Source organism: Vitis vinifera, chromosome 16 (genome assembly GCF_030704535.1).
Source record: "Vitis vinifera cultivar Pinot Noir 40024 chromosome 16, ASM3070453v1".
NCBI classification, from domain to species: domain Eukaryota; kingdom Viridiplantae; phylum Streptophyta; class Magnoliopsida; order Vitales; family Vitaceae; genus Vitis; species Vitis vinifera.
In genome coordinates, this window is record NC_081820.1 from 21,487,636 (window position 1) to 21,614,515 (window position 126,880).

The following is a 126,880-nucleotide window of genomic DNA, read 5'->3' on the forward strand; positions in this document are numbered from 1 at the left end:
ATGAGTCATGTCTCATTGTAACATTATAAGATACTAACGTATAGTTGACTCTCTTTAATGAAGTGTTGAGTCAACTTTAGAATTGGATCTTAAGAGAGATAATATTTTCATATGGATCTCAGTGGTCTCTATTTAAGCTCTTGATTCATGGTGGCACATTTATTTGAAAGAATTATGAGTTTGTAGTTCATAAATGTGCATAAGGGCATTTTGGTAAAAACACAAAATTACACTAGATCTTATAAATGATCTTTCATGAATTAAAGCCCAATAAGGTGAATTAATTAAACAGAAACTAAGTGGGTTGGTTAAGTGACCTAGCCCAAGTTAGGCTTATGTCCCTTAAGCCAATAGGGAAGCGTATACAAACTCCCTAAGAGGTTTAAGACTTCACTTTTGCATCTTGTCTTCCAAAGTCTAGAAAACAAAACTCTAAAGCCTTCCTCTATAGAAGTTTACCCTTCTTTTCACCAAAGTTCTGTGAATGGTGTGATCGAGCAGAAGATCTTTAGGTATACGAGATCTACAACACTATCATAATTACTTCATTGAATTGGATTCAATCTAGGAACACTCATATCACAAGTATGTCACTTAAAATCCCTAAATCTATATTTTAATATGATTTTGATTGTCATATTTTTTTCCTTACGGTAGAGCTAGAGAGCCTAGGAATAGATTGCATACACCTTACAAGATCCAAAGCTAAAAAACGAAGTAATCTAAGTTTCCATACAAGACCTTCATATTTCAATGCCAAGAAAATAAGATAAATCTCCAAGATTTGTCAAAACAAAGTCATTGTTGAGTGCCGACACAAACTCCTAAATTTTTGCATTGTTGTTGCATGTTAATAGAATATCATCCACATAAACCAATGCATAAATTTGATAGACACTATCATTAGAATAAATAAAAAATGAGTTATCATCCTTTGATCTCTTAGATCCCCAAGCCAATCGAGAAATGCTTGATTCCATTAACCAAGCCCATAAAGCTTGTTTAAGGCCATAGAGTTCTATTTGCAAACAACAAACAAAGTACTTTCTATCTGCACAATGAAATCCTAGTGGTTCCCCTATGAATAGCTATGTGTGCAAGTCTCCATTAAAAAATACGTTCATTTAATTGCTTGATACACCAATAGTTTGTGATGGATATGGATAGAACAATTAGAATCATTACAGGTTTAACCTTAGGACTAAAAGTTTCTAAGTAGTCAAATCCTAATTGTTGAATATAGCCATTTGCAACTAAGCAAGCCTTATACTTGTTAATAGTCATTGGGATTTCATTTAGTTTTAAATAACCACTTGTGTGCAGCAACGTTAATTTTTACTAGGAGGATGCAAAACAATTTCCAAGGTTTTGTTATTTATCAAGGAATCATACACTACCTCCATGGCACATTTCCAATTGGGATCTAAAATAGCCTTTTTATAGTTTCCAAGACACCGGACATTAGACATCTAGTGCCAAATAGCAATAAGAGCCTTAAGTCTAGTTATCATAATATGAATAGAAGAAGCTAGGAAGGTTTGGGATTGTTGGGGAGATTGGGTGAATGAGAGTAGCAAGAATTAATTGAAGAAAAATAAAAATATAATTAAGGTAAGGGAAAGATAACAATGAGTCTCTTTTGGCATGAAAATAAAAATAAAAATATAATAATTAGTCTCATTTCTACTTTAAAGATAAGAAAATGATAATGCTATGAAAAAAGAAAGGATCATACAAGGGATTTGAGGGTTCTAATCCATACAACTCACTCTCGCGTGATGAACAAGAAAATGTTGGAGAAATTGTTACTAATTGTAATATGATTAAGGTCCAGAAAATGAAAAAAAAAAATTTTAAAACACTTAAATCTTTCATGTTGTGTATTTCCATGAGAATGGTGTTGTAATGCATCTCATCTTGCAAATAGTTCCAATAGGAAACTACCATCTATCATATGGTGGCATTGACATTTGGTTGGTTGAGGCAGCTATTGGTTGGTAAGGACTGTGGACTGTTGACCGCCTCTAACTTGACTTTGAAGAGCTTCCTTAATTAAATAATTAATTTAATATTTAATTTTTTTTAAATGTTTCTATAATCAATGTAAACATATTTTATTTAGGTAATGTGTGGTTAGTGAAAAGTTTGAGGTAAAACGTTAAGGAAATAAAATAAAGAAAAAAATTAAAGAAAATAAAAAATAAGTTTAAAATTAATTAAAAAGAAATATATTCTAATTAGGAATTTGAGACACTTTCCAATATTTCCAAGCTTTTAGATATCACCACAAGAGAAACCAATTCAATACCCACTAGAACTATCAAATAATTCATTATTACCTTTATTTACCTTTCAATCAGATTAATATGAACACAACATTAAAAATTTTGCGGAATCTTCAAGATAATGAAACAATGAGAACTTGAAACTCATCTTCTTAATTTGAGCTCACGATGAAATTCTAACAATGACTCAATTACAATCCAAATTTACCAATGTGATGAAATACTATAAGAGTATTATCAATTTTGGAGAGAAATACCTTTATTAACTCCTATTTGATACAAAACAACGTTAAAGGGACCATTCTCTTTTACTTCACTTAATTTGTAACCATAGGAACGCTATGCAGCACAACAGTTTCGATGGTCAAGCCAGGCCCAAAACCAAATAGTACTCCCCAATCTAATCCTTCACCTGTGGTGGCTTTTTCCCCTTTTAGGGATTTCTTTCTCATCTCATCCAAAATAAACAACACACATGCACTAGACATGTTACCATACTCACTTAACACGTGCCTTGTTGCTTCAAGTTTCTTTTTCTCTAAATTGAGTTTTGCTTCAACTGCATCGAGAATTGCAGGGCCACCTGGGTGAGCAATCCAAAATAACGAGTTCCAATCGCTAATACCAAGTGGGTCAAAAGCCTGGGTCAAACATTTCTCTATGTTCTCAGAAATCAAAGTAGGCACATTGGGCCACAAATGAAAAGTGAGCCCCACCTCACGTAAGTTTCCAGCAATGGCTCCTGCTGAATTAGGAATAAATGTTTGGGCCGCTGAAACAAGTTGGAAGAGTGGTCGTTCAATCGAGACATCTGGATCTGATCCAACAATCACAGCTGAAGACCCATCACCAAAAAGGGCTTGGCCAACTAAAGAGTCCAAAGCATCTTCGGAAGGCCCACGGAATGTAACAACAGTGATCTCAGAGCATACCACAAGAACTCGTGCTCCTGCATTATTTTCTGCAAGATCCTTAGCAGTTCGAAGGACAGTTCCACCTGCATAGCACCCTTGATGGTACAACATCACCCTTCTAACGGATGTTTCAAGACCTAAGAGATTAGCGAGTTTGTAATCCGCACCGGGCATTTCTACACCGGAGGTTGTACAAAATACAAGATGGGTGATCTTGGACTTTGGTTGGCCCCACTCTTTAAGAGCCTTCAATGCTGCATCCCTACCAAGTCTAGGTACCTCAGCAGTGATAATCTCTTGGCGTATGTTAAGAGATGGAGCCATATAAGCACCAATGTTTGGGTGCTCCTCAAGCATTTCTTCGGTCAAGTGAATGTACCGCTTCTTGATCATTGATTTGTCACCTGTAAATGAAGTAACATGAACACATTAGTTTTACCAATCGACAAGTCATATAGTATATTGTTCAAGATGATCCACATGCATTTAACATTGAAGAAAGTATAAAAGGGTATTCTTAATTATAGCCAGCAATGCTATATGATTCAAAAAACAGCTCTTCAAGCCATTATAGTCAAATGAAAGGAATATGGGTTACTGAAGTAAAATGATTTTCAAGTTTCCTGAAGTAATTTATCTAAAAGCTTTACTCTAGAAAGGTTGGAACATTCATTCACTTGGAGGTGAGCCTCACCTAATAGCACACACTCGCATATGTCTAGAAGTGTTATGCATGTAAGAAATTGATGCATGAATGTACTTACATATGCGATTGAACTTCTTCTTCAACTCAGTCATGTGCTCGCTCTTAGTGACCCTGAAATAGTAATCAGCATAATCAGACTGGTAGACACAGTGGTCGGGGGTAGCTGTGCCAATGGCTAGGATGGTGGCCGGACCCTTGGCACGTTGAGCGTTTCTAAATTCCTCGACTGAAGCCATGGATGTCAGATACGTACTGAAATTGAAGCTTAAGATTAAGTTGAGGAAGGAAAGAGAACTCAAGTGCTTGGAGTTGGCTTGAGAAAGCTGGGTGTGAGTATCAGGCTTTTATAACCTATGCCTCACCAACTCGCATCCATTGGCAGTCAATAAACAATGTTAGATATTTGAATTTGGGTTTTGAATGATGAGACGGCTTCAAAGTTTGTGTGCTCGAGTTTATTTTGGATTTTCAGACATGTATGTGTATATGTTTATGTATTCGCGCGTGTTGTTTCTTCGTTCTTCACTGTTTTTCACCTACCCATATACGATGAATGGGTCCATAGGAAGGAGAGAGCACTCAATCTGGTTACGGCCGAAGAGAAACATTTTTTTATGTAGAGAGATAAAGACTTTTCCAGCCTCTTACTGTATATTAAATTATTAATACATTGTTCATTTGACTTTTCCACTGGTGGGAAGCTGCCACCAACTTTCTTCGTGAAAAGGTCATTCAAAGTTGGATTTCTAAATTTGAAGTAATAAATAATAGTCTCAACAACCTAATACCTAATACACTCTTTCTTCTCCAGGATAACATCACATGTCATTTAAGAAATATCTCATTTTTAAGAAATATCTCATTTTTATTTAACCTATTTCGTGATATAAGTTGCTGGGCATTCGTTTGATTCTCAAAAATAAAAAATAAAAAAGAAAAGTAGATTAAAAATACAAGTCTCCATCAAATATTAAGTACCCACCAAAACAACTTGGAAAAAAGTACAATTTTAATTTTTGTTTCCATAAATTTTATTAAAAATATATTCATATCATTAGAAGTACACGAGCATTATATGCGCCTGTGAACAAGTTTCAAGGACTCATGAAAGTGGATATTGACTATAAGAGCATTTTAGCAAGCATTATATGCGCGTGTGAACAAGTTTCAAGGACTCATGAAAGTGGATATTGACTATAAGAGCATTTTCGCAATACTTTATAGCATTCTTAATTATATTAAAGCAGCTTAAAATAAATTCTTTCAAGGAAAAAAATAAATGCCACATTTGGTTCAATAAACAACATAATTGTTGAAAGAGAAGTCTGTAAAAAAATATTTAATTGTCGCATGCATCACTTCCTAATATATTTAAATGCTAATTAGACGCTCTTTTTCTTTTCAAAGTTTTTTTCCCACATTCACTCATCACTTTAGCATATCAGATTATGCCTTATATTTACTAATGGGATGGTTTATATGTTGGTGAGCCATCATGTTCAACGATGGAGCCTCCACTCCAGAAACTTGAGCAGAAATTGATGCTTGTATCAGATACCATAAATAAGAGATTCTATTATTGACACAATGAGAACTTACTTTGATGGGTTCTTGTTGGTTTTGCTCCCAAATATTAATAGTGGATGATTTCAAATCTATTAAAGATCTATTATGGCCCGATGGTGATGGTTTGGCAGCAGATTATGGGAGAAGAATCTGAGAGAATTCCACTGTAGTTTACATTTACATCCACCTACCTAATTAGATGAAGGTTGACCACTATTCTGCCTAACACCCCCGTTGGATCGTAGACGATGAAATCACAATAGGGATATACCTTTTGTAAGTATATCAGCTACTTGATCCTATGTAGGCTCATAACGAATCTGATGGGCATGTTGTTGCATCACTTTCTCTCTTAGTCAATCTCGATATGCTTTGTACAAGCATGGAAGATGGGATTGGTGGCTGGTATGGAATCACTAATATTGTCACACCAAATAAGATGGGCCTTTGGAAAAAAAAAAAAGACCAAGTTTTTGCAATAGTTACTGGATCCAAGTTAGCTATGGTATGAACAAGACTTCAATATTCAGACTCCGTGCTAAAGAGAGAGACCACCCATTGTTTAGAACCCATGGAATAATAGTCATCAAAAAAAAATAAGAACAATACCTTGATGTGGAGCATCTATAATTTAGATCACTTGCCCAATTAGCATATGAGAAAGTAATCAAATCAATTCCAAGCATAAATGAGAGATTTAGGCGTGTGATTGTTATGTAATAAAGCACCAACCATTGATTAATATAAGATGGGATGAAGGTTTGGCCCTTATGTAGAGTGAGCTTGATACTTGCATTACTTAGGTTGGATAACGGTTTGGCCCTATCTATCTTTGTACATCTTAATAGGTCTTGAATATATTTAGTTCAATAAAGATGTAATCCATGTTTAAACCTATTAGGATAGAACTCTAGAAAGCATAACATAATGTAATAAATTTTAGTTTCATTAATAAACTTATTTATTTATGATTTTGGTTCCCTTTATTATCATATTTGCATTAATTGTTTATATTAGCATTCATGCCCCTATCACTTGCATTGCGCATAACTTAGGTATATTAGAAGTTGCACAAAATATCTAAGTCTTGTGTTCCTTGCAAGATAATTATAACTTGTTCAGAGTCAATTCATGGATTTAGGAAATTCATCAAAAGCTATCACATTGCATTACCCCTTAATTAAAGGGATGACTTGTCTTGGTTAGTGGGATGGTTTTTCCATAATAAGTATACTAGTGTGTATGGTTATACATTGGATAGGATCTATAGTGAATTATAACATTAGGTATTGGGTAATCATGATTCACCAAGCTACTATACTACAAGGATGCTCAACCTTAAGAGGATATTGATCCTATGCTGAAATCAACAAGAGATTTTGACCTACAGATAAAACTTTAAAGTGACCATATATTTGCTATAAATTGTGTCACTATTGATGGACACTGGTAGAAACAAGTTTTCTAATAAAGGCACCATAATATCTCATAGGTTTTAAACAAAATGTCGCCTTCAATGATCCTAAGGACATGTGATTAGGAAAACTATGGTCATAGTAATTTCTTAAGTGAAATTTGACATATACTCTTTGTGAATTAAAGTATGCCAATTGATCACATAATATAAAGATATGTAACTCAAGGTTTAGAGAATGATAGGACATGCCTCGTTAGATTAGGGACAATAATTCATGGGGTGTTTACATGTACTAGGAAGAGAGTCACAAACTTGAGCTTTGTCTCATTGTATCATAAGATACTAGAGTGTAGTTGACTATCTTTAATGAAGTGTTGGGTCAACTTTAGAATTGGATTCCAAAAGAAACAATATTTTAATATAGATCCCAATGGTCCCTATTCAAGCTCTTGATTCATGATGAGAGAATTATGAGTTTGTAATTCATAAATATGTATAAAGGCGTTTTGATAAAAACACAAAGTTACACTAAATCTTATAAATGGACTTTTCATAATGGGCTAATTAATTAATTAAAACTCAATAAGGTGAATTAATTAAATAGAAGCCAAGTGGGCTAGGTTAAGTGACCCAAGCCTAAGTTGGGCTCAGGTCCCTTAAGCCAATAGGGAAGCCTATACAAACCCCCTTAGGGGTTTAAGGCTTCACTTTTACATCGTTGTCTTCTAGAGTCTAGAAAACAAAACCCTAGAGCCCGGCCCCCTCTATAGAAGTCCACCATTCTCTTCACCAATATTTTGTGAAATGAGTGATCGGGTAGAAGATCTTTGGGTTTATGAAATTCACAACACCATCGCAATTACCTCATTGGATTGGATTTGATTTCGGAACATTTAGATTACTATTATGTCACTCAAAATCTCTAGATCTATATTTTATTGTGGTTTTGATTGTCATTTTTTTTTTCCCTATGGCAAATCTAGAGAGCCTATGAATAGATTGCATACACTCTACAAGATCTAAGACCAAAGAACAAAGTAATTCAAATTTCCATACAGAACCTCCATACTTCAATGCCAAGAAAACATATAAGATAAATCTCCAACATCTTTCAAAACAAAGTCGTTGTTGAGTGCCTACACAAACTCCTATATTTTTGCATTTTTGCTACAAGTTAATAAAATATCATCCACATAGACCAATGCATAAATTTGATAAACACTATCATTAGAATAAATAAAAAGGGAGTTATCATCCTTTGATCCCTTAGATATCCCTAGGCCAATAGAGAAACACTTGATTCCATTAACCAAGCCCGCAAAGCCTGTTTAAGGCCATAGAGTTCTATTTGCAAACGAAAAACAAAGTGCTTTCTATCTACACAAAGAAATCCTAATGGTTGCTCTATGAATACTTTGTGCAAGTCTCCATTAACAAATGCATTCACCTAATTACTTAATACACCAAGAATTTGTGCTGGATGTGGATAGAACAATTGGAATCATCACAGGTTTAACCTCATGGCTAAAAGTTTCTAAGAAGTTAAATCTTAATTGTTGGATATTTCATTTTGCAACTAAGCAAGCCTTATACTTGTTAATAGCTTTTTGGGATTTCTTTTAGTTTTAAATAACCACTTGCGCGAAACAGCATTTTTAATAGGAGGATGCAGAACAATTTCCAAGGTTTGTTGTTTATCGAGGATCTAAAAGAGCCTTTTTATGGTCAGTAGGTTTTGTTGTTTACACTACCTCCATGGCACGTTTCCAATTGGGATCTAAAAGAACCTTTTTATAGTCAGTAGGTTCCAAGACACCTGACAGTAATGGATGTCTACTGGCAATAAGTAGACTACATTTAAAAATAATTTTAGAAAATATTTTTAATATTTTTAAAATTTGAAATATATAAATTTTTAAATGTTAGAAAAATTAAAATCACTTTTTAAAATAATTATCAAACACATTTTTAAAGTTCATTTGATAGTAATTTTAAAAAACGTTTTTAATTTTTTTAACACTTTAAATTTTTTGTTGTTTAAGTATTATAAATATTATAAATATTTTCTAAAATCATTTTTAAATACACTCTTAGTCTTAATTAATTAATAAGATCTGAATGAAGAAAAATAAAATATAATAATTAGTCTCATTTATGAGAGATGATGCTACGAAGAAAGGAAAGATCATACAAGGAATTGGAGGGTTCTAATCCTTACGACCCACTCTTGTGCGATGAACAACAAAATTTTGGAGAAATTGTTACTATTATAATATGATTATGGTCCAGAAAATGAAAAATGAAAAATGAAAAAAATAAAATAAAATAAAAGAATGTAAATCTTCCATGTTTCGTTGGAATGCATCTCATCTGTCGATATCATTCACATTTCGTTGGTTGGGGCAGCCATTGGTTGGTGAGGACCGTGGACTGTTGACCGCCTCTTACTTGACTTTGAAGAGCTTCCTTAATTAAATAATTGATTTATTATTTAATTTCTTTAAAATGTTCCTATAATCTATGTAAACGTATTTTATTTAGGTTGTGTACTCGGCAAAAAATTTGTGGTAAAATATTAAGGAAATAAAATAAAAAGGAAATGTATAAGAAAAAAAATAAGTTTAAAATTAATAAATTATTTTTATATATTATTTTATATTATTTTTCTTATTTTACCCCTTTATAAAGACAAAAGAATTTTAAAATATAAAAAAAATTAATTAATTTAATTATATTTGAGTGGCTTTCATATTTTACATAGTAAAACTAAATATGAAAAAATTATTTTTTTTAATAATTTTTCTTTTTTTAATACTTTTCAAAAAACCAAACATAACCTTAATTTTTTTTATAAAAAAACCTCTAAATTTTAAATCACTTCTAATAAACAAAAGTAGAAATTAGTGCATTAGAAATACATGTGTCACTTTCATATTGCATCTTGGTAAAAATATCCCAATTTTGCTATTTTAGCATTACATTTTACTCTACTTCCTATGGACGAAGTATGAACAACTTATTGTGACTCTCAATGGGTTAGTTAACTTCTACAAAAAAACAACAAAAAAAATGAAAAAAAATTATTGGGTAAGTGAACTTTGAATAAATTAAGATTTAATATATTACATTCAATATTGAGTTGGATTAATTTTTAAAAATAATTTGAAATTTAAAAATTAATTCAATTAATATCATATTTTCCTCTTTTTAACTTCAAAAACATAAAACAAATAAAAATGGAATATAAAACATACGTTGTAGCTGATCTTTTCAAAACTATTTCCAAAGATATATTATGATAAAAGATAATTTGGGGTTTTAGAAAAATGTTTTGGTGATATATTTTGCTATTCCAAAAAAAAAAGTGGAGTGAAATCATCCACGCAAAGAGAATGAACTTTGTAACTGAGCCATCGCTCTTCAACAGGAGTGTGTTTCTACTATGCAAATAATAAGTAAAATAAGGTTAAATCCATTCTATGTAAACTCAAATTGGATTGAGCTTTATATGATTTTACTGTGGGACAAGCCAAAGTTTTAATGTAATGTAAGTATATTACTAGAAGAAAATAAAATGAAGTCATTCACATACAAAGTTAATTATACGATGTTTTAACATGTGGTTTGGTTAACCGTGCACACCTCCATGGATGAGAAATAATATTTCATTAAACGATAGAAAATCTTATGGAGGATAAAAACAAATACAATTATTAGGTTTTGAAATATCCTATATTTTCTCATTCTTTATATCTTCATCTTAAACCTCAAACGCTTTCGCTCCACCAAGTGTCTCCCACTCTTCCTCACATCTATATCCTGAACTACAAAAAGTTTTGCTCTATTGGGTATCACTCACTCTTTCTCATATTTCTATCCATTACATATAATCTTCACAAGCTCATATCCTCTTCATAACATTTTCCCCTCATAATCTAAAATATTATTGAGATGTTCCTACTAGCGTTCCTTATTCTATAAGGCATCTAAATACCATCACATATGAACTTAGGAAATATTTTATATATTATTTTTTATAAAAAGAAATATATTCCAATTAGGATCGAATTTGAGACACTTCCCAACCTTTACAAGTTTTCAAATACCAACAAATGAGAAACGAACTCAATACTTGCTAAAGCTATCAAATAAACCATTATTTCTTTTATTTACTTTTAAATAAGATTCATATGAACATAACATTAATACTATGTTTGAGGAATCTTTAAGATAATGAAACAGTGAGAACTTTAAACTCATCCTTTTAGTTTGAGCTCATCACAAAGAAAGTCTAACAATGACTCAGGTACAAATCCAAATGTAGCAAAGTAATAAAATACTATAAGAGTATTATCAATTTTAGAGATAAATACCTTTGCTAACTCCTATTTGATTACATTAAGACATTGAAGGGTCGAGCATTCTCGTTTATTGCTCTTAATTTGTAACCGTAGGAATGCTATGCAACACAACAGTTTCGATGGTCAAGCCCGGCCCAAAACCAAATAATACTCCCCAATCCAATCCTTCACCTGTGGTAGCCTTTTCCCCTTTTGAGGATTTCTTTCTCATCTCATCCAAAATAAACAATACACATGCACTTGACATGTTACCGTACTCACTTAAAACATGCCTAGTTGCTTCGAGTTTCTTTTTCTCTAAATTGAGTTTTGCTTCAACTGCATCGAGAATTGCAGGGCCACCTGGGTGAGCAATCCAAAATAACGAGTTCCAATCGCTAATGCCAAGTGGGTCAAAAGCCTTAGTCAAGCATTTCTCTATGTTCTCAGAAATTAAAGTAGGCACATTGGGCCACAAATGAAAGGTGAGTCCCACCTCACGCAAGTTTCCGGCAATGGCACCTGCTGAATTAGGAATAAACGTTTGGGCTGCTGAGACGAGCTGGAAAAGTGGTCGTTCAATTGAGATATCTGGATCCGATCCAACGATCACAGCTGCAGACCCATCACCAAAAAGGGCTTGGCCAACTAAAGAGTCCAAAGCATCTTCGGAAGGCCCACGAAATGTAACAACAGTGATCTCAGAGCACACCACAAGAACTCGTGCTCCTGCATTATTCTCTGCAAGATCCTTAGCGGTTCGGAGGACAGTTCCACCTGCATAGCACCCTTGATGGTACAACATCACTCTTCTAACTGATGTTTCGAGACCTAAGAGATTAGCGAGTTTGTAATCCGCACCGGGCATTTCAACACCGGAGGTTGTACAAAATACAAGATGGGTGATCTTGGACTTTGGTTGGCCCCACTCTTTAAGAGCCTTCAATGCTGCTTCTTTACCAAGTTTGGGTACCTCAGCAGTGATAATCTCTTGTCGTATGTTAAGAGATGGAGCCATATAAGCACCAATGTTTGGGTGCTCCTCAAGCATTTCTTCGGTCAAGTGAATGTAACGCTTCTTGATCATTGATTTGTCACCTGTAAATAAAGTAACATGAACACATTAATTTTACCAATCGACAAGTCATATGGTATATTGTTCAAGATGATCCACATGCATTTAACATTGAAGCAAGTATAAAAGATTATTCTTAATTATAGCTAGCAAAAATTATTGTGTTTCTTAGCAATGCTATATGATTCAAAGAATAGCTCTTCAAGCCATTACAGTCAGGTGAAAGGAATATTGGTGACTGAAGTAAAATGATTTTTAAGTTTCCTGAAGTATTTTATCTAAAAGCTATACTCTAGAAAGCTTGAAAAATTCATTCACTTGGAGGTGAGCCTCACCAAATATCAGTCACATATATACAGAAGTGTCATGCATATAAAAATTCTTTCATGAATATACTTACATATGCGATTGAATTTCTTCTTCAACTCAGTCATGTGCTCGCTCTTAGTGACCCTGAAATAGTAATCAGCATAGTCAGACTGGTAGACACAGTGGTCGGGAGTAGCTGTGCCAATGGCTAGGATGGTGGCCGGACCCTTGGCACGTTGAGCGTTTCTAATGTCCTCTACTGAAGCCATCGATGCCAGCTAGGTACTCAAATTGAAGTTTAAGATTAAGTTGAGGAAGGAAAGAGAACTCAAGTGCTTAGAGGTTGCTTGAGAAAGCTAGTTGTGAGTGTCGGGCTTTTATAACCTGTGTCTCACCAACTCTCATCCATTGGTAGTCAATAAATAATGTTAGGTATTTGAATTTGCGTTTTGAATAGTCAGTTGGCTTCAAAGTTTGTGTGCTTGAGTTTCTTTTGGATTTTCAGACGTGTGTGTATTTGTTTATGTATTCGCGCGTGTTGTTTCTTCATTCTTCTTTGTCCTTCACCTACCCATATACGATGGATACATCCATAGGAAGGAGAGAGCATTCAATCCGGTTACGGCCGAAGAGAAACATTTTTATATATAGAGACAGACTTTTCCAGCCTCTTACTGGAAATTAAAAAATTGTTCATTTGACTTTTCCACGGGTGGGAAGCTGCTACCAACTTTCCTCATTGCTTATGAAAAGGTCATTCAAAGTTGGGTTTCTAAATTTGAAGTAATAATCTCAACAACCCAATAACTAATACACTATTTTTCTTTCTTCCGGATAACATCACATGTTATTTAACTCCTTCAAAAAATAATTTAACAAATATCTCATTTTTAGTTAACCTATTTGGTGATATAACTTGCTGGGCATTATTTTGATTCTCAAAAATAAAAAAATAAAAAAAGAAAAGTAGATTAAAAATACAAGTCTCCATCAAATATCCACGAAATAACTTGGAAAATAAGTACAACTTTAATTTTTGTTCACACAAATTTGATTCGAAAATATCTTCATAGCATTAGAATATTGCAAACTGTTGGTTGTCATGTCAAAAATTGGAATAAATTTTAATTTGTACCCATAAGAAAGCCCCAAATTAAATATCTTGTAATTACCCATGCATTATATAATAGCATTATAGGTGTAAATTTATTACATGTGCGTTGAACAAGTTTCAAGGACCCACGAAAGTGAATATTGACTATAAGAGCATTTTAGCAATACTTTATAGCATTCTTAATTATATTAAAGCAGTTTAAAATAAATTCTTTCAAGGGAAAAAATAAATGCCCACATTGGGTTCAATAAACAACATAATTTTTGAAAGAGAAGTCTGTAAAAAATATTTAAATCTCTCATGCATCACTTCCTAATATTTTAAATGCTAATTAGCTGTTTTTCTTTTCTTCTTTTTTTTAATTTTTCTCTCACTTTTACTCATCATTTTAGCATATCAAATTATGCCTTATATCAACTAATGGGATGGTTTATATGTTGGTGAGCCATCGTCTTCAACGATGGTGCCTCTACTTCAAAAACTTGAGCAGAAATTGATGCTTGTATCAGATACCATAAATGAAAGGTTCATACTGATAGAAACTAAACTGAAAACTATGTTTTTCATTTCATCTCTTGAATATAATAGCGGCCTCATGGTTTTTATACCAGTTTATTTAACTGTTACACTAACTATTCTACTGTACAATTATTCTAACTTCCATGGGTTGTTGTAACTAACTGAGAGCTGAGTTCTTGATCAATTTGGTTTGGGAGAGCTGAAGCTTGAGTGTATTCTATTTGACTATCATCCCCCCTCAAGCTCACAGGGCAAGGAACAATGGAAAGCTTTGTCCTAAATCCGAGATACTTAGAGCTTGGTAAGTGCTTGGTAAAAATGTCAGCAATTTGATCACAAGTTGGAATGTAGTGGATGCTGAGATTTTTGCGAAGAACATGATCTCGGATGAAGTGAAGATCTAGTTCAATGTACTTGGATCGAGAATGAAAAACTGGGTTAGCAGCCAGATGAGCTGCGCTTTGATTATCACACCAGACAAGAGAAGCAACAGAGGGAGAGAGACATAACTCTTAGAGCATAGACTGGACCCATGATTTCTATGGTTAGAAAAGCTAGATTGCGATATTCAGATTCTGCACTGCTATAGGATACCAGCCTTTGTTTGGTCGATGACCAAGATATCAGGTTGGGGCCAAGAAAGAAACAATACTCCCTATTACTCCGATGGTCATCTGGGCAAGAGGCCCAATCTGCATCTGTATACCCTTGAAGATTAAGGGAGTTAGCTTGGTGCAGCTACAGACCATAACTGAAGGTGCCTTTTAAATAACGAAGAATCCATTTAACTGTAAATCAGTGAGTTTATGTAGGATTGGCCATGAATTGGCAAGCTTTGTTAAAAGCAAATGCAATGTCGGGCCGAGTTAAGGTGACATACTGAAGGGCATCGACGATGCTATGATAGAGCTTGATATCCAAAAATTGAGGACCATCATGTTGTGAAAGAGTTCTGCCCAGCATTCCAAGTGTGTGTGCTAGTTTGGAATCCAACATATTTGTATGTGCAAGAAGATCCTGGACATATTTGTGTTGATTGAGGTGCATCCTACTTCCATAGTGTATTACCTCAATACCAAGAAAATAATTCAAGCGTCCAAGATCACGGATGGCAAATGTAGAGTTAAGGTAGGAAATAAAATAGGAAACTTGAGAAGAATTACTTCCAGTCACCAGAAGATCATCAACATAAACAAGTAAGATTAAAACATCAGTTGCTGAATGCTGCAAAAACATGGAACTATCAGCTCTTGAGGCTTGGAATCCCCATTGAATAAGAGCATGACTAAGCTTATGAAACCAAGCTCGTGGGGCTTGTTTAAGTCCATACAATGCTTTGTTGAATTTACAAACATAGGAAGGAAACTGAGGATCAACAAAACCATGGGGTTGAGCCATGAATACTTGTTCATCAAGGTCACCATTCAGAAATGCATTCTAAAGGTCTAGTTGTCTGAGTGGCCATTGGAAAGAAATAGCAATGGCAAGCACAATTCTTATTGTTGAAGTTTTCACCACAGGACTAAAAGTTTCAATAATCCAAACCTGGAATTTGCGTGAAACCTTTAGCGACTAAGCGAGCTTTGTATCAATCAATGGTGCCATTTTGTTTATATTTTAATTTGCATATCCAATGATATTGCTATCAACAGGATGAGGAACTAGCTACTAGGTATGGTTCTGTATGAGACTTTGTATTCTGTTTCCATGGCTGAAACCCAATTTGGATCCTTGGAGGCTTGTTGGAAAGAATAAGGTTCAATAGGTTTATAAGCCAAACGAAGCTGCTTCTTAAAGATTCCAGTTTTTGCTCGGGTGATCATAGGATGTGAGTTGTGTGGTGCTGAGGGATTAGTAAGAGAAGAACTGGAAGATGCAGTGAAAGGAACTGGAATAGGGTTGGGTATGGGAATTAAAGAAGCTGAATTATGGGAAGAATGACATGAATGGGCATAATTAGACAAGTGAGGAGACTGAGATGTAGGAACTAGAGATTGTGATGTCTGAGTTGGTGGAATAGACAATGGTACAGGTAATAAGGCTGGAGGAGAGATGAACTGATAAGAAGAAGATGCAAATGAGGTGTTAACAGTCTGCTGGAATGGAAATTGTCTCATGGAATTTTACATGTCGAGTGATATATGTGCAGTTGGAGTTAGAGTCAAAACACATGTAACCTTTGTGAGTAGGACTATAGCCTAGAAACACACACGGACTAGAGCAATAACAAAGTTTATGTTTATTATACGGGCGAAGGTATGGATAGCCTAGGCAGCCAAACACTTTGAGATGGTGATAGTTTGGAATTTTATTAAACAACACTTGAAAAGGAGATTGAAATTGAAGAACTTTAGTTGGTAACCGATTAATGAGGTAAGTAGTTGTATGAAAGGCATAAAGCCAGAATTGTAATGGTAAAGAATTAGTTGTGGCTAATAAGGCAAGGCCAGTCTCAACTAAATGTCTCATCTTTCGTTTAGCTCGGCTGTTTTGTTCAAGAGTGTAAAGACAAGAACATCTATGTGTAATCCCATGAGTGGTAAGATAAAGAGTGAAAGTTTTCAATTCTCCACCATTATCAGATTGCAAACATTGGATATGGAAAGAAAATTGATTTTCAACCATTGTTTTAAATTTGATGAAGGTCGGTAAGGCTTGATATTTTGTATGTAGAGAATATATCCAAGAAAACAGGGAAAAGTCATCAATAAATAGAAGAAAATATCAAGCACCAGTTGTAGATGGAGTTGGGGCAGGTCCCCATAAATCAGTGTGAATTAAAGCAAGAGGATGAAAAGATCTAGAATTTGACAAAGAAAATGGTAATTTGTGACTCTTTGCAACTGGACAAGCAGAACAAACAGCACGTTTATTTCTTTGATAAGCAATATTAAATGAATTAAGAGCTTTTGTCAGAATATCATCAGTTGGATGACCAAGCCTGGAATGCCAGAGGCTAGAGGTGATGTTTAACATTGTAGGAGTGTAGAAGACTGTAGGGGCATCATCAGTCAAATGAGGGAATTCATATAAACCATTTTTAAGTTGTCCTTGAAGAAGAACTTGTCTTAAGACCTGATCTTTGACAAGAAATAACTTTGGATGAAACTCAAAAAAGACATTATCATTGGTACAGAATTTGGAAACACTAATTAGATTAGTAGTGAGGTGAGAAACATGGTAGACTTTCTTTAAATGAAAATTTCTGAAGGTGGATAGAAAGAATTTTGAACCAATGTGGAGGATTGGAAGTTTCTTACCATTTCCAACAATAACTTGCTTATTTCCTTTGTATGCTTGAACATCAGAGAGAGTCTCAATATCTTGAGCCAGATGATGAGTGGCCCTAATGTCAAAGAACCGTGTCTCACTATTTTTCGGAGTTTGAGATGCAACCATAGCTGGCATTTGGTTGTTGTCGTTGGATATATTATGCATAGAAGGACTATTTGCAGATGTATAGCCTTGAAAATTAATATCAAATCTGTGATAGCACTTGTGAACCGTGTGACCATATTTTCCACACAATTGGCACTGTGGACAATCAGTAGAGATAACGTGGTTTCTTTGTCCTATGCCACCAGATGGATATCTTCTTGGTCTAGGGCCATTTTTAAAGAGAACATGAATCTGGTGTTGTGTCTTTTGTTGTTGTTATTTTTGTGTTGAGAGGTTTCAATATTTGCATTAACAATATCACTTTCAGTTACTGTATTTTGGAGACACAATCATTGTTTGTGTGAGTAAGAAGAATACTATGAACTGGGTGAAGAGAGAGATCATCTTCTCGTGTTGTTAAAGAAGCTACTATGAAGTTGTAATCAGCTCTAAGACCCGCAAAAAGTTGAAGAATTTGGTCCCTTTCAGACACTGATTCTCTAATTGCTGCTAGGTTATCAGAAATGTTCTTGATTCTGAGGATATATTCCATCATTGACAAAGACCCTTTTCTTATTGTTTGGAAGTCTAATCGGCGTTGCATTACTCGAGCCTTTGATGATGCTGAGAATATCTCCTCTAATGCATTCCATGCTGCATGAGAAGTCTGAAACCCAACAATTTGTCCCATAATTTCGGGAGTAAGAGTGGAGCAGATCCAACTCAAGACCATACGATCAAAATGTCTCTACAAAATGAATTCTGGGTTTAAGACACCAATGCTTGTTTCTTTTAGAGAACACACCTTCAAACCATCAATGTAGTCTTTAAAACCATTAGCAAATATTATGTTTTCCATTTGGGTTTTCCACAAAATGTAGTTATTTCTATCAAGTTTGATCGGGCGTGTATGATTAAGTACCTGTGTTTGTGGAAGAATTTCATTTGAGGAAGAAGACACAGGCGCCACTCTAGTTTGCAGATCAGAAGACTAAGTTGAATTTACCATTAGTGAGACAGATGATATTTTGAGATATGAGCGTATTGTGCAGCCTAAAGCTTATCTTTTCAAGAAAACTTCTTTCAAGAACTCGTTCTTCTCTGATACCATGATAGAAACTGAACTGAAAATTGTGTTTTTCATTTCATTACTTCGATGGGTTCTTGTTGGTTTTGCTTTCTCGAGGCCCGTCTTGTGTTTTTTCTCGGCAGAACTCCAAGATATTAAAAGTGGATGATTTGAAATTCCTTAAAGGTCTATTGTGGCCCAATGGTGATGTTTTGGTATTAGACTATGGGAGAAGAATCTGAGAGAATTCCATTGTAGTTTGCATTTACATCCACCTACCTAAGTAGATGAAGGTTGACCACTATTGTGCCTAACACCGCCTCGCAAGTGAAATGTGAGCTTGGACGGTCACAATGAATCACAATGAGGATATCAGCTACTTGATCCTATGTAAGCTCATAATGAATGTGAAGGGCATGTTGCATCACTTTCTCTCTTAGTCAATCTCAATATGTACAAGCATGGAAGATAGGATTGGTGGTCAACATGGGAGCATTAATATTGTCACAACCTTTGAAAGAAAAAGACCAAGTTTTTGCAATAGTGACTAGATCCAAGTTAGCTATGGCATTAACAAGACTGCAATATTCAGACTCCGTGCTAAAGCGAGAGACCACCCATTGTCTAGAACTCCATGAAATAAAATTGTCATTGAGAAAAAAAAAACCGATACCTTGATGTGGAACATCTATCATCTAGATCACTTGCCCAATTAGCATTTGAGAAATTAATCAAATTTATTCCAAGCATAAATGAGAGATGAGTGAACAAACTATGATGTATTATACCCTTAAGTTATAAAGAATGGACTTCACTACCTGCCAATGATATATTGTTGAAGCATGCATGAATTGACAAACCGTGTTACAACATATGAGATTTTAGGCGTGTGATTATTATGTAATAAAGCACCAACCATTTATCAATATAACACATTATAAAGGTTTGGCCCTTATGTAGTTTGAGCTTGATACTTGCATAACTTAGGCCAAATAAAGGTTTGGCCCTATCTATCTTTGTTCATCCTAACAGGTCTCAAATATTTTTCTTTTAATAACGATGTAATATGTGTTTAGACCTGTCAAGATAGAATTGTAAAAAGCATGACATAATGTAACAAATTTTAGTTTCATTAATAAACTTGTTTATTTATGATTCTTATTTCCCTTATTATCATATTTGCATTAATTATTTATACAAGTATTCACATCACTCACTTGGATTGCACATGACTTGGGTATATTAGAAGTTGCGTAAAATATCCAAGTCATGTGTTTCTTACAAGATGATAACTTGTTCACAATCAATTCTTGGATTTAAGTAATCCATCAGAAACTATAGTATTGTACTACCTCCTAATTAAAGGGACAACTACTTTTGGTTATTTTGACAATCATGATTCATGAAGTCACTATACCGAATGGACTCTCAACCATGAGAGGATATTGATCTTGTACTGAAATCAACAAAAGATTTTGAATTATGGGCAAGACCCTAAAGTGGTCGTATATTCCCTATGGATTGTGTCACTATTGATGGACATTGGTGACAACAAGTATTCTGATAAAGGCATCACAATATCTCATAAGATTGAGACAATATGTCCCCTTAGGTGATCGCAAGGATATGTGATCAAGAAAACTATGGTCATAGTAATTTCTTAAGTGAAATTTGACATATACTCTTTGTGAGTTAGAATATTTAGTTCATCATATAATAGGAAGACATGTAACTCAAGGATTGGAGAGATAATCTTGAGAGAATGATAGCACATGTCTCATTAAATTAGGAAAATCAATTCATGAGGAGTCTATTGTGGTGAATAAAAAGTCATAGACCTAAGCTTTGTCTTGTTGTAATATCATAAGATACTGGAGTATAGTTGACTCTCTTTAATGGAGTGTTGAGTAAACTTCAGAATTAGATTTTGAGGGAACCAATATTTTTGTGTGAATCCCAATGGTTCCTGATCAAGCTCTTGATTCATGGTGGCACATTTATTTGAGAGAATTATTAGTTTGTGGTTCATAAATATGCATAAGGGCATTTTGGTAAAACCATAAAGTTACACTAAATCTTATAAATGGTAATTTCATAATGGACTAATTAATTAATTAAAACTCAATAAGGTAAATTAATTAAATAGAACCCAAATGGGCTCGATTAAGTAACCCAAGCCCAAGTTGGACTCAAGTCCTAGGGAAGCCTATACAAATCCCCTTAGGGGTTTTAGGCTTCACTTTTGTATCCTTGTCTTCTAAAGTCTAGAAAACAAAACCCTAAAGAGTCCCTTTACAAAAGTCTACCTTTCCCTTTACTAGAGCTGCATGAAATGAGTGATCGGGCAAATGATCTTTGATTCTACAAGATCTACAACACCATCACAATTACTTCATCGAATTGAATTCAATCTAGGAACATTCAAATCACTAGTATATCACTCAAAATCTCTAGATCTATATTTTATTATGGTTTTGATTTCCATTTTTTTTCCTTCTAGTAGATCTAGAGAGTTCAAGAATAGATTGCATACACCTTACAAGATCCAAGGCGAAATAACAAAGTAATCCGAGTTTCCATACATGACTTCCATACTTTAATGCCAAGAAAATAAGATAAATCTCCAAGATCTTTCAAAACAAAGTCATTGTTGAGTGTCTGTACAAACTCTTAAATTTTTGCATTGTTGTTACATGTTAATAGAATATCCTCCACATAGACCTATGCATAAATTTGACAAACACTTTCATTAGAATAAATAAAAAGGGAGTTATCATCCTTCGATCCCTTAGGTCCCCAATCCAATAGAGAAATGCTTGATTCCATTACCTAAGCCTACAGAGCCTATTTAAGGCTATATATTTCTATTTGCAAACAATAAATAAAGTGTTTTTTATCAACACAAAGAAATCCTGAAATCTTAGTGGTTGTTCTATGAATACTTGCTTATGCAAGTCTCCATTAAGAAATGCATTCATCTAATTGCTTAATACACCAAGAATTTGTGATGCATATGGATAGAACTATTGGAATCATTACAAGTTTAACCCCAGGGCTAAAAGTTTCTAAGATGTCAAATCCCAATTTTTTAATATAGCATTTTCCAACTAAGCCTTATACTAGTTAATAGCTTATTGGGGTTTCTTTTAGTTTTAAATAACAACTTTTGCTCAACAACATTTTTACTAGGAGGAAGCAAAACAATTTCCAAGGTTTTGTTGATTGTCAAGGATCTAAAAGAACCTTTTTATAGTTAGTAAGTCTTGTTGTTTACACTACCTCCATGGCCCGTTTCCAATTGGGATCTAAAATAGCCTTTTTTTATAGTTAGTAGGTTCCAAGACACCTTATAGTACTGGATGTTTTTTCCCTATTCGGTTTAGCCTTTAGTGATCATCTTATGACTAGAAAAAGGTAGTGAGGTTTGGGTGAGTGAGGATAGCAATAACTGACTGAATATATATATATATATATATATAATTAAAGGAAGAGAAGGATAATAACTAGTCTCATTTGGCCAGCAAAAACAAAATGAAGAAAAATACAAATATAATAATTTCTTTCATTTCTGCTAGAAAAATGATGCTATGAAAAAAAAATATATCATTCATTCAGGGATTTGAGGGTTCTAATCCATATGTTAGAAATATAGAATAATTGTATTCTATTCTGTGATTTAAAGAGTATACATCAGTGCCTTTATATAGGAGGCATATGTGTGCAGTACAAAGGTGCAGTACAAAGGTGCGGTACAAGTGTGCGGTACAAGTACTGTGCGGTACAAGTGTGCGGTACAAGTACTATACAAGTAACCTAACTGGGCCTAAAGCCCATAACATAATATACTTTAACATTAACAGCCCCCCTCAACTTCAAGGTGGATGTGAGACCAACTTGAGGTTGTCAACTAAATCACGAGTGCGTCTCTTAGGAAGAGACTTGGTGAAGATATCTGCAAGTTGATCTTTGGAGGAGACGGAGAAAAGCTTAAGAGCACCATGGACAAGATGATAACGGATAAAATGACAATCAATCTCGATGTGTTTAGTCCGTTCATGAAAGACATCATTGTGAGCAATATGAATAGCACTCTGGTTGTCACAATAAAGAGGAGTAGCAGAGGAAGTGGATACAGCCAAATCCTTAAGAAGCCATCTTAGCCAAAGGAGCTCAGATGTGGTATCAGCAAGGGCACGATATTCTGCTTCAGTACTGGAGCGGGCCACAAAAGTTTGTTTCTTACTTCGCCAAGAAATCAAAGAAGAACCAAGGAGGAAGCAATAACCTGTAGTGGACCTACGATCAGTAGGATCTCCTGCCCAATCAGCATCTGAGAATGCACGGAGTACAAGAGGAGACTGAGCTGAGTAGAAAAGGCCATGAAAAAGGGTACCCTTCAGGTATCGAAGAATGCGCAGAACAGCAGCATAGTGAGTTGATCGTGGAGCAGACAAATACTAGCTCACCTGATGAACAGCATAGGAGATGTCTGGACGAGTAACTGTGAGGTAAACTAAGCTGCCAACCAATCGTCTGTAAAGAGAAGGATTAGACAATGGTTTCCCCCCCGAGGGTGTCAGATGCGCATTAAGTTCAACGGGAGTGTCAACAGTTTTGCTGTCAGTGAGTCCAGCTTGAGACAACAGGTCAGAAGCATACTTGGCTTGAGTAATATAAAGACCATCTGTGGAATGAGTAATTTCAAGACCCAAGAAATAGCTGAGATGTCCAAGATCTTTCATCTCAAACTACTGATTGAGAAAATCCTTGAGTTCTTGAATGCCACTAAGGTCATCACCAGTTATGATCATATCATCCACATAGAGAAGAAGCAAAATAGTGCCTTTATCAGTACGACGAAGAAATAAGGCAGAATCATATGGACTGGCGGTGTAACCCAAGCGAAAAATAGTGGAGCTGAACTTGGCAAACCAAGCACGTGGGGCTTGTTTGAGACCATAAAGTGCACGTCGAAGATGACAAACCTTGTTTGATTCAACAGAGAGACCAGGAGGAGGTTGCATATAGACTTCTTCACTCAGATCCCCATTAAGGAAGGCATTTTTAACATCCATCTGAAAAAGATTCCATTTACGAGCAGCAGCAACAGCTAAGAGAGCACGAACAGATGAGATACGAGCAACTGGAGCAAACGTCTCTTCATAATCAATCCCATACTCTTGTGTAAAACCTTTGGCAACAAGACGAGCCTTATAGCGCTCAACGGATCCATCAGTAACATTAACACCATACAACTCACTTTTATGTGACGAATTTCAAAATTTTGAAGAAATTTTTATTAATTATAAAATGATTAGGGTCCACAAAATGAAAATAAAAAAAAATTGAAAAAAAAAACTTAAATCTTCCATCATGTGTATTTCATCTTGCAAATAATTCCAACAGGAAGTAGCATTGACATTTGGTTGGTTGGGGTAGCCATTGGTTGGTGAGGACTATGGACTGTTGACTAAGGATGGCAATGGGGCAGGTTTTTTCGGGTACCCGCCCCACCCCTAATGGGACGGGTTTGGGAATTGTTTAAAAAACCCGGGATGGGTTCGGGTATTGCCCACCCCGCCCCAATTATTGGGTATTCCTTGATTCCTCATCCAAATTTTGCATATGTCACACTTTTTCCCTTTAATGTTTCTTTTATTCACTCTTCCACCGTTCTAGGTATGGTAGCTTCTTGTAGCCGGAAACCAAAGAGCACTAGCTCTTCTCCACTTATCGGCTTCCCTCGCCTCAGATTCTTCCGTTACGACCGATTAAGATAATCTGTTCATTGAAATTTCCTTCCCGCCCTTTTAGAATTCTACTATTATCATCATGTCTACTTCCAAGACTCACCGGAGAGGACACGAAGAGAAGAATCGGAAAGGAAAACTGACCCAGAGATCGTCGTCGTTCCACTCCAGTATTCCGATGACTATGGCCCCGCAAGCGGAGCTTTGTCTTCCGAAGACCTTGTCAGACCTACTCTCAGGTAGGAGTGTCTCTGAACTGTCGTCGGGTGGAGGGCCACGGTTGACCAAGTTGCTGCTCAATGTCACCGTTCAGAGGAGTTTAAGGCCAGTCTAGGTTGTGATGTACGCGAAGGAGGAGCGGCGGTTGGCATTACCGACCACGGATCCCGCCGGTTTCGATCTTCATTATTCACAATTCAGTTTAGAAAGTAAGCCCTCTCTCGCCGGTTTCTATTATGAACTCAAAAAAAATAAAAAGTTAAACAGGGCGAGTATGGGAATTTATCATACCCGCCCCGTCCCGTTTAATTTTTTAAATGGGACGGGGATGAGATTTGTTTTGAATAAAAGGGCGGAGTTGGGATGGGGGCGACCCATCCCAAACCCGCCCTGTTGTCATTCCTACTGTTGACAGCCTCTAACTTGACTTTGAAAGAGCTTCCTTAATTAAATAATTAATTAATTTCTTAAAACTCTTTCTATAATCTATGTAAACATATTTTATGTAGGTTATGTGTGGTTTGTGAAAAAATTGAGGTAAAATGTTAAACAAAATAAAATAAAGAGGAAAAGTATAAGAAAAAAATGAAAGAAAATAAAAAATAAGGTTAAAATCAATAAATTATTTTTATATGCTACTTTAAATTTATTTTAATTCTTCTATATAAAGATAAAATAATTTTAAAACATGTAACTTTTCATTCATTTAATTATATTTGATTTACTTCATATTTTACACAGTAAAACCAAATATGAAAAAAAAATATTTTTATTAATAGTTTTTTCTTTTCCTAATACTTTCTAAAAATCCAAACAACAAAAAAAAAAAAAAAAAAAAAAAAAAAAAAAAAAACCTCTAAATTTTAAATCATTAATTTCTAATAAAAAAAAACATAAATTAGTGTATTAGAAATTATATCCCTCTCCTATCCTATTGCATCTTGGTAAAAATATTCCAATTTTGCTATTTTAGCATGCATATTTTGCTTCACTTCCTATGGATAAAGTATGAACAACTTATTGTAACTTCTCCAAAAAAAAATTAATATATTACTTCCTATGAACAAAGTATGAAATTGATATCATATTTCATCTTTTTAACTTCAAAAACATAAAACAAATAAAAATGGAATATAAAACATACATTGTAGCTGATCTTTTCAAAACTGTTTCCAACGATATATTATGATAATATATGTTGGGGTTCTAGAAAAATGTTTTGGTGATATATTTTGCTATTCTAGAAACATGCGGAGTGAAATCATCCATGCAAAGAGAATGAACTTTGTAATTGAGCCACCGCTCTTCAGCACGAGTGTGTTTCTGTTGTACAATTAAGAGAGTAAAATAAGGTTAAATCCATTCTATGTAAACTCAAATTGGATTGACCTCTAGCAGAAGTTTTAATGTAAATATATCAACAGAAGAAAATAAAATGAAGTGATCCACATACAAAGTTATATAATGTTTTATAATGGTGATTGGATTAACATGCACACCTTCATGGATGGGAAATAATATTTCATTATATGATAGAAAATATTATAGAGGATAAAAATATATACAATTATTGTGTTATAAAATATTTTATATTTTTTTTTCCTTGTATCCTCACCTTGAACCATGAACCGTTTTGTTCCATCAAGTGTCTTTCACTCTTCCTCACATTTATACCTTGAACTACAAGAAGTTTTGCTCTACTAGGTATCTCTCACTCTTTCTTATATTTTTATCCATCACACATAGTCTTCACAAGCTCATATTTTTTTCATAATATTTTCCCCTCATGATCTAGAATATTTATTAAGATATAGGAACTAGCATTCTTTATTCTATGAGGCATTTAAATACCATCACACATGAATTTAGAAAATATTTTTTATAAAAAGAAATATATTCCAATTAGGAATTTGAGATACTTCCCAACATTTACAAGCTTTCAAATACCAACAAATGAGAAACCAACTCAATACCCGCTAAAGCTATCAAATAATCCATTATTTCTTTTATTTACTTTTAAATAAGATTCATATGAACACAACATTAATACAATGTTTGAGGAATCCTTAAGATAATGAAACATTGAGAACTTCAAACTCATCCTTTTAGTTTGAGCTCATCACAAAGAAAGTCTAACAATGACTTGAAGTAATAAAATACTATAAGAGTATTATCAATTTCGGAGATAAATACCTTTATTAACTCCTATTTGATACAATACAACATTAAAGGGAGAATGACCATTCTTCTTTACCTCACTTAATTTGTAACCGTAGGAATGCTATGTAGCACAACAGTTTCGATGGTCAAGCCTGGCCCAAAACCAAATAGTACTCCCCAATCCAATCCTTCACCAGTGGTGGCTTTTTCCCCCTTTAGGGATTTCTTTCTCATCTCATCCAAAATAAACAACACACATGCACTTGACATGTTACCGTACTCACTTAACACATGCCTAGTTGCTTCGAGTTTCTTTTTCTCTAAATTGAGTTTTGCTTCAACTGCATCGAGAATTGCAGGGCCACCTGGGTGAGCAATCCAAAATAACGAGTTCCAATCGCTAATACCAAGTGGGTCAAAAGCCTGGGTCAAGCATTTCTCTATGTTCTCAGAAATCAAAGTAGGCACATTGGGCCACAAATGAAAGGTGAGCCCCACCTCACGTAAGTTTCCGGCAATGGCTCCTGCTGAATTAGGAATAAATGTTTGGGCTGCTGAAACAAGTTGGAAGAGTGGTCGTTCAATCGAGACATCTGGATCTGATCCAACAATCACAGCTGAAGACCCATCACCAAAAAGGGCTTGGCCAACTAAAGAGTCCAAAGCATCTTCGGAAGGGCCACGGAATGTAACAACAGTGATCTCAGAGCACACCACAAGAACTCGTGCTCCTGCATTATTTTCTGCAAGATCCTTAGCAGTTCGAAGGACAGTTCCACCTGCATAGCACCCTTGATGGTACAACATCACCCTTCTAACCGATGTTTCAAGACCTAAGAGATTAGCGAGTTTGTAATCCGCACCGGGCATTTCTACACCGGAGGTTGTACAAAATACAAGATGGGTGATCTTAGACTTTGGTTGGCCCCACTCTTTAAGAGCCTTCAATGCTGCTTCCCTACCAAGTCTAGGTACCTCAGCAGTGATAATCTCTTGGCGTATGTTAAGAGATGGAGCCATATAAGCACCAATGTTTGGGTGCTCCTCAAGCATTTCTTCGGTCAAGTGAATGTAACGCTTCTTGATCATTGATTTGTCACCTGTAAATGAAGTAACATGAACACATTAGTTTTACCAATCGAAAAGTCATATAGTATATTGTTCAAGATGATCAACATGCATTTAACATTGAAGAAAGTATAAAAGGGTATTCTTAATTATAGCTAGCAATGCTATATGATTCAAAAAAACAGCTCTTCAAGCCATTACAGTCGGATGAAAGGAATATTGGTGACTAAAGTAAAATGATTTTCAAGTTTCCTCAAGTAATTTATCTAAAAGCTTTACTCCAGAAAGGTTGGAACATTCATTCGCTTGGAGGTGAGCCTCACCTAATAGCACACACTCGCATATGTATAGAAGTGTTATGCATGTAAGAAATTGATGCATGAATGTACTTACATATGCGATTGAACTTCTTCTTCAACTCAGTCATGTGCTCGCTCTTAGTGACCCTGAAATAGTAATCAGCATAATCAGACTGGTAGACACAGTGGTCGGGGGTAGCTGTGCCAATGGCTAGGATGGTGGCCGGACCCTTGGCACGTTGAGCGTTTCTAAATTCCTCGATTGAAGCCATGGATGCCAGATACGTACTGAAATTGAAGCTTAAGATTAAGTTGAGGAAGGAAAGAGAACTCAAGTGCTTGGAGTTGGCTTGAGAAAGCTGGGTGTGAGTGTCAGGCTTTTATAACCTCTGCCTCACCAACTCGCATCCATTGGCAGTTAATAAACAATGTTAGATATTTGAATTTGGGTTTTGAATGATCAGACGGCGTCAAAGTTTGTGTGCTTGAGTTTATTTTGGATTTTCAGACATGTATGTGTATGTGTTTATGTATTCGCGCGTGTTGTTTCTTCGTTCTTCACTGTTCTTCACCTACCCATATACGATGAATGGGTCCATAGGAAGGAGAGAGCACTCAATCTGGTTACGGCCGAAGAGAAGCATTTTTTTATGTAGAGAGATAAAGACTTTTCCAACCTCTTACTGGAAATTAATACTTTGTTCATTTGACTTTTCCACTGGTGGGAAGCTGCCACCAACTTTCTTGATGAAAAGGTCATTCAAAGTTGGATTTCTAAATTTGAAGTAATAAATAATAGTCTCAACAACCCAATACATAATACACTCTTTCTTCTCCAGAATAACATCACATGTTGTTATTTAAGAAATATCTCATTTTTATTTAACCTATTTCGTGATTTATAAGTTGCTGGGCATTCGTTTGATTTTTTAAATTCATTTCGGTTTTTATTTAACCTATTTTGAATTTTTAAACTCATTTTTAAATTCATTTTTATTTAACCTATTTCGATTTTTATTTATTTTTTAAATAAAAAATAAGAAAGACAAGTAGATTAAAAATACAAGTCTCCATCAAATATCCACGAAATAACTTGGAAAATAAATACATAAATTTGATTCGAAAATATATCCATGGCAAACTTTTGGTTGTCAAGTCAAAATTTGATATAGATTTAAATTTGTACTCATAAGAAAGTCGCAAATCAAATATGTGCCTCTCAAGGGAGAATTGTGTTTTGGCCCAATTGGGCCCAAAAATTAATATCCGGTCCATATATCTTACATAATTAAGCCCAACACTCAAAACAAGTCTGAAAATTGAGAAGAAGGATATTATTCTTCATTAATCCCTAAAATACCCTTAACCCTTATCTAGGCACATAGTAAGTGTGAATTTCAATTTTTTTTTTTTCCCTTTTTCTATTCCCTATTAAGTATTACTCATTTCTAACTTTTTCTTTTTCTTTTTCTTCCAATCTCTATTTTTATTTTATGTCAAATAAAAAGCAATAATGTTTTTCTTTTTCTTTTTTTTTCTTTTTTAAAGATATTGAATTTTTTTACTCTTATTATAAGTAAGGATAAAAATTTTGGGATTTTTCATCCAAATATTTTTTATCTTTTTGTATTTATCTTTTAGTTTAATTTTCATTTTTATTTTAAATTTATATTGCCCTTTCATTTGTACTTTTCTCTTATTTTTAATTATTTTTTATATTTTCTACATTAACCATATTTTAAAAAAAATTTAAATTGAGACTATCACTTCACTCTTATTATATATATATATATTAACTTTTTAATTTTTAATCTTTTTATTTTAAAAAATTTTTAAAGATAAATTTATTGAAAAAAAAATAAGAAGTTCTAATATTATATTAATAATTTTTCTTATCTAGATAGACTAATGTAAAGTATTTTGACTCATAATAAGAAAATTGTCAATACAATTTTTTAGTGAAACTTTAGAAATTAAATTTCAAATAAAATATATTATATAAAATTTTATCTAAAAATTATTGAAAGTGGTATTTAATTTTTTTATTGACTTTCAAACTTATCTAATTTTTTACTTGAAAGGTAATAAAACATGTTTACAAAAAAAAATTAGTTTTTCACTTTTTAAATAAATAAGTATAAATATATTAAAAGAATTAAAGATAATTTTAGTAAAAAATTTGATAAATATGATTATAATTTTAAATATACATTCATTTGGATAAAATTTCACCCAAATATATATATATATATATATATATATATATATATAGTGGAAAGAAAGAACATTGCTAAAACTACCAAAACAAAATATGCAATTACAAAATTTTGATGATGAAATTTAAAAATAAAATTCAAAACAATTCTTTAGTGAGAGAATTTGAGTGCGGAAAAATCCTTGAGTGGAAAAAAATGGAAAAGTTTTTCAAAATCACTTGAAATCCTTAACAAAAAGTAGTCTTGTACACCCTTATACAATTAGTAAATTTGTCTTGTACAGTTAGTGTAATACCCTTGTACAATAACTCAAATTTTATACATCATCTCATGAATATCTGACAATAAGTCGGTTAACCATGTTTGCATTGGTTTTGTTTTAAAAAAGAAGAAAAATTGTTGTATAATTTTGTTTTACAATCATCATAAGTAAGGTACTTATTCAAATGACCATATACAAGTTAGATAAAGTGCATGAGATGAATGTATGCTTAACCAATGTGTGTAAAGAATGTCATCTATCCTCAATTAGGGGAAATAAACAAACAAGTTTTTCAAAATCGCTTAAAATCCTTCACAAATAATAGTCTTGTACACTCTTGTACAGTAGTATATTTATTATGTACATTTAGTGTAAATACCTTGTACAGTGACTCAAAATTCATATACCCCCTACTCAATGTGTAACCATAGATAGATTAACCATGTTTTCATTGGTTTTGTTCAAAAAATAGTGGAAGATGGAAAAACAAAATTTTCTCTCAAACATCATTAATGGGATAAGTATTCGAATTGTCGTATGCGAGTTAAATAAAGTGCATAAGATGAGTGTGTGATAGAGGAATGTGTACCTTGAGAGTGTGCAATCCTTATATGACAAGACAAAAAAAAAGTTGTCCAAAATTGATTGAAATCTTTCACAAAGGATAGCCTTGTATACCCCTTGTATAATTAGAATATTTGTCTTGTACAGTTAGAATATTTATCTTGTCCAATTGAACATTGACCTTGTATAGTTAGTATAACACCCTTGTACAATGGTGCAAATTTTATCAATATGCATACATTATGTGCCACATATGATGTGTGAACCATGTTTCCAATGGTTTAATTTAAAAAAATGATATAAAACGTAAAAACAAAATTTTTCCCTAAACATAATTATTAAGGTAAGTATTTGACTTATTATGTGCGAGTTAAATAAAGTACATGAAATAAAAGAATTTGTGGTAGGAGAGCGTATAATCCTTAGATGACAAGAAAAAAAAAAAAAGTTGTTCAAAATGTACAGTCTTGTACACCCCTTATATAATTAGTGTAATAACCTTGTATAATGGTATAAATTTCATATATATGCATAAATTATATTCACATGAGTATGTAAACTATGTTCCCAATAGTTTGACATTTAAAATAGTTAAAACAAATAAAATGTCATTTTATTTTATTTTCAATGCAAAATATAATTAAAAATAAAACAAAGAAATTACTTAAAAACTATTATTTAAGCCAAATTTATTTATTTATTTCCTTTTATTTTTGGAAATAAAGAAAAAAGAATAAAAAAATTATTTAACCATAAGAAATATGAATATAAGATCAGTTAGAAAATACCAAATTTATTTATTTATTTCATTTTATTTTTGGAATTAAAAAAATAATAAAAAATTTATTTAACCATAAAAAATTTTAATATAAGATATGTTAAAAAATAGAAATAACCCCAAATTTATTTATTTATTTATTTCATTTTATTTATTTAAATTAGAAAGTAATTTATTTTAATATATCAAAATGTGCACAATTAATCTATTACTTTGTTAATTATGGATATATTAAAATTTTCTATTAGATAAAAAATAAATAAAGAAAATAAAATTAAAAAGAGTAATAAATATATATAATTTAGTTATTTAATTATTTTTCATGTAAAAGATAGTCACACAAAAAACACATAATTGATCAATTCCTTTGTTTAATTGTAAACATACTATATTTTTTTATTTTTTTATTAAAATGACTAATGGAAAAAAAATGGATAATCAATTAATAAAATTTAATTCTTTTTATTATTTTCATATAAAAAATAGTACTAAACAAGGTTTTCAATTTTTATTTTTAAAAATATTTTTCATTTGTTAATTAAATATTTTTTCAAAAAGAAAATATAAAAAATATAAATCATATTACCATTTTTTTAGAAAGTATTTTTTAAAATAGTTTTTGAACATAATTTTTTTTATTTATAATTTAAAATAGAAAATAATGTTGATTTTCAATTATTTATAAAAAAATTAAAAACAATGAAAATTTTAAATTGTTAAAATAGAATTATTATGGTTGCGTGAATAGTGGTATGAAAATTGTTAAAATCTAAATTTTAAAAAAGCTTATGTGAAAGGTCATTAGGTATTTTAGTCCATCACTATTTTATATCCTTAAAAGGTAATATATAGATATTTGAAGGGTATATTGGTTTCTTAATATCTTATATCATTTCCATTAATTATGTAAGTTATATGGACCAAATGTTAATTTTTGAGCCCAGTTGGGCTCAAAACACAATTGTCCCAAAAAAATAATAATAAAGGTCACATGTGGTTCAATAAACAACAGAATTGTTAAGGAGAAGTCTCTACAAAATATTTAAATGTCGCGTGCATCACTTCCTAATATTTTAAATGCTAATTAGACGGGTTTTTTTTTTTAAAGTTTTTCTCCCACTTTTACTCATCACTTTAGCATATCAAGTTATGCCTTATATCAACTAATGGGATGGTAAATATGTTGGTGAGCCATCGTCTTCAACCATGAAGCCTGTACTTCATAAACTTGAGCAGAAATTGATGCTTGTATCAGATACCATAATGAAAGGTTCATACACAGGTTATTATTGATAGAATGAGGGCTACTTTGATGGGTTCTTGTTAGTTTTGCTTTCTCGAGGCCCATCTTGTCTTTTTTGTCGGCAGAACTCCCAAATATTAAAAGTGGATGATTTCAAATCACTTAAAGATCTATTATGACCCAATGATGATGGTTTGGCAGCAGATTGTGGGAGAAGAATTTGAGAGAATTCTACTATACTTTGCATTTACATCATATTCTGTCTAACACCCCTCGCAAGTGAAATAAGACTCCAATGTGAAGTTGGACAGTCAACAATGAAATCACAATGAGGATATACCTTTTGCAAGTATATCAACTACTTGATCCTATGTAAGCTCATAATGAATATGAAGGGCATGTTGCATCATTTCCTCTCTTAGTCAATCTCAATATGCTTTGTACAAGTATGGAAGATAGGATTGGTGGCCAGCATGGCAGCACTAATATTGTCACACCAAATAAGATGAGCCTTTGGAAGAAAAAGACCAAGTTTTTGCAAATGATAAACAAGGTGGTTTCTATCCTGCACAAAGAAATCCTGAAATCCTAGTGGTTGCTTTATGAATACCTGCTTATGTAAGTCTCCATTAAGAAATGCATAGATCTAATTGTTTAATACACCAAGAATTTGTGATGGATATGGATAGAATTATTGGAATCATTATAGGTTTAACCTCAGGGCTAAAAGTTTCTAAGAAGTCAAATCCTAATTGTTGAATATAGCCTTTTCCAATTAAGCAAGCCTTATACTTGTTAATCGCTTATTGGGATTTCTTTTTAAAGTTAGTAGGTCTTGTTGTTTACACTACCTCCATGGCTCGTTTCCAATTGGGATCTAAAAGAGCCTTTTTTATAGTTAGTATGTCACGCCCCAAAACCCACTTCAAGGGCATGACGGTCATTTCACACCTCAAGCCCAAAGGCTTAAAGTGGAAATAACACAAACATTCGTATTGCAACTGGAAAGAAATTTACCAATTACCAAATTCCTATTCAGAGTAGTAGGACAAAATTCTAAAGTCTCAGAGCATCAACTTTTTTAAAAAAAAACTAATACATCAACTAGAGTGTTATTGTCCAAATAACTCCAAATTCAAATAATTTAAACGAAAAATAAATTTTAACATCTAAACAATGTCCAAAATAAAGTTTGAACCAAAATCCTAACAAAGAAAAATTTCCCCAGCCTAGCCATCACTCCTCGCCCGAACTGAGAGTACTTGAAAAATTATCAACGAAAGGGGCATGAGCTTAAAGCTCAATAAGGAACATCAATGCAGCTTCATGGATCAAACATTTGTAATCATGTTTGCAAATAGGAAATATAACATATACTTATTTTCATAAAAAAAAAACTTTTGAGTTCAAAATACTAATATATTCAAACTTTTCAACAAACTTTCTCATATCCATTTCAAAACAATTTCTCATCAAAACCAAATCAAATGCATTCAAAATATCTTACTCTGGTTATCAAATAACAAATGGTGCCTAATTAGGTGGGACTTCACAAATGAGTGACTAGTTTCAAATTTGTTCCATTTAAGGTGAACAAAACCAAAAGTCAACAATTATAACCCGTTGACTAGGGGTCATAAGGTCAACTATTAGAACTCGTTGACTAGGGCCATATAATATCAACTATTATAACCCGTTGATTAGAGTCATAGAAATGTCAACAATTATAACCCGTTGACCCTACCATAGGAACTAGAGTCAAACACTTCATTTCATTAATTCAAACTTGCAAAACAAAATATCATATCTCCAAAAAATTTCACTTTTCATAAATAAACAAAAAAGATTCTCAAATATACTTTCCATACAAAACATATATTTGATCCATGCAAAAAGATAAAAATAATATTTTTACACTTTTCAAAATACAATATAAAAAGGAAATTATTTTCTTCTGTAAAAATTTGCATTAATTTCCCTTACCTTGAAGAAGCACTCAAAATCTTGAAGTATTTAACTCTGAAAATTTTCTTCTCACCTAACATAATATCATACACAATATTAATTATTGATTATTTATCTAAATATATATATATATATATATATATATATATATATATATATTTGACAATCTTAAAAATATTTTATTTAGTATTAGGGATCCTAATTAATTTCTCATTTTAAAATTATTACCATCCAATATTATTTTCAACTTCCTAAACAATAATAAATTAATTTAGTGAGTTTCCAAATTATTGTAAAATTCATTTTCTTTCCTAATCTTACCCTCACTATTTATTTATTTATATACTTAAATTAAATTAAAACCTATATAGGAAACTATTATTATTATTAATATTTCCTTTGTTAGCTTAAAACTAAATATTATAATTTTTATTAATTTTCAAATTACATAACCAATCCATTACCCTCATATCTTCATTACACGCACAAAGTCCTAAGAATAAAACAGTAAGTCTCATGTTTCTTCTCATTATTTATTATTATAATAATATATTTACATATAAAATCTTTTTCAATGCCTAAGTCAACACCTTGGCAACACATGTGTACTCCAATTATTATTATTATTATTATTATTTTTCAAATCTAAAGTCTACACAAATGATTTGTTTATTTATTTTCTAAATCTAAAATTTCTTTTCTTCCATTGATTTTGTTTTCTATTTAATTGAAGTTTTCTAAATTTTCCTATTTTCATTACAAATTAATCCACATTCATAAATTTTCAATTTTTTGATCTAAAAATTAATTTAACAAACCCTAATCTAGATTGAAATCTTTCAAAGAATATCTAAAGTTTTTAAAACTAATTAGCGAAAATAAAATATTAATTTAAGGATTAAAATCTTACCTGAAAAATTGATCTTCAAACTCTAAACCTCCAAATCTTCAACCCTATACTCTCTGATCTCGGTGTAAAATGATTTTTTGAATAGAGAAGATAGGAAAAACCTAATATATACAGGGATTTTAAATATAAAAAGATATTTTTACTTTTATTAAATTACTTTAACTAATTATTAATTTTTAAATTACAATTTTACCCCTAAATTGGGTTTGGGGCATTCACAATAGGTTCCAAGACACCTTATAGTATTGGATGCTTTTTCCCTATTCGGTTTAGTCTTTAGTGATCATCTTATGATTAGAAGATGGTAGTGAGGTTTGGGTGAGTGAGGGTAGCAAGAACTGATTGAAAATATATATATATATATATATATATATATATATATATATATATATATATAATATTAAGGGAAGGGAAGGATAATAATTAGTCTCATTTAACCAGCAAGAATTGAATGAAAGAAAAATAAAAATATAATAATTTGTTCCATTTATGCTAGAAAGATGAGGGAGAGATAATGCTATGAAAAAAGAAAAGATCATACCAGGGATTGGAGGGTTCAAATCCATACAACTCACTCTTGTGTGATGAACAACAAAATTTTGGAGAAATTTTTACTAATTGTGTGATGAACAACATGGTAATTGTCTTGTCATGCGTCTCATCTTGCAAATAATTCCAATAGGAAACTACCATCCGTCGTCGGTAGCATTGACATTTGGTTGGTTGGAGCAGCATTGGTTGGTGAGGACTATGGACTGTTGACCGCCTCTAACTTGACTTGAAAGAGCTTTCTTAATTTAATATTTAATTTCTTAAAACTGTTTCTATAATCGATGTAAACGAATTTATTTAGGTTATGTGTAGTTTGTCAAAAGTTTGAGGTAAAACGTTAAGGAAATAAACTAAAGAGAAACTGTATGAAGAAACAATAAAAATAAATAAATAAATAAGTTTAAAATTAATAAATATTTTTATCTATTACTTTAAATTTATTTTTCTTATTTTAACTGAATAAAAAAATATTAAAATATATAAGTGTTTTTAATTAATTTAATTATATTTTATTTGCTTTTATATTTTATATGGTAAAACCAAATTTGAGAAAATTATTTTTCTTAATAGTTTTTTCTTTCCTTAATACTTTCTCAAATCCAAATACAACCTTAATTTAAAAAAAAAAAAAAACTAAATTTTAAATCATTTCTGATAAACAACATAGAAATTAATGTATTAGAAACATGTATATCCCTCTCCTATTGCATCTTGGTAAAAATATTCCAATTTTTCTATTTTAGCATGCATATTTTGCTTCACTTCCTATGGACGAAGTATGAACAACTTATTGTAACTTCTCCAAAAAAAATTTATTAAGTAAATGGACTTTGAATAAAGTAAGATTTAATATATTAATTAGATTCAATATTGAGTCAATTAATATCATATTTTCCTCTTTTTAACTTCAAAAACATAAAAAAAAAAAAAAAAAAAAAAAAATTAAAAAATGGAATATAAAACATACATTGTAGCTGATCTTTTCAAAACTGTTTCCAAAAGATATATTATGATAATATATTTTGGGGTTTTAGAAAAATGTTTTGGTGATATATTTTGCTATTCTAGAAAAACGTGGAGTGAAATCATCCATGCAAAGAGAATGAACTTTGTAACTGAGCCACTGCTCTTTAGCAGGAGTGTGTTTCAGTTGTACAATTAATAGAGTAAAATGAGGTTAATTCCATTCTATGTGTACTCAAATTGAATTGAGCTTTATATGATTTTACTGTGGGGCGAGCCAGAGTTTTAATTTAATGTAAACATATTACTAGAAGAAAATAAAATGAAGTCATCCACATATTAAATTATATGATGTTTTAACGTGGTGGTTCAATTAACCATGCACACTTCATGGTTGAGAAATAATTTTTCATTTTACGATATAAATTATTATAGAGGATAAAAACGGACACAATTCTTGGGTTATGAAATATTCAATGTTTTCTCATTCCTTATATTCTCACCTTGAACCACAAATCGTTTTATTCCATCGAGTGTCTGCCACTCTTCCTCACATCCCTGAATTGCGAGAAGTATTGCTCTAATGGGTATCTCTCACACTCTTTCTCACATTTTTATCTATCACATATAATCTTCACAAACTCATCTTTTTTATAACATTTTCCCCTCATGACTTAAAATATTTATTAAGATATTCCCACTAACATTCCTTATTTTACAAGGCATCTAAATACATCACATATGAATTTAGAAAGTATTTTATATAATAATTTTTATAAAAATAAATATTTTTCAATTAAGATCAAATTTGAGACACTTCCCAACATTTACAAGCTTTCAAAGACCAACAAATGAGAAATCAACTCAATTCCAACTAAAGCTATCAAATAAACCATTATTTCTTTTATTTATTTTTAAATAAGATTCACATGAACACAACATTAATACAATGTTTGAGGAATATTTAAGATAATGAAGCACTGGGAACTTCAAACTCATCATTTGAGTTTGAGCTCATCACAAAGAAAGTCTAACAATGACTCAAGTACAAATCCAAATTTAGCAAAGTAATAAAATACTATAAGAGTATTATCAATTTCGGAGATAAATACCTTTGCTAACTCCTATTTGATACATTACTGCATTGAAGGGTAAACCATTCTCTTTTATTTCTCTTAATTTGTAACTGTAGGAATGCTATGCAGCACAACAGTTTCGATGGTCAAGCCCGGCCCAAAACCGAATAATACTCCCCAATCCAATCCTTCACCTGTGGTAGCATTTTCCCCCTTCAAGGATTTCTTTCTCATCTCATCCAAAATAAACAACACACATGCACTTGACATGTTACCGTACTCACTTAACACATGCCTAGTTGCTTCGAGTTTCTTTTTCTCTAAATTGAGTTTTGCTTCAACTGCATCGAGAATTGCAGGGCCACCTGGGTGAGCAATCCAAAATAACGAGTTCCAATCGCTAATACCAAGTGGGTCAAAAGCCTGGGTCAAGCATTTCTCTATGTTCTCAGAAATCAAAGTAGGCACATTGGGCCACAAATGAAAGGTGAGCCCCACCTCACGTAAGTTTCCGGCAATGGCTCCTGCTGAATTAGGAATAAATGTTTGGGCTGCTGAAACAAGTTGGAAGAGTGGTCGTTCAATCGAGACATCTGGATCTGATCCAACAATCACAGCTGAAGACCCATCACCAAAAAGGGCTTGGCCAACTAAAGAGTCCAAAGCATCTTCGGAAGGGCCACGGAATGTAACAACAGTGATCTCAGAGCACACCACAAGAACTCGTGCTCCTGCATTATTTTCTGCAAGATCCTTAGCAGTTCGAAGGACAGTTCCACCTGCATAGCACCCTTGATGGTACAACATCACCCTTCTAACCGATGTTTCAAGACCTAAGAGATTAGCGAGTTTGTAATCCGCACCGGGCATTTCTACACCGGAGGTTGTACAAAATACAAGATGGGTGATCTTGGACTTTGGTTGGCCCCACTCTTTAAGAGCCTTCAATGCTGCATCCCTACCAAGTCTAGGTACCTCAGCAGTGATAATCTCTTGGCGTATGTTAAGAGATGGAGCCATATAAGCACCAATGTTTGGGTGCTCCTCAAGCATTTCTTCGGTCAAGTGAATGTAACGCTTCTTGATCATTGATTTGTCACCTGTAAATGAAGTAACATGAACACATTAGTTTTACCAATCAACAAGTCATATAGTATATTGTTCAAGATGATCAACATGCATTTAACATTGAAGAAAGTATAAAAGGGTATTCTTAATTATAGCTAGCAATGCTATATGATTCAAAAAACAGCTTTTCAATCAATTACAGTCAAATGAAAGGAATATTGGTTACCGAAGTAAAATGATTTTCAAGTTTCCTGAAGTAATTTATCTAAAAGCTTTACTCTAGAAAGGTTGGAACATTCATTCACTTGGAGGTGAGCCTCACCTAATAGCACACACTCTTAGATGCATACAAATGTTATGTATATAAGAATTAATGCATGAATATACTTACATATGCGATTGAACTTCTTCTTCAACTCAGTCATGTGCTCGCTCTTAGTGACCCTGAAATAGTAATCAGCATAATCAGACTGGTAGACACAGTGGTCAGGAGTAGCTGTGCCAATGGCTAGGATAGTGGCCGGACCCTTGGCACGTTGAGCGTTTCTAAATTCCTCAACTGAAGCCATGGATGCTAGATACGTAATTGAATTGAAGCTTAAGATTAAGTTGAGGAAGGAAAGAGAACTCAAGTGCTTAGAGTTGGCTTGAGAAAGCTGGTTGTGGGTGCCGGGCTTTTATAGCCTGTCTCACCAACTCTCATCTATTGGCGGTCAATAACTAATGTTAGATATTTGAATTTGGGTTTTGAATGATTAGTTGGCTTCAAAGCTTGTGTGCTTGAGTTTATTTTGGATTTTCAGACATGTATGTGTAGGTGTTTATGTATTCGCGCGTGTTGTCTCTTCATTCTTATCTGTTCTTCACCTACCCATATACGATGCGTGCATCCACAGAAAGGAGCGAGCATTCAATCCGGTCACGGCTAAAGAGAAACATTTTTTATATAGAGAGACAAAGACTTCTCCAACCTCTTACTGGAAATTAATACTTTGTTCATTTGACTTTTCAACGGCTGGGAAGCTGCTACCATCATTCCTCATGACAAGGTCATTCAAAGATGGATTTCTCAATTAGAAGTAATAATCTCAACAACCCACTATCTCTCTTCTCCAGGATAACATCACATGTCATTTAACCTATTCACTAAGTAATTGAACAAATATCTCATTGTATCTGACCTATTCCGCCATCGTTTGATTCTCAAAAATTAAAAAAAATAAAAATAAAAAAAGTAGATCAAAAATACAAGTCTCCATCAAATATCCACGAAATAACTTGGAAAATAACTACTACTTTAATTTTTGTTCACATAAATTTGATTCGAAAATATCTTGGCAGCATTAGAATTTTGCAAACTGTTGGTTGCCAAGTCAAAAATTGGTATAAATTTTAATTTGTACCCATAAGAAAGTCCCAAATTAAATATCGTGTGTATCATATAATAGCATTATACGTGTATATTTATCATATGTGCATATGAACAAGTCTCAAGGACCCACGACAGTGGATATTGACTATAAGAGCATTTTAACAATACTTTATAACATTCTTAAATATATTAAAGCAGTTTAAAATAAATGTCACATTTGTTTTAATAAACAACAGAATTATTGAAAGAGAAGTCTGTAAAAAATAATATTTACCAATATTTAAATGCTTTTTTTAAGTTTTTTTTTTTTTCAGTCATTCATCACTTAAGCGTGTCAACTTAAGTTTTTTTCTAAGTTTTTTACCCAGTCAAGTGATGCATGTCCCTCCACCTAATGCCAATTTAAGAAATGTACATATTCACTAGTAAAAGTGTAGGGAAATTTGAATAGAATTTTGGATTTTATTTTTTGTCCCATTTTTATTTCCAAACAAATTTTGAATTTGTTAAAAAATTGTTTTATGTTGTATTTTAAATTTTATTTCTTGAATTTGAGATTTTAACGAAATGAGAAAATAAATAAATAAATAAAGTCATCAAATATATTTCTTTAAAAATTTTATTTTTCATAAAAATGAAAAAATTAAAAGGAAAAAAACAAACAAAAATATATCCAACTACAACATGGGCTTGTGGATCCAATATTAGCCATTGATTAAAAGTTTTCAAAATTTATTATCTACATGTGTTCAATCTTGGTAGGCTTATAGCTCATTTATGGTGGTTGAATTTGTCTTTTCCTAGCACGATTTAGGAGTATTATTTCAACAATGGGTGCTGATGTGAAAGTTTCATCCACCGACTTGGTATTTACACACTGCAACGTATTTTGTTTAGTTGAAAATTTTAATTTAATTTATTATAATTTAGATGGGAGTTATTTTCTTAGGTATTATCTATCCCACTTTGAACTTTATTAGATTTCAATCCGGGTCGGTTCGGATAAAAAATTTAAGTTAACTATGCATCATTGTTGATAAGTCTTTGCAATGTTTTTAATGCCGAAAATTGTTTTCAATAAGTTTTCAATTTGTGTTTCTCTTTAGAATTAGTGTTTGATTCTAAAAAAGATTTTTGGAATATTTTAAACTTTAAAATTTTTTCATAATTAAATACTTCTATAAGTATAAATTATGTCATTATATATATATTATTTTTTGAAATAGGCTATGTAATTTTCCTTATGAGCTTTTTATACAACCAAAGGTATCTATCTCATAGTGGAGAGATTATTCTTTTGTAAACTTGAGGTCTATGGTTCAAGCTCTTTTGTTGCAACAAAGCTAATTTTTTCTTTAAAGCCCTTCACATTTGATCCCATATTGGAAATGAGAGGAAAAATGAAGATCTTTATAAACCTCTTTCCATCCAACACAAACTAGTAAGTTGTTGGGCTATGGGGCTCAATGTGGGTGTGTGGGCCGGTTAAGGCATTTATGGCCCGTTTTGCAATAATATGAGTGGGCATGGGGGCATGGGCTATTGGGCTGCCAGAGGGAAATTTGGCCATTTTGCCAAAAAAGGAAATAGGTAAAAGGAAGTGAAGAACATTCATCCTTCTTATAAGGCTTAGATTAGGTCACTTAATCTAGTCCATTAAGTCCTAACTAATTAATTAATTAGTTCAATCTAAAAACAACATTCATAAACTTTTTGTAACCTTACATTTTTTACCAAAACACCCTTATGTATGATGGATCAAAAGGGTGAATCGGACCGAAAAGGTCGATGATTCAACAGTCCGATTTTTAAGACACAACTTATAAGCTTAAGTGACTTGAGTCCATTTTGTGCTTAGGTCACTTAATCTAGCCTATTAAGTCCTAACACAAACTAGTAAGTTGTTGGGCCATGGGGCTCAATGTGGGTGTGTGGGCCAGTTTAGGCATTTATGGCCCGTTTTGCAATAATATGAGTGGGCATGGGGGCATGGGCTATTGGGCTGCCAGAGGGAAATTTGACCCTTTTGCCAAAAAAAGAAATAGGTAAAAGGAAGTGAAGAACATTCATCCTTCTTATAAGGCTTAGGTTAGGTCACTTAATCTAGCCCATTAAGTCCAAACTAATTAATTAATTAGTTCAATTTAAAAACAACATTCATAAACTCTTTTGTAACCTTACATTTTTTACCAAAACACCCTTATGTATGATGGATCAAAAGGGTGAATCGGACCGGAATGATCAACGATTCGACATTCCGATTTTTAAGACACAACTTATAAACTTAAGTGACTTGAGTCCATTTTGTGTTTAGGTCACTTAATCTAGCCTATTAAGTCCTAACTAATTAATTAATTAATTCAATCTAAAAACAACATTCATAAACTCTTTTGTAACCTTATATTTGTTTACCAAAACACCCTTATGCATACACATGAATAAAGAACTCAATTATCCTTCAAATAATGTGTTATGAAGGAACATGAGTTCAAGCAAAGACCACTAGGTTTGTTCCAAAGTTTGTTCAAAAGGAATAATTACTTCTAGCTAAATTAGCTTCTCTACAATTAGTATTATATCCATAGTACTTTTTTTATCCATATGATTAGGTCTAGTTAAGTTGTGACAATAGAGCTAATAATATTAAAAGACATTATTTTCATAACAAAAACTAGCAAGCATTAATCATTAACCATTCAAAGCAGTTGGTAAGTTTAGCAATAATGTAGTGTTTTTTTATTACTACATTCATTTATTAAAAGTATCCTAGTATCACAAGAATCAAGTCTATTTTAGGTAAGTCATGATCTTATTACTAGGTAAATACCTTTTCTAATTAATCTATATGTCTTAAACTCTGGAAATTTATTAAGATAAGATTAACATACCTTTTATATTTAGTCCATAGACTATGCAAATAGGATGACTTTAGGTGATTCTACCAATTCATATCTAAGTTACGTGTATAACCAAAATCTTCAACATCAATATTACTGAGGAGTTTCATCTTTAGGATTGGTCACTCCTACTACTAACATATGTGGTCTTGTCCTTAAGAAAATCCATATTCATTGATTCTTTGGCAAACCCTAATGGGGTGGCGATGGCCCAAAATCATGATAGGTCTTAAGATGATCATGAAAGTCCATATCCTTTGATCCCTCAAACCAACACACATTTAGGATGGTGATGACCCAAATCAAGATAAGCTTGATCAAGGTTAAGGGCTTTCTGAGGGCCCTCTCCCACTTAATATTTTGAAATAATTAAAAGTTGTGTAAAATATTTTATACAAACATTTTATAAACTCTATTGCGATAATTAAACTCTTTTCTACTGAGTTTTAGCTCTCCATTTTTTATACAAAATTATTTTCTATGGATTATAAGGTAGAGGGAAGCAAGAAGTAAAAAGGAGTTGAGTTATAGTGTTATGTCTAAGGATTTGGGATTTTATGTTTTTGAACTATAAGTGATTTGGGTGTTGGAAAGTTTTGTAATAATAATAATATAAAAAAAAAAAAAAAGATTATAGCTATGTGTAATAGTTATATATTTATATAAGTAACTTCAGCAATATATACCGTGCTTTGATGAATAAATAAAATATAAATTTTCAATATTCTAAGTTGAATTGGTTGATATTGTTTGAGTTAAATCATGATTAAATGTTGAGTTGTTCCATAATTTCTATGATGGGAAGTTTCAAAGGTGTCAAGAGCTCTTCAATGGAAGAAAAAGATAATTTATATAATTTAGGTGGTGTTTATTTTTTTCGCTTTTTATTGAAAATAATTTATTTTCAAAATTTAAATTATTTATTTTTCTACTTTTTCATGACTTATTATAAACTTTTTATTAAACATAAAAAGTCAAAATATATAATTTTTTCTAAACACAAAAAATAACATATTGGTTTTTTTTTTTACTTTTTAATATTTAATAGAAATAAAATACTACAAAAATAAACAACCTAATATTTAATATTATTAAACATTAAGGTTCTATTTAGAATTAAGTAAAAAAAACAAACACCACCTTAATCCAAAATTGAAAATATTAAGTTGAAATTGGGAAGAAACTATCATGCAGGTGGTTTGAAGTGGAAGTTCGTAAATAGAAGATGTAAAGAAAAGAAGGTGCATTGGAGAGGTGCGCAGTAGGTGTTAGTAGTACCGGAGCGCATAAAATGAGTGCAAAATAGGGGCACTGGTGGCGCGGTGCACGGGTTGGTTAAGTGCGTTGTACTGGAGGTGTGCTTAGTACACTATATATGGTGCACCCCCTCTCAGCCTCTACCCAGAGCCTCTCCATAATTTTATTTTCTACAACGTTTTATTATATTTAAGTAAATATCCTCATTTATTATTTTATCATTTATATCTTTATTTGTTTTAAGTTTACAATATAAATAACATAATATCCGGTTGTAATCCAATAAAAATATTTTCAAAACTTAATTTTAAGTAAATCAACATCTAATTTTTCAATTTTAATTATAAATCGGCAGTTTTTACTTAATTTCTTTGAGAAAAAAAATTGCTTAAGAAAAATTATCAAAGATAAAAATCCAAAAAAAAAAGTTATTTTGAGTATTCCCGGCATAAAAATAATAAAATCTGCTTAACGAAATTTCTACATAACCAAGGTGGACATATGTAAAATCTCTCGATTGAACCATATTATTTCAACTTTTAAAATAAATAAAATTTTAAATTTAGAAATTATAAAATAGAACTCTCTTTGTAACTCCCAAGGGAGGAACCCTAAAGAAAATTTGTTCAATTTTACTCTTTGCATTATATCCTCTCTTTCTTGTTTTCTTCTTCTTCTTCCACTTTATTCTATAATATTTTTTTATTTATTGATTTCATTTGAGAAATATTATGAAACAAAGGAAATAAAAATGTTATTTAATTTAATATATAAAAAATAATAAAATAATTATATAATACAAATAATTTTAAAAATTACATATTTTTTAATTATTTATATTAGATGGAAGATAAAATAAAACATAAAAGAGATAAAATAGATAAAAAAAAATTATTGAAATTAAACTAGTTTTTAATTTTTCTTCCCTTTTCTTGGACTTTCTCTTGGAGTGTAGGAAAATTCACATCAGTACTATTAAAATTAAATTCAAAAGAATATAATTAGCGGCAGAAAAATGATCCATTTTTTGTATTCCACACAAGCTTTACTTTATTTGAATATAGTGATTTAATTTCATTATTTCACTATTCCCATAAAGTACATACTAAGGCGCGTATCCAAACGGACCTCATTCAAGATTGGTATGGCGTGATCGAACGGCCGCGGGGCTCTCTCCCAAAACCTCGCCCAATCGGAAAACCACCATCTCAAACAGCACAAACATCGCTCCTTCGTACACGCTCCCCATCGGTAGCAAAGTGCGAGACTCCTCCGTTGGGGCCGGGCCTCCGTCATCCGCCATGGTCTGCGCCGGAATGTAGCCGATGGCGGTGGCGAGTTTGGCCGCGGATCCGGAGTCGGGCTGGGCGGTGAGGAGGAGGACGCGGGCGCCGCTGGATCTGGCAACGCCGCATATGGCGTCAACGGTGGGGAAGCCGCCGGGGCCTGCGGAGGCGAGGAGGAGGTCGGAGGAGGAGGAGATGGGAGGAGCGTTGACGTCGCCGACGCAGTGAGCGGAGAGACCGAGGTGAGCGAGTCGCATACAGAGAGCTTTGAGCATTAGGCCTTCGCGGCCGACGCCGTGGACGAAGACTCGGCCCTTAGCGGTAGCTGTGAGGGCGATTTCGTCCACCATGACGTCGAGAACCGGCGGTCTGGAAGTGGTTTTGGAGAAGATTGAGCTGATCTGGCTGCAGATCTCTGAGGCTAGGGTGGCCATTGAAGTGGCTGAGGAAGCCATAGTTCTGAGCGTTGATGTAATCTCAGAGCTCTCTGTATGTACACACATAGAGACACCCTTATCCAGGTGACTCAGCCCAACTGCATGGTTCACTACATAAAATGAGTTCCGTACGAATTTCTGTGAAAACATAGAAAAATTATTAAAAATCTTATAAAATTTTCATCAGACATACCTTCCTACGCATCTTTTATTCAATAATAAAGCCCTGTTTAGCGATAATTTCTAAAATAATTTTTTGTTCTTTAAAAAAAAAAGGTTTTTAGAAAATATTTTTTATTTATTTTTGTTGTTTTCACTTAAACTATTTTAAAAAGTAATTATATAAATATAAAAACTAAAATATTATAAATAAAATTTATTTTATAAAAGTAACAACATTTCAAATATTTATTTTACAAAACATTAAAGATCAGGTTTTTCAAAAGCACTTATCAAACATTTTTTTCAAAATTATTTACGAAAACACTTACCAAATAAAACCTTTTTTTTTCATAAAAAAGAATTTAATAAAAAGTTAAATTTTATGAAAATCAACATAATATAACTTATAACTTAAGAGAACTTTTTTTTATAATAAAAATCTAGTAAAATCTTGAATAAAATATTATTGGACTTTAAATATTTACTAATATAATATAACATTTATTTATATATAAAATATTAAATTAAAAAAAAAAGTAAATCAGAAGTTTGTTGCTATAAATAATGTTGGTATTGGGTATAACGGATAAAGTTGATATTACAAATTTGAAACATTATCTCTTACCTACTGAAAATAACTATCTCCATTATTTACTTTTCTTTTATTTTACCAACTTTCACCAATAAATTAGTTGTAAATAAATTTTTTTTTTTTAAAAAAAATACAATAATAAGTGAAGTTGTTCTTAAAGGGAATCCTATTTCAAACATACTCATTCTAATTTTTTAAAATAAAAATATGAATTATAAAGTGTTGGCTTAAATCTTCTTCCTATTTTTGTTTATAAATAAATAATAATAATAATTTTTATATAAAATACAAAGAAAAATAGAGACTTGTATATAAGAAAAAAATAATAATAATTTTAAAATTTGTTTAAAATTTTGAAGTAATAGAAATTTTCCTATCTCGAATTTTAAAATTTTTGAAAATGAAACATATAATAAGTGATTCTTCCAAAAATGATTTTAGAAAATAATTCTCTAAAAATCACTTCAAATAGAAATTCGGTGGATATATTCTTAATCTTAAGTCTTATTAAAAAAAAAAATGAAAATAGTTTATAATTACAAATAAATTAAAGAATAAATATTTTTTAGTAAAATATGAATAGTAATATTTATAAATTATAATCATAGATTATTTTTCATTTAAAAAAAATAAAAATATGGATATTATCATCTTTGTAAAAGCATAATTAAATTTTTTGTTAAAAATAAATAATTATAATTTAAAAATAATAATTATTAATAATAGTTTATTTAAAATGAATAATGAATAAATTTTAACTTTTCTTAATATATAAATAAATGAGCCAAGTTTTTTATCACATGATACATTTAGTACTCCATTACGAACACAATATTTTATGATGTTTTAATTTAACCTATAATTAATTGGATTGTATTTTGAATTTCAAATTATTTTTAAACATTTAAATATTGATCATATCTCACTTAATTTAGAATTCATTAACTTCATAAAAAAATTTTAAAAATATAGTTGTGTATAGGAGAAATAGTGAAGTCATGAATTTCAAATTATTTTTAGAAATTATTAAATTTGTTAATAAATCTAATCCAAAATGTGACTTAATTTGAAATTTATTTATCTAGTGAGAAAATTTTAAAAAATAAAATTATGTGTAGAAAAATAATAGAGCCATTGTGAATCAATTTTTATCCAAATTTTTTGTATTAATAAGTTCGCTATTTGAGTTTCAAATTATTTTTAAAAATTATTAAACTCATCAATGGATCCAAAGCATTAATTAGTCTTATTTGATTCATTTGTCTAGTAAAAAAAATTTCGAAAATATAATTTTACATAGAAAATAAATAATAGTCATTCTACACTAATTTTTGTACTTAAATTTCTAATATTAATTGGATCATTGTTTATGCTTTAAGATATTTTTAAAAATGAATAAACTTGTAATAAATACAACACATTAAGTTTTACTTGATTTGAAATTTATTTGTCTAGTAAAAAAAATTTCCAAAATATGATATATGAAAAGAAAAAGTTAGTCAAATCATCCAAAATAAATTTGGGTCTTTTAATTTTACTTAGAGAGTGTTTGTTTTTTTAGTTTTTTGTTTAAAGTAATTTGCTTTTAAACTTTAAGTTATTTATTTTTTAAATTTTTCATAACTTATTACTTAAATTTTAATTTGTTTAGATGAAAAAAAAATTCAAAATATTTGGCATTTTCTAAATGGAAAAAGCCACATTTTGAAGCCCCTCAAAACATGGTTGTGACACCCCAACCCCTGACTCTCACCCTATCTGTGTAGCTTGCTTGCCCACTGGTTCCATAGCCATTACCAACATCCAACTTTCTTGAGGTAATTTCTTCCCTGTTTTCTCTCTCTATTTAGGTTTCTCAAGGTGTAAATTTCTCATTCATTCTCCTTCTTTCTCTGTAAAATATGTGAACTTCTTTCAATAGGGCTTTGTATGATCTATGGTTTATTATGTTATTAGGATCTTGTGGATTGCTTGATTGTTGTGATTTTCGTGATTTGTTTGGTTATTAGGATTTTGTGGTTTGTTTGATTATTGAAACATAAAGAAAAATAGAAGAAAAATGGGGTTTAGGGTTGCAAATCTTTTTCTAAAAAATGTTTTGGCATTATAAGATATTTAATTCTTACACTCAATTAGTTTGTACCGAAACCAGTGTTTGATCTTTTGTAGATTTTTTGAAAGTTCTGCATTGTTTACAAAGTTGGGTACTTTAAATTTCAGTGGTTACTCTTAATTCTTAAGTGGGGTTTCTGTAGATTGTTGATGTCTACTTGTTTGGTTAGCCTTTCTGAGCTTTGTTCCCTATACAGAGGTTTCAATAACAATTCCCATAGATCGTAGAGTAGAGTTGTTATTTGGATATTGTTACCTTTTAAGGACAAAACCTCCCAACAAGGATTCATTTATACCATATACATCTTCTTGCTAGTACTTCATCCTCAAAGCTAACCTTAATTCTCATTTGTTGGTTATATATTTTAACATTTTATGTCTTGTTTCCTTGCCAATCATGATCTACTCATAGTCGACTCCTTTTGCCTTTCCTTGTTAACTTTCCCTTGAAATAGTTTAGTAAACTTTCATTAATTTATCAGTTTGTAGTTGCCCAGGATTTCTTTTGGAATTGGGGAGTTGAAAATGTTGCTTGGATTCTAAAAGGTTTTTGGAAAAAATAAATTTTGTAATTTGTTATGTTGAATTTAGAAAATCACTTTGGATTTAGTATTTATATTCAAATCTGAACTAGGTAGGAGTAGATATGTTAGATTGCTCATTTTATATACTTAAATTTTTTGGGTCAAAAAGATTCAATCCTAGCAAAGATATGCTTCCCACTACCACATGGAGTATGATATAAAAATATACCCAGCCAACCAAATGATATGCCAAGTTTGATACTCGTTTTGTAAGAAGAAATATGTCTAGTACAAGATGTGTTCATCTCACTTGTTTTTTTAGTTTAAAAAATGGTTTTTTAGAATAGCTATCAACCTCTGTCCTGGTGCTGTTATAGTTTCTTCCACAAATTGCATAAAACAAATGTAAAATCCCAATGAATGAGAATCACAGTGGAACACATTGGTGAGCTAGCCTTTATTTGCAACTCTAATACAACTATTTCCTGTCTCACTATATGATCTTCTCCACTTCCAAAGGCTTTTTACGATCAGTAACAGGGCAATAAATTAGTCATGGTAGCATCAAAGAACTTATTCCCCATGAGAAACCACAATCATATGCTTTAGAACAAAGTTAAATTTGGGTTGATGATAACTTAATCCCCTGAACAAAGGAACAAAATAGGAGCTTAATTTTTTAGATCTTTGTTGTGTCTTTTTTCTTGTTTAGAGTAGAATATAATCACATACTTGCCAGAGATCATGAGAGTAATAGAAATTCCCAAACACAAAATGAGTTTTCCAAGCACAGCCTTGCTAAAATGGTTGGTGTGGTTTAGATTATGGTTATATTACATTGACATTCTTATGGCATATTGATTCAGATCCATTCATATGACATATTTGGTCATGTTATAAGTCTCTGAATTTTTTTTAGTACATGATTAAAGTGTCCCATACCTGTATAGTGCCCCCACCATGTTCAGATTGCATGGTGATCATGAACAATTTTCATACATATAAAACAACTACCTAGGGAAATTCTGAAGTTTAATTACTCCTACTGCATTCATGTCTATTCTCAACATTTTGTCTGACCAACCAATGTTGCAATTTCTTCCAAGAAGAAACCAAACCCACATAGATCCTCCTATTGTTATGGAGGATAGCTTTTATTTCCTGCATCCTTTATTTCTTTTATAGTTCAATGGAATTGTTGTTTCTTATAAAGGGAAAAAAATAGTGTTGTTTTGCTACTATGTACTCTTTTTCCTGGACTCATGCATGGTAAATGTTTGTTTTTATTCAAGTTGTAGAGTTTGTTGATGTTTCTTCATTGTCATAGGACTTTTAATGTTCACTGTTTGCTAGACTGTAGGTAGGTTTTATGAAACACTGATTAGAAGTTCTCTAATAATTACAAATAGAAGGAAAAAAAATATGATAATTAAAATTGCATGATTGGTTGAAAAATTGATTGATATATTTATCAAATTAATTAACAGGAGGGTTGTGGTGCTTCAAACCATGTTAACAAGAAAGGAGAACTTATTCTTATTTTTATTTTTATTTTTTTTATATTGCAATATTATAAACCATGCATGCTTGGATCTTTACTTATCCCTCCCCATTTTTCAATTTATACATTTACTTGGATTACTTGGTACCTTTATGTCTCTTTTGCATTTTTTTTCTCTACATTTCTAATTATTGTTTCATACTCGGTGCAACTCATTCTTTAATACTACTAGTTGAATCTAGTTTTCAAATCCCATTAGATATTTTTATTCTTTGAAAAATAAAAATTAATCATTAATGTTGATTGGTTTTTTGTACAGTAATGAGTCAAAATGTTGAAACCAGTAAGGCAAATTGGACTAACCCCACCCAAAGAAAACACTTTATTGACCTTTGTCTTCAAAAGGCAAATAAAGGTTTTACATGATCAGGTGGAGGTTTAAAGTCTAGTGCTTGGCCTCAAATTGCTGAAAAGTTGGAGAAGTTACTTGGAAAACGCGATACTTGGAAACAACTTAAGAATGAGTGGGATTACATGAAAATACAATATCTCATTTGGAGTAAAATGATGACTATGACAGGACATGGTTATAACTCTATAACCAAAACTTTTGATTGGCCAGCTGAAAAATGGGAAGAATATCTGCAAGTAGTTTTCTTATGGATTTGAGTGAATTTTTAAAACAATTGTCTTATATATGTATATATGACTCTTTTTTTTTTTTGTCTTATAAAATAGAAATATCTAGAAGCTAACAATTCCTTTTTAAACCACTAGCAAATGTGGAGGAATTAGAGGCATTGTTTGGAAGAGTGTTAGCTACTAGGTCTAAAAATTAGAGATTTGGAGGAGTGATAGCGTTTGGGGTTGAGGAATCATCAACACATTCTACATCTTTGCCTAATGAAACTTTGATTAACTTAGAGGAAGATGAGAATTTGCCAAGTAATGCTAATGATGAAGTATAAGGTTCTAAGAAAAAACAGAAGAAATGAATAGAATAATGAATATGTTGGAGAATTTTAAAGGACCCTCAGTGAAGGAATGCATGAAGATTTTGAGGAGATTGTTGACTTATGAGGATCAATTATATTATGTAGCAATTAATGTGTTTTACAAGAAGAAATAGTATAGAGAGTTGTGGGTAGATATAGAAAGTGATCAAGAGCGAATGGGATGGATTCAAAGCTTGTGAAAATGACTTTAGATATTTGTTTTGGATTTATGAAATGCATTGATATATTGCTTATATGATGATTGTAATGTGGTACATTTGGTTTGTTTATTTTGGATCTTGGATGTGTTTCCACTTTTGCAATTATAAGACTTTCTCTTTACATTTTATTGAGAAGACTCACTCCTATATTACTTTCTTTACTATGATGATTTGAAATAGATGTGATATAAGTTGTTAGTTTTTCATAGTAATGGAAGCATAATGCAATGATATAAGTTGTTACTTATACATTGTTATAATTATTTGATTATATTGTTATGTTTCTGTTTCATAAATATTGTCTTTTATAATAGATATTCTTATGGAGAATCTTTCACATCACTCAAACACTTCAAGTTCTTCATCAGCAAGTGAAGATGAAGATACAAAGTTAGAAGTGACAAGAGTTTTAAGAAGGAGATTGATTGTGTTATTACTCCAATTATTAAGTGACTCATCCATTAATAAGGAATGAGTCTCTACATCATCATTTATAGGTTCACTTTTCATTCAAGAACTTTTAGATGGTTCATCTAGCACATGTTATGAACTAATGCGAATGAAAAAACATGGATTTATTTCTCTATATCACATGTTTCGAGAAAAATGATGGCTTGTTAACGGTAAACATTTGAATGTTGAAGAGAAAATGACCATGTTTTGAATGACTATTAGTCATAATCTTTGGAATCAATTAATTAAGAATAGATTTCAACACTCGGATCAAACAATTCATGAATACTTCCATGAGGTTTTAGTAGCCATGGTGAATTTCTTAAAAGAGATGATATCTCCTTCATCATTCAATGATAGTTCAAATGGTATCTCTAATCATCATCTAAGACAAATTTTTAATGTATATTATTTTTTATTACTAATTATTCATATCATATTTGTATTACTCTCATTTAAAAATAATTATTTATATTTTAAAGAATTATTATCATGTAAGATGTTGTGGGTGCAATTGATGGAACTCTTATTCATGCATGCATTCCTGTTGATCAACAAGTACCATATCAAGGTCGTGGGAGAGGAGAATATTTTCAGAATGTTATGGTAGTTTGTGATTTTGACATGATATTTAGGTATGTTGTTGTTGGATGGGAAGGAACGACTCATGATTTAAGAGTCTTGATAGAAACTATCTGTAACCCACAACATAATTTTCCAATGCTCCCATAAAGTAAATATTTTATTTTCATTTTATTTAATATGATTTTGTATTTATTCATAATAATAATCAATTGAATTTTTTTTCTTTCAAAAAAGTACTATTTGGTAGATGCAGCATACACACACTCGAGGTTTTATGGCACCATATCGTAATGTACGCTATTGGTTGAGTGATTTTCATAGTTGTGGTAAAGTTGTAGGAAAAGAGGAGATATTCAACCAATGTCATGCAAGATTAAGAAATGTCATTGAACGTACTTTTGGTGTTGTTAAGGCGTGTTTCCCAATATTGAAGAGAATGACACCTTATTCTTTTATTACTCAAACAAAAATTGTCATGGCATGCTTCTCCATTCACAATTTTCTTCAACAAATCTCAATTGTGGATATATTATTTTTTGAATATGACAATGAAGTCGAATTGGAAAGTGATAATACAAATCAAAATTAGAATTCAACTATAGACAATTTTTTTTTGCAATATTTGATCACGAGACCAAATTACAAATGAATTCTTTCATGTATTTAATTAGCTTGTCATTTTTAGCTTTTACTATTTGTAAACTATTTGTAAGAAATGTAATTTTTAGATATTAGTTAAAATGTGATGTCTTTGGATATTTGAAAATATGTATTTGAATTGTTCTAATTTTTCTTTAATTTGATTCAAGTTTTATCGATCAATTATTTTTTAGATTATTAAATTTAAATATTTTGTTTTAATTATATAAAAAATAAACATTTTTTTTTTGTAAGGATGATAATGATAAATTATTTATTATAATAATTTTATTATTTTGATTTTTTTTAAGAAATATGTTAAATTAAATTATTTTTCTTAATACATTAAGATGTTAAGATATTGGTTTTTAAAATCTAAAAAACAAACAGCTTAATATTTAATAAAAATAAAATATTAAAAAAAATTGAATACTTAACACTTTTAAGCATTATTTAGTATTAAGTTAAATATAAGTTCTATTTAAAATTAAGCCAAAAAAACAAACACCATATAAGTTTTATGATTTTTTAGTATTAATTAAATCAATTTTTAAGTTTCAAATTATTTATAAAAAATAATAAAATTTATGTATCAAATATAGTTTGATTCATAATTTATCTACTTAATGAAAAATTTTAGAGAAGTTAAAAAAATAGAAAAAAAACATGTAATTTAGAAGAAAAAAAAATATTTGAGGATTTTCCATTGTCAATATCATGTTTGATTTTATTTTTTTTTATGGTTCTTTTTTTTTTTTTTAAATTCTATATTTTTATTTTATTTTTATAAGCATTAAAAACAACCTCTTTTTGTTCATAAAACTGTTATCTATTTCATTTCAAAAGGTAATATTCAACATAATTCATAACAAATTTATTTAATATGATTTTTTTGTAGCTAGATGTATCATGTACCATGTGTATCATGGCACAAATTTGAACACTCTTTATATGTAGATATAAACATAGCAGTTCAACTCACATATGGCACTGATGTTTGACATGACATATTGATTGAGACATAATAATAGCTTAAATTCAAATATGAAATTGCAAATTAATTGCCTGACGTGACCATTTAAAAAAGATGGGTCAATCATGCTTCCAAGTCTAGAAGATATAAAAGATGCCAAGTCTAACGTGGACAAAAATGCATTGCTGAGATAGGAGATGATGTGAATAAAAGGCTGAGTTGGAATAATGGCAAACCAACGTTTAATGGAATAATATCATATGCCTGCCCAAACAAGGCCTTATAGTTGTTGAAGTTCTATTCTCACTTCCTCTCTTTCTTTTTTATAGTGGTTTTCATATCGTATCCCGTAAGCAATTTTTCATACCATATTCGATAAGTAATTACATTACATGTAGCGTTACACGAAGCCGCTCTTCATCTCCATTTCAATTTATTCATGACTCTCTTGATTCAATTCCCAAAGAGGCCCAAGCCTGTACCTCCTTCAACCATAACTTAGGAAGCTTCAGTGCTCTGTAGACCGAAGATCCACGCAGCTGAAGCCAACCATTTTTCTCATTCCAGCAACAAGATCAAGATCCTCAGCCTTGATATTTTGCATCTAACATAAATTCTGAAGTTTAATAATTGTTCAAATCTGTGAAATTAGGAAGGTCCAACACTATGTGCCTGAATGATGGACATATATAAAGCCCAATTAAAACCCATGAAATTCTGCTGGAAAGCAAGCTTGTCAGATGACACACCAAGAAGAAAAGCATCTTTACAAGAAAATTGCAAAAAGCAAATTAAAAGAAACATGGAGTCATAAGAGTCATTTGGCACTAAAATACCAGAAAATTGCAGAAAATTAAGGCCAGTTAGCTATGCTTGTGAGCTTAAACCCCATTGGGCGGTGCTGATGGTTTCTTAGGCAAAGTTGAGCTGCCTTCTTTTGAACGAGCCCTTGCTGAAGATGAATCGCATCTTCCTCCATTTTCCTTTCCCTCATTGTCCTCATCAGCTTCATCCTCCATAAATGAACCCTGTTTCCGGAGTTCTTTCACTTTTCGGAACTCATCATAGTGTGCTCGCCGGTGCTCATTAAAACTCATACCGTTCCTGTCTGTTTCGAAGTCTAACGGCATTGAAAAAGGAGAGCAAAAAGAAAAGGAAAACATAAATAATTGTCAGAATAGGGGTGGTCCAGATTAATTCAAAACCAACCAGATGATACTTTAATTCTGATTTGTTGGTCACCATGATACAAGAACTTTTTACTTGGATACTTTTTCCTTCTTAGAGCTGCTTCCAGATTTCCCATTAGGCTTATGAATAATAAAGCTATCGATGAAATATGTTGTTTCATTTGAGAACACAAACAATGATGGATTATTTATGCTGTTGAAAAACATGAGAATGTTGAAACAGAACAAGAAACATCTAAGAGTAATTGGTCTCAGACCTTCATCATCTTGTTCCATTGCATCTGCCTCATCGTCAGATGATGTCCAGCCACCAGAGAGAGAAGTGTTTCTACTTGAAGAAGCTACATCATTCAAAGCATTTCGTATTGCCTCTGCATGAATGACATTATCGCAGCCATCATCTAAATCACCGCGTATGGGAGATACAGACCCTATATTAATTAACAAAAATCAGCTGATACTAGGGGAGATAGCAATACAATTTTCACACATAAAAGCTACAGAATTAGACCTGACAATGGAACAGAAATGATCAAAATCTAAACCCAAACAAAGCAAAGTGAATATCACTTTTAAAGCCAATCCAAGAAAAACCAGAAATCCATGCCTTCACAGTAAGGGTAGATTTGGGGGTGAAAGTAGGTACACACACTTGCACATATACATAACCATTTGATGTACTTTGTAGAAGGAAAGAGAAACTGAGATCAACATACCATGTTCATCATCCTCATCAATCATGGGGTGATAAGGTGTCTTGGGTTCAGTTATTTTCTGCCTCACAGGTTTGTTTGCCTCAATTTCACCCAGATTAGCCTCATCCCATCTTACACGTCCCCTGTTAAACATGCTGGTATTAGTATACCTATCACATTAACCATTTAAACATGGATTAAATGGATAATATCAAGCAGCAAACTACCTTCATAAAACTATGCAGATGATAGAACATGCTTATAGCAGATCAAGGACAAAAAAGGGAAAAGAGGAAACACCCAAACAATGTTGTTACCCACACCACTAGTCAATCGAACATTGGCTGACTGTAGATTATCAAGCTAATTTATTCTCCCACCTCAATGAATTAAAGCCATTAATTAAAGGCTTTCTTCATTAACATTCATTAGCATATGGCACTAATCAATAATCCTGGAGTATGTGACATTCTCTTCCAGTAAATGGTTGAAGTTCAGAAAAATGCATTCACCTGATTGCATTGATCCTTGGTTTTATACAACTTGCCTGAGAAGGACAACTGTTCATGGATCCTTACCACTTTAAATGAGACATCTTCCAACCACTGAGACCCATGTTAGAAAACAATGTATCTTAGGCAACCAACCAAAGCTACAGTGAGGTGGTTGGCGGTTCTGGATCCTTAACACTTTAAATGAGACATCTTCCAACTATTAAGACCCACATAAGAAAATGATATGTATTAAGCAACCATCCAAAGCTTAAGGCCAGATGGTTGGTGGTTCCAGGTTCACTGACCAGCTCACAGTGAAATGTCTCAACTACAGAATTATGTGCATTGGAACTACTAGAATAAACAACCTTAATACAACAAAAAACAAAAATCCTAATTGAACCAGAATACATAAAAAAGGATGGTATGGATTACTTCATATCTTTGAACTGATAATCCCCTCAAATACGCAAAGCAGACTGAGCAGTCGCTTATTGACTTGCCTTCACCTGAAATAAATTTTTAAACAGATTTTTAAAACTTCAGGATCAAACAAAAGGAACTTAGTGTTGCATAATAAGATAAAACATTCATAGCAAAGTAATAGATTCTATGTTAGTTATGGCAGTCCCCTCTTGGCCTATCTATAGGGCAGCATGTGATAGGTGAGGAGGAGAACTTTACATTAATAGATGCAATGGGAAAGTAAAATAATCCATTAAGCAGAAGGGGGAAATTTGCAACAAAAATGTGAGTACAAAACCAAGCAGCAGAGAGACAACAAGGCAGCACTGTCATCAAGTAAAAAATTGGGAAGAACGATGGGGTAGATTAGAAAGCCGTTTGCAACTAAGAATGGTCAAGGGTCAGAAGACTAAACATATAGAATAAGAATTTAAGGAAAGAAAAAATAATAAGATATGAATAAAGTATTGCATGTAATAGAAAAGGAAATAAAAATAATGATCAACTGCCTCATAATGTGAATGAAACAAGACCAACTTGAAAATTCAAGAATAGTTAACAACTACATTATTTTTAACACCAAAACTTGTAATGAAGTTATTCTGGAAAGGACAAAACCCCAAATATAAGGTTTTAATGAAACATAAACAACTAAAAATTGAGTTTCTCATGTAATCTAGAAATTTTTAGGCACAAGTATGCAATTCCCCTCATGTTATTTTTGCCTACATTTGTCTCTCCCTATCAATTACAGAATCCCCTTCTGGAAACTAATGATTCTAACTTAAATGTAGAAACAAGTCAATGAAATACTCAATCAAGAATCAATATGCAGAGAACACTAAATGAGCACTTGGTATATATGTGATAAAAAATCCACCCCGTATCACAAGTTCTCATAGATACCATACAACAAAGGCCATATAAATTCAATGAACCCTAAAATTCATAAAAAAACGTAAGGAAATGTTGGAACATCCCATGAAAATTCAATGTTCCCATTCTATTTTATATACCAAAACTAAGACCATTACAAAACCCAGAATCAGTCAACACAACTGATAGTAGAATTTTGAAATTGTGCCATTTCATGACATTCTAAACCTGAATCCATCCCATTAATTGTACTCCCCCACCCCAACAAAAAAACAAAAATGCAATGGAGCCATTCAATTTTCAAAGAGGCAACCAAACTTCTAGACCAGAACACCAAATCCAAATTCTAAAAAACCACACACCCCTACTCAACTCTGTACTAGGATATTAAAAAAAATAAAAAATAAAAATAAAATAAAAATAAAATAAAAAATAAATAAAAAAAGGAGATCACATACAAAGCTATTGTTAGCTTAATCTGACATCTTAAACTGGTAATTTAACATGTTCATTCCACATTTGTCACTTTTCAAGCCTATTTAAAAAATAAATCCTTAACAACAATAAAAAAGAAAAAGCGCAAAAGAAACCAATTCAGATTGCAGCTCAGCAAACCAATAATAGCTAACCAAACAAACAAACAATCCACTAATTCACATTCATCACAACAAATTTTGAGACCTCAATCAAGATCTCCAAGAGGATCAAAAAAGAATTATCAAGAAAAAGTTGCTGAATCGATGACAATAGCAGATCCTAACGCCTCCGTTCAGTAGATGAGGGAAAAAAATATAGGAAAAGTTACCCAAAATCAGAGGCTTCTCAGCCCTAACCTGTCATTAAAACAGTTCAACTCTTTTCTTTTTTTCCGGAAATTTTCTAAGCAACCAAACAGAGCGTAAAAAATAGAAATGAAAAGAAAAAACAGGAAGAAGAGTGGAGAGAAAAGTTCCGCACCTGAGAAGTGGAGGAAGAGAAGGTGGAAGGCCTTGGAATGCGCCTTTTTCAACGTGATCTCCGTTTTCTATTTTCCCAAAATACCCCTTTTATAAATATATATAATCACGATTGATCTCCCTGTTTGAGTGGATAATGACCGCCAATGTGTCCCCTTTTCTATGTTCCCAAAATACCCCTCTTTTAAATATATAATCACGATTGGTCCTCCAGTATGAGTGGATCATGACCGCCCATTTGTCTGACTTTTTTCCCAAGACTTTGCTTAATTTTAGGCGGACCAACATATAAAAAAGGGAGGAGAAAACATAGAAGAAAATAAAATATAAAAAATAATAATAAAAAATTATTTTTAAATTAATTTTTCATTTATTATATAAAATTAAATAATTTGAAAATATATAAAGTTAATTTTAATTATATTTAATTTTATTTTTCACATTAAATCAAATATAGAAAAATTATTATTTTTAAAATCTTTTTGTCTTTCTTTAGAAAAATTATGGTTTTGGCTTCTGCTTAAGCTTCTAGCTAAAGGCAAACATCAAGAAGGTATCCAAACAATACAAAATATGAAACATCACACTATAAACCTCAATATTTTATCAAACCTTCAAAGCTAAAACCCTAAACCCAGGAACTTAGAAAGGTACAAATGTATATGAGATATGGACACTGAGTGATATCAGCTGGTACAGAACCCAGAAAATCAGAGGTAAGAAAAACATCAAAGACAGAAAATGAAGCTGACTAGTGGCCATTCAAATGAATCCAGACAACCCAAATATCAAAGCTCACTTGCTTCAATTCCCTGAATTTTCGAAAGCACCATAGATGAATTTCATGCTAATTGGTCTGGCGCAACCGACCCTCCTGCACTGACTTTTTCCTTCACTAATGGCTGTGGCTCTGTCCAAAAAAGATGTAGAAGACAGTTAGAATTTTCTTCCAACATCACCATCACAGCGTGTCTAAATCACAAATATGGTGTGCCAAAAACAATTCAAAATGGGTTAGAAGCTTAAAAAATAGCAGGAAGGCAACTTGTCAAGAATACAGTAGAGTGCTAACATAATTTTAGGTCATGCCTCAAGACAATAAGATAAAACAGGCAGGTTTAAAGGCCAAAATCATGCGCTTAAACAAGGCAAACTGCCTGTCAATAGCATCAAATGAAGCCATGGTCAGATCACCCCAAGGGCACCTTCGGCATCCAGGGGTCGTGAACCAACCATAGAACCCTGTTCAATAAGTGGAACGCATTAGCTGTCCACTGTCCAGGTCAGGCAGTAAGGGTCGGAGAAGTGCAATCACTCATTCTTACAACCATCATTCTTTAGACCAAAGAGTCGGGCGGAGAAGGGGAAAAACTCTCCATTCCTGGTTCTCCTCTAGCTAGGTCCTCTAAAACCACAAGAATCCTTAGTTATAATGGGATTCCAACTAAGCACCTTTTCAGATTTTGAGAAGAGTTGCTCTTTGGAGAGTACTGTACGATGAAAGTTGTAAGCAGTGTTCAAGGAGGAATTATTGTCTATCATTGGCCTCTATGGTAGAATCAGTCGGGGGGGCCTGAGAGGCGGTGGTTTACACTGTGGCGGATGTCAGCGATTCAAGTCCTCTTATCTCCAACTCGTGAACTTAGCCGATACAAAGTTATATGATAGCACCCAATTTTCCGATTCAGCAATTCGATCTATGGCCAGTTTCATCCAACCTCCACATGCTAGCAGTAGCAATAGCAAACTTGCTCCATACTGAATTGAACAAACAAATAAGTACAATTCTTCAACCTATAATCACAGATTCTGATGTCTTCCCTCATGTAATTCCACAAGAGTGTAGGGTATAAAAAATTGTAGATTCAGAACCTGGCTCAAACAACTCCCAATACTCTTCTGTCAGGAACAGAAAATTGACAAATGGCTGGAAATAAATCTCTATAGCTGAAGATGAAAGAAGACTAACTTCCATTTTTCTAGGCACTCTAACCTAACTATGGGCTCACTATATTTCCTCCATTTATTCTAAGGCATGAGCCTTGCATAGTAATGCTACAAAGGATTGCGTTTTTTTTTTTTTTTTTGTGCACCAATCATTTGATATCTGAAGCATTCCAAAATGATTTATCACATCTACTTCTTGGAGTACAACAAACTCTACCATACAAAAAGTGTTTCTCAAGCTTTATTAATCCCGAAAATTAACAGTCATGGGATTGCTTGTGCACCCTTTTTTTATCAAGAGATATAGCAGTTGATGTTATATGAGACAAACAAGTGTTCCAAATGAGATTGCATAAAGAATTTTGGACCAGGATTTTTTTTTTTTTTTTTCTTATCATAAAACATGGCAGAGCACCTCAGATATGATAATTGGCAATTCTAGCCAATTAAATAAAGAATATCAAAAAAAAAAATTAAAGATTCAACTCATAACCATCACTCAGCTTTAGATTCTGTTTACAAGAAGAACATATTAAAAAATATTTATAAAATAATGTTAAGTTTATTACTAAGATATTAGTCATCCATTTGATGACATTAATGCAAGCTTATTTTATCACCCAACTCAAGAGCTCAGCCCTACTTGTTTAGCAAGTTAGTTTGGAACTAAGACTCAAGAACAGCTCATATATGCCAATAATGCCAAAGAACCAAACAAAAGTAGTTCAGTTTGTTTACAAGGCTTTGTGGAGGCATGTGCAAAAACACTGAAGCTTTTAGCTTCATTTATCTAGCAGGAAACTGAACTCTTAAAAAGATCATATTAATTCTAATTTCCTACAATGTCATCAAACATAGACATTCACCCTTCATAGGCAAGAACATGAGGAAGGTGTTCGAACAAGGGATTTTAAACCTTGTCTGTCATAGAACCTTTACCAGTTGAGCTACCAAGCATTTTCAAAGACATCAAGAAATGGATGCTTTCACAGAATGTGCTTTCAAAACCATCCATAGACAAAACTACAGTAGGGGCTAATTCCTAATAAGAACTATTTAGAAATAGTTTAGATCTAAATGTTTTAGGTGAAGAAAGAACAAGGATAAATGGTTCAACCATATGCAATGATTATGATGAAAACCTACAAATGCACCAGTACAGTGGAGTTAATTAGATTGAACTTGAAATAGATAAACAGAAGAAATGAGAAATGGCATGACTTCCTAGGATCTGACAAATGATGTGGCTCTATATAGAACTGGATAGCAAAGATATGGTTAACGATCCAAACCCAAGAATTAGATCCAGGCTATTTTGGTTTGAATCAATGAATAATAGTGTGAAAATCATCAATTTGGCTCTGACCACAAGAAGTTGAAACATATTGCCAGTCAGACAAATGCTTACAGAACTTACAAGGGCACAAGTTTTCAATGCTCTTAAGATCAAATGGATATGTAACAAGAAACTGAAAATGCATAACTTGCGTGGCTCTATATCTCAACTTTTCATTTCCCAGATAAACTTACACCCGCTTCTCTCATTGCATAAATTTTCAATCAACCAATATCAATTGCAACATTTCTCCCGAGTAATGTAATGAGATTATGATTATAACATCATGATGTGTTACCATAATATGTTATAAGGGTTTTGCATTATAAATTATCTTATATTCTTGACTAATTCATATGTTATGTAATTGCATGCAAATGAAGCCTGGATTGTTATACCGAAAATAAACAAGGTTTTAATAAAATCAAATAAAACATACTGGATATAAGGGCCTTTGGTCTGGATTTGAACAAAATCCGATGGCGAATAATTCCCACTACTTCCAAATCTACACTAGATGATTTACTGTCTCCATTCTGGTTTGCATCCAAGTGCCTTGTTTTTTTAAGTACCACAAATGGCTTCTTCAATGGCACTTTTGACCCTGACAATTCATGATACCCAACCGTAAAAGTGTAGTTTTCCTGAACACAAAACCCAAAAGAAAATGGCTGTCAAAGCATAAAAATGCTGTTACAAACTCATGGGCTGCAATTTCATGCAAGAATGCTAAGCACAATATAATATCAACTGATAGTAGTTACAAACTAATCCTAGAAATACTCGCACCTTATTTTCGCTTCAAATAACCAATACCCTGTTGGTCATAAAACTCTAATCTGATATTTGTTTGTAAGATATGCTTGTAAAGCTTATAAGTAAAAACCAAAACAATTTTTTAATATCAAAGGTTAGGGCCATCACCAATCTTCCATGCAAAGGACCCATTAAAAGCACCAGGGCCTTATTAGTTACAACATCATCTTTACAGAATAAGATTTGTTTCTTATAATACATTAGTAAGAAAAGCATTTTTCCAAGAAGGAATTTAATGAATGAAGACTAGTGTAAAAAACTTGGATTTATCCATTTCATCTGAAGGAATTTTCTGTCGATTGCCCTTAAGTTGTGTTGAAACCAATTTCAACTAGCCCCAAGTGGGGCCCACTTCTTAATGGAATTCCAATATGTATTCAAATTCCTTCAAAAAATTTCCCTTGGGCCTTTTCCCAACATCAAACTTTATCAATTTCGATTCCACCCATTTTCTTTTCTCACAAATCCCCCATTCCAAACAGTGTGAATATTAGTTCCACTACCAACCCACACCCACCACCCCTTTCCCAGCTCCTAAAACAAACGCAAGAAAAACCCAATCAACCATTCATGCCAAAAAGAAAAACAATAATTTCCTCATACATTAAGAAAGGAAATCCATTCTTTGGAGAGACCAATAGCAGAAAATGAAACCATTTCTAAAAATAACAGCAAGTTTGGGTGAGGAAATACCAACCTGTGAAGAAGGGCGGCAAAGTTGTCCAATTTCAAGGTTCTGGACAGTGCCTTGGAAAGAGGGCTGCACTTCAACTACACCTTGCAACTCTACAATTGCCCATTCTGGGCACTTCTCTTCTCCACAACTACACTTCACCTGAATCTGCATTTCAACCTTTTTTTTCCCCCTCTTCTTTGGGCGGGTTTCTTCTTCTTCTTCTTCTTTTTTGGTGGTTTTTTGGTTGTGTTTGATCCCAAACAGATCAACGGTATGATCCAAAATTGACCAAAAGCAGAGGAGGGAAAGGTAGTGGAGGCAAAGCAAATGGGTTTTGAATCAGGGCGGTGGGTTGGGTTAATGTTGGGATGGTTCAGTAATACGACGTCGTTTTAGTGTCGACAAGAAGACAGGAGCAGTGTGCATTTAGTACTGGCTTACTAAGATGGGATTTTGTGAAAAATGTCAAAAACTATTTTAAACGAAAAATGAATTCCATTTCCCTTATTTAAATGTCATTTTATTATAAAATAAGAAATAAAATAAAACATATAAAAATAATTTAAAATTGAATATACCCTTAGATTCTTTGGCTTTGAAATAATAATAAAATTTGGAAAAATAGAGAAAATGTCCTTTCAATGAAAATTAATTTTATTTTCGTTCATTAACATATTTTTGAAATTAAAAATACTAACAAAAAATTCATTAACCAAAATTTTTCCTGTAATATGTAAAGCATGACAACACCACCAAGCAAAAACATTTAGAAGTGGGAAAAAAGAGGTGAAAGTATTTTAAAGAACCAAAAAAGAGTGCTTGAACAGAAGACCAAAACATCAAAAAGCATTCGCAGGAATGTAAGAAGATGGGTGTATGAGAAGGCCAGACAACTTGAGAACTTATTGAGTTGTGGGCATTGAGCAATCTCCTTGGCAATTGATTTCAAATCCATATGGGGAGATTATGAACATTCAGCAGTTAAAGAAACAAAAGAAGGCAGTCACATGTCAAAAGGCCAGGAAGTGTCTTTTTCTACATAGTTAATTGTACATACTGAGGTCTCTACTAGTATATCAACTGTTTCTGATATTCCTTGCTTTTATCTTCACCTCGTTGGTGTAGACCACCGGTCGCACCTGAACTTGGGAAGCTGGCATTTCCCTCTGGCTGGATTGTGGGCCCCTGTAGTTCCTTGCTCTTATCTTCACCAGGTTGGCGCAGCCCCGTCTGACCTGAACTCAGGAAGCGGGCATTTCCGGCTTGCTGGAATATAGGCTGCACAGGTGCTTGTGGTTTGGGTGCTGGATTTTGGGCCATGACATTATGCTGAAATGAGAAGTCAGTTTGATGAAAGTTACCCAACCCCAAGTTCAAGCCATTGTCTATTTGGGCTGGAGCTTTTAGAGATGCTTTGCTTTTATCTTCACCGGGTTGGTATCCACCAGTCTCACCTGAACTTGGGAAGTTGACATTTCCGTCTTTCAGGAATGTAGGCTGTACAGGTGCTTGTAGTTCAGGTGCTGGATTTTCTGCCACATCATATTGCTGGAAGGGAAAGTCAGTTTGTTGCAAGTTGCCCAAGCCAAAGTTTGAGCCATTGTTGGTTTGGGCGTGTGGTGAGCTGAGTTGCTGCTGGAAGTAGTCCTCGATGAACAGATGATCACTCGTAAGAGTTTTTATTGCAAATTCAATACATGGGTCAGTCCATGAATCCCCAAAAGGCAACTCATGAGGGGGTTCTGGATTCCCGGCCCCCTTATTTTCATCTTCAGCCACTCCAGCATGCTCTATGGGAATAGGACCATCCCCCAGAGGCAAGGAAAGAGAGCACCCGTGCTTCTCCTTGTCCTTATTCTCAGCCTCAACCTTTTCAGCTTGCTCTTCTGGAGGAACCAAGTCTTCAACAGGAGTTTTACCACTATTTGATTCCAATAACACTTCCAACTTTTGGGAAGGTTGAAAGGAGCACTTTGTCTTAGGCTCAGCCTCAGCAATACCTGCTTCTATCTCACCTGAATGTCCAGCTGCAACTCGACTACCTCGATTAGTGGTTTTCAGCTCTGGTGTCACATCAGCTTCAAGCCCAGCAAGTCGTTTTGAAGCTCGACGTGGCAAGTCATGAGATTTTTTGTTCCTGTAATTGCACAGACCAGGTTGGGTCTTCCTTTTTCCACAAACTTTCGCCCTATTTTCCAGTGGTTGTTTTTCTGCAAGGGGCTCAACCAAAGGCGCTGAATCTAACACATTTTTAGCATCATCACTTTTCTCTCCTATAGGCTCTGAACCCTTGGCTTCTGAGAGGTATAAGCTGCTCTCTGTGACTTTTGCACCTGCAGCATACAGTAAATTCAAATTGGGTGCTACCTTTTACCATATCTCTCAAAGGCTTATTATCTATTGAACCCATCAACCAAATCTCCTATTTTAGGACAATCATTCTTGGTTCCAAATTTCATGTAGATGACCAGAGATATAATGGCCTCTCTTGTTCCAATTTTGAAGTCAAATGTTCAATGTGACAAGACTACCTACTATAGTACCTATTTCATGTTCTCATGAAAAGCCAGTCTGTACATCACTGGAAAAAAGGCATCTAAAGTTCAGATTAGAACAGCTTGCTAAAAGCAGCATTTGGATTATACCTTCTAAGGATGTCTAGGCAAAATTCCTAAATATGGGTTCCACACAGCCCAATATGATTTTTAAGTGTTTTGGAAAAGCATGCTTTCACTCAAACACAATGCAGGAAATAGAATGGAGTTTTATATAACTTTTTAAATGTCAAAATTACCTTTATTCTCACAAAAGTTTGTTTAAAACAGTGCTCCCAAATGCAAAATCAAACGCATAAAAACAGCATTGGCTTCTGCTTCTGCTTCTACTACTAAACACCAAAAGCTACAGCTATCCCAAATGGGCATAATACAAACCAGTCCATGCCCAAGCAATTCAAGTGGAAAACGATAGGGAAAGAAAAAGAAATAAATAAATGGAAATTTCAAGCAAAACATATCAAATGCAAAACAAAACAGGGTCATGTATATAAAACTAGTGCAAAAAACCTGTGCTCCCCTCTGGGCTAGAACATCAACCAACTCACTCAACAACTAGGCTTCCAATTAAAAGGAAGATAGCAAAATCCCTCACAAGATCCATGATTCTCCTAATCTGGTGAACAAACTGCGACCACCTTGTCCCATCAGAAAATACACAGGAAATAACAGTCAAAAAATCCCCATCAACAGCAGTTAGATACCAAGAAAAAGCTCCTTTTCATCAGTCTTTTTCCAGAAACATTCCCATTGATCTTTTTGAGCAATTTGGCACATAGTCTGTCCTATTCCCAATTTCCAGAGGTTTTACATTGACTTCTTCAATTTTATCTATGGAATATGCCTGTCCAACTCTCAATCTAGGGTTTCAACAAACACCTTTGTCTCAGCTTTACAGAGATTGTTGGTTTTAACACTAAGAATTTTTCAGGTATGTCCTTCACACTAAAGATTTTATATGTTTGATATCCGGTGTTCCCAAATGGGTATCTTTTTTGTAAATTTTATATTTTGTTTGAATATTTGAAATAATGATGTAAATGATTAACTCTCTGAAGTGTTATTTAATATTTCTTTTTTAAAATGTTCAATTACTTGTTTTGATGTTTTCTTTGGGCTAGATCCCTCAATATTTTACACCTAAATGTTATCCCTCATAATAGAAAGGATCACACTAAGGAACCATGGTATTTACTATTTTCATTTTGGTGAATTGAGTTCTTATTTTTCATTAATCATTTCAGTTTATGGATAGGACCCTCCTTCCCAATATGTTCCATGTATATAAATTCGAAATATGCCATTTTAGGTTCTATTCTTTCTTAATATGTTCTATTTTTTTTTTTTTCACTATCTTCTTTTATCCCCACATGTTTGGATAATCTTTACTAGTTTTAATTCAATAAAATGGTGTTTTCATGGCACTTTATAGGATTCTAATAGATTCATACCAAAGATTAGAAACAAAGGAATGATAAAGTTAGCGAATGAATGAGAGGAAACAAGAAAAGCATGTCACTGTAAGAACTTTACATTGATCAGAAGTATGTTCAGAATTCAGTAGGCATTCACCTGAACAGGCAGATTTAGGGATTCCTTCATCGCTTGCTATCTTGCCCAATTTCAAGCTCTGACCCCTTGTAATCTGTCTTCTTGCTCCACCACCTGCTAATTCTTGTTTTCTGGGAACAACAGGTGACTAAGAGAAGCAGGATAGAAAAAAGAAAAAACAAAGTTAAAACTTTCCATGAATCAATGTTAACCTGCAGAATGATTTCAATTGGAACAGCAAAGAATAATGAAAAATAATCTCAAGAATGAAAAAGCAATTATGAAATTTGTTGTAGCACCTAATTTATAGGAAAATAAATGCAATAGATAAATCAAGGTTTTTTCCCCCTTGTCTTCATAAATTTCATGGGAAAACATGATGGGAAATATGAGGTCATTCTGTAATAAAAGCAAATAAGATGCTGAATTCTTAGCCACATGAAAACACAAAACTAAAAATTAAAAGAAACCCAGATCTGATATCATGGACACAAATCTATCCTATTGTATAATTTCACCAGCCCATCACTGCATCAGATGAAAGAAAATATTGACAATTCCTTGGAGCATACATAATTCCATGCTGAATTGTTTCCATGCACACCATTGAAAATCATCTTACTGTCATAAGGCATCCCAAATGTAGGCAAGAGTCGAGTTTGTAAGCCAAATGGTGATGTAAGAATCAAGTTCGTAAGGTGAAAGGTGACAGATTTGGTCTGGGTGAAGTTTCTCTAACAAATAGTGTCATCCTAGGCAAATGGTGTGGATGTTTCCAAGGAAAGGTGACACTCTTTGCATTTTATTGGGGTTTTGATTGTGAGATGGTACAAAAAAAACTCATTTCTATGAACATCTGTGGTGGGTTTTATCTGCCCTTCTAAGTTTCCAAAACTTTATTTGCTTTCCAAGTTTAGAAATTCCACCATCTCCCCATCTAGACCATGCACTCCTTTAACATCTTAGAATTTTAACTTTCATCACAATTTGACTAACAAAGAAATTGATGACGACTCTTCCTAATTGCACTCTTTATTCCCCATCTTTTCCCAACAACCAAGTATGGTAGTTATCGCCCTCAAGTTTATCTTTTACTTGTACCTTCTTTCTAGCTTTGACCAAATATGAGAGATGAGTTTCCTTTCCACCAACCAATTTCATCTAGAGATCTAAAGCACCACCTAAAGTAAGAGCTTTTGCATAGCTTATAGCCAACAGAAACACAAATACCAACATGTTGCAGCTGAGAAGGCACCATAAAGTCTTTGGCCACAATTGGTGTCTCGTGCATAGGAACAAAGAAGACAATGGATTTCCTTTTCCTATACCATCTAGGGGCATTGAACTAATGCCATGAACTTTTCAGACTCACTAGATTGGATTGGGTCCCTTGAAAGGTGGCATATATGATTGTTTACATGGTTTGGTCAGGGTGAGGATGGGAAGTGGAGAGGAAAAGGTTGTTCACAGTATCTTCTCTTTGCGTTAGGCTTTTACAGTGGGTGGCTTCCTTGTTTTTCTTGGGATTGTGGTTTGTGAGCCAAGCAATGGCTTTGGGGGTGTGGTTTTGGTGAGGTAGGATCTTATTGCTTGTTTTTCATGGTTGGTTTGTTAGTCTTGTACTCCTAGCATTTTAGGGCTTGGTTATGTCGATTTGGGAGCCCTATGGCTTGGGTAGTGGTTTGTTGTTTTCTTCTTTCGCCTGCTTTTTGGCACTGTTTGTATAATGCATGTGTACTTGGCACACCTTTCTTTGTGCTTTAAATATATTTGCTTATTTACCTACCTTAAAATAAATAAATAAAATATAAAAAAATCAAGAGCATAGTACCATAGCATGTGGCCATTTTCCATCAACTCTGGGTGATCTACTTGGAGACAAATTCCAAAAGTTTTAAGGAATTTATAATAGTTGAAGACTCAATGTAAACACCTTTGTTCATCCTTATGGACGTCAATTTTTTCAAACGGCTTATGTACCTCACTGAGTATGATCATGCTATATTAGAGATCTACTTGTTGCATGAGTAGGAGAATTATGGAGTGCATATTAAGTGAGTTCATCTTCCATTAAGTTGTCTGAAAGTATGATACCCAAGCCTTTCAGTTCCACCCAACATACCTGTGTTGACACAACATGACATAGTTGTAAGTATGGGATCTTTGTTGAGCACTCCTATTTTACTTTAGGTGTGGTTGTTTATTGATATCCTTTTATTCTTTCAACTTTCTTAGTAATAATTACATTAGATAAAAAGAATAGTTGGTTGAAAAATGAATTTTTGTAAGAATATGTAGACGGAAGCTTTTAACAAGTATATTTTTAATTGATTTTTCTTTTATTGCACCATATCCCAATATCCATGCTTGTTTTTTTGAATCCTTTTTAGTAAAGTCTTTGTATTCTAAAATTTGAGTTATAAAGGATCAAACATTTAAACACATACCCACATCCAACACTCATACCTAGAACCCTTGCAACATAGGCTTGAAGTTCTGTGATGAATGCTTATTAGGTAATCGAGATCAATTAATTAGTGGTAGCATTTTCCTGGGTCATAGGGAACCATGGTTAGAACTTACTCTAAATCTAATAGGAAAAAACCGACTATAGAGACAAAGATGCTATCTTTGTTGGAAGACTTAATCCATGGCAAGTCCTTCGGGTTTCAATAACTTCATATACAAGGGTAACTCAACCATAGTTATATGATGGCCCTTTAAAAGGAAAAAAGGGTCTTCAAAGTTAGACTTCCTGTTATGGAAAGTTTTTGATCTGTATACAAAGCTAGGATGCTCCCTTTTATGAATACAACGCTTGGCTTTTAGTAGATGTCTTGGCCAAGTGAGGTGGTTTTATGCCAAAGGACTTTGCAAGTGATCTCATCCCCATAAGAGGTTATTTGCACTTTCTCAATTGATTACTCTTTTAGGATGTCAGCTTTATTCTATGCTTTTTCTTGTACACCTTTTATAGATTCATTCGTTTACTCTTGACTTTAATGCAATGAATTTGATGTTTTTGACCAAACTAAGTAAATAATAATGTCAACTCTTGCATTAGTACACTCTTGGTGGAGAAGGATAAGGCCAAGAGTGTAGAAGGATAAGGCCATCGGACCATTGGAAGATGGTAGGATCTAATAACCAGCCATATAAGTGCCTTACTTGAGCAAAATTAGCACCACAACGTAAAGACAGTTTTCCATGGGATTAGTATAGGCATTAAGTTAGTAATGTTCCATGGTTGTAGCTCAAAGGTCATGTCACAATGAACTAGAGGTCTTGAGGTCTTGAGGTTGAGCTTTCTCGGTATTTAAGTGGTATAGGGTCCAAGCGTTGGGCCCATATCTTACTTTCATACCTAGAGAAAGGGATTAATCAAAAAACCAAAAAAACTTAAACATTACTATCTATCCAGAACATCATATAAGGAAACCTATACTTAATTGTTACTTTATTTATCATACTATTGTAAATACATAACTACAATACTGAAATTGCACATGGATTCATGCGATCTAACGAAATCTTTTCTATAACTCCTTATGTGATCGCTTAGGAGACACATCACCAAAGTCTCCCATAAGTAATTCAGACCTTTGATCATAGAGATCTTTACATTTCCACATAGTGTCTCATAGGTAATTCATGACTTTAATTTTTTAAATCTCTGTATTTTCATTATTTTTTTTAACAAAACATTCACTAAATATGCTCCTAGAAATTATCTACCAAATTTACCATGTATAAAATATTCATAACGTATCGTAGTCAGGCTTTAGATTCATTGCACTTCTCATAATGCTTTTGGAGGAAATAAATATTCGAGCTTCAATAATGGAATACATATGTATGGTATTGCCACATCCACTATTAATGAATTTCTACACCCATTTTGATGTAATGAAATACAATATTGTGATACTTATTCACAACAAAAGCAGTTCCCTTATATGCCCAAAAACCATGATAGCTCAAACAATTGGGTAGTTGTAGGAAGCAATGGCAATGGGGTTGGTTCAATTTAGGTCACCCCTACCTCAACCCTACCCTTGTAGTCTAATACTTCCTCATCTTCGACTTAAATGAAAAGTAGAGCTAAATGGGAGAAAATTTGGATTCCTAATACATGCCCTAATTCACCTTGGTTTACAAATTGCCCATTAAAAAAAATATGGCATACAAAAATATTTTATATTTAATTCAAGGAGAGAGAGAGAGAGAGAGAGAGCTAACTTGAATTTTATCTTTCACATATTTAAAAGGGAAAAAGTTAAAAAAGAGAAGAGAAAGAAATAAAATATGGATTTAATTTTACATACATTTTATAAATAATTTTCCCTACCTCCAAACCCTTACGAAATCTAACTCAAGTTTTAAAATAAAACCCAAACCCAACCCTACTCTAGCTATGCTTTGTTGTTTAGGAGTGAGGTCCCTAAAAATACCCTCCTCATTACCATCCCTAGTTGAAGGTGTCTTCCAATTGAACTTGTCCATGACTAATTGAGACATCTCATTCTCACAGCACTATCTTTGACTTTGTGTGTATATCTGTCTATGTGTGTATGTATGTGTGTGAGAGAGAGAAAGAGAGCGGACTCTGGACACATATGTATCACCATTAGTTGCCTAGACAACGCAACAGTCTTCCTCAAAGTAGCCTCATTACTAGCTTCTTTCTCAATCAAATCTCACAAAAATGGTAGTTCGGAGTATTACGCCAACCCAAAGCATTGAAGGTAGGTTAATTGTTGTAAGGATACGACATTGCATTTCATCCTCGTTGAAGCACTTCAAGAAGAGGAGGATGAAGGTTGACTATGCTAGCTCAAAGGAAAGGAAACCTTGGCTCAAAGAAGTAGCTACCCCCTCCTCGACAACTGTGTCAGAGCTACACCAATTGGGGGATTCCTCCCACCAATAGAGTTGCATTTGCTACTTGCTTCAAGGCCCCCAATTGCATAAACAACATGGTACTTGTCTCTAGCTCCCTTGACCTTAACCGCCACATGAGAGGGGTTGATTCAATAACCAACCAAACTCTCTACTCCCTATTCCTGGGTCATCACGATCATCTGCAAATATAGCCACAAAGTGATCAAAGAGTTATGGGAAGTTCTAAGGGAGTTTCCTCCTTTAAAATTGGCTTTAAGTCTTGTTCTCATTAGATCTTCATAGCACAACTTTGCTACTAAACCAAGATTTTATCTTGCAACATTGAGGTGGGCCATTGATAAACATTGTTAGCACTTTGATCATATTAAAGAAAACCGTCTAAAGCGTTATGGCCAATATGATCAAAAAGTACAAAGTCAACGTGAGGGAGAACAACGTAACACCAAAAGAAGTGAAGCAGGAAGCAAATTAGGTCAAGAAAGAGCTTAGAGGGTCCAGGGCAACGGCATAGACAATCAAACATAGCAATGGATCCATCTCATCAAGGCAAAGAAAATTATATTAGAAAAAAAAGAGAATTTCATTAAAGAGCTAGCCACCTCGTGATTCAAGCTTGAGACTTGGTCAACGAAGCTTATTATTGTCAACCAAACCAAGGTCGAGGATATGGATTAGTTAAAAGGAGGATTTTGAACAACAATGTTAGGATCCAGTGCTCAAGGCACACTAGATAGACCATGACACAAGCTATCTGAATACTTGTGCCGATCGTAGCATTTCAAATAGCAAGCTTCAAGACAAGGATAATCTCGTAAGTTCTTGCAGCATCCTCTCTTGGCAACCCCTCAATTGAAGTCTCAACCACAAAAGCTATCAATAATGCCAACACCAACCATCCATCTAGTGAAAATGTAAAGGTTAAAGAAATTGTGGTTGGTTGACTAGTTAGGGTCTAGGCTCTTTCCTTTTTTTCATTTTTTTGTTTGGGGGGGGGGGGGGGGGGGGAGGTGGTAATTTATTATCTTGAGTTTATAATTATTAAAATCATTAGGACGAACCTCATTGAATACTTTTCCTACTAATGCTTTTGGATGTTTTTCTCATCTGAGCTGTATACTACTATTCTACTTCCATATATACAGATATTTCCCAGCAACCCATCTACATGTGTATTCCATTTGCGCTCTAGGGATAACATGTATTGGATGTAGATGCTTTTTTGAGAAATTATGAAAAGTGTTGCATATGTAATTTAGCATTAATTTGGCTTAAATGATTGTCGTACCATTTAGGGTTACCCAGGGCCATGGTATAGCCAAAAAAGTTGCCATATTTCATTACCGTGACTTCTCTAAATTTCATAAAGATTTTAGTTAAATACCGCACAACTAAGCCCCCATGCCTTAGCTAAAAACCTGGCACTTCTTTGGATCAGAAAGGTTTGTGTCTCATAGCAACTTCAGTTTCAATTTGCTCTAACCCACTTCAGTCAATCTGGTCCATTCCAGGCCTTCTGTCGAATTTGAATTTTCCACACTTGAATTTCAATTTTTGGTCTTCCTTCAGAAAAAATTACACAAATTTGGAGGAAAGAAATCTATAAATGAGCACATAGTCAGAACCAGTGTGTATATTGTCCCATTCCAAATGACAGATCAAAATTTTCATCGAAATGGACTTGACATTAGAGGCAAACCACACAATCCTAGGCAGTTCCAGACAATAAATGCTCCAACTGGGGCAAGTTGTTAGGTGTCAGAAATCGAGCAAAACGCATGAAGGACAACATCAGAAATATATCAGCACATACAACAGTAACAACAACAGCAACACCAGGAATACATCAGCAAATACAACAGTAACAACAATAATTGTTTTGCTATTCCTAAAAGCTGATTCCTTGACATTGCACATAAAATTCCTATAACTTTTTTTTTTTTTTTTTTTCCCTAATAGGTAAAAAAAGATCTATTAAGAAGAGGCACCAAAAGAACGACTCAAGGTATACAATACCTATACACCCACCGCCAAACCAACCAAAAAAGTACAAATAAACAAGCACCCAGCTAGGTCAAACAACAACCTTAGCTAGAGCCCAACCAATCAATAAAACTTACTATAGTTAGAGGACAATCAGCTATAAACAACTTGGCCTCTGACCAAAGGGAAAAAACAAAAAATGTATTTGAGTCTCTGGATTGACAGCACATCATCATTGAAGGTCAATCTAATCCTTGCCTTCCAAACCGTCCAAAATATGTAAAGAGGAGCTGCTCTCCACACCTTCTTGTTCTTTTTGCCCACAAATGAACAATACCAACTAAGGAGAGTCTCTTTAACTGAGGAAGGCAACACCCATGACACCCCAAACAAAGTAAATAGCAAATCCCATAAAACCCTTGTTTTTGTACAATGAAGAAGAAGATGGTCTATAGTCTCTTCCTTCTCATGACACAAAAAGCATCTATTTGCCAAGGCCCACCCTCTTTTTTGAATTAAATCCAATGTTAAAGCTTTGCCCCATGTAGCCTCCCAAGCAAAGAAGCTAATCTTAGGTTGCACCCACACGTTCCAAATGCAACTTGAAGGAAAAAGAGAAGGGTTGTCCGGCTCAAGAGCATAGTAGAAGGATTTGACCGAGAACTTTCCACTCTTTGTTTCAGTCCAAAACACCATATCTTCCACATCTCCACGCACTCTCTTCCCATGTAGCCGCTCTAAGAAGCTTTCCACCTCCTTCACCTCCCAATCATTAAAGGCTCTTGAGAAACAAGGGTTCCATCCCCCCCAACCCCCCTCAACCAAGGGTTCCCAAATATCCGCCATCCACGTTTTCTTATCCTCAATTAAAGCAAACAGGGAAGGGAATGACACACATAACAGAGAATCCCCGCACCACCTATCCCTCCAAAATCTCACCCTCCTCCCGTTCCCTACCAAGAAGGAAATCCTAGAACCCACAAAGTCCCAATCCATCCTTATCCCTTCCCCACACCATACACCTCTCTCACTTCCCGAGAACACCATCCTCCTCTATCTTCCCCGTACTTCCCTCTAATCACTTGATTCCACAAAGCCTCTCTCTCATTTGCAAAACATCAATTCCATTTACAGAGAAGAGCCTTATTAAGAGTGCATCAAAGACATAAAATAGATGGGTAAATTCGACAACGTACTTCGAATTAAGGTCGCCCTTCCTCCTTTGGATATGAATTGTCTCTTCCATATAGCCAACCTTCTACGGAACCGCTCTTCCACACCATCCCAAACTATCACTGACTTAAATGGTGCACCTAAAGGAAGGCCCAAATAAGTGGACGGGAGGCTACCCACTCTACAACCAAAATCTATAGCAAGATCATCAATATTCTCCACCCTACCTACAGGAATTAGTTCACTCTTTTCCAAGTTTATTCTCAACCCCGACACAGCCTCAAACCACATAAGCAACCAGCTAAGATAGGTCAATTGATCTTGGGAAGCTTGGCAAAACACCAAGGTATCATCAACAAACAACAAATGGTAAATCTGAACCCCTTCTTCACTCCTACCCTTCACCCTCCAACCCGACAAAAAACCTCCATCCACTACCCTCTTAATGAGACAACTAAACACCTCCACAGCAATCACAAATAAATAAAGCGAAAGTGGATCCCCCTGCCTCAAACCCCTTGAGTTTTGAAAGAAACTCATAGAGGTGTCATTAACCAACACAGAGAAACTTGTAGTGGAAATGCACCACTTGATCCACCCAACCCATTCCTATAAGCTATTAAGACATCAGCACATGGCTTTGGCATAGCTATACAGAAAAAATGTTCCATTGACTTCAATTGTTTCCAAATAGACTATTCTCAACATCCCCTTCATAATCCTGTCAATGTTAACTATCTAAATCAACCAAAAAAATTCTAATATTTAATTGGACATCCACAATTCACTTTCTCGTCCCTGAGAGTCTCTTTGTCATTGAGACATTGAACTGTTCCACAAACTCTTCAGTTTGACGGCCTCCATGAAAATTCACAATTTATGGATTGAGATTCAAAACCCATTTTCTGCCATCCCTTACAAGAGTAACTATGGTGAGAATGATAATGGAAAAAGTTCTCACAAAGAAATCCATGACAGAAGCATCATCCTAAATGAGGATTTCAATTAGAGTCAAGAACTTAATTGTCCACAGAACTTTGATACATTATCCACAGCTTCAGCCGCAATATTAGTTGACCCTACAGTATTGGAAGGGTGGGAAACAAATCATACAGAACCAAGGGGACACAAGAAGATTTGTCACTTGAGGAGGCATCCTAGCAGCAATGACTTGGAAGGGTAAGAAACAAGTCAAACAGAACCAAGGGGACAAAAGAAGACTTGTCACATGAGCAGGCATCCTAGCAGCCATGACTTGGATGGGTGGGAAACAAATCAAACAGAACTAAGGGGACACAAGAAGACATATCACATGAGCAGGCATCCTAACAGCCATGACTTGGAAGGATGGGAAACAAATCAAACAGAACCAAGGGGACACAAGAAGACTTGTCACATGAGCAAGCACCCTAGCAGCCATGACTTGGAAGGGTAGGAAACAAATCAAACAGAACCAAGGGGACACAAGGAGACTTGTCAAATGAGCAGGCATCCCACCAGCCATGACTAGAAAGGGATAAGTGCTGGAAAAAGCACCTCCTGTTACTAGAAAGCCTTAATACAACTGGAAAGACTGTTCCAAGAGCCATGAAGGATATACATGACTACTAAAAGAAGTTAAAAATAAAATACAGTACCACCTTGCTGAAGACACAATCGCCAATCAAGTCATATACTTCAATCATGGTTCAAAATCGTGATATCATTCATTGACTCAGAGGGTTCTAAGGCACATCAGTCTCGATGTCTCAGCTCGTTATTGGGCAATACATAAGATAGTTGAAAGGTTCAAAAAATTATTGGAAAAATAAGTGCAATTGAATAAGCTTTAAAAACTAATAAACTTTAAAATATATTAATATAATAATATTCAATTTATTATTAACAATAAATTATTATACAAAACAATATACTATGTATGGTACCATTACCAAATAAAATAATATATTACCAAAATTTATGCAATTCATACCACAATAATAAATTATCAAATTTCCACCTTTTCTTTTACTGATTCCAAACCCACTAGCATATAAGGCAAATTGATGCAATTCATAACACAATGAGCATTTAAAATAATAGATCATTCCTTTATAAAATAATACATTACCCCTTTTTCCAATCCCAAACACCACTAACCACACCATAAAAAGAGAGAGAGAGAGAGAGAGAGAGGAGGGTAGTTGGTGACTCGGTGTATCCAATTTGGCAAAAGCAAAGAACCTCCTCTACAATGCACACCACACCAGTAACGCTACGGAAACAAAGCAGAGAGAGGCAATACCAACATGCAAAGATTGTCATCAATGAAAGAATTTGATGTTTTTTTCTCCAACCACACAATCACCACAGCCACATCGCCGAGACGAAGGCATTATTGTAGTCATCCGTGATCGTTGTCAGGATGTCTTCTTTCTTCTTCTTCTTCTTCTTCTTCTTCATCATCATCATGGATAGAGTCATGGGTCTACAAAAACCATTCTTTTAAAGAGAATATTTGTTTTTTTCGAAGATTTCCCAATTTTGGTTATTGTTTGATGTTCTTTTATTGTGATTTGAAAGGGGAAAAAAATTATTTTTGGGTTTAAAGGGAGAAATTTTCAATAACTCAGACAATTCAATTGAGTCAACTCAGAATCTCACCCGAGTCAACTGAGTTTAGCTGATTCTTAGCCAAGTTTGTGTTTAAGATGGTATTGGATATCGAACTCAGCAAGGAAAGATTTCAGGTGAATACAACTCATCTAAATCATAACAATAAAACAAGTTTCTTATCCATCTTGACTTCAAATTATTTACATGGGAATTCGATTAGCACTGAAACGCTCAATTCCATACTATAGTTTGACTCAAGTTGGACAAGCAAAGTTTAAGGGTCAAACAACCACAATCCTCCGAGACCTCAAAAATGTATTGAACAAAAAGTACATGCCATAGGCAAGGAAACGTAATGCTACATAGGGTCTTCAACATGCTGTCTAGATTTTTTTTTTTTCTAATAACCGTGGAACCTTTCATAGTCAAGCTCTTAGGACTCTCCATGGAGACCCAAACCTCGAGGTGTTGACCGCCCCGCAACAACTAGCACCGGGTAAATTCAGGGTATCATCAGTGGCAAGATTCGAACCCAGGATGATGTGCTACTTATTGGAACCATACTTCCTAGTATTCACCCTGACCAACTAGGTTACCCTGACGGGTAACATGCTGTCTAAATTTTAATGGAGGAAAATGTTTTTGTGGTCTGATTGTTGAACCAACTATCATCAATGTTGACAAGTTTCCCAAGAAAAACTAGTTTATCAAACCAAAATAATGGGAATATTTTCACATTGAGAATATGCATGCTTTAAGACCACACACACCAATTAGAATTCAGAACCTTCAGGCAATGAGAGCAATGTGTGAATATAGATGGCCCAAATGAAATTAAGCGAATTACAGCAAGACTATTTCAACTGTGCCCCCATTAAGTTCTACTCATAATTCTTCACAGAATTTCTTGCAATTTTCTTGTTCCTCTCATTGCTAATTCAGCTCAAGCATTTAAAATGAACCAAAATCAAATAGACCAACCAAAGGAAAGAATCTGCAAGTGATAAACAAAACTAAATAAAGTAATGAAGACAAAAGTTGAAGATTTAAAAACTGTGAATACTTACATAGGTTTTATCATCTTCCAAATTGATATCACCACTGTCTCTGGGCTTTGGCTTGAATGCAAGCCTTCCTGGGTCTCCAGTTTTAAGATAGCGAAGAGTGTCCTTCATTGAGCGGAATATATATCCATTTACAGGATCAGTGTAATACTGCAGGGATTTAAATATCACTTATATGATTCAAAGATGTCCAGCGGCAGAGAAACTAATAATTTTAGAGCAAAAGAATAATTGGGAAATTGAATGCAGCCAAGAGAAACTGCAAGCAGACAAGGAACAGGTAGAACCATGGAAAAAAAGGGTCAGAGGAATGAACTAGCAATTTACAAACTACAAGAATAATTTCAAGAGCTTCTCAAAACAAGCATATAGTCAACAAAAATAAGGACAGGAAACAAAGAAATACCGCATCTCTTCTGACTGTACCACACTTTTTTTGTATTTTTATTTCCTTAATCCATCCTGGAGGCAGGCCTTCTGCTGTTACCCTCTCAAATACAACCTAAGATTGCTTGAAAGTCAGAACTTTGTATATAAGTAGAAAACTATAAAGAAAAATTAAACACATATCAGTAAATAAAAGCAGAAAAAGTGTGGAAACAAACTTTTTTTGCAATGCAATGTTTCTTCTTCTCCATGGATTTCTTCTTCCCTGCGGGTGCCATTGTCTTTATGGGTGTCTTCCTCTCTATGGATTTCTTCTGTATGGATTCACGATCATTGAGGGGAGCTTTGTTGAGATAACGAGACACCTCTGGCTTGGAATAGAATTTGAGTCCCCTTGAGGGATGAATATAACACTACAATAAGCACAGATTGTCATAAAAATCATGGAGTATTCTCTTTATTAAAGGTAATTAACAGCTCTCTTCTCTAATGCATATTATTTGTCTTAATTCAATTCTTTCATTATAACCTGAGGAACCAATGTATTTTTTTTCTTGATTAGGGAGGGGAGTTGAACCTTAACCTTAACAAACGAGATCCTTAATCCCAACGCCACGACTAAATGGTCCGAAAAAAATTGAACAAAACTTAGATACAGATTAAAGACATTGCCAACAGTTGAATAGGTAAGTTGCATGTGAATATAAATGAATGTTCATTGGAGTCTCTAAATTTTAGACTACTGTACTTACCACAGGAAAATCAGAAATCCGGCTTCATGCCAGGAAAACCAACCGTGGTTGTTATTTTCATGTTTAGACAACTGATGTAAAGGTTTGGATACAAGAAGAAAGGCCTCTGATGTCATGACTAATAACAAGCACATAATGGGATTGTTAGAAAGAAGCTATGGGGAATGGGTATTAGAAAAGATGAGTAGCAATCTCCATGCATAAAATAAACAAATTCATGCATAATAGAGTGATAACTAGCATGAAACCATAAGAATAGGAAATAAGTTCATATATAATGAAACGATAGCTAGCACAAAATAATAAGAGTGGGAAGTGAAATTTTATTTATGATAGGCTTATATCAGAATGTATTGAGCCTCTTTTTTTTCCTTTTTCTGGGTGACAGGCAAAGATAGAATATATTAAAAGCCCCTAACAGAAGGGTGAACACCGACATTGAGTCTCTATCTTTTTGCATAACCGATGTCCCTCATGCCACAAATTTTCCAAAAGTAGCATCCTTGTGTATGTTTTTGTCATTGAGAAACGCTTTAAAGTCAACAAATTCTAGAACATACTAGGGTAAGACAAAATACATTTGGTAAATCTTTGGAAACCACCCACTCAAATTAACTTACAAAATAAAATCCAAAATTTTCCAAACCAACCAAATTTCAAAATTCATGATTCAATATTTTTTTGCTTTTTCCGGCACTCATTTCCTGATGAAAATTTAAGAGAAATGAAAAATAAAAGACGTGAAAAGCAAATATCATTTCTCCATTTTAATTCTCATAATTTTACATATCTCTCAACTTTTCCCAACTCAGGTTGGAAACATGGTGAAATGGGTCTTCGTACACAATGGGGTGTAGCCCTCCATAATAAGCACAAGTTTTCCACACCACAACGAAAGCAGAATTCGATTCCAAGTCCCAGTTACATTCCCTGAACACTCTCCCAGCAGTCTAATTGGCGCATTCTCATTTTTCCCTTTCACTTAATAGCAAAAGAATCATCATCGTCCACATCAATCATACCCACATCACATAACTGGGTTTTTTAGTATAAATCACCAGTCAAAAAAATTAAACTTTTAGCAAAAATTATTACAAAAAATTAAAATAAATTTTCAATTTTAACTAACATTCATGAAAGGGTTTCGCCGACAAGCATCCAGTAACCAAAAACCAACACAAAGTTCACATTTTTTTTCATAAAATCAAGCACCAACTAAAACAAATTTTCACTCAAAAACCCAATCAGAGAGCTCAATTACTCCCTCCCCGTTTTCCCAGAGCACATTTCTTGCCACTAAAAGCAAAAATTGGCACAAAAATTTCAGCTCAAGAAACCAATTTCCGAAATGCCAACCAAACACCAGCAGGAAAAACTGAAACCAGAGCTCCGATGAGAAAAACAGAAAGAAAGCGACAAAGATCAAGACGAACTGAGCTGAAACCCTAGAATGAGAGAGACTGGTAGAAGCAAACACTACCTTATATTTTCTACCGGTGGAGGTCAGCTTCATCTCCACCTTCCATCCCGGCGGAAGCCAGTCATCCGAAGAAGGCTCCTTCATATCGGCGGGAATCGGAAGTTTCCCGGCGACGATCGCCGAGAATTGGAGTGGAGCGAAACGGAGTCGGCTTCTCGATTCTCTAGAAGGTGTGAAATAAGAGAGAAGGGCTCACACTCTCTCCTATCCGACAAATAATAATAAATTAAAGAAAGAAAAGTGAGGTTTTAGAAACCACGTGTTGCCAAAGCTTTTATGTGTAGAAACGCCAAACGTGTCGGAAGTGTGTTAAATGATGATATTACCCCTCGCCACCTCTTCCTCTTCTTCAAGTTCAACGCTTGCCTTTTTTCCTTCCAGTACTGTACTTTTGGATTTTTCTTTTTTTATTATTTCAAGTGTAATTAATCGTTTCAAATTAAAATTTTAATACAAACATAATTTATAAATTAATATAAAATACTATATTTTCAATATTTTGCTTCATAACTGATTTTAAAAATGGTTTTTGAAAACTATTATATTATTTTTATAAATCAAAAATATGTTTAAAAATCTAAAATATTTTTAATCTATTTTTAAATATATTTTAAAAATAAATTTTATATATAATGTTTTATTTTTTATTATTTTACATATTTACATAATTATTATTTAAAATGATCATCAAAAAATAATATAAAATAATTAAAAAATATTTTATGAGAACATTATATTTTCTATTATTAGAATGAAAAATAAAAAGCCGTTTTTACTTGTTAAATATATTTTCTATGTTTTTTATTTAGATAACAAAAAATTTTTCTGAAAAATAATTCTCAAACACGATTTTAAAGATTATTTGGCCACCGTTTTCATAAACAACTTTCTATTTTTCAGAAAAAAAAAACATGTTTAGCAACTAAAAATTATTTTATATTTTTTATTATTAAAAACAAAAATAAGATGTTTTTAAATAATACATTTTAGTTATTTTCTTTTCACTTGTTTTTTAAATATTATTTTAAAAAATAATTATACAAACATGTAAAATGATTAAAAATAAAATCCTAAACATAAAAATTATTTTTTAAAATATTAAGAACATTTTAGATTTCAAATAAACTTTTATTCTAATATAAAAGACCAATTTTCTAAAACTATTTTTTTAAAATGTCTGAAAAAATGTAACCGAATAGGCCTTATTTTTTCCCTATAAATTTTTATATTAGGTTTATCTTTTAAAAGACAAATAAGAGAATTTTTCTCAAAATCTTGTTTAAATGATAGAAATAGATACATAATCAAACACGATTTATTTCTATTTTGAAAATGTTGAACTGTTTTTATTTTTAAGGAATATTTGGAATAAAAAGACAAAAGTTTTCCCTTTGAAAGGATAAATTCCATATGTCTAAATTATAAATATGCATCCTTAATTTAATGTGAATAATTTTTGTTCTTTTTTTTTTTCCTATTTTTTAAATTTTTTTCAAAAGTGTTACAATAGGGGGTGGGTATAAAAAGAAAAAGGAAAATGGTTGAGAGTTGAGTAATTTTAGACACATAAATATTAAATAAATAATTAATTAATTAATTATTATTATGATAAAATTTCATGATTTATATTGAATTTTGTTTCAAAATAATAAAACAAGCAATTAAAGTGCTTTAAATGGTGGAAGAAAAAAGTTGTAATAATTAATTATGGTGGATATTTTAATTATTTTCATTAATTCCATTTTAATAATATAGATAATGGTCAAAGGTTGACTTTGTGAGTTACCCATGATGCTTCATTGAAAGATTAACGCATAGTCAAAATCAAAATATATGACATCTCAGATTATTTTATTTTATTTTATTTTAATTAAATTATTTATTTGTTTCCTTCTCAATCGGTCCAAATATCTTTAATTAAATTAAAATATATGGCAAACAAAATTGGTTAATTTTTAAAAGTTAGCTTAGGAAAGGAAAATGTTGGGTGTCCTACACTTGATCACTTTTAACTTTTTAGTGATTTGATGCTAATAAATTTTTATATTTGATAAACAGAGATATTGTTTATTATATTAAATTATGCTCGGTAACGGTTTTCTCAAAGAGTTATGGAACATAGTTTTTTATAATAATTTTTAGAAACTATTTTATAATGTTTTATGAAACAAAAATTTATTTAAAAACTTAAAATATTTTTATCTTTTTTAATATATTTTAAAAATAATTTTTATGTCTAATGTTATATTATTAATAGTTCTATATGTGTGTAATTTTTTTTTTAAATAGTTTTTAGAAATCAAGTGAAAACAATATAAAATAATTTTAAAATATATTTTAAAAACATATTTTTTTGTTTTTGAAAATAAAAAACAGAAACTAATTTTTAGTTTTTAAACATATTTTCTTAATTTTTTGTTTTAAAAAATAGAAAATTATTGTCGAAAACAGTTATCAAACATACTCTAATTACATATCATAATAATAAAAATAGTAGCCTCTACAACACCGTTTTTTAGGAATCTTTTTTAATTATAATGATAAAAATAATTATGATTTAACAAATAAAATGTAAAAATATATTTTTTTGTTTTAAAAAAAAAACCTTTAGAATCAATTTAGAATAGTATTTTTAGCTTTAATTGGAAGATAAAATTAAAATTAAAAATCATATAATAAAATTATGAAACATGAAATAATTTCTTATATGAATTGAAATAACATTTTTTCTAATTTTTTTAGGTTATAAATTGTTTTTTTAAGGAATTGAATTAAATAAATATAAAAGCTTTTATTAAATTTAAAGACAAATTTAACCAAGCCCTCCTTTCTCTATTTTTTTCTTTTTAATTTGAGTAGATAGTGTGCATGAGTAGCACATGGCAAGAAGAAGAAAAGAACACGTGTGTGTGACTTGTGATGTAGGATAGCCTCAAAAGTCTACCCTAATGCTTCCAAAATGCATGGCTTCCTTCACCACCCATAAACACTAGAAGACAAACACTCTCAACTCCACAACCTAATCCTCACTAAAAGCCATCAAATGGCTAGTCACTCTCCCCGTCCGTTCCTTCACCTAACCCCAATCTCCAAACAAAACCATCTCTCACCTCAAATGAAAAAATACATGCTTCCAACTGTTGTGCCATCGGTTTTAACGTAAACAATATTATTTACACCAAAATGTATTAGGTTTTAACATGTTAAATCAATCATTTCTGTGTCTATTAATAATAAAAGAGAATCATTTTATTATATTAAAGAAAATATTATAAAAGATAGAGTAAGATATCATTATTGGATTCTCAAAACATTTCATATTCCTCCTTTCTTATATTTATACCCTAAATCATAAGTCTCTCATTTTATTGATATGTCTCATTTTTCCTCTCATATGGCCTTTACAAGACTGTCTTCATCTTATAACTTTTTTTTAAACATAATTTAAAATATTTATAGATATATATTTTAATAACTTTCCTTATGTACGAGAAAATCTAACATATCATCTAAAAAATATTTTATACAATGCTTTTTACAAAAGGAAATTTATTCACAATCTAAAACACTTTCCAATCATAACTTAAAAAAAAATACATATTTCCAATCGTTGTGTCGGTTTTAATGTAAATGATGTTAGTTCAAAAATGTAAAGTCACATAAAAATATATGAGGATTTAATATGATCACGTCAATCATGTCTACATCGATTAATAAGAGATAATCATTTTATTATATTGTGAAGAATAGTATAAAGGATAGAGTTAGATACAATTATTAGATTCTCAAAATATTTTCTATTTCCCATTTTTTTTGCATTTACGCCCTAAATCACAAGTCTCTCGTTCCATCAATATCTCTTATTCTTTCTCATATTTCCATTTACCTCATATGGTCTTTATTAATTTATTTTCATTTTATAACTTTTTCCACTTATAACTTAAAATATTTATAAAAATATTTTTAATAATTTTTCTTATTTATCAAAACATATATCATATCACTTAGAAAATAGTTTATATAATACTCTTCATTAAAAAAAAAAAAAAGTATACACAAATTGAAACGCTTTCCAATCATACCAATCTGTGACGCTTTCCCACACCACCCATACTCAAAACTTCCACTACCAAGTCTCCTAAAAGTTGTGGAATTATTCTAAACCTGAAAATACACAAAGAAGTAGAAAAACCTTACACTCTTTGCAAACATATATTTGAAACTTTCTGTTTCTCTTCCTTTCTTCTTTTTTTTTTTTTTGCTTGAGAACCAATCAGTTGTGAAGTGGGTTTGGTCCACCAGGAACAAGCTGATAAGAGACAGTATGTATTGGGTCGTCATTTTTTCCTTTGCTTGCTTCTTGATCCTGAGCTCCAGGGTTTGAAGAAAACTGCTGTGAAAACCATGAAGAATATCGCTTAGCTCTTACCTTCTTTTCTGGTTCTTCGACGCTACTGATGGCGGACAGACAATTAATCGATGAATGGATCAATGCTATGATGATGATCAGGAAAATGAGAAATGGGACTGGAGAATTTTGAATTCTCATGATTGATCAAATGAGAGGAAAAGAGCTGGGAAAAGAGTTGGGAAAAGAGAACCTGAAGGCGAGAAACAGATGATTGTGTGTGTTGGAAAAGTTGGAATTCTATTAATAAGAAAAAACAATGAGTAGGGCACAGCCAAAAACCCTAATAAAAGTTAATTCAACGATTTTAAATTCTCAGGAAAATGATATTAATTCCATGGAAAGAAAAACTTGTTGTTTGGCTTCAACATGATGACGATGATGATGCATGAAAGTTGACTTGTATTTCTAGCTAGGAAGTCACTTTCTCGAGAAAAAGTTTGGCTAATCAGGTGGAAAAAAAAAGGGGGTAAAACATATAAGAGAATAAAAACAGCTGGTGGAGATTAAAATAAACCGCTGAAGTTGACAGATAATTGATGTATTTGATTAATAATTGAGAAATTAAAGACAAAGCTGACGTCGTCAGCAGTGCAGGCTGTTTGAATAAATTGAATTGGGATGGATATACAAACAAAATCAATTGCTTTTTCCTTGTCAGGCTGTTGATTTATCAGTTTAATTTCTTGTGATTATGTTGTTTTCAAGCCATTGACTAAATTGATGAGAAAAAAAAATGATCTATTTTTCTGCTTCAGCTGAATTGAATTAATAAAGCAAAGGCTTAGGGTATTGTAGACCAAATTTATCACATTTAATTTATTTATTATTATTATTATTATTATTTCATTTTTCACTTTCTCTTTCTTACTTTCCCATTTTCTCTATTTTCTTCCCATTTCTTTCCCTATTTTCCCTTTTACTTTTTTCCTTCAATTTTCCCTGTACCAACCAGTTCCTTTGTCTTCTCTTCTTCCCCTCTCTTTCCTTTTCTTTTCTTTATTAATCATCTCATTTTTTTTTCTTTCTTTCTCTCTAACCTGTGGCCGCCTCTCGCCATTACCAATGGCTCCATTGCCAATGATAGTCCTCTCCGATGCCAATAGTCATTCCCCCCTCTTGCCATGGTTTTTTCTCTCTATCTTCTTTCCTATCCATCATCATCTACCACGATCTCTCACCATGACCATTATCCTTCTATCTTTATCCACAGTTGTTATTATTGTGGTTACCCTCTCATTGCACCTTTCTTTTCCACATGACTTCAAGACCATGGGTGTTTGGATTGTATTTGGGTTATTGGATTTTGTTTGTGGGTTTGAATTCGGGTTGAACTTAGTTTCAATATTATTTGGGTCTTGGGCTTATTGGTATTTGGATTGTGTTTTGGATTAGGCTACTTTATTAATTGGATTTGATTTATGATTTGAGATTTGGGCTTAGTATATTTGTTGCAAAATTGTCATTTCAATTGAATTGCATTTAGGTTTTCCTTTTATTTTTATGGGGCTTGTATATTATCTAGGCTCTAATTATTTATTTTGCTTATTCATTTGGGTTTTTCTTAGTGTTTTGACATTGTGCTGAGAATAGGAAAAACATGAAAGCAGTTGGAGCAGGTGAAGACAAGGCATGGGTTGAACGGATCAAAATTTTTGGATTAAAAAGGGAAAAATGAGCAGAAAAAGAGAGGGGGAAGGACGACTCTAGGGGACTTTTTTGAATCTTTTCAGTATTTTCTATGATATTTGTGAAAGGATTGAGGGTTTTTTTTTCTTAATTTTTTAGCTTCATTTAGGGTCATTACGGGACTACACTTCTAAGGTTATTTATTAATCCTTGCCCCCCTAATTTTTGTTGTATATATTTGTTTTAATTTTTTTCCAATATACATGTAAATGGGTTTGTTTAGATTTTTACGTGTATATCCATTTAATTTGTTATTCATGGATTTGTTTTATTTGTTATTTGTATTTGATACGACTAGATTAGCCTTTGTTCATTTATTTATTGCTTGTTTGTTAATGAAAAATGTATGAAAAGTATAATTTATTTGTGTTTTATCCCTTTGTTGGTAGGATAATCCTATAATGAGATTAAAAAAAATTTTGAAAAATATTTTATTTTTTCTTTGCATCCAAATTCATTTTGGAATAAAAATTTAATTCTTTTAAATAAATATTTGTTTACTAGTCTAGAATCTTTGTTTGATAAGGTTTTTTTATATTAATAAATAAAAACCATTTGCTAAAATTATATCAAGAAATTTTACTTGTATAAATAAAACCCTTCAAAATAAAAAAATTGAAAAACTGATTTTTAATAAAAGTAAGGAAAAATAAGTTTTTTTAGAATAAAACTAAAGAAAAAACCTCTTTTAATAAAATGAAATTTCTCTTTTTAACAAATTGAAATCTTCTTTTAATAAATTAATTAAAAAAATGAATCTTTTTTTTTATAATTTGTTATTACGTTTTTAATAAATTTGAAATTGTCAAAATCATTTTTAATAAATATGAGATAAGCTAAATTTCTTTTACATAAACTTGTATTTTATTTATTTAAGGAAAAATAAAATTCTTTTTTTCTTTCTTTCTTTCCAATTAAATTTGTAAAATACTTTCTTTTAATAAGTATTTAAATTTTTTTTTTTTGGATAAACTAATAAATAAAAAAATCTCCAAGCCAAGATTTTGTATTTGTAAATAAAATTATGAAAAGGCTTTTGTTTTGAAATAAAAGACAAATTAAATTTTATTCTTAGATAAATTTATAAAAAAAATCTTCTTATTTTTAAATGTAGGGCAAATTTATTTTCTTAATAAAGGTTAAGCAAATTTTACCTGAAATGAAAATTGTAAGAGATTTTTATTTTTTTATTTTTTTTATTGAAAACAATTTCTTTTAAATAAAATTGAATTGAAATTTTTTTAACACAAAATCTTAAAAATCATTTTTGTTATGGTAAAAGTAAAATAAAATTCCTCCCTATTAAATAAAATTGAGAAAATGTAAATTTCTCTCTTTAAACAAAATATAAAATTTTGAAGTTTTCATTTTTTTTATGAATAAAACTTGAAAAATCATTTTTAAATAAAATTAGATAAACTTTCTTTTTTAGTTTTATTATTACTATTATTATTATTTATTTACTTTTAGTCCTAATAAAATTGAATAAACCATTTTTTTAATAATTTTAATTTTTTTTAATTAAATCAAACAATAAATAATTTCTGATAGATAAAAAAAATGATTGAAACATTTTTGTAATTAATTTTGGAAAAATTTGTGTTTCTATTAATTTTTTTTTTGTATTAATAAAATTGGATTGAATGTTTTTATTTTATTTTAAATAAAAGTGTAAAAGTTTTGGTTTTTTTTAATTGAAACATTTTTCCTTGATAAAGTTATAATTTTTTTTTATAATTTTATAAAAAAAAACATTTTTTTTCTTAAATGAGGATTAAACTTGAAATACTTTGTAAATAAAATTATAAAAATTCATTCTTTTCCTAATAAAGGTAAATAAAAATCATTTCTTTGTAAATAAAATCATTTTTTTTTCTTTTTATATATATTATTTTTAATAAATTCTTTTAACAGTATTAAGTGTAAATAACTTTCTTAAAAATTGAACACAAAGCGAAATTGAATCAAATCATTAATTGAAAATAAATTGATTTATTTTTTTTGTAAATAAATAATTTGAAATTGTTTTTAATAAACTCCTTTGAAATTTCTTGAAAAAAAATATTTTTTTTAATCAATTCAATAAATCAATTTGCATAATCCTCTTGTCATTTATTATGTGTATTCTTGTAATTAGATTTCATAATTATTTTTGTGCATATCGATTTTCACCGTGACTTGTACATACTCATTTGTGAGATTATTTTTCTTAGTATGCATAATTAATTAATTAATTACCACAATTCTCATGATTTGTTTAGTAGAAACTGTATGTATACAAGCTTAGAGGGTGCTATGACGCACAATCGTACCTTCCCAATAAGTAACTTGATCTTTGAACCTAGACTCGATTTTTCATAGATCTATTTTTCCTTCAGAAGTTAGGTTTTTTTTTTTTCTTATTTTGTTTGTTTTTCCCTTTAAAATTAAAACAAAAATAAATGACGAATCCAAGTTTTTTAAAAATCATATTTTTCACCAAATAAATAAAAAGTAAGTCGTTGTTGAATGGTGACGCATATGAAAAATACGGATCCACAGGTATGTTTGATTTTGAAAAAATTGAGGGAAAATGAGAAGAAAAGAAAATAAAGAGAAAAAGTAGAAAGAAAAAAAAGTAAAGAAAAAAAAAGATTTAAAGTAAATAAATTATTTTTATATGTTTTTTCAAATTCATTTCACTTATTTTCCCTCCATATATAACTATCAAATAATTTTAAAATGATTTTTTTTTAACTAATTCTAATTGTATTTGATTTTCTTTCATATTTTTTTATCATGTAACTAAATATAAGAAAACAATTTTTTTAAACATTATTTTCTTTTTGTAATACTTTTTGGGAATCAAACATAAATTTCATAACTTAAAATTAAGAATTAAACTCATATTTACTAACATGGTTTTAGAAATATTTCATGAAAATTAATGTGATAAATACGGTTTTCCACATTTTAAAATATATAAGCATTTTAAAGTTTAAAACTAAGGTGACGTTTGTTTTATTTAATTTTAAATAGAACTTAAAAGTTAAAAATAAATAGTGTTAAATATTAAGTTGTTTGTTTTTGTAATATTTTATTTATATTAAATATTAAAAAATCAATATATTACTTTTTCCATTTAGAAAAAATAAAATATTTTAGTTTTTCTATTCAACAAAAAATTTATAATTAGTTGAGAAAAAAAAAAGACAATCGAAAAAGTTTGAAAGCAAATTATTTTTAGTAAAAAACTAAAAAACAAACCTGCCCTATGTCAAAAATAATCATCATCATTAGTTAGTTATTACCTTAATGACCAATTTAATAAGTTATTTTATAAAGGTTTCACTAGAAAAATTTGTGTAGAGGCCAGCATGTATGGAAGTTCTTTGAAATGGTATTTATGAAAGTGAAAGGAGACTATCCTATTGATTGAGATTATTAAAAGTAGTTTTTATTCACTTTTCAAATATACAAAAAGCATTTCATGAACTTGTAAAAAATAATTTTATTTATTTATTTTGAAAATAAATAAACTATTTTTCAAAATAAATTTAATATGGGTCCGATAATTTTTTTTAGTGTTTTAAACAATAACTGCAAAGATGATGAATACTTTCAAAAGTTTTATATTACATATAAGTGTATAATAATTTTATGGAAAGAAGTTGAGAAAATTATTTTTTACAACAAACTTTAATTTCTTAAAATAATTGAGAACTTTTTCAAGAACTCCTCTAAAAACTTTTCATACTTGAATTGTCAAATAAAATTTTAGATAAAAAATTATAAATTTTTATTTTATATTTAAGCCAAGTACATGAAAATAAAATTTTACTTAAAATTATTTAGTTTTAAAACATCTTGATTCTACAAAAACTTAATTTGAATAAAAAAAATGTGAAAGAGTAAAACTTTTAATTTATATACATATTCCAGTTGATTGATTTGAATTAATCCCTTATAATTCACACAAAACAACATAGATTGTTTTGCCCTTTTCCTAACAAATTCAAATGGTCTAAACCAATGTCACTGTTCCCTTTTTCCAACTAGTTAAACCACAAGTAATAGAATATCTTACATGATTTTTTTTTCTTATTATTATTTTTAACTCTCTATAATGTGTACTTATATAAGATTAGTAATTTCACCTTCTCTAACAATGAGAAAAGCAAGATGTGGACCCCGCATTTCGGCTCAATGCGTTTCCCACTCGATGGCGAGCTCGATTTTAATTTAAAAAAATGATTTTAATTTATTAAGAAAATGACTTGGAGTTGCCACTTATTTTTGTTTTATTTTTAAAGGGTAAACGAAATAAGAAAGAAAAACCCTAAGTGTGACTCCTTACTTTGGAAAAGGTGGTCTGTGAAAAACCGGGTCGGGTTCGGGGGTCAGGTTACTTATCAGGAAGGTACGGTAAAAACCGTAGCACCCCTCTAAGTCCCTAAAGACGGGTCTCTACTAATAAAATGAAGCAATCATGGCAGTGGACGAGTAGATCAATGAGTACCCAGAATAAATCATGCACACGTGAGAATCAAAATATGCTTGGACAATTACCAGAGTGAAAGTAGGTGCGTACCTGGGCGACGAGCCACCATGCGCTATCAAGAGAGAGGTTAGTGCACAATTAAGAAATAATAGCATGCATGTCGGAGAGCAGGATAAATAAATCATATATGATAACCAAGTCAATCAATCAAATCAATCAATAGATCATAAGATCATGTATGTGAGGCCCCCACCAAAGCCCGATTAATCTTGCATGAATTAATATCACAAATTCCATTATTTAGGAATTATGAAGATTCGTCATTCTTGCTTGTATAAAAATTAAAAGAAATATAACATTATTTAAAAATCGAAGTGAAATTAAAATTGTTTGAGAGAAAATTAGATTTTTGATTATTTGGAAATTGAAGTCTCGAAAGTTATTTGAAGACTGGAATCTTGAGAATTAAATTTAAGAATTGGAATTTTGGATATTAAATTTAAAAGAAATTAGAATTTTGGAAATTAAATTTGAAAGAAATTGGAAATCAGAATTTTAAAGAATTATTTAAAAAAGGAATTTAAAAAAAAAGAATTTGAGGATAGAATTTTGGAAAATTCGAACTTTGGAGAATTATTTGAAAATGAAAATTTGTTTTGAAAAAAAATAAAAATAAAAATAAACTTTGATAAAAATAAAAATAAATAAATAAATAATAATAATAATAATAATAAAAATAAATGAATAAATAAGTAAATAAAATGGATAAGTGGGCTGCCCGTGAATAAAGGTGGATTGGAGAAAAGTTATGGAAAAAGTGAGAGAGAGAAAAAGAATTGCATAAATGATTAAATAATGGTTTGGTGGTGAAATGAGATTCAAACTTATTATTATTTTTTTTTCATGACCCACTTTCCCATAACTCTTCCAGATTTGGGCTAAATAATTGAAGTTAATTTACACCACATGCAAAATGCCAGCCATAGTCACATATATGACGATAAAAAGCTATTAGAATGGGCGCTTTGACTTTTGTGGGAAACACGCGTATCATCCTCAGCTGCGTGGGATGCTTGAAGGACCAAATAAAAAAAAAAATATATATATATATATATATATGGCGTTGCAGAACCTGGTGCCGAGCTGTTGAACGACGAGGCTAAAATCGCGAGAAGCCTTGTGGAGAAGAGTGTAGCAGAAGACCCAGCGCGGCTCTGGAGGGAGCTGCTTCTTGGCATGGCAATCCGCCATTTTCAGCTTCAACAGCGGGTATATGTCACCCGGATATGTCAAAATCGCTCCCAAACTGCCCATTTTCTCCACATTCCTCTGTATTTCAAGATTTGAAATTCGAGATTTGGAAATAGAGGAGTGACGGGCATGAAAAAAATTAAGAAGATGACAAGCTGAAGGTGGGCGTGCTCGTGAGACTTCATGTACATGGAAAAAAAATGAAGAAATGAGCTAAAGATGGATATCAGTGATGGAAATGGGTATGACAGATAGGGGCGTGAGAGAAGCGAGAACGGTGATCTTGACTCGCGAAGGCTGCCGTGAGAGGCCATGACTCACCCTTCTTCCTTATAGCTCATGCATTCAGATGAGTATCGAAAAACAGAGGAAAATTATAGCAAAGAGACATCTCCACAAATAGAGCATAATAACACGAATAGCATAGGATGTCCGTCAAGGTTTCACCGCATAAATTATTAGTGAGTTGGCTGATTGAGTGGGAGAGACCAAATCGAATATGAACAAAACATGATTTTCATGCACTCACAATACGAACAAAACAGAGTAAAAACATCTTTTAGCAAAATGCAATGGAATACCTAATATAAAACAATAACAAGCAACCCATATCCATCTCAAAGATCCCCAAGTAAATCAAAAGTGTAGCTTTAAGCCCACACTCGGTCTAAATGATGCAAAGAAACCAGTGAAGAGTAAGGTAAAAAAAGAATAATGAGGAAAACAGAGACCTTGAACCCACACTTACCTTTTGATCTTCTCTTAAAAGAGTTTGTTTTTGCTTTGAGCTGGTTGTGTCTCCCTTGGAAACCAGTTTTCAAAAGCTCCGCAACCCCCCACCAGCTTTGTTCTTTTCTTTCTCTCCGAGCTCTCTCCCCCTCCCTCTCTTCCCCTGTTTTTTTTGTCTCCCTCAGCAAGCCTAGCCATCCTGCAAACCTGTCCCATCTGTCGCCCAAAAGCCTCCCCCATCAATCCTCAGCCGCCTGAAAGTAGCCCACTTGAGAAGCCCTCTGAAAAACAGCAGAAAAATCCTGCTCCTCGGGCGGGGGTCTACACAAGCCTTTGAAACTAAAATTATGTCCATATTTATTTGATCCTTTTTTTACTATATTATTTCATTTCTTTTAATTTAATATATGTAATGAATCTCAAAAAAGTTAAATTTCATTCTTTTTATTTGGTTAGGGATTCATTTGAACCCACATTATGACATTGGCAACCTCGAGTTTAGTTTAGGTTTCTTCACATAGATGTGTTTCCACTTAGATCATCCCAGGCTTAGGTCATTTGATCATTTTGTTTTAATTTAGGTTTCACTTAAATCATTTTCCACTTAGTTCACTAATGCACTTTTTAAGTTTGGTTAGATCTTTTTAAGAATAGGTTCTACTTAGACACTTTTTTAAACTTTATTCACTTATGCTTTTTCTTGAATTCCATTGCTAGGTTTTGGGCCTAGGAGAGTTTTGGACTTGATTTCGATTATTTTTATTGCATGAGATGGTCTTTCAATATTTAGTCATGTGAGTTTGATACTCACATTAGTTTAATATTTGGATTTTGATTGCATGTATTTAATTTTTTTTATACTTTTGTTTGTTTCATTTATTTATTTTGAAAAATTTACTTGAGACTAATGTTGACTTTTAATTTGCATGAACTGATGTTGGATTTTAGATATGCATGAGAGTGGCATATATATATTTTTTTTAATAGTATAATTTTATCTTTTATTTTCAATGACATGATCTTTCCTTTGATTTTTATTTTTTATTTTTCTTGCATGAATCTAGTGGCTATGCATTGGAGAATTTATGGGAAGGGCTACTATGATTTTGGAGAATTATGATTTATGTGTAGTTTTGAAGTTTATAAATGGTTGGTTTTGAGGCTACAGTTGGTGTTGCCTTTACCATATCATATTAAAGCTTCTTTTGGGTTGTTTTTGTGGCTATTTTTTTTATGCACTCATGGACCGCACATGGGCTGAAACTAGGCGCCTTAACGAGTTGTGATAGACATTGAAATTCAACGCACTTACAAGCTACACATAGACTGACAGTGAATCTGGGCGCTTTTTTAGTCTAAATTTTTAATAAGGAAATATCGTGGTTGTATGAGATATTTTTTTGGAGGACAGAATCATGCATTCCATATATTGGCAACCACACCTTCCATACTAGAAAAAGCTATGCACCATTGAGATTGGGGAAGCCACACACTTTCCAAATAAAAAGAAGGCAACTTGCACATGTATAAAGAGAATACATAGCCCCCTCATGCTAAGGGGAGGATTCACACATTCAGTATTGGAGATGATGCACCAATATGGGGGTCGACGCTACCAAAAGAGGCATCCATTAGTTTTTTCTAAGAAGGAAATGCACACCAAAATTCTCCTTGAACACGCACCATCAAATTCTTGGTTGGAAAGAGAACCTGATGAGATTGTTGATTGTTAAAGGTAATCATCATCATATTTTTCATGGTTAGAAGGAGAACACTATTAGAATCTTCAAAGAAGAGGACAATGATATTGCTCGTGGAAAAGATGAGGAGAAAGCGCGTATCAAATGAAGCGCGTATCAAATGGAATTTCTCATATGGATGGTAGGCATAAAACGTTGGAATTCTCTATAAAAATATTTGTAAAACCACCACCCTCTGTGGGGTTGAAGATTTCCATTTATATAGACGTATACAAAATAAAGTGAGTTTGAATATACAAATAAAATAGGAAAGATAAGTACAAATGGAAATCGTATCTCCTAAACTATATCTCCTATAATCAAGGAGGATTCCATAAATCAATAACAGATTTACTGGAATTCTTTATAGCCCCCCGCAAGCTAAGAGTGGGATTAACACAAACTCGAAGCTTGGATCGAAAGAAGACATAAAGATCCCGTGAGACACTATTGGTGAAGATGTCGACCAGTTGTAAGTGGGACAGAACATGCTGAAGACGAAGGGTGCCATAAACAACGAGCTCACGGAGAAAATGATAATCGAGGTCGATGTGCTTGGCACGCTTGTGGGACACGAGATTGGAGCTCAAAAAAATTGCACTCTTGTTGTCACAAAGAAGAAGAGACCGGTGAGTTAAAGTAACCCGAAGATCTCATAGAAGATGAGTGAGCCATAAAACTTCAGCTGCAGTAAGGGTAAGAACACGGTACTCGGATTCACAACTTGAACGAGAAACTATGGGTTGTTTCTTAACACTCCAAGAGACAAGATTATTGCCAAGAAAAATTGAGTAGCCAAAGGTGGAGTGTCTAGTGTCTGGGCAGCCAACCCAATCGACATCTGAGTATGCAACTAAGCCCATTGAAGAGGATGAAGTGAACTTGAGACCATAATGAAGTGTGCCTTTTATGTAGCAAAGGATTCGCTTGATTGCCTGAAAGTGAACGTCAGTAGGTGCATGAAGAAACTGACTTATAGAGTTGACTGAATGGGCAAAATCAGGACGTGTAATGGTTAAATATTGCAAAGCACCCACTAAGCTACGATAGAAAGTCGGATCGGCAAATGGAGCACTTTCAAAAGATAGTCGTTGAGAGACAATCATGGGAGTAGTAACAGGTTTGCTGTCCAGTAGTTGAGCACGAGTCAAAACATTAGTAGCATATTTAACTTGGCTGAGGAAAAGGTCTTATGGGATGGAAGACTCCTTAAGTCCAAGAAAATAAGTCAACGGGCCCAAATCCTTGACAACAAATTCAGAGTGTAGCTAGAAAATAAATCGATTGATGAGAGCAGAGTTATTCCCAATGAGTATGATATCATCAGCGTAAAGGAGGAGATAAATAAGATCATCTTTCCAATTAAAGACAAATAAAGAAGTGTATGTGCGGCTGCAAGAAAAACCAAGTCGTAGTATAAATGAACTAAAACGTTGAAACCAAGCACGGGGTGCTTGTTTCAAGCCGTAGAGTGTCTTCTTTAATTTGCAAACACGAAGGGGAGGGTGATGATCAACATATCCCGGGGGCTGCTCCATGTAGACAGTTTCATGAAGAATGCCATTGAGAAAGGCATTTTTGACGTCAAGCTGACGTAAGGGCCACTTGTGAGACATGGCGAGAGAGAGGACAACACGAACTGTGGAGGCTTTGACTATAGGGCTGAAGGTGTCCATGTAATCAAGACCGGGAAGTTGAGTGTAGCCCTTTGCCACGAGACGCGCTTTGAAGCGCTCAATGGATCCATCAGAAAGAAATTTAGTCCGAAAAACCCATTTGGAATCGCCTATATTAGCATTGGAGGGTCGAGGAACAAGATCCCAAGTGTGATTTATTTGAAGCGCCTTCATTTCATTATCCATGGCAACAAGCCAAGCTATGTTTTTGGCAGCAAATTTAAATCCCTTAGGCTCAGAGGTGGCAAGCAGGACATGAATCAATGGAGTAGACTACACAAAGCTGAGATGAGCGGGATGCCGTGTCTTGAAAATTCCAGATTTGGCACGAGTAATCATGGGATGAGAGCCGGAAGGAGCTGATGAAGTAGTGGCAGGAATCTAGTCCATGGGAATTGCAGAAGGAGCCTAGTCTGTAGCAGATACAGGGGCGGACGAGACTGCAACTGAAGAAGACGTGGACTCGATAGCAGAAGAGAAACTTGCAAGGGCTCAACAGCAGAGTCATCTTCACAAAAATGACAAGGAAGGGTAGTAGAGACCTGCTTAGTAGTAGGAAATGATGTGCTAAAAGGTGGTTCAAGGGAGCAGGGCTCATAAAAATTTGAAAAACCAATAGCAGAAATAGAAGTAGAACTGAAAGTATTTGAAAACGGGAAAAAATTCTCATCAAATCGAGCATGTCGTGTAATATATGTGCGAGAGGTTGTAGTGTCAAAACAACGGAAGCCTTTATGTGAGGAACTATAACCAAGAAAAATACACGGTAAGCTACAGAGAGAAAATTTGTGAGGTGCGTAATCACGTAAACATGGGTAAACTCGGTAGCCAAAGGGATGGAAATTCGCATAATTAGGAGGCTTACCAGATAAAACTTCAAAATGTGAAAGACCACCAAGAACAGGCATAGACAACCGGTTGATAATGTAAGTGGTTGTGTTGAAAGCATCAACCCAATGCTGAGGAGGAACGTGGGAGTGAAAAAGGAGAGCAAGACTTGTTTCCGTCACATGACGATGTTTGCGTTCAACTCTACCATTTTGGGAAGGAGTATATGAACAAGACATTTGGTGGTGGATGCCAAATTGTCGAAGATGAGATTGAAACCGATTGCTTGTAAATTCGGCACCACCATCACTTTGAAAAATCTTGATTTTGGTGGAATGTTGATTTTCAACCAATTTTTGAAATTGGAGGAATATATCAAAAAAATCAGATTTTAATTTCATAGGATAAAGCCAAGTAAATCGAGAGTGGTCATTGATAAATAATACATAATAGGTAAATCCCAAATTAGATTTGATGGGAGCAGGACCCCAAATATCGCAATGAATGAAGCCTAAAGCAATATTAGATGAATTATTATTTGGGAAAAAAGGCAAGCGATGACTCTTAGCATGTTGACAGGTAGAACAAAGAGATGGATTAGGCAACAAAGAGGTAAGAAATAATTGTCCTTTTTTATTCAAGAGAGATAAAATAGAGCAATTTACTTAACCAAGGCGAGCATGCCAAAATTCAAAGGAAGCATGTAAATTTTTATTTTGAAGGACATAAACAAATGCAGAGTTGCCACGTTCTAGCACATAAAGGCCACCTTCTCGTTTACCGGTTGCTACCGCCAGTCCTGTTACTCGATTCTGTACAACAAAATTATCATGAGAAAAAGTGACAGAGAGAAGAAAATCAGAGGTCAGTTTGCTAATAGACAACAAGTTTTTGGTAAGATGAGGGATAACAAGAACATCCAAAAGTTTAAAATTGGAAGAGGGAGAGAGCGTACTAGTGTGAGTAATAGGAAGAGAAGCACCATTTCCCACTATTACGCAATCCTTACCATGATAGGGCTCAACCTTGTCCAACTAAGAAGGATCAGATGTCATGTGAGCGGAAGCACCGGTATCAGTGAACCAATCAGACTCTGAACCATTTGAGAGAGAACAGGATGTGTTGAAAGCTTCAACAAGTTATGTCATAGGTTCGTTACGTTCATAACGGCTCCGACAACAATCAGTAGTGTGGCCTTCAGTCTTGCAGATTTGACATTGAGGGGTATAGGAGCCCTGTTTACCACGTCCATAACCATGGCCTCCATTGTAGCCGCCGCAAAAACGACGGGACTTGGAGTTGTTACCACCCCAATATGGAGAAAAGAGACCTTTGGTGGCAGTAAAAGCAACAGAGGAAACATGGGAGGAGGACCCAAGTGACTTTTGGAAGATCTCAAAGCTTTCGGCTTTGGGAACCAAGTCTTTGAAAGTTGGTAATGGGGTGAGAGACATTTGGGCAATAGAAAAATTAGCAAAGTCAGTGCCCAATCCTCTGAGATACTAGTGAACTTTGTCGGTATCATCAACCGAGCGGCCCATTGCAGTGAGTTGATCACATAAAGCCTTAAATGAACGAGAGTATTCAGTGACACTTCGGGGGCCATGCTTGATGAGTTGCAAGTCATATTTGATGCGAAGCTCACGAGTCTTGGAAATATGGCTGAAGGAATTTTCCAAAGCAAGCCAGACATCACGAGCAGTGGTGAGACCAACGACTTCGGCCATGGCTTCTTCAATCAAAGAAGAGAATATGAGACTGATAAGGCATTGATCTTGAAGGTGTCATTCCACATATTTAGATTCGGTTGAGAGGAAGAAGAATCAGAGGCAATAGTGATTAGAGGCACTGCAACGGAACCATCAACATGGCTAAAGAGATTCTAACATTGAAGAAGAGGGAAAAGTTGATTTCACCAAAGAAGATAATTTGTGGAGGAGAGTTTAATAGTAACCATGTGGATCATGGTGTTGAAAGAGAAAGAAGAATCGGCCATGAGGGGATCGAGGAGGTTAATCCAAAAAAGCTTTGATACCATAAAAATATTTGTAAAATCACCACCCTCTGTGGGGTTGAGGATTTCCATTTATATAGACGTATACAAAATTGAGTGAGTTTGAATATATAGATAAAATAGGAAAGATAAGTACAAATGGAAATCATATCTCCTAAACTATATCTCCTACAATCAATGAGGATTCCGTAAATCAATAACGGATTTACTGGAATTCTCTACACTCCACATGAAGGGACAACCGCTATCACCGAGAGAACATTTCCTCACAGCCCTTGGAGTCCAATATGCATCATTTAGATTTTTTTAGTCGAAGAAGGTAAGTTAATTTTTTGAGTTTTTGATTTTTCTTAACGATGTGTAAGTTAGATGCCTAATATTAGATTGAAAGTTAGAATTATTATTATGTGTTTAGCAATGATTTTAAAAAACGTTTTTATTATTTTTAACACTTAAATGATAAAAAATTTCAAGTGTTAGAAAAATTAGAAATATTTTCTAAAATCATTATCAAATAAGCTCTTAATTTTAGTTAGTTTTATTAATCATAGGTGTTTTTAAAATTTTAATTTATTGGTTTAAGTGATTTTGTCTAATTAAATTCATATTTTGAAGTTTATTAATTTTAGTTTTAATTCTTTCTTTTTAGTTTGAGTGTTTTGAGAATTTTAGTTTACTAGTTTAAGTGACTTAGTCTAATTAAATTTATGTTTTAAAGTTTATTAAATTTAGTTTCGATAAGTGTTTTTAGAATTTTTAAATTCTATTAAGAAAATATAATATAGTAATAAATATCTAAAATTTATTTGTATGAAAAATAGTATTTTATAAATGTTTAAAAAATGTGAAAATGAAAAAAAAAATATCAATAAAAATAATTTTTTATTTAATATTATATATAATCCAAGTTGGGTGGAACAAAGTCATACCCAAACCCACCCCAACCTATCATGAGTTTGAAAAAAATTTAAACCTATTATGCACTCATTTATATTTATCTCAAACTTGTACCATTATGGATCAAATGAGTACGCGAAAACACCTCATTGTCATCCCTAATTTTGAGACAACATGTTAATATATCATTTCAAAAGAATTTTTTTTTATAAAAAAACAATTTTCTTCATAGTGAACAAATATAATAATGAGGTTAGGACTTTTCCTCTTCTTTCTTTTCATTTTTCAAATACTAATAAAATTGCAAAGATTAGAAGGAAAATAAAAAATAAAACTAGTAAATTCCTTTTGATGGCATGAAGATGAGAAATTTTGTTAAGAACTAAATTGAAGATTATGATAATCTATTAAATATTCATGCATAATGTTTGGAATCATAGTTTCCTAAAATAGGAATAATAAATTAAGGTGGTGTTTGTTTTTTGGTTGAATAAAAAAAGCCAAAATGTTTGGTTTTCTCTATTCAACTAAAAGTAACATATGAACCAACATAATTAAAACGAATTTATTATTAGTAGGTTCAATTTAGTTATGTTGGTTAATATTAAAGGGTTACTTTTGGCTTAATAGAAAAAGACAAATATTTTTATTTTTTCTATTCAGTTAAAAAACAAATTGTCACGCCCCAAAACCTACTCCAATTTCATGACGGTCATTTCAAACTTCAAGCCCAAAGACTCCAAGTGGAAACAATACAAACATTCATTTTGTAACAGGAAATCACCAATTACTAAATTCCTGTTCAGAGTAATGGAACAAAATCCTAACATCTCCAAATTTCAACTTTAAAACTAACATATCAACTAAAGTATTACCATCTAATCAATTTCAAACTTAAACAATAGATAATAAAAATCAACTTTTGACATTTAAATAAAGTCATAAAAGAGAGTTTAAACAAATGTCCTAATAAAACTAAATTCCCCTCCTAATCGTCACTCCTCACTCGATCTCACCCAAATTGAGGGTACCTGAAAAATTATTAACAAAAGGGGATGAACTCAAAGCCTAATAAGGAACATTAATAAAGTTTCATGAATCAAATAGTTTCAATGCTTGCAAATAAAAGATATAAGGTATGATCATTTTCATAAAAATGTTTGAATTCAATTATGCTAATACATTTTAAACTATTCAACCAAACATTTTCATATACATAAAAACCTTTTCACATCAAATCCAAATCAAACACATTTCAAATATTTTCACTCTAGTTATCATATAATAAATGGTGCCCAGTTACTGGTTTCAAATTTGTTCCATTTAAGGTGAACAAAACCAAAAGTCAACAATTATAACCCGTTGACTAGGGTCATATAATATCAACTATTATAACCTGTTGACTAGGACTGAAAATGTCAACAATTATAGCCTGTTGACTAGGGCCATAAAAACTAGAGTTAAACACTTTATTTCATTAATTCAAACTTACAAAACAAAATATCATATCTCCACACTTTATTTCAAAACATATATTTGGAGACATCCAATAAAATTAGAACGATACAAAGAAGATTAGCATGACCCTTGCACAAGGATGACACGCACAAATCAAGAAATAGTATCAGACTTGATCCTCAACTCCAATGTGGGAGTTTGTTTGGCTACATGAGGAGTGTTTGTTTGTTTGACTCCATAATCTTATGGGACATAACTAGGACGTTGTATTTGCATGAAAGAGTGTTTATGATGTCCGACATCGAATAAGAGAGAAAGTTCATGACATTATGTATGTATAAGCTCCTCTTAACTTTGTAGATACGTTTTAAAGTCATGAGAGTTCCTTTGGGTGCGAACAAAATCTACTTGAGTGTGGGTTTTTACAAAATATTATTTCTTTTTACAGTTCCAAAATCATGTAAACCCTATTTTTTATTATTATTATAATTTTTTGTGTAAATTCCATTACTTAGATCTATTAATCGAAAAAATTCGAATTTCCCTATTTTCATCAATAAGACAACCTATATTCATAAATTTTCAATATTGTCATCTAAAAATTAAATAAACTAATCCTAATTTCGATTGAAATATTCCAAAGAATTTTTAACGATTCAAAACTAATTAACAAATTTAAAATAATAATTTAAGGTTTAAAAATCTTGCTTGGAAAATTGATCTTCAACTCTACACCTTCAATTCTTCAACCTTACGCTCTGATATTTTTTGATCTCTATGTAAAAAGGTTTTTTTAATAAAGAAGATAGAGAAAATCTAATTTATACTTAGGACTTTTAAAAGCAAAAGACTTTTCTATCCTTATTAAATTAATTTAATTTAATTTATTAATTTTTTTCTAAATTATGGTTTTACCCCTAAATTGGGATTGAGGCATTACACAAACACCAAAAGACTTTAGATTTAGTATAATTTATTTAAAATAGTTATAGATTTGATAGAATGAGCATCTTATTTGCCTCTCTAAACCAAAAAGCTAGTATAACTTTCCCTTTTCATCAATATTGATAGATTCTTTAAATGGTTATAGATTTGACTCTCAAAGGTAATTCAAAAGGAAAATATACTCCAAAATTTGATTCTTTGTATTAATTTTCCTCATTGAGTCATTTTCAATGTTTCTCTTAAAGTAAAATATCATCATGATACATTTTTTTCTTTTTTAAGCGAATAAAACCCACAAAATTACCTCACTAATTTTTTTCAAATGATATGTTGTTTAAAATAAACCACTTCTATTAAAAAAGAAAAAGAAAAAAAAAAAGAGGTATCCAATACCTTTATACAATTTTCCATATTATAATTATTACCATAAAAGTTAAAAAAATAATTTATTGAATTTTTATTAAAGGAAAAATATATTTAATAATTTAAGACTTTTTTTTTTCCCTAAAATCAAGTTAACTTAATTTTGTTTTTTTTCTTTCTCTCTCATGTTTTTATATAATTCTATTCGCTAATTATTCAAACATCACTTACAATGAACACTATTGTATTTAAAAACAACTTTTAATTAAGCAAAAATGAGATGTAAATATTTTTTTTATTTACTTTTTCGCTATACCATCCTTAATTCAATAAATTTATAAATTTATGTATATTTTTAATCTCAATACAAGGAAGAGAGAAAGAAAGAAAGAAGAAAATTATGTTCACTTGATTCTATAAAAATAAGCAAAATTTTAATTATTAATTTTTTATTTCATGTAAATTTAATTCATTATTTTAGTGTTTTGATATTTAATTTAGTGATTTATACATTACAAAAGCTAGGTGACTAGGTTTTCTTTTGCAGGCTTTCTGCTTTTAGATTTTAAAATTAAAAAATGAGGGTTAATTTCACTCTGTTTTTTTTTTTTTTTTTTTTTGAGATTTTGGTTAAATATACCTAGTTTTTATTGGTTTGAAATTTCATCAAATATCAAATAAGTGGTGACAATTCTGCAAAAGACTTGCACCAATCACCAAATAATAGCGTCATTGCTTTCCTTTTTGCCTTCATTACTTTTTGATAAGAAATTTGATAACCAAATTGTTCGACAACAACAACTTGAATTGCAACAATTGTAATGGTCATTTTTGTCTTCACCAATGTTTCAATATACTTAGATACAAATCTAGAATCCAACTGAGAATGATCCTGATTTATACATGGATTGACACATGTATGAGGACCTTTGTACTTTGTGATTCTAAACATACCTGTATCTTTCACCGTCATTGCCCTTAGTTGCCATTGGCACTCTAGTATTTTTTTACATTTAAGAACTAACACACTTGCATTTGATCTATAAACAGTAAACTCTTGGTGCGTCTTTATGGAAAACATCTTCACAACATGTTGCAAATCTAATTTTGAGGAAAATATTTGGCCAATTGATAACTCCCCATCAACATTTCCTAAAGTTGGGTTTTTCCACGGAGTCCAATCACTTATAACACAATTAATTGCCTCGTCCATATTTAAAAATTGTTGTGCAGGTGGCGTATGGTATAAAACGGGTACAAATGTTGCCTCTAGGTTGTCATTAGAGATATTAACTTGGTTGCCATGTGGGGAGGCAACTGGTGATGTGTTTTCAACCTCAAACTCAACCTCAGGATTATTAGACCTATCACCAACTTCAAGGTTCACATATCTTGTGTTTTCATATTTCACAACTTGTTGGACTATCACCAAATCAATATTTTCTTTTTCAAAACAATTTTCATCATCATTAGGTAAATGAATATCATTTGTATTGATTGCATCATCTCTATCTTCTTTCTCATCTCTTTCATTTTTGTCATCAACATCAGTATCACCTGCCGACAACCGTGTCAAATGAACCATTTCATTACTCAAATGATAGTGATTGGTAGCTTGCTCGATGAATAATTGAACTAAAGACATTCCATACTTTGATGACACTGCTAGCATACGTGCAACTGTTCAATCATTCCTAACCACTAATGGTTGAAATTTGTTCATTTCAATTGGATGTCGACATTTCAAGACCAATTGATAATGTCTATCAACACCAATGATATCATATATCATGTTCAACAACACCACAAAGGTCGTATGAATGGGCACATCTATAGGCTCAATCTCTACATTATTTCCAATATATCTCAAATCCGTTTATGTCCTCAAAATTGTTCAATTCCAATAACATAACACTTCTACTGTGGAATAAGTCATAATTGCCTTCATATAGATAATAACAAATGGTTATTATATATATAAAAAAAAATTTATTCAAGTAAAAAACAATACTTTATTATCAATGATTCATAAAAGACAAGAATAAACCAAATAAATATTGGAATGTAACAAAGCTTCATATTTAAATATCAAGTTCAACTCAAATGAAAGCAATTTATAAGCAAATAAGTGTATAAGTAAAGAGTAGGATGATATTATGAATTAATATGATAATATCAATAAATATTTCAAAATGAAGAACTCATGACAGCAAATTAACATGTCATTTAATGGTAAAAAAATAAAATAAAATAGCATAGGGTTTAGGTTCAATTTTTTTTTATTGATTTTTAAATAAAAAATCATGAGTATGTCTTAGATGGCCTAAATAATGGCAATAAATTGTAACATTGGTCATAATACTAAACATCAATATGGGCATTAGGACCCTTGGTTGAGGTGGTAGCATATTCGAAATGGATAAGAATTATTTCATCATTCCCTAAATACTAGCTTTTACCTAATGGTTTCTCCATTGACGATTTGTACAAATACATGACAAAAATAATAATAAAAGGCTACTAAGGAAGTTCCTTGAGTTCCAATAACATATATCACATCTAAAAAGACTAGTCAACTAACTCTATTCTATAGTTCTTAAAAATTGTTTTTAAGAATAAATTTATGTTCGAGAATTGAAATATGAAATACAATTTGCTCAACTTATTATTCATAAAATTACAACGTACTTATATACAATACAAAAATTTATAAAATATTTTTATAAAGCTATCTAATGGTAATTCTCTTATTTGGATGTTGAGAAGCTGTTGAGCTTACTACTATGTCTATTATTGCGTAATTTGACGTTTTTTATTTTATTTAATTTTTTGGTCCAATAAAATGTTTTACATGTGTTTGAGTTACAAACACGTTTAGTTTATTTTTCTAATTTGATAATTAGGAAGAGATTAATTTTTAATATTTTGTTGATAAAATGAAATTAATATTTTTATATTAAAAATTAAATTTTAAAATAAATATCTGTTAAATATGTTAATTTTTTTACAACTAAAAATTATCTGTTAAATATATTTTTTAAAATAAATATATGTTAAATATGTTATTTTTTTAAAAAAATTGAGATTTTTTAAAGAACCTTGTAAAAAAAATAATTTTCAATATCTCATAAATAAAAATCATATCCTAAGGTTATTATATTGTTTTATATATAGAACATACAATTAAAAACTTTGTTACCATAATAGAATGAATAATACAATTTACTCTCATAAGTGGAGAATATCAAGTAGGTAACCTTCAAGCTGACCCAGTTATTGTGGAATTGGATCTGGTTATTCTATTTATACTGGTCACTAGAGACAGAAGTTGAGTCATAATTGTAATACTTGTAATAACTTCTATGACTTGGGCAGGTAAGGCTCTCCATTCCTTTTAATTCTATCGTCTTTGTGACATTACTTATTCAATCCTAAGGCCCTATACCCGTTCTGTCGTGCTACACTCAATTATAACAACTAATACGAATAGAATTGGATGTTAGCCACCTAAAAGCCTGACTTTGATATTCTATTTGGCGTTATTTTAAAAATTAGATCTTGAAAATCATATTTGATAACCTTCCTTGTTGTTATGCTTGTAGTGATAGCATGTAGATTGTGATTCTAAATTCTAATGTAATGATAAAAATGCTTTCGTGGCATTTTTTTATATTCCCTAGCATCACACCCTACCTAAACATCTAGACGTGTCCAAGGGCACATAACTGTGGTATTGTGTTGACTAGTCATAAAATTAAATAATATTTTTTAAAAGAAAAACAAGATATTAAGTAAATTTGCAATTGAAAATATGAAAATAAAAATAAATAACAATATATTTTATAAAGTTTATTTAAAAGTGAAGTATTTAAATATGATATATTTATAAAAATGAATCTACTATACCTTCAAATTTTAATTATTATATTCATTTATTCATTTAAATATCAAAATATATAAATATTTTATAAATTTAGTAATGATATTATCAAATTCACAAAAGTTAAAAACTTAACATTAAGCCCATGAAAAATCCAAAAGCGAGTTTAGGATAGTAAAAGATATTACAATTATATCGTTATTTTTATTTTTTAATAAGTAATAATAAGTCTTTGATGCAGATGACATAAATCATATTATAAGTAGTGTTAATTTAATAATAATTGACCTGAAAGACCTAAAACCCTCAAACAAACCCTTTCTTTTGCTACTTGACCACTCAACTGTAGCTTCAAGCTATTAGGCACTGTAATGAGCACCTTCAAGCTATTATAAGTAGTGTTAATTTAATAAGTAATAATAAGTCTTTGATGTAGATGACATAAATTGTATTATAAGTAGTGCTAATTTAATAATAATTGACTTGAAAGACCTAAAACCCTCAAACAAACCCTTTCTTTTGTTACTTGACCACTCAACTATAGCTTCAAGCTATCAGGCATTGTAATGAGCACCTTCAAGCTATTATAAGTAGTGTTAATTTAACAAGTAATAATAAGTCTTTGATGTAGATGACATAAATTGTATTATAAGTAGTGTTAATTTAATAATAATTGACCTGAAAGACCTAAAACCTTCAAACAAACCCTTTCTTTTGCTACTTGACTACTCAACTGTAATTTCAAGCTATCAGGCACTGTAATGAGCACCTTCAAGCTAAAAAACAATTAATACCTAAAAACATTTTATTACGAACCAAAAAAGGGAAAAAAAAAAGTGAACTGACTCATCGGAGAAATCAAGGTTAGACGACCATTTAAGTGCGTTGCAGATCCAGATCCAGAACCAGATGCTACAAAATCGAGCCCTGTTTTTCCATGCAGGTTACCCTATATGATGCTTAAGCTAACAAGGCCAAAGTTGAAACCAACCCTCAAGACATTAATCATCACAATATACAACTGTAGGCCCTATGTGAGACACCAAGCTCACATGTATGTCTTGAGTTAGGATGCATTGGAAAACAAATTTAAGGAAGGATATAAAATTCATTCTCCCAAAGTCCCAATAGAAAAGGGACAAAAAACATACTAGAATAAATGCCAGATATTAGAATCACGGATCTGTCTTTTTTCCCCATAAAATTTCAGTTTCCCTGGAAATTTTCATTTTTCCCATAAAACTTCAACAAACGCCTACATCTTAAAGGGCTTCAATCTTTGGATGATAACAAACCATTTATACTAAAATAGCCGTGAAAGACGTAAACAAAAGAGAAAACCAAAAGCAATGGAATTTTTTTTTTTTTTTTTGAAAATCGAGATTCCGATATGGGAAAAAAAGAAGAAGAGAGAAAGTGCCAAAAACTTTACATAAAACAAGCCAAAAAAAAAGATTATGATCAACCTCAACCTTGATACTTTGTAGCTCCAACAATGTCTCTTTCACAGTGGCCCATTGGTGGGGCTAGGGTTTTGACGAAAAAAATTACACAAAGAACAGAACACGGGATGAGAAGTTGGGAAAGTAAATAAAAATAGTATAAAAAATTGAGTTTTATGCTTATGTGGATTGATGGGGGCTATTTTGAACATTAGTTTTGGAAGAAGCCCACTTTGGCCCAAAACTCTTCATGCATGGCTAAAACTACGGTAATTTTGTTACTATCGTTACAAATTACTTTCCTGCACCTTTGAATGTCTTGGGCCTGAAGGCCCCACTGAGGCCTTGCAAAATGCCCAAGCCATGGTGCATATCCGGCCCAAATAAAATTCAGAAAGACACGTGTCTTAGACATGAGCCGAGTGTATTTAACATTTCCATTTCCAGAAATACAAAATGCTAGATTTCGAACAACAGAGTCAAGAGAAAAAAACGAAGACGAAGAAGAAGAAGAAGAAGAAGAAGAAGAAGAAGAAGAAGGGATGAGATTTAAGGTGCAATTCTCTCTGTTTCTCTCTATTTAATCACACTTACAAGTGTCTGAATTTTATTCATACGGGTATTACTTTCTATATTTCTCACTATGAGTGAAAGTGGGAGGCCCCGATCGAGATGGATCTAGATTGCTGTGTTTTGGGGGCAAGTGATGGAGGCTTTTTGATTGAAATTCGATGAAACCCATAAGCTTTTTTAGCATGGAAGTTTGATTTTGGTTTTGGGTTTTACTTTTGGGTTTTGGATTTTGGGTGCCGCTTTGGAGTTTTTATCAATGGCGAAATAAAAAGTTTCACTTTGTGTTTGGTACAGGAGGTTTTAGAACTTGAAGATTGCAATTTATGACGTGGGTTTTGTTTGTTGATTGGGACCTTGAGAATTAATTTGATTTGCCATGTAATTCTGTTCGATTTATTTATTTATTTTTTTAATTCTCTTGATGCTTTTATGTTTTTGTCAAGAACCTTTCCCTTTGATGGTGGATGCCAACTGAAATTAATTTGATTTTTGAATGTCAGCATTTTTTCCGTGCTCATTGCTGGTTTTTTTTCAAAATTTTTTCATTACTGTGCCTGCTAGAGATGTTTTTTGTTTTTATTTTGCAGAAGTTTGTTCTTGTAAGTTTTACTTATTGGGATTGCTCATTTCAGTGTTTTCTTAGTTGCTTTATTTCATCTCAATGTTAGTTGACACAAGATTCATTTATATGCATTGCTATGAGGATATGCCTCTGCCTGATTTTCTCATTGAGTATTGTTTCTATATCAGATTCGGGGGTTTTATCCTTGCATATGTGTTTTTCATGTCTCTGTAGCCTATTGGACTAAGCTAAAGGATTTAACTTTTGGATTTTTCCCACTATGCAAGTCAGTGGTGGGATCTCAGGGGAGAATGTAGACCACATCAGTTGTGGGTGACAGTTAGCCTGGCATGTTGGCCCCCCATTTTTGTCATACAAATGAGGGGGAATGTATTGGCCATGCAGAGGTTCGAGCTGGCATGTCCCTAATCATGCCTTTTGATCAGGATGTTGCTAGCATTGTACTGGGAGAAATATCATGGGATTACTTGAAATTGAAAGAGACTTTCTTGTGATTTTGTTGTAATAAGGAAAAGAGTCATATGCAGCAAGATATGGTGTCACTTAGTTCTTTGAGAGATATTGAGTTCTTGCAAATGGTTACAGAATTATCTTATGTCTTGTAGTTTCAAGCTCCATTGCTATATGATATGAGGTGATGTAGAATGAGTTTCGAGTCATAATCTTCCAATAGCACATGAATTCTAGAAAACCTTAATGGGTAGTGCCATCTGGCAGTAAACTAGAGGTCCCGATTTGAGCCTTATGGTATATAAGTGGTGTCAGGAAAATGGGCAGGTCCATGTCGCCCTGGGTTTGACAGTTGGAGTAGATATCTCAATATCAAGTTGGCCTCTGTTGTCACATTTTATTTTTTATTTTTTTAAAAAGGAAGGAAGATGAAAAAAAGAAAAAATGGTGCAGGATATGACAAGAAGTAATTGAATTTCCATCTGACCTTGATTAGGTAAGAAGTAAGGACTCTTGAATATTCATTATTGATTTTGAGGAAATAAATGGTCCACATTTAGCTGAGTTCTATTGGTTATTGATTCGTTATTGTTATTTTTGTAGTCATTATTATTATTCAATACCGAAAGTCATAGCCAATAACCAAGAGCATGTTACTTCTTATTTGATTCTTTGCATCATGCATACCATGCTTAATCAGACTCATGAGTTAAGGAGATCATCTAGAACTTGTTCCATGGACTTTCATTCATCCAATGATGGTATATTGGATATATGAACTTTTTAAGGATTACCCAATTCTCTAAGCTGTAATATGAGTTGTCATATATTTACTACTATGCATTTTCTATTTAGTCACATAAGCTTTAAATAAGAATTCACTTGCACAAGGAGAGCATTTATCATGATTGCTTAAATGTTTCTTAATCTGGGTTGTCAGATATTAACAACTAAGTATTCTCTAATTAACCTTGGTGACAACAAGCTGAAATAAGAAATCACTTGCACAGATAGACAATTTATTGTGATTTATTGAATTTTGATATTGATTTCTTCACTCCTTTTTGTAGGCACTATGATGCAATGAGTCTTGTTGATTTTTGTGAAACTGGTGAAATGGAAGATGGTCAATCTGTTGTGAGGAAATGGGAGGACATGGACATCGATATTTTGGTGAAGATATTCCAATCGTTTGATATCTTTGAGTTGACATCGGGCATTGCTCATGTTTGTAGAGTTTGGCGCATGGCAGCTTGTGATCCTTTTCTTTGGAAAACGCTTGATTTAACGAAGTTGGAGTCCCACTTCATCAAAATCCCCTTAGAGCCATATGTTTATGTGTCTGATCAATCAGATAAGTCTTTGACGCGACTGTTAAAGATTTCATTAAATCTTAGCCAAGGGAACATTCGCTCGTTGATTTTTCATTTCAATCTATACCTGAATGATGATCAGTTAACTTATATTGCTGAAAGGTACTTCTAAATAAGTTACTTATTTTTGAGGATGAATATCATAAACCTCCTTGAGTCTCTGGCTTCCTTTTATGATTCTGAAATATTGTTGACTGCTATTAAGGTTGAAATTTCAGCATGATCTACCTCCCCTTGGGTTATGATATCAGAAAATTTCAATTTCACATAGCATACCTAGGTCGACATGACATCGGTGTGGTTGTGGGATCCTTTTGGAATACTTCTTCTTTGCTTTGGATATGGCTGTTTGATTTTTGTTGATTTATTTATTTATTTTGTTTTCCATTTCCTTAGTAGGTGATTACATTAAAAAAGAGAGTTTGCTTGAAATTGAACTTTTATAAGAACATTTAGGAAAAAGGAAGAAAAGATAGGAATAAAAAAGGAAAGACAAAATAAAAACAGAGGGGAAGTTCTTATTAAAGATATTTTTGGTTTTGATTGATTTCTATTGATTTTTCCTTTCTTTTCCTCCTAATGTTGTGTCAAACTGTTCATCTTTTATTGAGATTCTTTTTAGTTGAGTTTTGGGATTCTAAAATATGTAGGTCTGTGGGTGTGGGAAATTAGACAACTAGACATATTCCTGTACTCAACGCTGGCACCTAAATCCCTACAAATGACCTTGTTGAAGTGTCTATTTCCCACTAAAATGTAAAAAAATATTGTTTACCTTTATTTGAATAATACATCATTAGGATAAGCTTATCAAAAAAATAATACATCATTAGGATAACTTGGTGGCAAGCCCATCATGTCCCTCAATGCCTTAATTTATGATGGTGCAATAATATGTATTATTCTCCCAAGTTGGAATTGCATGTTCTCTCTTCACTATTAGGTATTTTAACTATATACTTGTGGCCTCTTGTCACGATCTTTCTTTTTTTCTTTTTCTTTTTCCCACTTTGTTGGAACTGCTGAATTTTTTTGTTGGAAGTACAATTGCTTGTTCTTTCTTGGATTCATGGATTCATGCTGTTATTGTTATCCAATGTAATCCCAGTATGAGCACTGCATTTGACTTTCACACTGGATTAAACTGAATCAAGCTGCTGCGTAAGGTTTAGCTATGCAGTAGTGCCTGGCAATGAACCAAAGGTTGTGAGTTAAATCCTCACCCTATTTAACCGATTATTAGAGGGATGGGACCATAGCACTCAGGATTTTCTCCACTGGCAGTTGGGATAAATGCCTTTCTGTTGAGGTGAAACATGTTTTTAGCCGATATATAATGACAAATAAGCTTGACTTGCAATTTGCATAAAGTTCGTGCATCATGGAAGAACATTAGTGTAGCACATATATTTGTGCTACTTGTATATTACATGCTATTCTACTATACTTCAAATCAAAAGACTGTTGACACGAGTTAGTGACCAATATACAATGACAAAAAAGCTTGGCCTGCAATTTGCATAAAGTTGTTGCATCAAGGTAGAACATTAGTGCAGTACATATATTTGTGCTACTTGTATGTTACAGCATTCTATACTGCTATTCTTTTAACTCATGTGTTATTAGCCGATATACAATGACAAATAAGCTTGGCCAGCAATTTGCATAAAGTTCTTTCCTCATGGCAGAACGTTAGTGCACCACATATGTTCGTGTTCCTTGTATCTTACATGCTAGGCTACTATTCTTTGATTCATTTTTAGTCCTGAGTTGTATTACCCTTCAGTTCAATCCACTGTTAATGCTGAAACCTGTGTCATGGGAGGTTAGTGATTTTTTAAGATATCGCCGGAGGTTTATGATGCCATTCTTTTAACATGCAAATTTGAGTAGGCTGAGATGAAATCATGAAAGTAATCTGCTCATTCTTTATTGTAGGTGCCCTCGACTCAGACGGCTTGTTCTGCCAGCTTGGAATCGAATAAAGAAGAGTGGGATATGCAAGGCTATTCGCATGTGGAAAGATCTCGAATCCCTGACAATGCCTAGCATAGAAAATCCCCCATACCTGATGGAGGAAATTTCTAAGAACTGCAATAACTTTAGAGAACTCAAAATCATGGGCCCTTGTCATGTTTTCTTTGCTAATACACTGGTAGCATTTCTTCCAAGATTAAAGATTCTAAGTCTTAGGTGCTCAGTGCTATTAAAGGAAGCTTTACTCAGTATCTTGGAAGGGTTGAAACACCTGGAAGTGCTTAACATATCACACTGCCTTCTCATAGACTCCCAGCGCATGAATGCCCAGCCACTTCCTCCAATGAAAAGAGTTATGAAGGAGCTTGATGAAAGCATTCTCAAGGCAGCTTCTAGATTACGTGAATTCTTAACATGCATGAACGACTCGTGCACTATGTGTGAACGGACGATCAATGATGAAGGGCTCATGAGGTGGTACAAGTATGAGGAAGGGCTATGGAAAACAGATGAGGCGACCTCTCTAGCTCTCTGATTAGTGAACCTCGGGTTAAAATGTAGTGAGTTAGAAGGCTTAGTCCATTTACCCTTTTCCTTTGTGAGCATAGAATGTGTATTTAACTTCCATGGAAGACAGAATAAAAACTTTGTTCAAGTGCATGCTGGTTGATGCCATTTTGGCATTAATTGAAACCATTTCCTTTTGTTTCACATGAAAAGATCTTGTCAATGTGCTTCACACACTTCTTTAACTGTGCGACCCCAGTCTCGGTTTTGATCATGTCCCAAACCTTTGGCTTTCTGTCTTGATTAATCTCTTTACACCTGAAATTTCAAATGCCAAAACTGTTATATCTTAGATGCAAAGTGGGGAAGGAGAGAATTCAAGCTTTCAAATGCCCTTCATGTTTTACAATTATTTTAGCTGCTTAATTTGACTGGTGTTTATATTTGATTGTGAGGATATGTTGGGGAATTCACATCTGTCATGCATGATGTCAACTTTTTCCTTAGCCTGACTCTGTTTGGTGGCCAAGAATGTGCAGGAAAGTAAGTCAAAATTTGGAGGCTTAGCTGTTTGTAGTTCCACCATTACTTGCATGATGATAGCACTTGGCTGCTCACAATGACTTACATACAAAATGCCATTTGAACAAAGCAAGAAACTAATAATCCTCCCCAAGAAAAAACAATTTGCAGAGGAATTAATCAATTAAGTTTCTCATTGGACAGTTTTTATTTTTTATTTTAAAGATCAGAATTTTTTTTTATATAAAAGTAAAGCAGGGGGTAAATTTAGCTTATATTTTTTAAGAATCACTTTAATTTTTTTTAAAATCTGAGGCAATATCTTAATTTATAAAAATAATTTATAAAATTATTATTATTTAATGTAAGTTTTAAAAAATCCTTTTATCTTACATAAAAGTTATTTTATTTATTTATTTTAAAAACAGAAAAAAAAAAATGTATACATTAAATCATTAGCTTATAAGAGTGTAATTTCCTTATTATTATGGGCCCTTTTTGTTTACTTTTTGGGGTGTTCTTCATTCTCAATTTTGGATGGCTTCATTTGATACTGTACCAACCATCCACCCACCATATAATGAAATGACTTAAATACCCCTGAAATCCTGGAATTGGTTCTTTTACTGGTACTAAAATCTCTTGCATTGTCCGCCATAAAAGGATTGTCAAAAGTACTAACCTTGGGAAAAGAGTCTTCGGCCAAACAGCCCTTTTGGGGCAAAAAAATATTAAATCTAACTGCTTTACCAAACTTACGTTCAAAATACTTTTATTGCCAATATTACTAAAAACATATATATATATATATATATATAATTAAGTTAAAATCTTAATTATCAATTAATACTTTAATTAAAAAATGAAACCTCAATTAGAAACTAAAGCTTCATTTTGAGGCTTAATTTTAAGATTTTATTTCATTTTTTAGTTGAAATTTTGATCGATAATTGTGACTTTATTTTTAAACCGAAGTCTTAATTATCGATTGTTATATTTGTGGGAGGATAATGTGGTACTCATGTGATTAGAAAATGTCACATTGAATATGAGTTTTAAAAAGGTCGAAAAGATGTGCTCAAACAATCAATTTTGACCCAAAATTATAAGGAAAAATGGTATGAATATCAATCAAAATGAAAAAAAGCCAATTTTCTTTTTCTTTTATTAACATGGAAAAAATTGTATTATTAGAAAAGGAAAATTAAATCCATCAAAATTGAAAAAAATACCCATTTCTTTGAAAATTTAAAATTAGCCCATTTTATTCATAAAGCTAGAAGGACCCATGGGCCAACTAAATTAGATAATGGGTCAATATCTACTCTTTTTACTCAATGTTTAAGCCCATTTATTAATTAGACATGGGGAGAAATTTTTTATTCTTAATAATAACTCATATGAAATTGAAAATTCCATAATCTTCCCAATTTTTTTTTCCCTATTTTGTGGTTAATATAGTTTTATCATCATCAATATTATCGAATGTTGTTGTGATATTTACCTTTTTTTTTTCTTTTTTTTTCTTGATAAGATATTTAAATTTTTTTTGGGTAATTTCTATAAAAGGAAAATAGGGTTGAATACTCAATCCTCCCTTTGTCATGTACAATAATGGGATTTGACAAGCAATGAATAAATCACAGAAAAATAAGGAAAATGATGTGAAATTTGGAATCTTATGCCATAAACAATATAATAACATACATCTGAAGGCCCCACCCAAAAATAATAATAATATTGAAGGAAATTTGGTAAAAGATCCAGAGTCCAAACAAGACCCACCAAACCTAAATCCTGATATTTAGAAGAAAGAGATTGATCAAAACCCCCATCTTTTGTTACAGGAGAGGAGGAAAAAGAGAGCCTATTTTCCTCTGATTTTCCCGAGGCTATTTTTTCAGGCTCAACGATGGCTCTGCAACTCTGGGAGACACTGAAGGAGGCAATCACAGCCTATACAGGGCTGTCTCCGACGGCTTTCTTCACAATTCTGGCTTTGGCTTTGGCCGTGTACCATGTTGTATCGGGGTTTTTTGTCTCGCCTGTTCATCCTGTGAGGGAGAGAGAGTTGTTCAAAGAGATGGAGCCTCTGCCCCCTCCTGTTCAGCTTGGTGAGATCACTGAAGAGGAGTTGAAGACCTATGATGGGTCCGATTCCAAGAAACCTTTGCTTATGGCTATCAAGGGTCAGATCTATGATGTTTCACAGGGCAGGTATAGCGTTGATTTCTTTTGCTTTATATTGTCCTTTCGAGGAGTTTTTGTCTTCTGGGTATTTGGATGTTGCAGGGATTTTTGTGGGTTTTGATTTTCCTTTACTATTTCTGCTTAGATTCTTTTTATAAAAAAAAAAAAAATGATTTTTCCCAATTTTTTCAGCTTTTGAGTTTCTGGGTTATTTGACTTTGTAGTGATCTTTGCCTTTATATATTTGTGGGTTTTTATTTTTTTTCCCCCTTTCGTTTGTGGATGCTGTAGATTTCTAGCTTTGTTTTGATTTTTTAGCGACTTTTTAGCTTCTGGCCATGTGTCTTTTATTGGGTTTTTTGGCTTGTTATCTAAGATATTTTCTCTGTTTTTCGTGTGGTTTTTTGACTGGCAACTTTTTATCTTTTCTTCTCTTCCTTTCCGCCCCACATTGTTCTTTTGGCCTTTCGATTTTCTGTCAGCTGAATTTTCTGCTCTTCTCTGAAAAAGCATACCTCTTTTTTATCTGGGATTCTAGCTTTTCTGTGCTCTTGTTTAACAAGACATTTAGGTAATTGATTTGTAATTAAAGGTCACCATCAAATGGGTTTGTAGATATTGGATTGACTCCAATTTTCTTCAAAATGAAGCGTAAGTGACTGAAAAATATACTGTGTTTTATCAGAATCTTGATGCATGTTAATCTTGTAACTGTTTAAGTGTGTGGATTAAGAACATAAGTGTGTGGTTCTATCCTTAAACCACAAGGATCTGAAGATGTGATCTGAGAAACTAAAGCTCTCACTAGAATCCTTTGTGATCCAGCTATTGGAACATAGTGGTCTACCTGGTTGTTTCAATTTGTTCTGTACAGCTTGCTAATTGCCATTTGTGGACTTCTATGCTATTATTTCAGAGTTTTCAGCCTCACAGCACAATGCAGTTGAATGTGGAAGGTTCTATGTTTAGATTGCCTTTTTTTCTTTATTATCATTTTCTTTCACACCATGGTTAATAAACCTGATGGCAGACTAATTTGTTTGCAGTGATAAACCCTGCAGTCCATTTGTCATCACACAACCTTGAACAGCCTAAAATGTTGTTTTCATGGTTTTTTGTACTCTTTGTTCTGTAGTCTCATCCCCTTTCCTCCTCATCCTCAACCTCATTAGGCTTGTTATTGTGGATTTCTAGTTGCTGACTCTATCATGTCTGCCTGTCGTTGGGCTTGTTCTTGGACATCATTACTAATTTATTTGTGTCGCTAAGTCAATTTGCTTTACATTGTTAATTTGGTTCTGCTTCATAGAAGTCATTCAGCCATGCCTTTTCTGTTGAAGTTACTTTCAGAAGTGGATCTGTTACATAACTGTTAGTGCTTAAACCGCATGGTATTTTAAAACATGTTCTTGGATTGTGCCTCCTTGTCCTCTTTAATGATATTTTCTTGCTTATTTAAAAATATACAGGCATGATTAATTTGATAATTGGTTGGTGCTTTTGCATGAATTTGATTTTCTGAAGTGAATATTTTATCTGAACTCTATTCCATATGTACTACTTGAACTCACCAAAAAGTGGTGTATGGGATCACAATATTGTAATTTGTTTCATCTCGATGAATATGATTTTGGTAATTAACTACATTATATGCAGCAGTGATGCACATCAATTGATATGGAAGTGAACTCGGATGTTTTCATTTGTATTTGATTTTTCGGGAACCATGGATCCATTCCCGCTGACTTACAGTTGATGATTATAAATGGATAGTATATTGTTCCCCTTATCCCTTACCGGTGCCAATTTTCCATGATGAATTATTGCTACTCCATTAAAGGCTTTTCTATTTTCTATTTTCTATTACTCCACACTGAAACTTCTTACTTGCCTTTAATTGAAACTCATCATCTCTTGCAGGATATTCTATGGACCTGGTGGTCCATATGCTCTGTTTGCTGGGAAGGATGCTAGCAGAGCTCTCGCTAAAATGTCTTTTGAAGAACAAGATCTAACAGGAGATCTCTCTGATCTTGGTCCATTCGAACTCGAGGCCTTGCAGGACTGGGAATACAAGTTTATGAGCAAGTATACCAAGGTTGGAACTATTAAGAAGACATTCCCTGTAACCGATGGGTCCTCCACCGTTGAACCCTCTGAAACCACTGATCGTGACATTGCCAAGCCTGCAGAAGATGGTCCGTCAGAGAGCTTGCCCGCCAAACCTGTGGAAGCCACCACTGGCGGGGATGCACAGGAGTGAAGTTGAGGTACTTTTGACCACAGCAGTAGGAGCAGTGAACCACCACCCTCGGTGGAGATTCTGTTAATGTTATATTGTTGGGTGCTTGTGTTTGTTAATGTGCTTATAAGTTTAGGATACTCCAGTGACGATACTGTTATGAATGTTTACATTTTTCAATAATGGGTCAAGACATGATAAGCTTTGGAGTTCAAAAATGTGCAAGTTGCTTAATCTGATTGATTCCCGGTATCTATCTATTTCCATGTTTTAGAATTCTCACCCCTTCAGGCACTTGGAAACCCTCATATCAACAGTTTACCCGCTAGTTATATTATCTCATTATATTCCTTCGTTCTACCTTGAGCAAGCAGCTTCACATCTTTCTATAATCTATGGTCTGTAGAGGCTTAGCTGTTCAACAAAAGATTACCAGTGCCTTTCTAGTCTTTGAGGACTTTATTATTTAAAGTGTTTTTGAAATAAACACCTATAAAGTGTTTCTTAAAAGAACATTACTAGTTGTTTTCAATATTTTGTTAAATGTTTTCTAAAATTTATCAAATGAGTGATTTTTCTTTAACAGTGAGTCTCGTGTTGGAAGTGTTTTTTAAAAGCATTCCCAAATGGACTCTTTTTTAAGTGTAGATTTTACCGTCACTTTCTCATGTTCCCTTAAGCATTTCATACAAAATCTAGACATTTAACAAAATTTGAATACAAAATCTAGACATTTAACAAAATTTGAATAGAATGTACCAAACTTGTCATTTCCATCATTGGAAGTGTTTTTTTAAAAGCATTCGCAAATGGACTCTTTTAAGTGTTGATTTTAACGTCACTTTCTCGTGTTTCCATACGCATTTCATACAAAATCTAGACATTTAACAAAACTTGAATAGAATGTACCAAACTTATCATTTCCATCATTGAAAGTGTATAATAAAATCTAGGTTGATGGATGAGGATACAATCAATGGAAATTTAGGTCAATGAATAGGGATGGTAACAGGCTCTCGGGATGGGTTGCCTCCATCTCAACCCCTTCCCATTTATTCAAGATAATTGTCATCCCCATCCCATTAAAAAAGTAAAATAAAATAGGGTCCCGTCTCGGGTTTAAAAAAATAAAATCTCAAACTTGTCTCAAACCTATTTATTTAAAATTTAAACCCGTCCCATGAGCATTTAACAAAATTTTTGAGGAAAATGCTAGGGTATTGAATATATGTACCAAACATGTGATCTCCATCACTAAAAGTGCATAATAAAATCTAGGTTGATGGATGAGGATACAAACAATGAAAATCTAGGTCGATGGATAGGGATGGTAATATGGTGGGTTCGGGATGGGTTGCCTCTATACCAATCCCGCACCGTTTATTCAAAATAATTGTCATTCCCATCCCTTTTTTTTCTAAATTAAACCGGGACGTTCCTTCCCATTTAACTTTGTTTTTTGAAAATTTTAATTTTTTAAAATTACTTTTAATTTTTTAAATATATTAAAATAATTATATTTTATAAGTAATTAAATTATTATAATTTTTTATTACTTATTTTATTAAAATTTTTATTATTATCTATATATTAAAAATAAAAAAATAAATTAAATTAATTTTAAAATTTAATTTTATATATAATTGGGGTGAGGTGGGGCAGGACAAGACAATACCCAAATCCATTTCGGGTTTTAAAAAAAAATCTCAAACTTGCTTCAAACATGTTTATTTAAAATTTACACTCGTCCCATTAAGGACGGGACGAGTACCTGAAAAACCTATCCTATTGTCATCCATAGTAATGGATGAGGATACAAACAATGAGATGAAGGTAAAAAAGAATAAAATAAAGATTAAGGTATAAAGCAGAGAATGAGATAGAATGAGATTAAAGTATAAAGTAGTAAAACGAATTCGGGTACAAAGCAATGGGGGTTCATTTTCTTGTATAAGGCATATTTGTTCCCCATTATAGCATCTTATGGTTTGGAATATTATTAAATGTTAAAATTTATATCCAACGCTTGCCTTACCCTCCAAGAAGGATTCATATCCTAAGCTGATTTTTCAAGGAAAGGCAACATTTTTATGTAATATGCAACCTCTTATGGTTTTGTACAAACAAGACCAAAAATAAAGTCTATTAATGTTATATTTGATTCGGGGAAAATGTATGGGAAAGAAATGGAGAGAAAAAAAAAAGTAAAGAAAAATAAAAGATAGATTTAAAGTTAATAAGTTATTTTTATTTATTATTTTAAATTTATTTAACTTATTTTAACTTATCAATAAAATGGTTAAATAATTTGAAAATACATAAGTTTCAAATTACTTTTAATTATATTTTATTTTTTTTTATATTTTATATGGGACAACCAAACATAAGAAAATCATTTTTCTTAGGCTACGTTTGGTCTCAAAAAGTATTAAAGAAAGAAAAAAAACATCAAGAAAAATAATTTTCCCATTTTTGGTTATATCATAAAAAATATAAAAGAAAATCAAATATAATCAAAATAAATAATAAACTTATATATTTTTTAAATTATTTAATCTTGGTATAAAAGTATTAAATAAGTAAAATGAGTAGGATATAAAAATGATTTATTACTTTAAATCTATTTTTGATTTTTCTTAGCTCAACCAAATATAACCTAAAGTTATTTCTTCATTTTAATAAAGCAATATTGTCGTGCTTAAGTCAATCATTTGTTTCCTAATAAAACACAAATTCAATTTATTTGGCACTGAAAATAAAATGTTTTTTAAGGTAGTTGCTTAAATAAATAAAAGTAATAATATTTTGATGTTATGTAACAGAGACCCATTTAGTCATATGATTTTCTAGATAAAATATTTTATTCCTAAAATAGATTCTGAAAATGTTTCATAAAATTTCCTTTCAATGGGAAAGGCAAAAGGGATTAGGAAATGTTGTCATCAAATATCAATAGAAAAATATGTTGAATTAGACAACGTCATATGTGCATTTAGGTACGTTACTTTGTATTTTGTTCTCATTTGCTTATACTTCAATTCTATTCTTTTACCTAATCTTAACGTTCATACTTGGATTTTTCTTAAGAAAGAAATGCAACACTTCTATGGGACAAGTGTAAGATCTAGAAACTTCCTACTTTCAAACTAATTATAAAATGGAAACTTTCAGTCTTACCATTCAAAGGTGAATGATAGAGTTCAATCTTTCCTAGGTTTGAAGCCTAGTTTGATGGAAGAATTTAATCTAACTCATACATTACGTTTGAGAAAAGCAAGCTTTGGCACCATTTTTTTTTTTTAAATGATTAGCAAATTCAACCTCCATTTTCACCTTTACATATACCTTTTTGTTGTAGAAAATAAAACAACGAAAACCAAGTAAAAAGAAGAATAGAAAAAACCAGGGTAAAAAAAAAAAAAAATTGTGAAGTTTTCTTTTCTTCAATAATCTTGACCCTACTTGTAAGGTTATGATCATAATAACTACAATAATTATAAAGGATATATGGATATTTCAAAGATTTATCGTAGGAAATTTTGACATTTAAAAATTTCTAACACTCTTAGATGTTGCTCATTCTTAGAAAATGACTCGTTAAAATCTTATTAAGAAAAACCTTGTAAAAAAGATTAATGAAAGAAAAATAATATAATATTATTTAAACGATTTAGATTATTAAGATTGCCTCTTTAAAAATTTAATTTGCTATTAAAAACTAAATGGGGCAAAACTTGGATGAAAGAGAAAAAAAAGGTACAATGTAATAAGTTAATAACATCCACATTGATATGCTCCACCTCATGTAAACATGATTTTACTTCTTTTAATGTATCTATTTGGAAATCTTTGAGCCTTTGTATTTCCATGTTGTATTTTCACTTCTTCAATATAGCAAATGGTAACATCTTGGTTAATAGATTTGCTAGATTATCTCATGCTTGTATATGTTAAACATAAATTTCACTGTTATTTTGAAACTCATTAGTGTAGAAGAATTTGATGAAATGTGCTTAGTTCAATTATCTTTAATGTATCCTTCTTTGATTTGTGCAATACACGTAATATTTTATTGTTATGTGATATTATTGGATTGTCTTTGATAAAGTTCAATTCTTATTTCTCTCGAATATGTTGAATCATAGATTTTAACCATGCATATTTATGACTTACTTCATGAATCACAAATATTTCTAAATGATTTGAGGATGTAGTTGCCATTAGTTGTTTAACTAATCTCCATGATATAGTGGTATTGTCACATGTAATACATAATCCATCTGAGTTCAAGCTTTGTGGGGGTCTTGAAAAATAACTAGCATATTTACATATCAAAGTAATAATTTTTTTTATTATTTTGAACGAGCTTGCGTAAATTGTTACACAAAGATATTATAATATATATTTGATGTCATTCCAATGTCTTTGAGTGAGTGTAAAGCTATATCTTGCTAATAAATTAACATCGAACGCAATTTCTAATCATACGTTGTTTGCAAGATACATAAAAGGCCCAATAGTACTATGGGACTTATGGGCCAAGAAATTCTCTATTTTCTTTTTTAAAATGAAACATGTCCCTATTCACTTCAAATAAATGAACAACCATAAGGGAACTACCCAGTTATCATTTATCCATGTGAATGCAATTCAAGACTTTCTTTGTATATATTAATTGAATGATTAACACACTATTTGAAAAATGCTCGATTAGTAAGCCCAAGCAAAATTTTGGTTCCAAGATCTTTCATTTAAAATTCTTTTGTTAGATAAGTATCTATTTTTATGAGCTCTTCGGCAATTGTAACAAGATTATAACTATTACAAATTCCTACTTTAATTCATACAAGGACATAATTTAATCAAGTTATTATCATCATGACTTGATCTAGGATGTAATATGATATTTCAATAATTACTTTAGGCATTTTAAAGACTTGGGGGACTTAGTTGTTTCATGCATTTTCAATCCTTTATGGGTTT

General features: G+C 32.4%; 10 protein-coding genes, 1 long non-coding RNA gene and 1 pseudogene across 19 annotated transcripts; 4 read left to right on the plus strand and 8 right to left on the minus strand.

The window, feature by feature from the left end:
* Positions 1-2,385: 2,385 nt before the first annotated feature.
* On the minus strand, positions 2,386-4,230 carry LOC100852886 (stilbene synthase 1). The gene is made up of 2 exons (XM_003634015.4): positions 3,964-4,230; positions 2,386-3,603 (listed from the first exon to the last, which is right to left on the minus strand). Exons 1-2 carry the CDS (start codon positions 4,139-4,141, stop codon positions 2,603-2,605), a joined length of 1,179 nt encoding a protein of 392 aa, XP_003634063.1. The 5' UTR covers positions 4,142-4,230; the 3' UTR covers positions 2,386-2,602.
* Positions 4,231-11,088: 6,858 nt separating this feature from the next.
* On the minus strand, positions 11,089-12,961 carry LOC100249839 (stilbene synthase 3). The gene is made up of 2 exons (XM_002263686.5): positions 12,704-12,961; positions 11,089-12,326 (listed from the first exon to the last, which is right to left on the minus strand). The coding sequence occupies exons 1-2, from the start codon at positions 12,879-12,881 to the stop codon at positions 11,326-11,328; spliced, it is 1,179 nt and encodes a 392-aa protein (XP_002263722.1). The 5' UTR covers positions 12,882-12,961; the 3' UTR covers positions 11,089-11,325.
* Positions 12,962-26,917: 13,956 nt separating this feature from the next.
* VINST1 (stilbene synthase) lies at positions 26,918-28,460 on the minus strand. Its single transcript, NM_001281010.1, is given in 2 exon segments — positions 26,918-27,921; positions 28,283-28,460. Coding segments are annotated over 2 exon segments (1,179 nt in total). The 3' UTR covers positions 26,918-26,920.
* A 10,356-nt stretch (positions 28,461-38,816) lies between these two features.
* Positions 38,817-40,354, minus strand: LOC100242994 (stilbene synthase). The gene is given in 2 exon segments (NM_001281005.1): positions 38,817-39,817; positions 40,177-40,354. Coding segments are annotated over 2 exon segments (1,179 nt in total).
* Positions 40,355-46,334: 5,980 nt separating this feature from the next.
* LOC100260082 (uncharacterized) lies at positions 46,335-47,215 on the minus strand. The gene has a single exon (XM_002263075.4). The coding sequence runs from the start codon at positions 47,182-47,184 to the stop codon at positions 46,441-46,443; it is 744 nt and encodes a 247-aa protein (XP_002263111.4). The 5' UTR covers positions 47,185-47,215; the 3' UTR covers positions 46,335-46,440.
* A 2,188-nt stretch (positions 47,216-49,403) lies between these two features.
* Positions 49,404-53,727, plus strand: LOC104882147 (uncharacterized). Its single transcript, XR_787894.3, has 2 exons — positions 49,404-49,605; positions 53,456-53,727. It is a non-coding gene; the product is annotated as an uncharacterized LOC104882147 (long non-coding RNA).
* A 2,733-nt stretch (positions 53,728-56,460) lies between these two features.
* On the minus strand, positions 56,461-60,568 carry LOC100254986 (protein phosphatase inhibitor 2). Of its 8 annotated transcripts, none has more exons than XM_003634013.4 (5): positions 60,469-60,568; positions 58,606-58,679; positions 57,698-57,819; positions 57,239-57,412; positions 56,461-56,911 (listed from the first exon to the last, which is right to left on the minus strand). In XM_003634013.4, exons 2-5 carry the CDS (start codon positions 58,608-58,610, stop codon positions 56,673-56,675), a joined length of 540 nt encoding a protein of 179 aa, XP_003634061.1. In that variant the 5' UTR covers positions 58,611-58,679; positions 60,469-60,568; the 3' UTR covers positions 56,461-56,672. The 8 variants fall into 8 exon arrangements, with proteins under 8 accessions (XP_003634061.1, XP_010662498.1, XP_002263168.2 ...); XM_010664196.3 differs by having other exon boundaries at positions 57,239-57,352; positions 60,469-60,560; XM_002263132.5 differs by having other exon boundaries at positions 60,345-60,485.
* Positions 60,569-61,021: 453 nt separating this feature from the next.
* LOC100241246 (uncharacterized) lies at positions 61,022-65,713 on the minus strand. Its single transcript, XM_002263403.4, has 3 exons — positions 65,264-65,713; positions 64,190-64,394; positions 61,022-61,377 (listed from the first exon to the last, which is right to left on the minus strand). Exons 1-3 carry the CDS (start codon positions 65,411-65,413, stop codon positions 61,310-61,312), a joined length of 423 nt encoding a protein of 140 aa, XP_002263439.1. The 5' UTR covers positions 65,414-65,713; the 3' UTR covers positions 61,022-61,309.
* A 423-nt stretch (positions 65,714-66,136) lies between these two features.
* On the minus strand, positions 66,137-83,926 carry LOC100263513 (uncharacterized). Of its 2 annotated transcripts, XM_010664193.3 has the most exons (7): positions 83,682-83,909; positions 82,202-82,319; positions 81,668-81,862; positions 81,469-81,564; positions 81,066-81,212; positions 69,370-69,496; positions 66,137-67,575 (listed from the first exon to the last, which is right to left on the minus strand). In XM_010664193.3, the coding sequence occupies exons 3-7, from the start codon at positions 81,725-81,727 to the stop codon at positions 66,311-66,313; spliced, it is 1,695 nt and encodes a 564-aa protein (XP_010662495.1). In that variant the 5' UTR covers positions 81,728-81,862; positions 82,202-82,319; positions 83,682-83,909; the 3' UTR covers positions 66,137-66,310. The 2 variants fall into 2 exon arrangements, with proteins under 2 accessions (XP_010662495.1, XP_010662494.1); XM_010664192.3 differs by lacking the exon at positions 82,202-82,319 and having other exon boundaries at positions 83,682-83,926.
* Positions 83,927-104,912: 20,986 nt separating this feature from the next.
* On the plus strand, positions 104,913-105,025 carry LOC132252734 (U6 spliceosomal RNA; annotated as a pseudogene).
* A 6,870-nt stretch (positions 105,026-111,895) lies between these two features.
* On the plus strand, positions 111,896-117,155 carry LOC100248117 (F-box/LRR-repeat protein At3g48880-like). The gene is made up of 3 exons (XM_002262876.4): positions 111,896-112,034; positions 114,157-114,561; positions 116,398-117,155. The coding sequence occupies exons 2-3, from the start codon at positions 114,170-114,172 to the stop codon at positions 116,969-116,971; spliced, it is 966 nt and encodes a 321-aa protein (XP_002262912.1). The 5' UTR covers positions 111,896-112,034; positions 114,157-114,169; the 3' UTR covers positions 116,972-117,155.
* A 1,967-nt stretch (positions 117,156-119,122) lies between these two features.
* LOC100253241 (membrane steroid-binding protein 2-like) lies at positions 119,123-122,115 on the plus strand. Its single transcript, XM_002262744.5, has 2 exons — positions 119,123-119,682; positions 121,576-122,115. The coding sequence occupies exons 1-2, from the start codon at positions 119,378-119,380 to the stop codon at positions 121,916-121,918; spliced, it is 648 nt and encodes a 215-aa protein (XP_002262780.1). The 5' UTR covers positions 119,123-119,377; the 3' UTR covers positions 121,919-122,115.
* The last annotated feature ends 4,765 nt before the right edge of the window (positions 122,116-126,880 follow it).

Bases quoted from the DNA above. Each gene is read 5' to 3' on its own strand.
- LOC100260082 (XM_002263075.4), bottom strand. From the start codon at position 47,184: ATGTTTTCACAGAAATTCGTACGGAACTCATTTTATGTAGTGAACCAT.
- LOC100852886 (XM_003634015.4), bottom strand. From the start codon at position 4,141: ATGGCTTCAGTCGAGGAATTTAGAAACGCTCAACGTGCCAAGGGTCCG. The intron at 3,604-3,963 runs GTAAGTACATTC...CTTCATTTACAG, and splicing joins GAAGAAGTTCAATCGCATAT to GTGACAAATCAATGATCAAG.
- LOC100241246 (XM_002263403.4), bottom strand. From the start codon at position 65,413: ATGCAGATTCAGGTGAAGTGTAGTTGTGGAGAAGAGAAGTGCCCAGAA. The intron at 64,395-65,263 runs GTTGGTATTTCC...TTTTGTGTTCAG, and splicing joins TTTGCCGCCCTTCTTCACAG to GAAAACTACACTTTTACGGT. The intron at 61,378-64,189 runs GTATGTTTTATT...TTTTTTGGACAG, and splicing joins ACCAAAGGCCCTTATATCCA to AGCCACAGCCATTAGTGAAG.
- LOC100254986 (XM_010664194.3), bottom strand. From the start codon at position 57,830: ATGTTTAACAGGGGACGTGTAAGATGGGATGAGGCTAATCTGGGTGAA. The intron at 57,413-57,697 runs GTATGTTGATCT...TAATTAATATAG, and splicing joins TGATGAGGATGATGAACATG to GGTCTGTATCTCCCATACGC. The intron at 56,912-57,238 runs GTCTGAGACCAA...CAATGCCGTTAG, and splicing joins AATGGAACAAGATGATGAAG to ACTTCGAAACAGACAGGAAC.
- LOC100248117 (XM_002262876.4), top strand. From the start codon at position 114,170: ATGAGTCTTGTTGATTTTTGTGAAACTGGTGAAATGGAAGATGGTCAA. The intron at 114,562-116,397 runs GTACTTCTAAAT...TCTTTATTGTAG, and splicing joins TTAACTTATATTGCTGAAAG to GTGCCCTCGACTCAGACGGC.
- LOC100253241 (XM_002262744.5), top strand. From the start codon at position 119,378: ATGGCTCTGCAACTCTGGGAGACACTGAAGGAGGCAATCACAGCCTAT. The intron at 119,683-121,575 runs GTATAGCGTTGA...CATCTCTTGCAG, and splicing joins TATGATGTTTCACAGGGCAG to GATATTCTATGGACCTGGTG.
- LOC100263513 (XM_010664192.3), bottom strand. From the start codon at position 83,765: ATGAAGGAGCCTTCTTCGGATGACTGGCTTCCGCCGGGATGGAAGGTG. The intron at 81,213-81,468 runs GTATTTCTTTGT...AAATCCCTGCAG, and splicing joins GTACAGTCAGAAGAGATGCG to TATTACACTGATCCTGTAAA. The intron at 67,576-69,369 runs GTGAATGCCTAC...TGTATGCTGCAG, and splicing joins CCCTAAATCTGCCTGTTCAG to GTGCAAAAGTCACAGAGAGC.
- LOC100249839 (XM_002263686.5), bottom strand. From the start codon at position 12,881: ATGGCTTCAGTAGAGGACATTAGAAACGCTCAACGTGCCAAGGGTCCG. The intron at 12,327-12,703 runs GTAAGTATATTC...CTTTATTTACAG, and splicing joins GAAGAAATTCAATCGCATAT to GTGACAAATCAATGATCAAG.